The sequence below is a fragment of the Myotis nattereri genome (genome assembly GCF_964212035.1).
Source record: "Myotis nattereri genome assembly, chromosome: 8".
NCBI classification, from domain to species: domain Eukaryota; kingdom Metazoa; phylum Chordata; class Mammalia; order Chiroptera; family Vespertilionidae; genus Myotis; species Myotis nattereri.
Genome location: NC_138083.1, coordinates 89,100,303 through 89,244,481, shown reverse-complemented (window position 1 = coordinate 89,244,481; position 144,179 = coordinate 89,100,303). Strand labels below are relative to the sequence as shown.

The 144,179-nt window shown below is 44.9% G+C and overlaps 1 protein-coding gene across 1 annotated transcript; it reads right to left on the bottom strand.

The window, feature by feature from the left end:
- Nucleotides 1-31,625: 31,625 nt before the first annotated feature.
- On the bottom strand, nucleotides 31,626-126,499 carry KLHL14 (kelch like family member 14; the record flags this gene model as incomplete). The annotated part of the gene is made up of 8 exons (XM_081097939.1): nucleotides 31,626-33,736; nucleotides 35,983-36,140; nucleotides 39,178-39,336; nucleotides 39,417-39,607; nucleotides 47,195-47,273; nucleotides 54,219-54,308; nucleotides 98,787-98,908; nucleotides 125,550-126,499. 8 exons carry the CDS (start codon nucleotides 126,497-126,499, stop codon nucleotides 33,596-33,598), a joined length of 1,890 nt encoding a protein of 629 aa, XP_080954065.1. The 3' UTR covers nucleotides 31,626-33,595.
- Nucleotides 126,500-144,179: the final 17,680 nt, after the last annotated feature.

The window sequence follows — 144,179 nt, the reverse complement described above, 5'->3', positions numbered from 1 at the left end:
CAATCCCATTCTTCACTCTCTCATCCCCTAGGGCAGTGGTCAGAAAACTGCGACTCGAGAGCCACATGCGGCTCTTTGGCCCCTTGAGTGTGGCTCTTCTACAAAATACTCACTTCTGCGCATGGGCCACGAAGTTTCAATTGCACTGTACGTGCGCGCCCGCATGTGGTATTTTGTGGAAGAGCCACACTGAAGGGGCCAAAGAGCCGCATGTGGCTCTCGAGCCGCAGTTTGCTGACCATGGTTCTATGTGAACAATAGGATTTATTGGGCTTTGGGCCACACAGTATCAGCTTGACCTCTGGAGAGGCAGGTCAGCCATGTGAGTGTCCAGCCATGTCTATGCGACCAAATCCCATTGAAACTCCAATGCCAAGGCTCGGGGGCTACTGGCAGCACTGCCTGCGTTTCCCACACACCAAGGGACCCCACTGGTGCACAAATTCGTGCACCGGGCCTCTAGTATCAAATAAAGAAAAGGAGCCAGCAAAGAAGACTGAAAAAGAATAGCAAGAATGAGGAAAACTAGAGAGTCACACCAAGAACACCAGGAAAAAGCATGTTTTAAGAAGGAAGGGCATGGCCAATGATGTCAAAAGTACAAATATGTCACATGAGATAAGAACTAAATAGTGCCCATTGGATTTGGGAACGAAGAGACTTTGGCAAGAGCAGTTTCAGATTAGCCATGGGTACAGAAGCCAGGCTGCAGGGGACGGAGTGGCAAGGGAGCCAGGGGTGTGGCGTAGAGAGGCAGCCAGCTCTTTCTTTGTTACCCGCACTATCATTTGTCTTTCATGTGGTCCTGGGATTGCCATTTTAACTGCCTTGGTATCTACTTTTCATTTCCCATGGGACTGGCTCTGAGCCTGGGTTCTCTCAGAAATGAGTACGCCGCAGGTGGAGGTTTGTATTGAATGAGGTAGGTAAGCTGAGGAAGGGGATTGTGCAAAACGCTGAGGAGGGGTGGGCAGCTGTGCAAAGGGGATCATTCCCGCGGGGTTCAGACAGGGGCTCCCAGGATGCAGTCATGCTTGGGAGTTAAAGGGAGCGCTGCGTCAGATAGACCCCATCTCAAATCCTGTTCTGGCACTTTCTGTGTAACTCAGTAACAATTCTAGGTCTCCATTTCCTTATCTGCAAAACAACAACAATGGGGTCTTAGTTTGCTAAGGCTGCCATCACACAATGCCACAGACTGGGTGGCTAAATAATGGAGATGTCCTTTCTCACCGTTCTGGAGACTAGAGGTCCAAGGTCAGGGCGTTGGCAGGGTTGGTTTCCTCTGAGGCCTCGCTCCTTTGCTTGCAGACCACTTCTCGCTGCGTCCTCACATGCTCGTCCCTCTGTGCGTTCTAGTTACCTCTTCTTATAAACACACCAGAAATATTGAATTAGGGCCCACACTAATGACTCTATTTTAACTTAATTACCTCTTTAAAGGCCCTATCTCTAAAAATAGTCACCATCTGAGGTACTAGGATTGGGGCCTTAACATATGCATTTTGTGGTGACACAATTCAGCTCATAACATAGAGCAGTGATGGCAAACCTTTTGAGCTCGGCATGTCAGCATTTTGAAAAACCCTAACTTTGGTGCCGTGTCACATATAGAAATTTTTTGATATTTGCAACTATAGGAAAACAAAGACTTATATTTTTGATATTTATTTTATATATTTAAATGCCATTTAACAAAGAAAAATCAACCAAAAAAATGAGTTCGTGTGTCACCTCTGACACGTGTGTCATAGGTTCGCCATCACTGACATAGACATAATATTGAAACCTATTGCACATCGGTCTTGGAAGAAGAATTGAGAAAACACGTAGAACATACTTCGTTTAGTATCTGAGACCTAGTCACTACTCAGTAACCCAGAGGAGAAGGAAATCTGCAGACCTATAAAGGAAGTGCTTTCCTGGCTCTAAAAGGAAGTAGAGAGAGAAAAACCCAGGCCTGCTTTCTTTTTTTAGAATATATATATATATATATATATATATATATATATATATATTTATATTTATATTTTAGAGGCCCGGAGCACAAATTCATGCACTGGTGGGGTCCAGTTGTTCCGGTCGTTCTGTCATTCAGTTGCTGGGCTTTTATTATATAGGATAATTGATTTCAGAGAGGAAGGGAGAGGGAAAGAGAGATAGAAACATCAATGATGAGAGAGAATCATTGATCAGTTGCTTCCTGTACACCCCACACTGAGATGGAGCCCACAACCCTGGCATGTGCCCTGACCAGGAACCAAACGGTGACCTCCTGGTTCATAGGTTGATGCTCAACCACTGAGCCACACCAGTCAGGCCCAAGGCCTATGTTCTGAGTGATTTCTTCTGGAACACATCCCCTGATCAACCCTTTCGCCTACACACAGGTCTTCTCTTTGCTCTGGTCCTGTCTAGTAACTTCCATTCTGTCACTCTTCTTGTAGCTCTCTCCCCCGGATGGTGGTCACTGTCAGAGAGCATGTCTACCCTGGCGATATCATCAGCACAGAAGCAGGACAAACAGCACAAACATCCTTATTAAATGACTACATGACTGTCAACGTTTTCCCGAGATAATGCAGTGACTCATTTCTCCCCACATGTTTTCAGCAAAAGAGAACAGAAAATAAATGAAGACTTAAGGAGACTGAAAACATTGCTTTGATTCCTGGGCAATGTGAATCCACTCTTATTCAACGCATTTGCTGTTTAAGTTTCTTCCTTTGAATAAAAGAAAACCTGATAAGTTTGCATAGCACGCAATCCACACAGTTATGCTTTCTCAATATTTAGCTGGCTTTCTCTTCTTTCTCGGCACTGCCCTGGAGCAAATGCTGAATTTTAATTTTGTGGTTTTATATCTAATTTTTAGCAGTAGCCCTTACACAGTTATGAATACATAGAAACTCCCCACCCCCCAAGAAAAGAGAAACATTAAAACTCAAAACAAGCTTTATGCAAATTTGCCTTCTCAACTTTATGCACCTGAGTTAAATGAGGCTCATAAGAACGGTTGCAATTCGGTTAATGTTTTCCTCCTGACGTAGAATTTTAATTTGGGATTGTATTTCTGAAAATACAATTTGGGAGGCTGACAATTCAGGAGGCCATTGAAAGGATGCCTTCTCTATTAAAGGTAGTAGGAGGGCTTCTTCGGGGTATGAACGAGGTCAGGGAGCAACAAATGTCCTTGACACTGAAAGGGTCGGTTTGGAAATCAGAGAAGTAGGTGGAGCCCTGGTTGTTGTTGTTAATGCTGTTAATAGGCGACAGAATGCTAATTAGTCAGATTGACTAAGTGGCTGAGTCATGCAGCAACCCTTCTCACAAGAGCAGGGCCCATTTTGAGATGCTAAATGCGGCCATAAAGGCAGCCAACCATCCGATTCTTGAAAGGTAAGAGAGCCCATGAGGCTGTTAGCATCCCAAGCGAATTAAGTTTTGTGTGTGTTGTGTGTGTATCTATATCTATCTACCTATATATATATTTTAATAGATATATGCGAGTAGAAGGTCCAGTTTTCATATCTCGGGCCTTTTCCAATAAGCACTTAAATCCTGCAATAAACTTAGGTTTTTGAGATATTGAATCAGATATATATATATATATTTTTTAAGGAAAGCCCATTGACAATTTTTATTTGAAATAAAAATTCTAAAACTCAAGAATTGAATAACTTTTTTTTTAAAAAAAACTGTGGTTTGGGGTTATGAGTGGAGGGTCCAGCACGGTGGAGGCAGGTTCTGAGGCAGGACTGGGTCTCAGCGAGGGACCTCTCAGGGGGCTGGAGGAGGCTGTCCTAGCAAGGGCCCCTCAGGTTTTCCCCGGAGACTCCCATGTCCCAGCTGCTTGGTTGCCTCTTACTACAGCCTCCCCCTGCGGCCTGCCCTTGGCGGTGCTTACCCAGAGAAGGTCTGCAGCCGGGACCCCCGGGAGCTGCTGGTGGGCAGCCCTCGAGTGGTCTTTGTTCTTCACAGTTGAGACCGAGTGCCCGTGTCTCCCATCGCCAGGCAGCAGGATGGTTAACGGGATGACCAATGCGGGGCCACTGATGCCTCCTGACCGGGAAAACACAAGAGAACCTGAGCAGTGCGGCTCTGACAGCAACACCAGCCACCTCTGCGTGTGGTTCTCTCCGCACCAGCAACACTGAGAGACACATGGCTTCGCTCCCACTAAGGGCGCGATTAAGGAATGCTTTTCCTTCTCTCTCCCTCCGTGCCTTCCACACTGTTATTAGGAAAGGGAACCCTTTCATCCCGTGAGTGAGATGGTGGTGGGCCGAGGGGAGGGGGACCAGGAGACACCTGGGGTGTGAGTGTCACCCAACTGACCTCCTGCGAAGACGTGGCCTGGGCCTGCGTGCCTTCAGGTTTCCCCACAGGGAGGAAGGGAGCCCTGTGCCTGGTGGCAATGGAGTCCTGCCACGGAGTCGCAAGCAGGGCATCCGGAGACCCACGTGAGGGAGGATGCGGTCTGCGTGGAAGGTTTATTTGGGTGGAAGTGGGAGGCTGTCCCCGGTTCCCAATGCCCCATCTCCTTCCAGCCACTGTGGGAAAAGTTCAGCCTTGTCTTCATCAGACCCAGAAATAGGGCCCGGGTCCAGATGTTTTGCACCATCAGTTCAGTCCATGTCTCTATGCCCATCCGGGGGCTTAGCTTCTGCTCCCGGGTGCACCCGGCTGGCGTGGTGCCCAGGCCAGTGCGGTCTCCTGGGGCCCCCGGTGGCTGCGAAGTCCGCATGGCTCTGAGGGAGAACCACCAAGCAGAGCGAGGGCGCTTCCTTAAGTTTGGGTTATATTATCTCGGGCTGGGGAAGGCCAGGCGCCCTTTCCAACTAACCAATCAACTTCCCAATCTTTCTCAGGCTTCTGATGGGTGCACCTCCTAACCAATCTACTTCCTAGATCTTCTGGGGGTTTGTGTCCCTTATCCAATCCGGTCCTTCCCCAAGGCTAGACACGCCCCCTAATGGTCACCACTTTAACTCCTACTGCACATGCCTCATGGTAGAAGCACTTGCCCCTGTGCCATCTTGGCCTTCACTGGGCATGTGACCAGCGGAGAGTTTCTCCTGCTGGTTTTCATCCTCCCCTGGCAATGACTGGCTAGCAATCCTTCCTGCCCGATCCGGGAAGTAGAGGTCCCCTGGGGAGTGGGAAGTGCTGGCTTCCTAGTGAAGCAGGCCCCATATTGGATTCAGCTTCCCAGTTTATTATAGGCTTTATAACGGGTTCTTCCCTTTGCTCCCAGGCCTTTATTAATCTCTAGCTACCTACACTCACAGGATCGGGGGAGAAGGCGTGTGCTCCCCGCACTGGTGCGACTGGGGGTGAAAACAAAACAAACTGGGCCTACCAGCTCTGCCTTCCTGCGCCATGTGAAGCCATTTGGGTTCTGTTTACAGAGTTAACTGAAGTTCACAGTCAACCTTGTTTTGAGGAAAGGGATGATAGGTCTACTCAGGTTTTAGAAAGCTCACTCTAGCAGCCAGCAGGGCAAAGAGGCTGCAGCGGGGAGCACAGAGGCAGAGAGCCCCACGGGGACGGGGTCTGAAGTCCGGGACTCTGACCAGGGTGCCTGCTGTCACTCGGAGGGTGGTGGCCATGGCCGCCTCCCACAGCCCAGCTGTCACTGGGGAGCCTGTGAGAAGTGCCCTTCCACTGGCCCCACGCTGACCAGGGGATGTAACTCTCTGGAGATGGGTCCAGGAAACTTCTCCCATGCTCTCCAGCAGGTTTGTGGGCTCATTCCAGTCGGGGGACGTGCTGTAATGCAGAAGACGCCGTGGGAGCTGCTGCAGTCTTCTCTGGCCACCTGCGTGCACTCCTGGCTCCATCCCTGTGCTCCTGCTCCAGGGCCATGTCCTCTGAAGGGTTAACTTTCCACCCCATGCAGCCACCAGAGTTCCACTTGGAAAGTCACCACTTCCTGGGAATAAATCAGGCCGCCTGGGAATAGTGCAGTCTCCCGACTGGAGAGGAGTGCTTCATCAGCTTCGATTCATCAGAGGATCTGGTCTGCATTGTAATCGTCATCCTCGTGATGACAACCAGCATTTGTTTAAGGGGGAGTGGGTGATGGCGGGCGAGGAGGCCTTCAGTGCTGAGCAGCAATAAATCCTCTCTCTTTGTCTTTGTGGGCTGGGAGAATACCAATCATTCTCTTCCCTCCTTCCTCTCAGGGCTCTGCCTCGCAGGCGAAAGCAGGAGTGGGGTGCCTCAGGGATGACCACGAAGACCTCCAGGAAGGCCCAACTCCTTCCTGTCTGCCCAAGTTCCCTTGTCCTGGCCACTCTGAAATGTTCTTACTTTCCTCTATTATTTATACTTTAGTTACTTAAAATATTGAGGTCCCTCTGAGTGGGTTGTAATTTAAGAGTGACCTTTAGTGAATGTGAGGACCCCAAATATGTATATATTTATCTTAAAATATATGTGTACTATAGTACCAACGTTGTATACATTGTACCAATGCAAAGCTAACAATGAAAACGTAAATGTATATAAACTATACATTTCCCCCAACCCCCAATGGCTTAGGTGGCAAATCCTGCTTCATAGATTCCTCCTCCAACACAGAACTTCCACAGCCGAGAAAACCCATAGGTGGGCTCCCAATGGCCAGTCAGCTCCCTGAAATGTAGGCGAAATTGAAAAGCACCTTTCTGGAGAAAAATGTGGCTTTCTTAGAGGGGTTTTTAAACTCCCAAGGTATTATGTAATCGCAGGTAAGACTGATCGTGGGGTAGGGGGAAAAAGACAGGAACGAGCGAAATGAAATCATTTAATGAGCAGCTAATATAAATTAGGCACTGTGTCTGACTTACCTCCTCTCACTTGACTTTCACGCATCTTGCTGAAGTAGGCGTTGCTTCCTCTCTCTTGTAAATAGGGAGGTCAGATGACTTCTTCAAGTTTCTCAGCAGGAAGGAGAAGGGTCTGGGATTCAAGGAGGGAGAGCACAGGGCCCTTGACTTTCAAAGACGTCAAACAGGGAGGTGAGGGACGTCAAAGAGAGACTTTCCGTCTTCGGGTCTCTGAGAAAGACGAGCACCCCCTTATCCAAGGGTGACCCCTCCTTCATGCCTTGATGCCTCCTCCTCCTGCCTCTTCTGGGACCATCTCTCTCAAGCAGCCCCTTCTCCTTTACCCCTGGTGCCTCCCGCTGCACCTGTAACCCATAGGAGGGTCCCCAGAGGGGATGTGATGTGGAAGTAAAACCAAGCCACGCCCTCTCGGCCGTTCCACGTCTCTGTTGCCTTCTCCCCTCCCCAGGCGGGAACTGCTCTCTCCCCTGTGTTTCTTCCTGACCCTCCTGCCTGTGGGCATACGTAACGTCCCCATTGCAAGAAAACTGCCTTGAAACTCACATGCTTTTCCTCCTCTCAGGCTCCTTCCCTTGCCCCCCTCCCCTTCCCCTTCCCCCCAATACTTCTCAAGCACAACCCTGTTCCTCTCACTCCAGCGCAGAAACGCCTTTGATTGGAGTACATGTCACTGAGTGTTGTCTATGGTTTCTGTGACTTTAAGCGAAATGCATAGGATACAAACAATTTTACAATCAACTGATTGATCCAAATAAGAGTTCATTTCTTAAGACATCTCAACTACAGCACAACGAAATGATGTTGAATGAAACCGTGTTATTGGAGGACCTGCCGTCATGAGATAATTGATTGTCTCCCTCTCTTTCTCCTTCAGTAGCTCAAGAGGGCCTGGGTGATGGTGCTATTTTGTCTGCCTAGGCCTGGGAATAAGGAATGGGAGCACATGTATGGCGAGGCAACCACTGGTTCTGTGAGCTGAAGCCACAGGTCAAACCCCATGCTTGACAGGGAGGAAAGCTCTCCTGGTCTCCCCAGGCTGACGTGGGTTCTCAGGATGCACAAGTCGAAGCCTTGAAACTGGGTCCAACTGGTAGCCTTCAGCCTTGACCTGCTCTTCCAGACCCAGTCAGATCTGCACCCAACTCAACCGGCTTTTCTTCCTCACAGACACCCTGCGTTTCAAGAAGAAAAGAAGACAAAGCGTACCCTTGAAGTTCCCTGAAGGGGGACGGTGCCACACCTGTAACGAGAACGCAGGGCCTCGAGCTGCGCGTCATGAGAAGATGGGGGCTGCTGTGGGTGCATCCGTTCAGTTTGAAGCTGAGGTCATGTACGTGGAGCTGACCCCGACTGTAAGAAGCCGGTATGTTTGGAAGGTGGCGTGTGGAATGGTCACAAGCAAGAAGGGAATCTAGAGTCGTACAGGAGTTCTCCAAGTGTGGTTCTTGGGCCAGCCACATCAGCCTCACCTGAAATGTGAGTTCTCAGGCCCCGCCCAGACCTTCAGACATTCTCGGGGTGCTCCTAGCATCTGTATTTTAACAAGCCGTCCAGGGGATTGTGATGCACACACACACGTTTGAGGGCCACTGTCTGGTGAAATGAACATGGTAGGAATGAGAAAACCTAGATGGTAGCGCCAACTGTCAGGCTATTAGCGAGCCTGCAAGGCCTCTGATTCTCTGTCAACCAAGGGGATTGGAAGGGATGATCTCTGAACCGTCCTTCTCTCGATGAGAACTCTTTCACCATAAGAGCCAAGGGCCCATTCATGGGACATTCTTAAATGTGGAAGCCAGACTCCCATTCCGCAGTGCGTGCCTGGTCAGGGCCGGCATTCATTCTGACATGGCACCAGGGCCCTTAAGAGAAGCCAGTGGCTGTTCTCTCCAACATTTGGGAGGAGGGAAGTACCTTCCCTCAAATATCTCTCACTTCCTCTTATCAGCCTACTAGTATATGCAACTACATTCCTACTCATCTCAGCCTGTGTCCAAGCCTTAATTTCATTCACGGTTCAGTTGCCTTCCCATTCTGTGCCCACTGCTGTGCAAGGCGCTGTGCTAGAGGAACGATGGGCACTGACCTGTACCAACCCGATAGGTCTCATTCAGCTTTTTGGGGAAAGTATTGGTAACTTCCAACAGCTGGAAGCTGGTAAGGGTGACAGAACTCTTGGACTGGGACATCCATATGCAGATGCCCAGGCCCCGCCTGAGAATGTATGTAGTAAGCCTGGAGACACAAAGGAGTCATATGACCTGTCCTTGGGCTTGATGGCATCCTGGCTCCAGGCCCCTCGAGTGCTCCCACAGCGCCTCACCTGGGCGGTTCACTGGAGGCAAAGAGGCAGGAATTGTGCTGCGGGATCCAGCCAGCATCCAGCCAGATGCTGACGAGGAGAACCTGAGTCAGCAGCCGGGCCCAGGACAATTTCCGCAGGAGCCCTGGGCGCCACTCCTAACCGCACAGCCTGGGGGCCCGCTGGCCTTCACCCGCTCGTGCTGAGTGGGGGGCCTGCACAATGTTCCGGTCGATACCCACATCTCCATCACCACTCATCTCACCAATGAGAAATCATCCCTGACTTCCTTCCTCTAACAAAGAAAGGCTCCGGAGCCGATCGGCCATAAAGACAGCTCAAGTGTTTCAGAGCCTCCTGTGGCGGGAAGTCTCCATTAGAGCCTTTCAATTTTTAACCACCTGGGAGGAGGGGGCTCCGCTAGGGCCCTGACCCCCCCTCCCTCCAGCAGATGAAACTACCTGGCCAACACCGTTGATGGGGGAGTACCTAGTATTTTAAAGGAAATATTGGTAGCACACATGGGAAACACAAAGAAATATAATATTAATTACTCTTGTAACATAGAAAAGTGCAGTTTTTAGGTCAGACATTTCTGGTTGAGGTTATGTCGCATGCTTCAACCTAAAAACGCAGTCCTTGAGTGTCTCTGAGTACGTTGCCTTCTTCGTCCATGTCTGCTGGTCTCCCCAGTGGCTTTCCTGCACCTGCCACACACACTGCCCTTTCTTCTCGGCCTGAGGGGGTTCTGTCCCAGCTTTGCCTGTGACCTGCTCCTCGTCCTGTCGATCCTGTCTTAGATGTCACTGATACAGGGACCTCCTGGGACATCTAACCCACCCTGTGCTGGCTGCCTCTGAGCAGGGGACTGTAAACCCTCTAACCCAGTGGTTCTCAACCTTGGCTGCACACTAGAATCACCTGGGAATCTTTTTAAAATCCTGATTTCTGGGCCTCATCCTCCGGAAATTCTGTTTCTTTGTTACTAATGTTGTGGCCCCACCCCATCACAAAGCAACAGCATTTCCGGAGGGTGAGGCCCAGAAATCAGGATTTCAAAAAGATTCCCAGGTGAGTCTAATGTGCAGCCAAGGTTGAGAACCACTGCTCTAACCCCTTTGCCTGGCCCCTCAGTTGGGGGTGAGCTCCTGGAGAGCTGGGGCTGCGCCTTCCTAATTGCCAGGACACAGCAGCAGCACATGGCTCCTCCCGTACAACGTGTAGCCTTACTTTTCTTAGGAGGGCAAAGGAGAGAACAGTGTCCCCAGCGGAGACTACCAGGCATGTTACAGGAGGTGCTAACCGTTGAGATGGGCCATGTGTGCCATAAGCCTTTCTTGGTAAATGAAGGAAGAGGAGGAGGCTCAGAGAAAGCCAATTAAGGCCCGTTGGGAGATGGGGATGTGCCCTTGTCCTAAGGCTCTGGTCTTAAGAGAACCCAGGCCATTAAGATGCACCCTGATGGTCTGACGGGCCCTTGTCTGCAGGAGGGGACCCCTTAACCTCAGAGAGAGCTCTGGGCATCACCAGATCCCTGCACGGGTGACACATGGGTGACAAACAGAGGGACAGGGAAGGAATAACAATAGCAGTTACACCAATTAAAATAGAAATGATATCATCTGGGATCACTCAAGCAATTAGCACGCAATTTGGTGTAATAAGAAGTCAGAGAGAGGGAGGAAGAGAGAATGAGCACAAGAACACACGAGCCGACCACGAATAGGAGAGGAAGCAAAAGCTGAGGCTGCCGGGCCCCAGCACGGAGCAGAGCCCTGGCCTCCACCTGCAGGAATCGCACCCGCTGCGGGGCTGACCGGGTCCCTGCCGGCTGGGAGGCCAGCCCCTGACCCAGCTTGGACTTTGATGTCTTACTCAGGCCTGGCCCGGCCTGATTTTAGGAAGAGTGTACATTATTTACATGGAAACAAATATGGGCATTAGGAGGCATGTCTCCCCGGCGTGCAATTCCTGCTAAAGAATTTACATTCTTCTAATTTGCTGCTTTACCGCATCGCTTAGTATCCGCCCGAGATGAGCGCCGGGTCCCCAGCTAGGAAGGTGCCGAGGAAATGTACCCTTTTTTGCACTTAATCACTTGCTCTCCTCCTAGAAGCCGCCGAACGAACCCTCACCCAGAGATTCCCCTTCCCCAGCGCCTGCTGGGTCTGCAGGCCGCGGCCGACCCCCCATCACAGCGCAGGCTCGGGAGGCTTGGAGCTCAGCCTCTGATTCCGAGGGCATGGCTCCTCCGGTTCACAACGGCCTTTCCCAGAACCAACGCCGAGGCAGGTGTTTTATTTACGTCGCAATGGAAGCATTCTTCTTAAAAATGGGGATGCTGAGTGTTTTTCAGCAACACGCGAACATGACTGCCATCTGGCCAGCTGCCTCCCGCGGCGCCGGGATGAGCGTCATGAATAGCATTAATGTAAACCACATGTATTAGGGGGGCCCATCCGACCGGCTCCACAGACTCGCAGACGGAAAATGAAGCGGGGAAATGCCTGGCGACACTACACACTGAACTTCGGCGGCGGCGGGAGCCTGGGGTGTGTTTTCCTCTGGGAAAAGGGAGACGAATTTAGAATCTTGGCTTTAAACACCCAGGAATGCGAACCCTGTGCTTTTGCTGGTTGCATTTCGATTTTTAGGACAAAAAACACCCCAAGAGGCCACCCTCGAAGGCAGCTTTGGACGTGACCGTGGGCCTCTGTCACTTGCAGATGCTGTTGCAATGGAGGCCGTGGGCAGCCGTGGAAGGCGTGTGGCTGTGCAGGGCCTGCGTTCGCAGCCGTGGCCTGGCCCGGGCAGAGCAATGGTGCTGATCGAGGACACAGTGCAAAGGTGAGGCTGAAAGGTGCCAGCAGGACAGGCAGCCAAGGGTGATGGGAGCCCGCTGGAATCACATGAACAGACACCGGTCTTCGTAGCTGCGTATTATATTCAAATACCAGCAGGGAGCTAATTTTTCGGCTGTGTTGTTATTGTTTAACGTTTTATGAATGTGATGTTGCTTGGCCAGGTTATTATAATTATAATCTATGGGAGCTGTACCCATTACTGCAACCTAAATATTTTAAAATTTGCAGCCGTTCCCAAAGGGGTTCTTTCAGTGTGTCTGTCTCCTGCTGCTTGAATCCCCTGCAGATGTAGGGACCTGAGGGTAGGGCATGCCTGGCTCTCCCCACTGTCCATGCCTCTCAGACTTCTTATTCATTGAGTCTCTACTACACGCCAGATGCTGTGCGAGCTGCTCTGCATTGTTTGCAGGAACGAACATCGTACTGGTCCTCTTTCGAATCTTACCTCTTCTTCTTAGTTGCCACTGTTGGCCATGAGGAGGAGGGTGTCCCATCTTTTTTCATTTCTTACTACCCGACCTCACTTTCTTTTTTCTACACCAAGACCTTCCAATGTCTTGGTGACATGAAAATCCACATCAGTAAGATTGACCATGAGTAATTAATTGTCAGTGGGTGGTTAAAAGTATGCCAGGGTTCCTTGTACTATTTTTCTACTTTCATATAAGCTTGAAAATATTTATAACAAAAAGTTAGAACAATCCATGTTGAGGGCCCTTACAAAATCCTGGTCCTGTAGTCCCTGAATGTGGTCTTCAGCTCCATTTCAGCTGCCACGGGCAAGGCCACATGCTGGACTTCAACATCACGCAAGATCCCTGACTCAAGATCTGGACTCACTTTCCACCTTACTTACTACTACCCTATTCCCCTACTGTATTCATTGCTGGCCAACATCCAGACCTCAAATCCCTCTACCGCTCCCAGTTCTCAAAATCCATTTGTTCTCATTTTGGCTTCAATGAAGATCTTGCCTGGCCTCGGTCCCTCAGATTGGGCAATGAAATGATTCTTATACCAGCACTCTTAATTTCCTACTCACTTGTCTTTATATGGTACCTGCTCTTCCAATATTTATCCCCATTACACAGTTTTACTCCTGCTTACTTGCATGGCAAATATACCCTAGGCCACAATACTTGTGTATAGTCCATAGAGCAGGAAATAACAAATACTATTCCTTGAGGAAATATCTTATGAGCTTTAATCGTTTCTTAATTTTAACTACATCTTAGCCATCTGTCCATTAGAACGTTCTATGATGATTGACATGTTCTGTGAATCTCTTCTGTTCAAAATGGTAGCCACAAACCACAAGTGCTATTGGGCAATGGAAATATGGAGATTGCTAGGAAGATTGAGAAATTGAATTTTATTAAATTTTTATTGATTTATACTTAAATAGACACACATAGCTAGTGGCTATGATGCTGGATAGCACAGCTCTGGAGCTTTGGGGCATTGCCTTAATTTCAACATCAGGGCTCTACTTGGAGAGTCTTCCCACGAAGGTGGTATGTTTCCTTCTCACCGAAAGGGCAACTCTTCTGCATTGTGGATATTTTCTCTCTTTGTGGGGCCTTTGTTGCTGACTCTGGGATAGACTTGCTTGAAGCTGGGTACAAAGACTGAAAACTTGGGTTGCTTGTTCATGCCTAACCCTCTCCTGCGAGGCCAACTTTCATGCCTTATTTCAGCACCAAATGCCTGGAATTCATCCTCTCTTTCCAGACCCCCTGCATTGACTGCAGGGAGATTCGCCCTCTCCCTGGAATGCAAGACGATGTAGGTGAGAAGCAAAGGGAGCATTGCTCTCCTCCATGTGCTGAACGAAAAAAAGCCCAGTACTCGGACCCGTGCAAGATCCTGGCAGCTCTGTCGGTCAGTGTCAGCAAAGTGCGCAGGACCCTACAACTAAGATCTCAGAATGCTTACTGTGTACCTTATTCCAGGAACTCCCAGCATCCCTGCAAGCAGCACAGGACAGAAAGTTGGCCCTTGGTCACACCCCAGGAAACAGAAGCTTGCAGAGGTGAAGTCATTTGCCCGAGGTCACAGGCTTCATCGCTGTTAAGAGCATGGACCAGGCACTTAACCATTGCTTTCCTCCAAAATTAGAGTTTCATCTAGTGGCTGCTTCTGCCTAAAAGCTGGTGTCGCAGTTCTTTTATGCTAAGCTCCGTTGCAGCCTTTCTTCTGATGTATGGCCCCAATTCTGCTCCAGTGGGTCTTGCTCAAAACTCATTTCTCTGGTGAACCACCCTCTAATCTCATATGACCACAGGCTCTCCTTAGACCGGGGCTCCAGGACATGGTTTTTGAAAAATGACATCATAATCCTCCAAAGAAATGAAGGAAATGGAAAGCGATCTTTGTGACGCACGATTTTTATTTGCTGGCTTGTGCTGTTGAGATGAAGAGGGAACTGGACAGGGACGATATCTTTCCCACGTTTTACAGCATGTGTAATAAGGTCGCAGAATATAATAAATTTTCCACAGGCCAATGAAAAATTCCAAAGCACATCGCCTACCGGGGAGGCAGTAAAATTATTCATGGCCGGCACTGATGAGAAGGTCAGAGTTTTTATCCTACAGGGAGAAGACACCCTGACCCCCAGAGAAGCCAGGAGCAATTCTCGGGGAAACCAGATGTATAAATAAACCTGTTTCTGGAATGAATGTTAATAAGGCATACACAAAGGTACATAACAACAATGGGCGAATTTACGCCACTCTCTGATAAAACTAATAGTTGGCGTTGGTTATTTATCACTATAGGCCTGGTACATGAATTCGTGCATGGGTCGGGTCTGGCTGGCCCACCCCCATAGGGGCTGATGGGGTGGGGCTGGCGGTGGGGAGGGGCCGCAGGCCGTTGGCAGGCCGGCCCCGCCCACTGGTCAAACTCCCAGTTGAATTCCCAATCGAGGGAACAATTTGCATATTAGCCTTTTATTATTATTTATCATATAATGCACTAATTTGAATGTAGCTCTTAAAGGAGGACCTTTAAAATGGTATATTGCTGGCCGAATGAGATAATACATGTATAGAAGTGCATATGCATATTCATATTATATATGTAAATTCTTATTATTTAACAATGGAATAATTTCCGATGTCTGCCAGTGAATCAGTTTTGTGGAATTAGTAGAAAATAAAAGTGCAAAGATGTTGGATGAATGAAAAAATTTTTAAAATATATTTTATTAATTTTTTTTACAGAGAGGAAAGGAGAGGGACAGAAAGCTAGAAACATCAATGAGAGAGAAACGATCAGCTGCTTCCCGCACACCTGCCACTGGGGATGTGCCCGCAACCAAGGTACATGCCCTTGATGGGAACTGAACCTGGGAACTTTTAGTCCACAGGTCAATGCTCTATCCACTGAGCCAAACCGGTTAGGGCAGATGAATAAAATTTGAAACGTAACCATCCACACCGTATGATGGCTACGTGGGGTGTCGGAGAAAAGATGATCTGGAATGGGAGGGAGGAGACGGTACTTTACTAATGAACATGGAAGTGGACGGTGGCCATTTTTGAACATTTGCTTCCTTAAGTTATCTATTGAAATGTCCTAATATCAATTTCATTGCCAACGAAACCACTTACTAATGTGTGTCTGTGTTACTAAAAGGCGTAGTGCTTATGCATACTGTAACAGTCCCAGAACTATGGAAGAAGGTGAACACAAAGAAACATGGGGGCTTAGTGGAAAAGGGGGTACATGGAACCACTGAGAAGCAGAGGGTGTGAGGGGCTCAATTCCAGGTCAGCAGTCAAGGCTGGTACTAGTGTGAGCTGAGTGGGAGCAGAGTGACTTGGTGTAGTTTGTGTCCTCAGATAAGAGACAGGGGTTTAGTCTTGTGAGAGAGGCTGTTAAATTAATAAATACGAAGTGCTAGGTGCTGTGATGATGACAATGATGATGATGATGATGATAATGATGATGATGTCATTTCAGGTGAGAGCATTTTACATGCATCAAAACATTTTACCTTTATGTGTCCACACTGATAGAAAGGAGTGACTACAGGATGGTATGAAGTCACAGTAGAGGGCTCTCTACCCAGTCTAGGAGGATCGATTTTGGTTTCCAGAGCAGGTGAATGTTTTAAATAGGAGTGGAGGTGAAACAGAAGTATGAGAGGGTTCCGGATGGAGAGAGGCGAGCATTCAGGTGGCTCAGCAGAATGGTAAAAAGATGCAGATGATCTCCTTGTCTCCAGACATTAGTCCTGCTCATCAGGTGACGCTTGAAGCAATCTTTGGCTTGAAGTCATCTTAAAAATAGTCAGAAAACTTGAGTTTTCCTCCACAACCTGCTCTTACTCTCTGTAGTAGACATGGTTCTTGTTCGCCAATATATTTGATCCCCTCTCCATTCCCATGAAAGATGCAATGTCCTTATCCCCAAAGACAGAGCCATGGAATTTGCTTTGGCCAATGACTTATGAACGGAAGTGTATTGGGCGGTGGCACGTAGATGTTGGCGTGCTATTCTCCATACTCTTCTTTGTTCTATTGAACCGGGAGATCATGTGCTCCAGATGGCTCAGCTGCAGGAGGGTGGGGCTCCTGTCAGCCTGGATCAGTGGACTGCTTCACAGTGTCCCCATTCAGTGTCCGGGGGAGACTCCTAAGGGTCACCTTGACCTACAGCAGAGTTTGAGTGAGACATAAATTTTTGTTCTGTTAAGTCACTACAATTTGGGGGAGTGGTATTTATAGCTGCAATATAACAGCTATTGTTTGTCTTTATTTCTGTTGAAACCCCCCTTTTTTTTGGTTTTCAGATTTGCATCTTTTAGTTTTGTATCTTTTGAGTTAGTTTTACTATAAAGTATTGTCTATGGGTTCTTAATGGCATCCACATTTCTGCTGGAATCAAATGCCTTTTGAAATAGCATCCTATTATGTACAAATATTGTGCTGAATTTCAGATGAGAGTTTGAGTTAAAAAAATATAAGAAATCCTTCTATTAAAATCCTATGTGGGTAGTATTCTGAAAGACATCCTTAATATTATATTGCCTTCAATGTTTTGATTTTTTCCTTTTTAGTGGCATAATACATTCTATAGTTTTCTCATAGTCACTAATTAAAGTGAATTTAATTTTCAGGTAAAGTGACATTCCTATATTTACTAGGAATAAATTCTTTGAAAATTGTAGGTGTGGGTTAAGTCCCTGTATCCTTCTGCAATTATTTTTCTCTTTAAAGGGAATGTTTCCACTACATTGCTAGACCTCACGGTTTGCATTAATTAAAATGTGCATTAATACACTTCACTGAAGCTGGAATTTCAATATTAGACACTTTTGGATGGTGTGAGAAGGTTGTACCCAAACTTGCAAATTTGGACCAGTTTATTGCTTAGAATCTGCTGCCGGTTTTGTTTCCCAAAGTGATTCCCAGGCAAAGTAGAAACAGGTTTTAATAAAGGTCCAGGTGCAACGACATCATCAGTAGACCGGACGTCTCTGATGAGAGGCTGACCTCAAACATGGGAGAAACTTTCCCATGAGATTCTGTTTATTATGAAATTTACAAATATTAGGGGAGCAGAGTCTTTTTGGGGGTGTTTTTATCTGGAAACCCAGAGGAAGAGCATAGGAGATTATAAGATTTTTTTTCCTATAGAAGAGCCCTCCTCCTACCATACACAGAAAAAATGGATCACCAAGTTTTCTTTCTTTCATCCCCTCCCTCCCTCCCTCTCTCCCTCTCTCTTTCCCTCCATTCTTTCCTCCCTCCCTCCCTCTCACCCTCTCTCTTTCCCTCCATCCCTTCCTCCCTCCTTTCCTCCTTCCCTTCCCCCCTCCCTCCCTCCCTCTTTCCCTCACTCCCTTCTTCCTCCCTTCCTCTCCTTCCTTCCTTTTTGAGCACCTGTCACATGGTGAAACACCGGAAATAAACAGTGGAAATAAATATTGAGATGACCAAACAGAAAAGCAATGGGTTATATCTCATAGTCATGATGACTGAAGAATTGCTGTCCTGATTCTGTCCACATTTGCCTCTTCCAGGTCCTGTCAATTTTCTGCACTTATTACTTCCTGTTTCTGTTCCACCCCTTCCGGTCCCTTTTCCCCTGCTCCTCCCTCCTGGGGCAGCTCTGCCTGACACCCACCATTGTGCTCTTCCTACCTGTTAGCTTTTATGTGGGGAAATAGGATGCGAGTTACACTTCCTTTGGTGGAAAGAAGCGTATGTCCTGATGAATGGTACCTAGCCCTCGGATGCAGCAGCTGCTGGGGGCTTGTTGGGATGTTTGAAACAACCCTGATCATGCAGGCTGCCTCCCCCACTGCCTCGCCAAGTTGGGCTCTGAACAGAGATATGGACAAGTGGGAGTGATCAGACCTACCCCGGCTAAACAGTGTAGCAGCAGACTGTTGATGTAGGGTAGATCTTACTGCTGTATCCGAAGGTCTAAATTACGTAGTAAGAGGATTATAGATACAAAAATCACGGCTTGGAGATGACATGTACAAAATAAAGTGAAGCAGAGAGGGACTCACTTGAGAGCAGAATTGCGCCATTACCGGGAACATTTCCCCGGTGGGGTTCATCCCGAGTGCACTTGTTTCCCTGTCAGCGGTTTCTCCTTCCGTTCAGCGTCCTCTGAGAAATCATTGTCCCCAGGTAGTTTGCTAGCACAGCCACCGGCGCTCCAAGCAGGGAGCCAAAGTCAAGTGCAGAAACTGGATTGTCAGTGATGGAGCCTGTGGGTGGTCTCCCCAGCTCCCCTCCAGTGTCCTTTCCGGTACTCACGTGCTCTGCCCTATCTACTTAATCTCTCCTTGGCTTGGCATACAATCAAAAGCTTAGGCTCTCCACGCGGGTGAGCACGCAAGCATATACATGGAGAGCAGTCTTTTATATACAAACTCGCCATTTTTTTTTTACTTCAGGGTGTACACATTTTTAAATACTTCTGTTTCTTACACACACACACACACACACACACACACACACAATTCTGTTACCAGATCTCTCTACAGCTGTACAGGTGTATGACTGAATTTGGCAGGACAGAAGGTCCAAGGTAATCATAAATACCATTCTCAAAACATGGGCAACCCACTGACCATGAAACAGGACTGACAGCCATTACTCAACCATTGGGCTACCTCCCCAAGCGAGAGTGCCTGGCATGTTTCCACCTGGCAGATTAGTTGCTTCATAAATGAACTGACTCCACCAGCTGAATCTGTACCAGGACAACAGAGCCAAAAATTATCTCAAACCCTCATAGTTGGATTTAGAATGTTCTCCAAAAGTGTACTTACTTTGTAAAACTTATATAGCACATTTCTTAATTCCAGTTATACTTTATCTTCACTGATGGTGAAAATTTGTATTTCCTGAGCTTAAATAGTACCTGAAACTGGAAGAAGTTGGTCCAGGATTGTACTGAGTGCAATGGGAAAATGAGGTGAATAAAAAAATTGCCTTGGTCAAAAATGTCTATTTTTTGTGGTGGTAGAAAGGGGACTAAGAAACACTGAAACATCAATAACTTATTTTTTTAAATCACAAAACATGAACTTATTTACCTGATTTTTGAATTATAGGAAGATTAACAACTTATTTTTCAACAACATATTTTTTTTATTACAAAGTAACACAAACTTTATAGGAAAAATGCAAATAATCTCATCTAAATATTCACCTTCATTTAAAACTCCATTGGAATTAGACCTGCACTAACGGGTCTGCAACACAGTAAGAGAATAGCCCTGGGGAGGGATGGCGGGTGCAGTCATTTTATTTTTATGAATCCTTAGGAGAGAACCAGAGAGCTGCTTTAAAAAATATACTGTTGAATTCGACCTGAGTGGGAGATAACTGTAAAGTATTTGAAAAAAGAAGAAAAAACAAAAACTGAAAATACCTGTAAAATCTTAGACATGGAGTACTCTGGCCATGCCCCAAGTTCTTGAAGCTTTCCCTTTAAAGAACCAAACGGGAAGAGTAGACGGCACAGTCTGGGGGTGCGGCCAGCACAGTTCTAGGTGCACTTGACACTCAAAGAACAGTCCGTGGCTCTGTAGGAGCAGATGAGCAAATGCATGTACCTGGGGATATCTTAAATTACAATAATCTTTAAGGTACTTCTCTCTCTTCTCTCTTCTCTCTTTTCTCTTCTCTCTTCTCTCTTCTCTCTTCTCTCTTCTCTCTTCTCTCTTCTCTCTTCTCTCCTCTCTCCCCTTCTCCCTTCTCCCTTCTCCCTTCTCCCTTCTCCCCTCTTCTCTCTTCTCTCTTCTCTCTTCTCTCCTCTCTCCCCTTCTCCCTTCTCCCTTCTCCCATCTCCCCTCTTCTCTCTTCTCTCTTCTCTCCTCTCTCCCCTTCTCCCTTCTCCCTTCTCCCATCTCCCCTCTTCTCTCTTCTCTCTTCTCTCTTCTCTCCTCTCTCCCCTTCTCCCTTCTCCCTTCTCCCTTCTCCCTTCTCCCCTCTTCTCTCTTCTCTCTTCTCTCCTCTCTCCTCTTCTCCCTTCTCCCTTCTCCCTTCTCCCTTCTCCCTTCTTCTCTCTTCTCTCTTCTCTCTTCTCTCCTCTTCTCCCTTCTCCCTTCTCCCTTCTCCCTTCTCCCCTCTTCTCTCTTCTCTTCTCTTTCTTCTTCTCTTCTCTTCTCTTCTCTTCTCTTCTCTTCTCTTCTCTTCTCTTCTCTTCTCTTCTCTTCTCTTCTCTCTTGTCTCTTCTCTCCTCTCTCCTCTTCTCCCTTCTCCCTTCTCCCTTCTTCTCTCGTCTCTTCTCTTCTCTTCTCTTCTCTTCTCTTCTCTTCTCTTCTCTTCTTCTCTTCTCTTCTCTTCTCTTCTCTTCTCTTCTCTTCTCTCTCTCTCTCTTCTCTCTCTCTCTCTCTCTCTCTCTCTCTCTCTCTCTCTCTCTCTCTCTCTCTCTCTCTCTCTCTCTCTCCCCCTTTAAATGACTGTTCTGTTCAAATCATCCTAATCTTTCCACCTTTCAGTCCATATAATGGTAGAAAACATAATGTAGTCAACTCCAGGCAAACTTCATCACTTCAGGTTTTCTTCAACGTTAAGATTTTTAGATTCAGTGTTTTAGGGGAAGGTGATTGCAGATGTACGTGCGGTTGTCAGAAATAACACAGAGATCCTGTGCACCCTTTACCCAGTTTCCCGCAACCGACTGGGCTGAGGCCGCCACTCCTCGCCACGTAAAGAGCTTTAGGCTGCTGCCCCTCATGGGCCCCCGATGTGGGCTGAGAGGTGGTTCCTGGGTCCAAGGGAAGGTTGGAAGCTTGGGTTCCTCTGCTGACTAATTTTGGAGGTAAAGGGGTGGAGACACCAGCCGAGGGAATGTTGCCCCTGGCTGGTAAGTTCTCAGAACTAGGAAGTGCCATGTCCCGTGGGGAGCAGTTCTCCCTGGAGACAGAGAGAGAATGGAAAGCCCACCTTGGTGTCCGCAGCGGGGCTGAAGTTTGCAGCAGCACTGGCAGGCTTCCTGCTGGGAGAGGCCAGTGGAGAGGAGCTCCTGGCTGGAGGCTTCTCACGGTGCATCTGTTCACCCAACAGCCGTGAACCTGGCCAGCTGGGAGGTGGTCTTCCCCCAGCACCTCCCCTGTGGGTCTCCGGCAGCGGGAGCAGCGTGGGGAGAGCTTCTCGGTGAGGCCTGGAGTCAGGCGCACTGTCCCACGGCCGCCCTGGCCGCCTTCGGCACCAGCCAGGGGTGGGAGTTTCTGAGGCTGAGTGCGATGTCTGACCTGACTGGGCACTGCAGCCGTGACCTCCCCTCCTGGCAGGCAGCGTCTTCACGACTTTTTGGAAACTTGGTAGAACAGCATTGAAACCTCAGGCCCAGCCCCAGGTCACAGGGTCGGCAGCGGCTTGGTCAGGATTCGAACCCAGCTGGTGTGATCTCAGAGCTCCTGCTCCAGACTGTGGTGTTTCCTTAACGAAAGCCATGTTTTAGCTGAAGATTTTCTGTTAGTGACAGCAGCATGGTCCCTTATCGGACAATTTTAGTTTATTTTTCATTGGTTGCTTTACTGAGCCTAATCAAAGGTATTTGCTTTGTGGAGCTGCGGTGGATTAATCCCAAGTAAGTAATTTGGAAAGGTTTTTATTCATTTCTATGGAAACCATCCATTTGGATTTTCATAAATCAAGATCATAGAGATTTGTCCCAGTCCAATTGCAGCCTTAGTCACAGCGGTGTCGGCTTACACATTAAGGGCAGAGCTTTGCTCCATGGCCCTTCAGAAATGTGTAACTGGCGTGGAACGCTGACGCTCACAGAATGTGGCGCTGAGGGCCTGTGACTTCGGCTCCTGCAGATTAGCGGAATCTGTTTTGACGGAACAAGCCCTTGAAAACTGATGAACGCTATCCGCCTCTCCCATTAACTACTTGCTTCTCACAGTCTATCTGGTCTGCCTCGGCTGGCATTCTATAGGGTCAGATCTGAATCTGAGTGTTTAATTGATATCCCAGGTAATATAAGCAATAGATATAAATTCTAGGAGAGTTTATGATAAATATGCAAGATTATTTTTCTATCTATCTATCTATCTATCTATCTATCTAATACTTATCATCTTTCTAACCTATTTATCATTTTTTTCTCTTTCCTTTTTTCTTTCATGTCAAATAAACTTTTCTAAAAAATTATTTCTTAAAACATTGATTACCTACAACTGACGTATAACAATCAAAACAGCATCTAATATGCCAAAATATTACCAGCTCAGAGTTGCTAGGCTTTTAACGTAGAAAGAAATCATGCCCACGTTGGTGAACTTTATTCTGTCTCTATACTATATCAAATGGTATTATAGCACATTAGCTTCTTTATGTCTATTCTTATATTTAAATTTTGTCTCCTTTAAGCATCTACGGGTTTTTTTTTTTTCAAACCAGTCTGACAATCTTATTTTTTGACTCTGAGTATTTAGTCCATTTATCTTTAATAAAATTACGAACATTTTGTTTTATATTTCTCATCTTACTATTTGTTTTTTATTGTGTCTGTTTTGTATCCTTTTCTCTCCTTTCTTGCTTTTTCTTGTATTAAATGTTTTTATTATTCTATTTTCCTCTTATTCATTTGTTAATTTTACATTTTTATTATCCATTTAATGATTAACCTAGAGATCACTATATGCCTCCCTGACTTATTACAAATTATTACTTTTATCTCTTTCCTACTAGTGATAGGAAGTTAGAACACTTGAACTCTACCACGCCCTTCTGTCTTTTGAATTGTTCTTGCTATATAATTGTTATAATTGTACAAGAATCCATAATTACTTTTTGTATGATCAATACTCCTCATTTATCATTACCTAAATATTAATCTTTTCCTGTGTTCTTAATTCCCTCCTGTTTCTTTTTTTTCCATGTTTCCATTTATGTTCATTTTCTTTTTTCTGAAAACCCCTCTTTCAGATTTCAGAGTATTTTTTCACCAGATATAAATTCTGAATTGACTTTTATTTTCTTTCAGCACTTTAAAATGTTATAATAATGTCTTTTGGCTTCCATCATTTCTGTTGAAAACTAAGTTGAAAGTATAATTATTGTTCCTTTAAAAATAATTTGACTTTTTATTCTTTGCCTTTGGTTTTTATGAATTTTACTATGATAGACTGTGATTTTATCTTTATCCAGCTTGGGGTTAAGCTTCTTGAATTTGGGGGTTCATATCCTTTAACAATTTTGGAAAATTCTTGGCCAATATTGGTTAGAATATCGCTTTAGCATCGTCTCTCTTCTTTCGTTCTGGAATGATAATGACACAAATGGTAGACATTTGGAGCATGTCCCAGAAGTCTCTTTTATTTTAATGTATATACTTTTCTACTTTGTTTTCTCTTTGGGCTTCATTTTTAGTTATTTTCTATTAATTTCTCTCCCAGTTTACCAATCCTGTGTTTGGCTGTGTCTAATTTACTATTAATTCATAGAGTTCTTAATTTAACATATTCTTTCTTTTTAAGTTTTAAAATAACCATTTGATCTTTAAGAGGTCTAATTCAGGGGTCCTCAAACTTTTTAAACAGGGGGCCAGTTCACTGTCCCTCAGACCATTGGAGGGCCGGACTATAGTTTTTAAAAAAAACTATGAACAAATTCCTATGCACACTGCACATATCTTATTTTGAAGTAAAAAACCAAAACAGGAACAAATAGAATATTTGTATTTGCATGTGGCCCGTGGGCCATAGTTTGAGGACCCCTGGTCTAATTCATTGGCGCAATTCTCCATCCTTTCATTTATTTGTCTACTTTTTCTTCATTTTAACATGTCAATCATAGTTATTTGTTTGCTAACTCAAAACTCTGGATCAGCAGTGGGCTTATTTCTACTCTGTTTTATTCTGTTATTTTTCTTGTCTAGTAATTTTTGACTGAATATACTGTTTATGTATAAAAGAACTGTAGTGGCTCCATATCAAAGGTTTCTGCCTTTCTCTGTTATGCAGATGGAGCATGAAGGTGATTATCTGGATTCCACCAGGGACTGAGCTCGGCTGGGGCTCATTTCAGTGTTTCTCAGTGGACTGTTGGTCTGTCCTTACTCCTAGGGCAGGCTCTCTTGGGCTTTTGGCTGAGAGTCTGGTCTTTGTCTTCCCAGTCTTGAAGCCTGAAGATTCAGCTCTTCTTCCCTTCTGTGGTTTTCAGCTTAACTCTTTATCCTCCTAACTCCTACAACTTTCCAATCTGCAAATGGGCAGCCATGTATTCGAAGCGGATCTCCCCACCGGGCAAGTCTTCCGTTCCGAAGCACTGTGAAATTGTGGAAACGTTTTCTCGCCTTCTAGAAGTTCTGGGCCTACTTCCTCATCTTTCTGTATAACACCAGAACTCCAGAGATATCCTTCAGGGGAAATCGGCTGCCTGTGTAGGGCTGCCTCAGGTTTTCATTTTGTCACTCCAGTTCTGTGTGACAGCTAAGAGTTGGCCAATTTCCCACAGCGTAGGTCCTCTGAATGGGCCAAGGTTGGACAACTTGTGGCAGGGACATAGAAATGTCCCAGAGAAAAACGTTATTGGCCATCATCAGCTCACCTCCAAACACCGTCTCTCTCTGTGGAACTTTAGTTCATCGAGTCCTAATCACTTTCATAGCTTTGAAATGCCCGTGTCCTACTGCAGATTCACCTTGTTCTATCTAAACATGGAAAGTCCTTGCCCTCACACTTCTTCATTTTCTTGATCAATTGTACCACCATGTAATACACTAAACTGGAGATGATTATAATATCTTACCTAGTAATTTTCCATATGAAACTGGTTTGTTATATGAAACTTTATTTTCAAGGGTCACCTTACAAACATTAATAGAAGAAAATTTTTTTCTACCTATTTTTCAGGACTGACCTTGTATACTCTCTCTGGCCCTGCCTTTCAAGATTCCCTAGTTGGACATAAATTCATCATTGTGGGAACTCCCATGTCACCTTATTGGTATTTCTTTATGCCATGTACCTTGCATTATAGTGACTTATAGAAATTTATATTCTCAGCAGGGCATATCATATAGCTTTGCCCAAGGTGGAAGGAATATGTGAACAAAAGACTGACAGTATAATACTGAAGATATTGTTTGGGGATACCAAGAGATTTATTACATTCTCATCCTCATCATTTGTGTTTCTGAGCTGGAGGCCAGGATTTCACAATTACTAACCCATTTATGTGCTGGGCCAAGATTTTCATAATAGTAGGGCTTTTCTACAACCCAACAAGGGTTTTTGCATTAAAATTCTGGTTTTCATAGTCACTAAATAGGAAAAATATGGTTAATTTAACAAAGGCAACTAACTTGCACACACAGACAGGGTTTGTCATATTGGCAGCAGTCAGATTTGTCTTCGAGAAAATCCATGTACAACTTACATTTTCAAGATTCTGAGCATAAAATTCTGAGTCAGAAATGACTGTGCTATTCTGGGAATTCTGTATGCCTCTAGATAGAACTTAATATCCATTTGTTGAGTACCACAATGGGCAAAGCATTGTGGGAAAAGCACATTTCAGGCATTGTCCATGCTACAGCAAGGAGATTAGTGAAAACAAGGTCTAAAAATACAGTAAAACACCGTCTATAGAATAAAACATGAGAGGTGTCATATGAACAGTATAGACAGGCAACATTCTAAGAACTTAGAGGAGGAGATGACCACCCTAAGGATGGCTACTCAGAGATTTGGATTATATTTTCTCATCAGACATGTAGCCTCCAGGGCTGTATGGCTTTAAAGTTCTTTCTTTCCTGCAAGTTGGATTAACGTCGGCGAGTCATGTTGGGAAGGAAAGGAATACATTTAGTATGGCATTCCACCCCAGCTGGTTTTAATTGTCTGCATTGCTTTTAAGACAAATCTGTAAGACAAGTAAAGAACTTCCTGCCAAAGCCTATGAGCGCCATGTGGCCTGAAGTAGAATCTTGGTGGTCCAAGTCCATTCACAAGGAAAGTACAACTCACCACAACTATTCTGGAAGGGCCTGGAGTTGGAGCATTTCTCGTCAGAAATATTAGATGAGGGAAATGGCCAGAGATGAACTGACTTTGCCATATTACTGGAGAGCCAGGAGTTTTATGTATTTCAACGTGTTTGTTATGGTGAAACAATAGTGGCAGTTGGGTAGAACATGATCTGTGGAGGGAAATTGCTGGGAGGGAGTCAGAAAGGACACAGAAGAATGCTGTCTGAGGACTGTGAGTGACACCAGGACATCAGTCAAAAGTGGCCAATGTTGGAATGTGCATCAGCATCCTGTGAAATTGTTAACAATTCCTGTAAAGACCACCTAGTTCCATGGAAACATGCTTGTGAAATGCTAAAAAGTGAAGATGCCAAGATATAAATTCAGTTGTACACAATACAAAAAGTGCAAATACCCCCACAAAAGTAAAAGTTATTGTGTTGTTGGTGAAGTCAAGGCGATTTTCTTCCTCTTCCCTGTATTTCCCAAAATGTTTATAATTTGATTACATTGCACATTAAATAAAGTATTTTATTCAACAAATATTTCATGGCTTTATGGTTTATTCAAGACATATTGTACATTATTCTTACCCTCAAAAAACCCTGGATCTAGTAAGAGGGTAAGACACAAAATCTGACAAATAGCATTGAATGGATGAGAGAGCCGTAGGGAAGTCAGATGAAAAGAGCCATAGGAAGTCAGATGAAAAATATCACAGAAGACTTGCCATCACGAAGCCTTAATGAAGGCAGTGGAGTCTGAATGGGGACCTTGAAGGACAGGGTTTTAATAGGTAGTGTTGAGCCTGGAATGGCATTCCCGATGGAGAACATGCACCAGCAAAAGTACACAATGGAAAAGCATAGCTGTGCGTGTGGAAAGGCAGGGATGCACGTTGCTCAATGAACAGAGTAGTAAAGAAAAATGTGACTTAAAAGTGAGGCTGAGGCCAGACGTGAAGGTGTCTCGCACGCCAGGCTAACACTTGAACTTGGTCGTCACAACCTAACAGCGGATGTGTAATTTACTTCAGAAGTTTATGAGGTACAGTGTTTTCACACATGATTTTCACAACAGTTATTTGAAGAGGAGATCAGCACTCCAAACAGATACAAAACTCAAGTTGGAGAAACTAGATGGCCTCTCAGGGTCACAGAGCAGGTTCCTGCTGATTCTCCCACGCCTGTGCTTCCCAGCACTCATCCTCACCAGCAACATAGCATTGAGCAGAACACATCAGCATTGCGCGTTCACTTTTCCCTCCAGCACATTCTATTCCTATGTGGGAAAAGCAGCCAATGTACTAGGAGTTCCCACATGACTTCAAGTGGTTGGTTTAAGACATTTCTTTGTGGGCAGGAGAGAGTATGGTGATTGGAGGAGGACCTTAGGTTAACACCTTGGTGTGAATCTGCTACTTCTCAGCTGTTACACTTTACTAAACAGCTCATCTGTTCTGAGCATGTGTCCTTACCTTTAATATGAATAATATTTACCTTGAAGAGCCATTCAGAGTAAACAGAAAACATGAATAAAATGCCCAGCATAGGGCCTGACTCAGTAAGCATTCCGTGAGTAGAAGTGTTATATAAAACTTAGAGGCCCGATGCATGAATTCGTACACCAGGGGGTCCCTTGGCCTGGCCTGCAGGGTGGGCTGAAACCAGCTCTCCAACATCCCCTAAGGGGTCCTGGATTGCAAGAAGGCACAGGCCAGGGCAAGGTACCCCACCAGTGTACGATTGGGGCAGGACGGGGAAGGACGTGGGAGGTTGTCCCACTTGGGAGGGACCACGGGAGGGCTCCAGGGCATGTCCGGCCCATCTTGCTCAGTCCTGATCGGCCAGACCCCAGCAGCAAGCTAACCTACCAGTCAGAGCGTCTGCCCTCTGGTAGTCAGTGCACATCATAGTGACTGGTCAACCAGTCGACTGTTGGCCCCCTGGTGGTCAGTGCATGTTACAGCAAATGGTTGAGTGGCCTTAGCATATCATTAGCATATTACGCTTTGATTAGTTGAATGCACAACCAGACTCTTAGCATATTAGGCTTTTATTATATAGGATTGTTGATATAATAGCTTTGAATTAGTAACTAAATGCTGTTCTTTTTATTCCTTTTGCCTAATTTAGTTCAATTGGTTCCCAAATGTCCCAGATTTGAGCAGTGTAGGATGACCTTGTTCTGCAGCCAAATATTTGCCTGCCACCCTGCTCACCTCAAAATGCCATTTTGTTGTAGAGAGAGGATTTAGAAGGTCACAGAGGAAGGGTTGACTTAAGATATAAACAATGAGAGGGGATTAGAATTAAGGATCACTTTACTGAACTGACCTGATTCTTCAGAGCCCGAGCAGTGCACAGTCCTACAGGTCGACTCACTACCTTAGTGTTTTTAGTTCCTAGTGTTGTTTTTAGCAACATTAGTGAGTTAAAAACACTAAGGTACTACTACTCCTGCTAACATGAAGAATTGAGATTTGCTGAGTTCTTAATATGTGCTAGGCAATAGTCTAGGATAGAATAAAATAGAATAGAATAAGCCACACAAGCTTCAATTTGTAGATTTTTTTCTTATTCCTAAGCCCACGCTGTATTCTTGAAGCACAGTTTTTATATGGGTCTCTAGAACTGAACCTTTTATTACTGCATCAAGCCTGTAGACTTAACAGATGCTAAAGCCCCATCCAGTACTTGGACCATACTTATTGCACCATCCAGAGCACCCCTACCAACCCAAGCTACACAAAGCAAACATCCTATTGGGATATGTTCTTGGGGGGCCTTTTTGTTGCTCACGGCCATTTTATTTTCTATCAGTTCACTGTCCTCTAGGTCAGGTGCTGCTGAGAAGCCAGACTTGATTAGTTGCGCTCTTCCTGCTCCCCTATCTGCAGGAACTCAATCCTATTTTGGTCCATTTTCTCATTTATTTTAAAAATATTTTGACCTAGACAACCTGGTTTAATGGGAAATCTGGCATTTATGGGCTGGCTGCCTTTTGGGATATGTTTAATAAACTAGTGACCCGTCACACAAAATCGCGTGAGACACGGGACCCCACTGGCCCTGCCCCCGCTGCCCCATTCCCGCTGTGCACGCCACCATCTTGTGACTGCATTATGGCATGAGGGTCAATTTGCATATTACCTCTTTATTATATAGGATACTTGATACTTACAATGTTGATAATTATGACAATTTAAGTGATGTGCCAAGCAGCTGGGAAAACGTAAATTTGGCTCTAAGAGGGGAGAACAAATGCAGGTGATAACTTTAAGTCTACAGACACAATCCTATACAATAAAAGCCTAATATGCAAATAGACCGAACAGCGGAACAACCAGAACAACTAAATAACCAAACAACCGGTCACTATGATGTGTGCTGACTACTAAGGGATGTATGCGGAACATGGTGGGCGTTGGCCATGGCAGGATGGTGGAGCAGGCAAGCAAGGGCGTCAGACCAAGGCGGGGCACCAGTTGTTGTCATCAGGGCGAGCCTCTGGTAGTTACTGAAAATTCTTTTTTCCCGCATGCCACGGTCCTGCCCCGCGCTTGCACCTGCTGCCAGTGTTGGCCCCGCTTGCACCTGCAGCCAGCGCCAGAGCCATTGCTTGCACCCACTGCCGGTGCCTGGCACCAGTCCCAATCACTTGGTGCCATCAGCAGGTGTGAGCAGCGGCTGCCGGCCCTGATCGCCCCTGAGGGCTTCTCCACCTCCCCCTGCTCCTGAGGGGTGATCGGGGCAGCAGCTACCACTTGCACCAACTGATGGTGCCAGCCACACTCGCACATGCTGATGGCGCTTGCCCCAATCGCTCTGCGTTCTCAGCAGGTGTGACTGTGGCTGGCACCATTAGTGCGTGGGAGTGGCGGTGGCCGGAGTGGGGCTGCTGGCAGACAGGAGACTGGGGGCCACAGCAGGAGGGACTGGGTGGGGAATGGAGGATGGGCAGAGACCTGCCCCTGTGCCGACTGCAGCCTCACGGCCCACGGTTCCTTTCAAGGTGCATGAATTCATGCACTGGGCCCCTAGTCTATAATAATAAAAGCATAATATGCTAATTAGACCAGACAGCCAAATGACCTTCTGGATGATCTTCCGGACGAAGCTGGGGCTGCGAGGGCCAAGCCCCTTTCACAAATTTCATGCATCGGGCCTCTAGTTAATTAATAAAAAACCCGGGTCCCTGTGCTCAGGAACTGCCTAAACCCTCTCTCAGGTTTAGGGTGTCTAGTTATGGACTCAAGGTAGGTGTTTGCTTGGGATTAGGACAAAGACAATTATGACAATTATATTTACTTCATTGCTCCTGATATCTGGCCAGCACTAGAGCTTTGGGGAATTCAGGGCATTTGGAAGAAGCCCTGCCGAAAGGAGCCATTGGGTTTAAGGCAGATGGTAACGGAGGCCACCGTAGAGAGAGGCGTCTTTCGGGAATGGTACGCCAGTGTGCAGAGGGGCAGGGCCAGGGCAAGAACACAGAACGCACCAGGCTTGCTTTCATGGCATACCAGGAGGATCAAATACCCTTTAAATGTGAGTTTGAGCCCAAGAATGGTAGACTTGGCTGGGAAGCATGGCAGTAAGTCCTTTGTAGCTTGCAAGCTTCAGGAAGTAGCTTCAGACCCTTCATAACTCTTTACTTGGAAGGTTGCCCACCTGCAACCTCAGCTACATGCCTCAGTTTCCCCTATGGTCTGCCACAGCCTCTTTCCTTGCTCTGTACAACTTATTTTTCAGATTTAAAAAAAGATGAAATACTATATATTTAGAGAATGTATCTAATTGAATATGTGGTCCACTTGTTTTTTTTAGAAAGTGTACAAGTACTGTTTAATACATATGGTGCTTCTACTACTTTCTATAAATGTTTAGTTATTAGATCTTGGATAAGTTATGCCTCCTTATAACACTCTAACAGTGGAAAAATCTGGTCCAACTCATTATTTTTAACTCAACATTTTCCTGACACATTCCATATTTTTTAGCATTGTCCATACTGTATACATTTATATACTGCCAGGAGGCTAAATCAACTTGTAAAGTATACTGCAGAATAAAAACACTTATGCATTTATATGTTACAAACACTTAAACAATTCAATGTAGAGATTTATACACAGGCTTTATAAGTAGGAAGATAGAGACAATTGAATTAGTACATAAAGTTTTTATTTCAAGTTTCCCCCTTCCAAGCAAGCTTCATTTACACATTCTAATACTGTACAAAATTTACATCCTCTGTGACTTATTTATTCATTTCCCACTAATAGTTTGTGTCCTTCTGAAGTACAGAAAGCTTTATTTATTGTCCTCATAAATGCTTTTATTTATTTTCGTTAGAAATAAAAAATAAATGAAGAACAAGCGTAAGGAAAGCAAATATCCGCGTATAAACGGCGACATTCAGACGGGGTGGTGACAGGTGACGGTAAAAGGTTCGGAGCAGACCTTGTTCTCTTCATGACGTCAGCTGGGATTTCCCCAAAAAGTACTGTACTTTTTCTTGCTTTCTATATATTCATATGCTTTCAAGGAAAAGGAAATGAAGGCTAATTGCACTGGGTATATATTTATATATATTTTACAACGGATCCTTTGGATCTGAACATACAAATAAATACAAAAACAACAAAGATTGCACTTGACTGTAGAGACGCAGTGGATTCCGGACACCTGTCTCTCTTGGCGTGTCCGTAGTGAGAACATAGCGCCCGGCGGTTCCCATCCGTGGCTTCTCAGGCTGCTGTTCTGAAGGCCACGTTTGCCAAGGGACTCACAGACATCTCTGGGTGATTAAAAAAATATTTTAGGCTTTTATTGACTCCTACCAGATGTTTTCCAGATCCAAGGAGCGTGAACATCAAATTCATGTTGCTGCCAGTTTTGTTGGTTTGATTGGCCCCACTGAGACCATCTCCTGCCCTCCTGCCCTCCTGCCCTCCTGGGCCTGAGCTCCCCAGGCTCCGGCAAACACCGAGCTATGGCCCACTACGCTGAGCTCAGGCGTCTCTGCTGATAACGAACGCGTTGGATGAGTTGGGGGAATGACCAGGGTAAGTCATGTGCTTTCCTAGAGCCCAATCTAGAGCCATTTCTAGAGCCAAGGGGAGGAAGAGGGTTTTGTTAGGAGCGATGGCTTGCTCCTGTGTCTCGTAGGTCATGTGTTTTAGGGACAGAGAGATAACTGGGACTGTCATAGAAATTACTGACAAAAATTATGCTTTCTTTTGCTCCTGAATTCCTGAAAGCTATCTCCCAGTTTTCCTTGTGGGTGAAGTTTGGGTCAGATACGTTACCCAACAGAAAACACAATCTTGTCTGACCGCCTGCCAATTCTACCTTTGGGAGCAAATACGGAGTGTTCACTACCTGCTTATATTCTGCAAAAAAAGAGCAAGACTCCATGGACCGAACAGTGACATAGTGTATTTTCTTTTAATCTTTGAGACAAAATTGAGGACACAGAAATGGTGACTTTGGCTAGCCTGGAGCCTCCGGGGCGGAAAGCAATCACTACAAGAGCCAGCCTCGTTCTCCTCTCTCATCCCCCGAGGCTGGAGGGGGCAGAAGGTATATGAAATCAAGATATATAGAAACAAGTGCTTCTCTTTAACCCTTCCGTGATTCTCTACAACCGTGTTGCCTATGGAGTCTGTGATGGAGCCACAGGTTAGGAATATAGAATCAAGTGGCGCTTCCTGTAATGCAGGGAACATATTTTAGTGGGTCCAATTTTGAGTCATTCATGAACACGATATCCCCAAAACTTCAACAAAGACCACATGCAGGTAGACTACAACGCACAATACTGATTGTAGGTCTCTCTGGGGGGCTCGTCGGTGTGTTTCCTGTCTCCTTCTGAAAGTTCAGATCCTCGGGAGGCGTTTTTGTCAAGCTGGGACAAGTTCCAACCAGTCTGAAATGGAAGCGTCTGTCACCACCGGGAGTTGGTTGTGATCCGAGTCACAGACACAGTGTCTGCTCAAGGGCAGGTCTTCTTCTTTTGCGGTCGCTCGTACAGCATCAGCAGCCGTTCGAATGCACTGTCCCTAGTGTAACAGTGATGTCACCTGTCGCTGTCTCCTAGAGCGGACACTGTCGCGCCAGGGCTTCCTGGCATCATTTGTTGTAAGGGACGCAGGCGGGCAGGATGACCGGGGCGCAGGCGGGCCCCGCCAGCGGCTCCGCCACGTCCCCCTCCAGCTCTGTCCAGCTGCCTTTCTCCGGACAGTAGCATATGGTGGACGACTTGTAGGCCCCCTGCAACGGCAGAACAGAGCACTTAGGGAGCGGGCTCAGAACCGCAAGGGCAGCTGACTGATCCCTTCACCCCGCAAAGAAAAGATCAGTTCTCTGCTCTTGTTTAAAAACTCCGGCATGAAAGCAGGGGGTTTGGACCTGATTTAATCCAATGGGAAATTTGAGATGGACAAAATTTTAAAATCGGTTTTTCTGCGTGTGTCACTAATAAGAAAAGTTAAGTACCTAGAACATCCTGGATAATCAACAAATCCCTTAAAATAATTGACCAAAAAAAAAAAAATAGGAATTATCCTGATGGTTTAAGTTTTAAAAATTTCACCTTAAATAGTCAAATGATTAAAGTAAATTGGATTTTAGATCGCTGCCTCACATTTCCATTTTTATGTCACTCCTGTAGAAGGGATTAGCGCTGGGACTCAAAACAGGGTTAAAATGAACTGGGGACGAAAGCTTGCTGAGCTCTTCGCACACTGATTGATTTATTTTCAAGAGGCCACGTGAAAAACAAACAAAATGCTTGTTCCCTTTGTCAACGTCTGGGGTTGGTACTTGTATAACATTTCCCTTCCCAGACCCAAGCAGCTTTCTTTTTATCACAGGGAACAAACAAATTTCCCCACCAACTGAACCATCACTTTCTGAAAGTGACTCCTGGTACCTGGTTCCAAACACAGGTACTCTGGCAGCTAGCAATGTGCACCAGCAAACAGGCACATGTACTGATATCTAGTTACATATGTCAATACAGATGTGCCTCCATATAACTAATATCTTTTTAAAGCTCCCCCCAACACTTTACATAACTTTCTTGTTAGAAGCGAACAAAAATAACTAAACTCACATGATTAAAACCCTGAATTAGTCTTACAAAACCAACACACATAAATAGAAAAAGAGAAAAAGTCATCTTTTAAAAAGTGATGGTAGACACTAGACCTTAGGTGTCGCCTGATGTGACGTTAGTTGAATTATAGAGCCTCAAGTGTTTCTGCCAAAAATAAATAAAAAAAATTTTTTTTAAAAGAAGAGCTGAATTTAATTAAGCCTTTATCTCTAACTTCCAGTCTATGGGAAATATGGACACAGATGACTTTTAATTGACGCCACCATTGACGTCACTAGCTAACTGTAGAGTGCGGGATGTCCTATGGAACTTACCCTGCTTTTCATCTGGTCAGAGGCATGGAACAAGAGTGGGAGAGAGGCAACGCTGCATTGTGTAGGAGACGTGTAAGAGCTAACAACTCCTACAAGTGAGACGCGTGTTAACACATCAACGTGAAAAATACATTTTTTAAATGAACAGGAGAATATTCAGGAGAATATTATTTTGGATATAAAGCAATTATTTGTTGGGTGTGATAGGGACTGTGTTTACATAAATGAATAATTTTAAAAAGATAAATACTGACACATTTAGAATAAAATAATATGATATCTAGAATTTGCTTCAAATTACTCCAGTAAAACAATTTCGAAGGATAAATGGGGTAAGTGTGGCGAAATGTTGATGGATATTGAAGTTGGATGGTGTGTTAATGAGGGTCCACTGTGCTCTGAATGTAGGGGTGTGCTTGGAAATTTAATGATAAAGGGGGCAAAGTGAAGCACAATGGCAAATTACATATACTAAACAGAATTTGTGGATATTAAACAACTGGTTTCCATTTTCACGCCTTACTGGGCAGAAACTTCTCAGACTCTCCTATTCAAACAATTTCGACAGAACATTTATAAAGCCACTTTAGTCTGACTTTTCCTTGGAAAGCCAGAATTGCAACAGCATGGGGAAGGAGAGAACCCGAGACCTAACCCACTTACGACACAGCCGATCAGAGAGCAAGTCAGCTCTACCGCAACCACACTGATTCCATTACTAACGTAACTTACTGTTTGCATATAAGCACCATTATTATTATTTATTATTATTATTATTATTTCTTTTCTTTTTTTGAGCACAATACTCTTAAAAGGGACATGCATGAGTGGTAACACATTTTGAGGGAAACAACCAAAGAACTTGTATGCATAGATGCATAACTATGGACACAGACAACAGGGTGGTGAAGGCCTGGGGAGGGCGGGGCAGGGGTGGGCTAAAAGAGGTCAGTGGGGGCAAAGGGGGACATATGTAATACTTTCAAGAATAAAGGTTTAAAAAAAAGCTGAAATGAATGCAAAAACAAAACAAAACAAAGTAAGCACCAACCGGGAGGAGGAGCAGCAGCTCAATGCGCACGTACCATGCTCCAGCTGTAGCCTCCCACGAGGTAAATGCTGTCGTCAAGCACGGCACAGCCAGGGCCACTTCGACCCTCCAGGATGGGAGTTTGCAGGATGTTCCACTGGTCACCTTTCGGGTCATAGCATTCCACCAGCATGACATCAAGGTGGGAGAAGCCTAAGGGACAGAGCAGAACGGAATTACAAACAACCAACTCTCAGGGTCCCCCCTGCAGGGAGGGCTTCTTTTTAAAAAGGGTCTAGAGCCGGAAGCAGGTCATGTGTCTTGAAGGCATGCATGCATGTACTGGTGGAATCAGATGTGTCAGAAAGACCTAAAACAAACAAACAGCGAACAAACAACCCGACTCTGGGTGTTCCAGACTAGCTGAAAGCGGGAATGCCTGACTAGCTGAAAGCGGGAATGCCTGACTAGATATCCTTGGTTGATTATATGGGGGGTAGATTTTATTCGAAATGGTTTATTGAGACTTTTTAAAAGGCTTAAAATAGCAATGGTTAAAGTAAGCATTTTATAGGGTGCTTTTATAAGCTAAACAACTAGCTAATTAAAGCGCTTTCTATAAATGAACCCATTTAATCCCATCAGTCATCCTATGAGATAGTTATACCAGTCTATTCATTTTGTAGATGAGGAAACTGAGGGACAGAGATAATGACTTGAGTAAGTCACATGACCAGTAAGTAGGTAGACTGAGATATGAACCTAAGTGAACAGTCTTTAAAGTTTTATAGACTTACTTTTATAGACTAAACTATATTGCTTTTTAAAAATATGTATTTTTATTGATTTGAGAGAGAGAAAGAGAGAAACATCAATGATGAGAGAGAACCATTTATCAGCCACCTCCTGCATGCCCACTTTTGGGAATCCAGCCCGCAACCCAGGAATATGCCCTGACCAGGAATTGAACCATGACCTCCTGGTTCATAGGTCGATGCTCAACTACTGAGTCACTGGGCTATATTTCTTTTCATCAATGAATCTTTAAATATCTCAAAATGTTTAATTAATTAAAATTTGTTGTTCAGCATGTTTTACCTTTTTGGCAACCTGACTAAGTTTAACATGAACCGGTTCCAGTATCTACTTAGGACCAAGGTTTTGAGTGGGGGGTCTAACTTCCACTGCAGGGCTTCTCCCCACCCTTCTGATAAAGCTTCTCAGTGGCTGGGGCACCACCAGGTCACAGAGAACAACTCCCTGCCTCTAATTTAGGGAGTCAAAAACCCTAGCGGGAGTTCCATGGCCATTGAGCAAACTGAGTCTTTCATGATTTTTTTTCCTTAGTTAAATGTATGGTACGGATATTTGCTAGCGGACCATTATAATGCACATAATATAAATAAATTGGCATACTGGACTCTTCAAGTTAATTGGCAAGGTAGGCCAGAAAGTAGAATAATTTTCATTCTTGAAGAGGCAGACACAGTATTTCAAGCCAGTAACTTTTTACGTAAAAGAAATCACATAGATTTGGGAAGAACAGAGTAATGTGCTTCCTGCAACTCTGTGGTATATTTTCTTTCCTTTACCATTAAGATCATTGGCGATGGTTTTTGAAGCATATAGACTGGGAATGAAGATTTGGGCAAATTCTTGGTTCTAAGGTCCTGGTGGCATTATATGAGAATATGTGTGCCTTCTCTGTACCAAGTAAATTCGTTGGCTGTAATTCTCACAACTACCAAGGAAGGGATCACTATCCCTCATTTCCAGATGTGAGGTTAAGTGCCTTGAGTAAGACCACACAACTGTAAGTGCACAACTGGGATTCAAATCTGAGCTTAGATGCAACGTCCACACCCTTTCCTCTAAGCCACAAGGCCGCCCTGAGCCAGCCTAATTTGATGTGTGTGTGCTATTTTTCATGTAGGTTGTCATTACTCAAATCTTTCCTGTCCAAGTATAACCATAAATATGAAACGTTCCTAAAGTAGGCATTCTTGTGCAAAGAAATTAGTAGAAGTCATGTTTTAATGCAGACAACTACAAAGTTAATATAAAACATGTGGATGTAAAGGCCATGGAGTATGTGCTGACATGAAGGAGCACCAGCGAAGGAGAAAAACAAAGGGGGAGAGCAGCAGCAGTAATTACAATCCGCCTCCACTGGGAGAGCTCGAAGACGAGCCGCAGAGACCAGGAAATGGCACTTCTGATTCAATGTGAACTTGGATATATTTACATTAAAGTTATACTTGTCTGGTCTTTATTACCTTTAGGGGTAAACATGTATTAAGAAAAATAGAGAAAGTCTATGTGTAAGCTATTTTTAAAAAGTTGTTTATCTAATTGAAACATAAATGCTCAGATGGGCCTGATCTACCATACCAGATGGGCTCGTTCTCATTTAGTTCAATTTCAAGGATCCTGGAAGGTCAGAGCTTCAGGAGTTTTTAGAGACCAACTAGACCAGTTTCTTCATTTTCAGATGGGGAAACTGAGGCCCAAAGCAGCTGATAACAATCTCAATAGCATTATCTCTCTGCTTTCCTATCAAGTTCAACTGCACATAAAGTTACATTTACACGCATACACTACAAAAATATGTAGTCACGCACACGTGCGAAGGAGAGGAACCAAGACATGGCTCTAAAAATGCTGTGCTTTAAGCAGGGATTTTTATTTTAAAAAAAGCAAATAGAAAAACTTTGAGAATCATAGATGGGCAGTAATTACAATCCGCCTTCACTGGGAGAGCTCTAAGATGAGCAGCAGAGACCAGGAAATGACACTTCTGATTCAATATGAACTTGGATATATTAAAAGAGATAATTCTAAATTTAGACATGAAATTCTAAGTGTTTTCCTTAAGAAAAATCACATATTAGCTTCTTTGCACAGCTATGACTACAGTTTTTAGGATTACTAGAGAAAACAATTTTGTGGACAAAATCCATTACTATAACTTTGTTGATAAGGAATAATTTATTTTTACTGAATCCATTGTTACAACAAATTGTTTGTGCTTTTTCAGTTATTAGTGCTTTCATTTTTTAATTTTCTGTAGACATTATTATTCATTTCCTTAATATGTGTGGTAACTTAAAAAAATAATCCTATCTTGTAGAGGAGCCAAAATAGATGCTTGCCCAATGGTACTGGTAAATTAACTATGATTATCTAAGGAGACACCCCTTTAGCGAGAAACATGAAATGCAAATGTTATTGTGATTTTCTTAAAAAAGACCTTTCAAATGATTTCCTCCAATTGCATATAAGCGATCATTCATTACAGCCAAAGTGTGGATGGCGCGTTTTGTGTTCATATCTTGTTTGCGAGCCCAGACATCCATCACGGGGTCGTAGCAATAGAGCCATGGGACATACTCTCCATTGTGCACACCCCCTGTGGATGAAACACACACATACAAGTCAAGAAAGCGCCTTGCAACGGAACTTTGTAGCAGAAAGCGGGGGGTGACTTGCCTGAAATGTATATTTTCCCGTTGTGCACGGCTCCTGCGTGAGCTGCCAGGGGCTGTGGCAAAGAAGACACATAACGCCATTCGTTCGTCTCTAGGTTATAGCACTCCACGCTGGACAAATAGCCGGTTTCATTCCTTCCACCAATAACGTATAAATGTTTGTCCAACCGACACGCGTAGAAACTGGCTCTTCTACAATGAAAACAACAATCCACCGTAAATCACAGAAGGAGCCCAGTGGGTCGGGAAAAGGAGGTATATTCAGCTTCAGAAAGGGTGCAAGCCGTTGGAAATCACACAGATAGCTACCTTCTAGATCTGAGACCTTATACAGTGGTCGCGTGCATGGCCCATTCTGGTTCACATTTCTGATATTAAAGTGACAGCAGAGGGGCAGTTCACTAACTCTTTGTTTGAGCTCTTTTTTATCTTTCTTGGATACACTGGTAAAGCGTTCACTAATGTTTGGGATATTTGGTATACTCTGGAAGGATATCACAGCTCAGTAAGACAAAGTGAAAAATGAGGTAGATAATGTAACAATAATAAATTATCTTGACATTCACTTTCTTTACGGTCCTTCAAGGGTCATTGTTCCCAATTTATAAGAGAACTACATCATCAAAATTTTTCTTCAATTATCATTTTTTCTCCCCCCCACTCCGTCCCCAGTACTACGGCAAATAGAGAAACTTTTGTGAACTGAATATAGTGTTGAAGAGTTGCTGTTATATAAGCCATTGCAGGAATTTCACCTATGTAATATTTGGTATTGATTCTTACAAAGCTATGGGATATTTTTTAGTCTCTTTTCAAGAGAGGCTCTTTATTAGATTATCTCACTACGTCACCAAAAGCATAAGATGCAAGCTGTGTCAAAAGGATTGGAGACAAGAAGACCAATCTGAGATAGACCATAATCCAGGAGTGAAGTGTTAAAGACGCAAATTGGAGTTTTAGTAGAAGACATGGAGAGGGGTGACAAAAAAGGTATTTTAAAGGAAGATGCAAGACTTGGTAACTAACAAGATATGGCATTGACTCAAGAAGAATCGCCGCAGTATTGAAGGCAAAAAAGTGGCCCAACGAAGTACTGATGGGGTGGTCATAATAATCTGGCCACTCAGTGTATATGGTTTGGAGATTTTCCGAGTTGTGTTTACACAACCTCAGGGAAGCAGTATATACCAGTAGCATCTTGATGGACTGTTTGGTGTCTGGAATACGATGGCCTGGCTCTACGATTTACTGGGTGTGTGGCCTTTGACTCATCACTTAACCCTCTCAGACTCAGAATGCTCATCTGTCACATGGGGTTGATGATGGTGCCTTCCTTACAGGGTTATTTGCAAATACACGTGAAGTGCTTGTTACAGTGCCCAGTGTTTGGTTCATGCATAGGACCCATCCGTCAATAATACCTGAATATGTCTTTAAAAATCAGCCATCAAGATGTGTTGAGGTTCCTCAAAAAATTAAACATGGAACTGCCTTATGACCCAGCAATTCTACTTCTGAAGAAACCCCAAACACTAATTTAAAAGAATGTATGCACTCCTATGTTGATGGCAGCATTATTTACAATAGCCAAGATTTGGGAGCAACCCAAGTGCCCATCAATAGATGAGTGGATAAAAAAGCTGTGGTACATATACCATGGAATATTATTTGGCTATCAGAATAATGAAATCTTACCATTTGCAACAGCATGGATGGACCTAAAAGGTATTATGCTAAGTGAAATAAGTCAGACAGAGGAAGACAAATACCAAGTGAATTCAGTTATATGTGGGATCGAAAGAACAAAATAATCAAACAAACAAAACAGAAACACACCCATAGATTCAGAGAACAGACTGACAGCTGTAAGAGGTGAGGGGGGTTGAGGGACTCAGTGAAAAAGGTGAAGGGATTAAGAAGTATTAATTGGTAGTTATAAAACAGTCACTGAGATATAAAGTGTAAGGAATATGGTCAACAATATTGTAATAACTATGTTTGTGGCAGGTGGTTACTTGAAATATTGGGGGTGACACTTTGTAATGTACATGATTGCCCAACTGCTACTCTGCACACCTAAAACCAATACAAAATAATTTTAAATGTAATTGAAAAATAAAATTAAAAATATTTGCATATACATTTTTTTCTCAATTACACAGGGGTGGGGCAAAAGTAAGTTTACAGTATTAAATATCCACTTTTGTTGCTCATTGGTCAAATTACCAGCCATCATTACCTAAAAGATAAATCATAAGTGAGGATATGAAATAATAACAATAAAACAAATCATAAAAGCAAACAATACAATAATAAATAAATAATATAATAAATCCTATTTTGCTTTCTCACAACTGTAAACCTTCTTTTGCCCACTCCTACCTACATTTTAAGTGACAACTAAATTCTTTATTTGTGTAGATGACTTATTACCATATAAGTATGATAAATGCTATATGTGGTGATGTATTCAGTTTTATTTTATTTCCAGCTTTATTGAACTATAATTGACAAATAAAATTATAATATATGTAAAGTGTAAAATGTGATGATTTAATACATGCATACATTGTAAAAGGATTTCCACCAGGAAGTTAATTAACACATCCATCACCTGACATAGTTACCCCCCATATTTTTATGAGAACCCTTAAGACCTATTCTCTTATCTTAGCAAATTTCAAGCGTATAATCCACTATTAACTATAGTCACCGGACATCAGATCCTCAGAACTTATTCATCTCCACTCAAATTGTGTACCTTTTGACCGACCACTCCCCCTCACCCCTGCCCTTAGCCCCAGGCAATCACCATCCTAGTCTGTTTCCTTAAGTTCAACATTTTTTAGATTCCACATATAAATGACATCATACAGTGTTTGTCTTTCTCCATCTGGCTTGTTTCACTCAGCATAATGACTTTCCGTTTCAAATGGCAGGATTTCCTTCAATTCTATGGCTGAGTAATATTCTATTTTATGCATACACCATGTTTTCTTTACCTGCTTATCTCTGGACAGACAAGGCTGTTCTCACATCTTGGCTATAGTGACTGATGCTACAATGAACATGGGAGCACAGAAATCTCTTCAAGATACTGACTTTGGTTCCTTCGGACATATATGCAGAAGTGGGATTGTGGGATCATATGGTTCAGTTATTTTTCACAGTCCTGAAATTGTTAGAGTCGTATTTTGGCTATGTCTGTTTTTTTTTTTCTATATTTTTCTTGATGCTTTTGAAAAACATATGTGCTGCGGAAAATTCAGGAGGAAGATGAACAAGAATGATGGAAAAAGGAGGAAGGAATCCGTAGGAAGGAGAATGAAGAGCAGGAGGGACAGATTTCACAAAGTAAGGGTGGTTCACCTGGGCCGTGTCTTCTGAGGAGTCCACGCAGCTCTTTTGAAATTGTACTAAAAGGTGTTTTGCAGATGTGCATTTTTGAGGAAGAATATGGAGAAAGGTTTTGGAGGAAGATTTAATCATATTTTCAAAGAAACGCAAACCTAAAATAAATTGGGGTTTCCTGGGATAGAGGAGTAAAAACTCATTGAGATATAAAATTAGGTTTAAACAATTACGAAATTAAGTGCACATAGATGGGGAAGTGGTTGGTCAAAGGGTACACAGTTTTAGTTGTAAGATGAATCTTTTCATTTCTTTAGCCAGATTTCTACTGCTCTCTTATGAAATATGATAAGTCAAGATGATTTTACTGGTGATTTTCCCTCCTCAGTTAAAACGATTCATTGAGAAGACTGACACAGGTCTATAAAAATCTGGACATTGATATTTAATTGCACCATTGAAACAGGATCCCTTTCCCATATGAGCCTGTGACAGGTCTTGGAGCCCCTGGAAGAATTAGTTTACTAAGTTCACTGCTGTGCCATTTATAAGTAACTTGGACTATGTGGGCTGTAAGGTGGGGAGTTCTATGCACTATACTAGTATACTGGCCTAAGAAAAAACGCCCATCAATCATGACAAGGATGCAAACCCTCTATTCAAGCTTTGGTAGTGGAGCATACGAGGAAGAGCCCCCTTTGGAGGCGTGAACTCCTTTTAGCGTCTACATTTCACTGTTCTCCCTTCTCCTTCCTTCCCCACTGTTAGCCGAGGTTTCCTGATTTGATGCTCCATGTGTACTCCTGGCTTCATCCACACAGTGTCACTGTTAGGATCTAAATGGGAAAAAGCAGCCCAGTGGGTTTCCCTTCCTGACAAAAGTGCATATTCCTGTAGCAATCCCGGCAGTGAAGATGCCGGGTCTCTGACTCTATCCCTTGCGTGACACACTGGGTCATGGCCTGTCAGCCACTGTGAGCGTTTGCTCTGGGTGCAAATCTGCCCAGGCCAGGTCTCCTGGGCAAGATCCCTGCCCTGCCTCTGCACCTGAGGGCACACCTGGTGTAGGTTATTTAGGCTCTTTTTGGAAGAGTTAGGTAAGATGATTAAAGATTCCTTAATGGGATTACAGTGTATTTAAATTGTTCATCTCTTCCCCCCTACAACATCCCCCTTACTCCACCGCCACAGCTAATGCTCAATGGGTTGAGATAAGTTACAAAGGACGACGGTAATGTCTACAAACATGCATCAAACCCTGCATATTGTACCGGTTTTTCCCCGTCCTCTGACCCTCGGGCGGTCAGTTTACATGTACAGCCTGAGACTGAATAATCACAACCTCATCTCAGCTTGCATTTTGAATTTCATCATCAGCTTAAAGCAGATTTTCAAACAGAATATTGTCTCTTGTAAGGCTTTCAGAAACAAATAGTTAACTTTGGAAAATTTCTGATGTATTTGCTTCCAGATTTCACTTACTCTGTGAAACATATGCTTTGTTTCTGTTCTCCAAACTGCTTTTTCTTTTTCTCTCCCTCTCTCCCTCCCTTCTTCCCTCCCCCCCCCCTGCCCCCCGCCCCCCCCCCCCCCCCGCCAGGCTAGCTAGGGAATAAAATCTCCATAAGAATACCTAAAATGTCTATTTTTATAAAAAAATTCAAAGTCATCAAAGCGTTTCTATTGAGCCAAGTTTTCATTTTCACCCTCATCTTCTTTCTGAAGAATCAAATCTTAAACCTGAGACCAAAACAACCCCTCTGCATGACATTTAAATTTATATTTTTGTTTATTTCCGTCGGTAAATTCATAGGCAGCAGGCATGCAATTCAGGAGCAGGCCTGTGGTCGAGGAAGCCTGGCGGCCGTGGGCCCATTGCCCGGTGACCGGGAATGGTAGTCTGCACCGGATCATACTCTTCTGGGTGCGCTAATGAGGGAAGCTGGCCTAGCCATCTGTCCAGCCAGCTCTGTAATGCAGAGACTGGGTTACCCCCGAGTGTGTTCCAACTTGACTCTATTCTTCTCAACCAGTTTGGTAACGTAATTAGCAGTTTGGTAGCAGCTAAGAGAATGGGGTGGCATGGGAAACTTCTGGTGAGTTTGATTCATGATCTACACAACGCGAATGAACTCAAACATTTAAGGAAATTCTTCTCTGACCTATAGCCCGTGTCTCATATGCTCTGGTTTTCCCCTTCTTTGTTTAATCACCAGCTAGACCACGCTAGTAACTGACCACTGTTGCTAGTCTGAGCGGCAGCGAAGACAGAAACATTTCACTTTCAGCTACGGATTGCCGCCTGGGTCCGCCAACCCAGAGGAGACGGACGCGGAGCTGGAAGATGGACGGGGCATCCGCAAGCTCTGCCTCTGCCCCTCCGCGCGGCCAGGAGCTCTCTATTTGCTCTATCGAGTTGATTGCTCTCAATGTAAAAAAACCCCCCTCTTACCAGGGACCTGACATGATGTACCATAATGACTCGGGAAGAAACGTTCGACAGTCCATCCTGTCAACGGTGGCTGCCGGGCGCCGACGGACCATGGCAGGCCTTTTTATCAGGTCAATGAGCTGCTCAAAATCGTCTACGTAGGACCCTGCCAGGAGAGGCCAGAGTGCCTCCGAGGAAGTCATTATCGAGTATCAAGTAAACAATGCACATTTGAAAAAATTACTAATTAGGTTTTTGCAGCAACGCTTCTCATCCCGAGGGGCTCTACAGTGAGATAATTGACCGCGACGTGAGCGATGCCTCCAAAGCCACGGCGTGAAGGTTAACGATCTGGTGCGCAGCCCCCAGCGAAGGGGGCCTGGGCGAGGAGATGCTGACACGTCAAATATGTTATTGATGTTCACTTTTAAAATATGGTTGAAGTGGAACTTTCTTGAACGGTTTGGATGAAAGGGTGAAGTGATGTGGCCTCAACAACGGCAGCCAGGAGAGAAGCCCCACACGTGAGAGGCCAGAAGAAAGACCCCCAGAGGCTTGTACGCGCCCAGGCACAGGAGCAGGAAGGCTGAGCGGAAGTCAGGGCATTAACTGGCTTAGAGTCCTTTGTTGAGGCACGTTTCCACCAGACATTCCTAAACGCGTCTGTGATCCTTTTAATATAATGTGCCTGTTATTTTCAGTGTGTGGCCCCTAGTGTCCTATTAGAAAGTCTTAATATATGTACATGGAATAGAAAGTAAGTTTCTTTATAGCATAGATTCATCATCTTCCTGTTGTAATGTCCATTTTTGAATGGATGGTATGATCTGAAAATTTCTTTTTAAAAAAAATCCTCACCCAAGGATATTTTCCCAATGATTTTTAGAGAGAGTAGAAGAGAGAGGGAAAGACAGAGAGAAATACTGCTGATGAGAGAAACACATCAATTGGTTGCCTCTTGCACGAGCCCTGACCAGGTCCTGGGCTGGGGAGGAGCCTGCAACCGGGGTTCACGCCCTTGACCGGAATTGAACCCGGGAACCGTTGGTCCGCAGGCCGATGCTCTGTCCACTGAGGCAAACCGGCTAGCGCTGAAAATTTCTTTTTAACTTGGAATATATGATTAAGGATCTAATTTGATCTCAGTGCAATCTGTTTGAATGCTTTTAAAAAAAGGAAATGTTAAGGTGAAGGGTCATGAGAGAAATAAGAAATCATGTCTTAAATAATTCCATCGAGCAAATAGGTTGTCGATTATTGTTACAATTAGACTGAAGAATTTGCTCAAGAGGATATGAAGATATTATTTGAAAAGAAGCAAGTGTGGAAAATTTAGCATGAGAACTTGCATAGGCACATTAAGACATGGCCTCATGCCTATGAAACAGCCAGGAGAGCCCAAGAGGTGTAAGTGTAGTTGTCATCATGTCCTTTGGCACTAGGAGCATTGGGTGAGATAAACACTGTATATTAAAAATGAGAGCACACCTTACAAAACCGTTTATTCTAAAGCTAACAAGTGACCTGTTCTTGAATGTATGATGGAAAGATAGTGGAGGAGGCAAATGGGAAGGATTTGAATCAGTGAGACTTGAAAACTTCAATTTTGAAATCTGAGCATCAAAATGCACAGATTTCACTGTGAAAACTATATTTTATATTTCAATTAGGATTTAAATATATCCTAGCCAAGGAGAGTGGGCTAGCCGGTGAGAGTGCAGCTCTGCTTGCCCCAAAGCCAATGCAATGTAGAGAAGGAAGAACAGTCATGCAATTGTCTTCTTCCTACGTGAGGATAAATCATTGACTCACTTGATTGTTTTTCTCCATTGAGTTACCAAGGCAGCTCATCCACACCCGCCAGCCCAAGGTGTGTATGTTGCTTCATCTACCTTTCATTGGTCCCACTGAGCATGCCTCATCAGGGCAGACCTCCCAGCCCCCAGGCTTCCTGTCAGCCGCCACCAGTGTTTCCAACACGAGAAATAAACACTTACCTTTCCTGCATGGGTGGAAGCTGTATCCAGCTGTTAAATCGGGGATCATATCGACTGACAAAATTCGTACTGTGTTTTCCTGTAAAAGATATAAAACTTAGATTCGTTCTGTTGTTGTTTTCCACATTTAATAGTATTTTATAAGATACCTCCGTTCTCAGGCTATACAAATAGACGCCTGAAGTAGAGGGACTCTCTAACAGGGGTTGAGAAGTGAAGTCAGTAGAACAATAAACGAGCCACCGCCAATGTTTTTCTCTTTTCCTCCCTTCTCTGCCCCCTTTTAATGAGTTCCGATACAAATAAATCAACCATAATAATAAGAGCAAATATGTCTGTCAAGCCAGTGTTATCCCAAAGTTAGGGCAAAACACTCTGGCTTTGGCATTTTTATGCTTTAAAAACATGAAGTCATTGCCTATAAAGCATCAGTTCCAAGACTACCCTGTGTGATATCTCTGGTTAGAGCTTTTATTTTTATTTTTTAAAAGATCCCAGAATTCCAGGAGTGGGAGAGCCCACTCTCTCTCTGCGGAAATAGTGGCAATCGCCACAATCTGAGGTTTAAGGAAGTCAGTTTTAATCTATGTGTGTCGTGTACGTTGTGTGCGTGTATTTGAGGGAAGCGCAGTTGCTGTGACCTAGCGCAGGTACAAGTGCTGAATGGGGGGGGAACATGAGCCCGTGGAGCCGGGTAGCCAGCTTATCCCCTCCGCTGAACCCAAGCACAGCAATGCCTCTGAGGCATAAAAACTATTCTTATTTACACACAGATTGTCACCAAGAAATGGAAGCCAAAGAGTGTATTCCATTTTCTGTGTAGCACCTGAAATGACAATCATCTGAGATGTGTGTGCGTGTGTGCGTGCGCATGTATGTACATGCGTGGTTTTACAAAACCCAATTATTTATTTATTTATTTTTAATATATTTTATTGATTTTTTACAGAGAGGAAGGGAGAGGGATAGAGAGTTAGAAACATCGATGAGAGAGAAACATCGATCAGCTGCCTCCTGCACATCTCCCACTGGGGATGTGCCCGCAACCCAGGTACATGCCCTTGACCGGAATCGAACCTAGGACCTTTCAGTCCACAGGCCGACGCTCTACCCACTGAGCCAAACCGGTTTCGGCAAAAACCCAATTATTAATTGCACAATTATCTATTGAGTACTTATTATGTGTCTATGTGTTCTAGATTCTGATGATATATTGGGGGAGAAAAGAAAGGCTAAGTTCCTGCTTTGGTCAATGAATAAACAAGTATAGACTACATTGTCAAGTAGATGAAGGCCAGGGATTGGTAGAGGGGAGGCCAGCTTAGGTAGAATGCCACAGATGCCTTTTGCAAGCCATGCATAATACCTGCAGAACGAGCCTCTCAGGCCATGGGGTATGGAGCAGAAACTCCTGGGCTGCTCATGAATTCAAACCTAGCAGGAACGCTGGAGTGGCTGGCACAGAAGCCGGAGACGTGTCAAGGTCCAGAGCAGTGTGCGTTATAGACGAGGGTAGGATTGCACCCTTTGTTATAAGAACGAAGGCAGGCATGTAGGGGGTGTTGAGCAAGCAAGGAATATGGCCTAATTTGTCTCTTACAAAGATTACTCTGGCTGCTGCGTGAAGAACAGACTATAGAGGCACCACTCTCGAAGCAGAGGAGCTATCAGGAGGTCATTGAAGGAAGGTTCTGGCAGTGAGATGTGGTCAGGTTTGGGATCTACTGCATGGAAACAGCCAATAAAAATTTCTGATTATTAGTTTGAGATAAAGAGAAGATGATGAAGGAAGGTTGCCAGGTTTTTAGCCTGAGTAACTGGACAGAAGGCCATGCGATTTGCTGAGGTGAGGAAAACCAGCAGGAGTAGTTTGGGGGTTGAGGAGAGAAGTCACCTAGCTTTGGACTTGACCTTGAGAGGCCTATGGGATCTCAAAGTGGAAGTACCCGCTAGACCACTGGCCAAATGAGGCTGTAGGTGCAAGTTTTGGGATTATTATTCCAGAAATATTATTTAAAGTCATTGAACAGAAGGAAACCCCGTTAGGCAGAGGGTATGACGATGGAAGGTAATACAAATCCTGGGAATTAGCCCTGGGATAGAAGGAGGAAAACTAGCAAAGGAAAGGCATTGTCAGAGATAGGAGGAAAAGTGTGGCATTTTGGAAGCTGTGTCAAATAGTGTTTCAAAAAGAGGAGTTAGCATCTGAGAATTAAACATTCGATTTGACAACAGCGAGGTTGGTGGTGGCCTGGACAGGTGGCTGCTTCCATGCACGGGTGGGAATGAAAGCCCGAGTGGGGACTCCTCTAGGAGACTAAAATATGAGAAAGCATGGAAAAGAGAGTAGGGAGTACTTTCTAGAACTTCTGCCATGAAAAGAAGAAGATTATTGATGGAGGATATACCGCCTAAAGAAGCTTCTATTGGTTGTGCTTTTAAGTTTGGAAGTATTGCAAAAGTGCTTGAGCAAGCAAGAGGGAATGAAGAACAGGCCTTAGACAGGGGCAGAAACAACCACAGGAGAAAAGATAGACTATATGGGTAGCCTCAGATACATGTGCATAGACTTGGTAGGAGCAGATACAGATGTTTATCCTCCATTGCTTCTATTGTAATTGAACTAAGAAGAGAGGCTATGTTGAGTGAGGAGGGAGGCTTTGGAGAAAGGCATTTGAGAGAGAAGGTGTGGAATAGTTAAGCAGGAGGGTGGGAGAGTGTACTGATCAGGACAATTTGAAGTGCAGCTGGCTAGTAGTCAGCATGGCGCATAGGAGCCAGAGTGGCTGTGGTTGTCTATATCCACATGGAGTTGCTCAGGGGAAGGGAAGAGGTGGGACAGAATGGATGTAACCAGGACCCAGGCTTTACTAGGTAAGTATAATGCAAGGAGGCAGACATGAGGGTTGCAGGTGTGTGTACCAGTGTGACTGATTATAGGTATAGACAATGGAATACAAACTCAGTACGGAGGGAAACAAAGACACAAGGGGCTGATGGACAGTGAAAAAGTGGTGGGGTCGAGTGAAGGAGGTGGCATTATGCAGAAAACAGTGGAGAGCTGCCACAGAGAGGGGCAGCAGGTGGTATAATCTGAAGACATCCTTTGAAGGGATGAGTCTTCGGGGCGGGGGGCTGGCAATGAAGAGGAAGTAAGAATTGCTACCTGCCTCCAATCCTATGAAGAGTGAGAAGGTCGAGAAACCCAGTCCCCATTAGAGAGGGTGGCTGGGAGAACAGTCAGGTGTTGACTAGAAAAGAAGTGGTTTAAAGACTGAGGCCCTAGAGCAGTGATGGCGAACCTATGACACACGTGTCAGAGGTGACACGCGAACTCATTTTTTGGTTGATTTTTCTTTGTTAAATGGCATTTAAATATACAAAATAAATATCAAAAATATAAGTCTTTGTTTTACTATGGTTGCAAATATCAAAAAATTTCTATATGTGACACGGCACCAGAGTTAAGTTAGGGTTTTTCAAAATGCTGACACGCCGAGCTCAAAAGGTTCGCCATCACTGCCCTGGAGTCAGACAGACCTACACTGAAGCAGCTCAGCCTCTTGCAAGCGGTGTGTCTGTGCATGTTATCCCGCCTCTCCAGGCTTGGTCTCCTCACAGGAGAACCACAATCATGGCTGGGAGCATTACTTGAAATGATGACGTGGGTGCTTGGCCAAGCTCCTGGCAAAAAATGAGTCCCCAATAAATACGACTCTTACTGCCAACAAGGTCAGCTGTGGTTTACCAGATGGACGGTACGTGGAGCCCCATGGAAAACACTGAAGGGGTTGTGGTGAGTGTGTGCTTCGGTTCCTAGCCCAGACCCCTGTACCAGGCTGGTGCACCCATTTCCCACCTGCTGTGAGTGTTGGGTGCTCACGGCCACAGCTGCTCCCACTCTGTAGAACTGACCTCAGCTGAACAGTCCCCTCCCTGCTCGTCCTGAGCCCTCACCTAGAAGAAGGCCTCAGCCAATGATTCAGGTTGACCTAAGGGCACAGGAGGCGGGGCTGTTTGCTTCATAGAGTAACAGTTCTCCTCTACTTGGGAGAGCCAATCGGTGGTTCCTCTGCATTTCCCCAGACCTACACTAGATGACGTCACATGCCACACAGGTCAGGGACAGGATGCCCCAGCACTGCAGGTGGGACCCCCAAGGTTTAAAAAGGGTCTTAGGGAAAGAGAGAGTGAGCTGCCATAGCGAGACTAAAAAGTAAAATTACAATACCGTACTTAAGGTTTCACTAAAATTCAATTCTGAGTAGCTACAGCGAGAGAGAAGATGCACATTAAATCCCATGAATAGCATTAGCTATAATTTTCAAAAGTGACTCAAGACTTTGGTCTGACAAGAACGTGTCACGTGGGGCTCACACGGAGCTGGCTGGGTGGTGACAGGCGTCCCCACAGGAAAGCAATGCTATGCGTTCTGGAGTCTTTGCTCACAGCATCTTCAATGAGGGCTTTCAAGCAAATTTCTGTTCTTCTCAGGATGGGGGGAGGCACACCAGGGAGGTTCACTGGCCAGTCTCCTGGGAGTCTGCAATAGTTGAAGGTAAAATCTTGCTTCTCTGAAGTAGAGGAAGGAGTATGTCCATCCTCATCCCCCACCGGGCCCTCTGAGCTGTGCGTTTGACAGAAGCGGAGCAGAAAGCTGCTGCGGGTCATCAGGGGGAGGTAACCCGGGGCAGGTTTTCCGGTGGTTGATGAGGGCGGGTCTCAGGGGAATGGCCGGTCACAGGGTTCTGTGAACACAGGTGTGGCAGAGGCTGGTACTGTGACGGCGGCCATTCACCTGGGAAGAGGTGGGCGGAGAGGGCTGCCATCGGAAGCAGGGCCCTGCGGTGGGGCCTTTGGTCAGGGGCTAGCTTTCGCCTGGCCTTTAAAGAGAAGGTTCTGCAGATCCTTTGCTCAGATAAACTTGATGACAGGACTGCACATTCCCTTACAGGTGCTCCGGTCAGCGGAAATCACCGCCGAGGAAGGATGGCTTAAGCAGTCATTGGGGTGTTTGTTGGGGGGGGGGGAGGAGGGTTTGCGGGTATGCCGGGGCCTTTGGTAGCATCAAAGTCGTCATTTCAAAGAAAAGCTGGAGGAGAGTGATGACATCATTTTCGCTCCTATTCTCTCAAGGCCAGGAGCTGTCCCTTTCCAGCAAGGAAAGCCCTGCACCAACAGGGCTGCAGGTCTCGCCGAAGAATGCGCCCTCGCTTCAGAGAAACGGTCCCGGAGGGTGGCCGGGTGGTGTTCCTTTAAGATCTTCTAGAATGAACAGATGTGCCGATTCTCTATGACTTGCCTGTGCAGATGCCGAAGGAGAGCATTCGCGCTAAAATACATGCGGCCTACGTAATCTCATCGGGATGTTCGGGCTTTAACGTGAAAGCGTGCACCTGCAGCTGTTCGATGGCTTCTCAGCCATGAGCACCCGTTACAAGAAGGTGCAGCCGCAGCTCCTCCACGTGCGAGCTTCCCCCAGACCGCGGTAAGGCTGCGTGTCCTGCCAGGCCCCGTGCTCCCCTCGGGACATGTCCCAGGGCTTCCTTTCTCTGCGGTGAATGCCCGAGGCACCCACACCAGCGGCCGGGGTGGCGGTGAACAGCGGAAGAAGCCGGGAAGGGTGGGACACCTGCCACGGGTCTCCGGGAATAGAAGCCGCGCTTCGTTACTGAAGCTGCATCATGACGCTGTGAGACGGAGCCCCGCGGTGGAGAAGGTGGGGAATCCTCGCAGCTGCAGCTGGCCACCTGCCTCTGGGAGGCCGTGCATGGCTGTGGCATCCATCCCTGGAGGGCCGGTGAGGAGAGGGCCGGCCACCAGCTCAGAGCTGAGCCCCCAGGCAGCCGGCGAGTGAGTGAGTGCGCTGCAGGCATCCTCTGCCAGCTCAGGACTGACCTTCTCTCCCCTCACAGCCCCCTCCCTGACCCCTCTGGTCCCGCGGCACTGACACACATCGCCCGCAGTCACAGACACACATCAGACACCCATCGCCCGCAGTCACACACACACATCAGACACCCATCGCCCGCAGTCACAGACACCCATCAGACACACACCGCCCGCAGTCACACACACACATCAGACACCCATCGCCCACAGTCACACACACCCATCAGACACCCATCTCCCGCAGGCACACACACACATCAGACACACATCGCCCGCAGTCACAGACACACATCAGACACCCATCGCCCGCAGTCACACACACACATCAGACACCCATCGCCCGCAGTCACACACACACATCAGACACACACCGCCCGCAGTCACACACACACATCAGACACACACCGCCCGCAGTCACAGACACACATCAGACACCCATTGCCCGCAGTCACACACACACATCAGACACACACCGCCCGCAGGCACAGACACACATCAGACACCCATTGCCCGCAGTCACACACACACATCAGACACACACCGCCCGCAGTCACACACACACATCAGACACCCATCGCCCGCAGTCACAGACACACATCAGACACCCATTGCCCGCAGTCACACACACACATCAGACACACACCGCCCGCAGGCACACACACACATCAGACACCCATCGCCCGCAGTCACAGACACACATCAGACACCCATTGCCCGCAGTCACACACACACATCAGACACACACCGCCCGCAGGCACACACACACATCAGACACCCATCGCCCGCAGTCACAGACACACATCAGACACACACCGCCCGCAGCCATGATGCTGGACAGTTACCAGGGCCTTTCCTGGCACACGTCCTCGTGGGCCAGCCGCTATTGCCTTGTTCAACAGTTACCATCAGGCCCCGCCGGTGCGGCTCAGTGGCTGAGTGTCCACTTAGGAACCAGGAGGTCATGGTTCGATTCCCGGTCAGGGCACATGCCGGGGTTGCAGGCTCCATCCCCAGTGGGGGGCGTGCAGGAGGCAGCCGATCCATGATTCTCTCTCATCATTGGTGTTTCTCTCTCCCCCTCGCCCTTCTTCTCTGAGATCAATAGAAAATATATTAAAAACTATATAGTTACCGTTCGGGTTCCACTGGTCCTCTCCGCCCAGCACGAACAGGAAGTTCTCCACCTCCACGACGCAGTGGTGGGCGCTGTTGTAGGGCATGACTGGAATGAAGAACAGACAGATGTGTGACCGTTTCCGCCTGAGCCCCTGCCTGTGGCTCACTAGGTATTTGCTTTCACCAAATGTACAGAACGGGAGATGAAGTCCGTCGGAAGGAGAGAGCCAACAGCAGAGCAGGGCGCCGCTCCCCTCCCCGCCCCCCCAACAGTGGCTCAGGGGCTGTGCCCAGCGACGGCAAGCCCGGCCCCTTCGGATGAGTTTTACGTCACGTTATTCCACAAATTAGCCAAGAACCACCTCTCACGCTGCTCTCAGTTCTCCAGCCCTTCCTGCCTGCTGGTGGGGCTCTTGCTCTGAAGCAGTGACTGGGACTCCCAATGGTCAGGGCGGGCGCCTCCTGGAGGACCTAACCCTGCACACCTGTGGGGCCATTCAGAGGCCCTGCCCCCCCCTTGGTTTGCTGAGATGCCCCCGTAAACACACTCGGGGTGCTGGGCGGCTGTCTATCCCCCAGCCCCGAGCAGGCCGGCTTTCCATACAGTGTTCAGTTTTTAAATTAAGGTCCTGCTGATTTAATGCCTCCTCCAAATGCATACGCTCAATTTCCTGTACAATGTCATTAGCAGCACAATCACACATCGCCTATCTCTCTGCTTAGGAGCTCTTCTGGAACGAAGATAAAAACCGTCAGGAACATCACGAATATTCATCCCGCTCACCTCGCCCGTCTCCCTGCCCCAGGCTGCGGGCTGCGAGGAGGGGGTGGCAGTCAGAAGCCCGTGAAAGCCAGGTTTCTCGGGGCTGGTTCTCATTTACATTTTCATTTGGGAGACACACACAACCAGAACAGGACACCCCTGTCCTCCTCCCGTCCTCCCCCACCCCCCCAATCACAGCAGCGCGGTGTTGACCTCTGCCGTGTCATCTCCTTTGTAAATGTGATCGTCCGCGGCATCAGTTATAACACATGCGGTGGCGGGGCCCGGCGACACCCGGAGTAAATGATGTCCTTGTTCGGCTCATCACATGGGCACCTTAAATCTAGGTGAGGAGAGATGGAGGTGATGTGCACGCTCAGGCAGGGAACGTATTGCCTGACACGGATCAGCAGAGCACTTAAGGAACCAGTGCGCTGGGAAATCAATATGACTCAAGGCCAGGTCTGCCTCCGGCTCTCCCTCCAATGGGGAGAGAGAGGGAAAGAGAGAGAGCGCGCCCGTCCTACACCCGACGTGTTTTGGAGGACACACCTCTCTCATCTTATTTTGTTGTTGTTATTATTATTATTATTATTATATATTTTTTCAGAATGTGCTTAGGCAGGCTAAGGTAGGCAAGTAAAAAGAATAGGAAACAGGCAAAGCTTTGAAACCCATAATGCAGCTTCTGAAAGAGCCAACTAGATCCTTGAAGCATTTTATTCAAGGATTGTAGGAGTTTTGATTGTTTTATCATGTTTTTATTTTTACTGTGACTATTCATTGTTCTTTGAACTGACAGCCACAAGGGAGAAGGCATTGCTATGTAAAGCCCTGATTTCGGGGATAATGTAGGAGAAATTGGGTGTGCCATTGGTTTGTGAGGTCCATTAATTAGGTGGATGGACACAGGGCGTCATCTTGGGAACGTCCTCCCCCCCCCCCCCTCAACCCTCAGTTATCTCTTTGGGAAATGCTTTCAGCCAGACAGATTCTGCAGCGTCGCCTCTTAGAATCCATTTGGAGCAGAGTGTGTGTTGGGTTCATTGAACAACTAAGATTGGATAGGTTTTGAACATCCTTGCTTTTTTCTTTTTCAAATGAACTCATCATTGTTTGGATTATGAGGATGGTTCCAAAACACCAACAACAGACTATGCTACCCATACGTTACATGTCTCATGAACAGCCTGATGCTACTCCGTTCATCATCGTGTCAGCTGGTCAGCGCAGACGCCTAGCCTTGATGGCCATCTGCTCCCGTGAGAAATGAGCGGAAAAGCAGAGGCCACCGGCTACAACCAACATGTGATGGCAGCCACTCTTCCAATATCTACTTAAAATGTTTGGCCCGTTCAATGTCCGCATCTTACAAGTAATACAAATGGTATTCTCTTCTTTGTAACTGGAAGTCCAGCTTTATAATACGGCACTGTCTCTGAAAATACAACTGTACTTGTATTTTGTTCTTGCCACTCACTTGTTCCCATTCAGGCAGGCAGACATTAAGTGAAGGAAATAATAGATGGTTTATCCTTAAGCCTGCTTTTCATGTGATTACCCCTACGGTTATGCAAACAAATGAAACGATTGCACTAGGGCCAGTGGTTGGCCAACTGCGGCTCGCGAGCCACATGCGGCTCTTTGGCCCCTTGAGTGTGGCTCTTCCTAAGCCTTAGAAGTACCCTAATTAAGTTAATAACAATGTACCTACCTATATAGTTTAAGTTTAAAAAATTCGGCTCTCAAAAGAAATTTCAATCATCGTACTGTTGATATTTGGCTCTGTTGACTCATGAGTTTGCCGACCACTGCACTAGGCTAACCACTGAAACCTTCCAAATAAGAGGGGGTCTTCGCAGTTCTAATGGAAAGGCTACTTGAAGGCATTCCTCTTTTTTTAAAAAAAAATATTTTATTGATTTTTTACAGAGAGGAAGGGAGAGAGATAGAGAGTTAGAAACATTGATGAGAGAGAGAAGCATCGATCAGCTGCCTCCTGCACATCTCCTACTGGGGATGTGCCCGCAACCAAGGTACATGCCCTTGACCGGAATTGAACCTGGGACCTTTCAGTCTGCAGGCTGACGCTCTATCCACTGAGCCAAACCGGCTTCGGCGAAGGCATTCCTCTTTATCGACACTTAGAGTATTTACTCTTGTTTTAAACCTCGTATGCTGTCTTTCTTGGCAGGATATGTCAGTATCCTCATTCCTGTATTATTGTCTCTTTTGAATTATTACCATGAATTGCGAGGCTGTAAATACGCACAAAAGCTCTTTGAAATTCTTCTGAATGTAAAAGGCTCCGAATTTATTAGAAGAAAATCTATATGAAATCAATGTTGGAGTTTTGCAAAAGACCTACTTTCTTTGACTTCTGATGGACCCTGAAGGAAAGTAAAATAAACAGGGCAGCGAGCAAGGGCAGACATCTGTTCAAGGCGGCAGGAGGTCCTGCACTTACCGATCACCTTTTGAAGAACGAAGGCCCGCCTGCCCCTCTCCCGCTTTCTCTAGAGGCGGACACTCGCCGCGCCCTCCCGAGCAGGTGCTGGAGGAGAAGTTTGTGCTCCGTGCTCACAGGCAGCCCCGTGTGCGTTTTTAGCGTGTCAGTCAGTGAGTCAGAGGGAAAGGGTAAAGAGAAGCTAATCAGGATGAAATGAGATTAAAGGCTGTCTAATTTTACAGCAACTGTGATCCATCAGCCACTGTGAAAGTGACAGTGGAAATGAATGATGGAGACAGACAGGTGGGGCTGTACATTCCACTGATTTATCCTCAAATGCACTGGGCCTTATTTTATTGAGTGAACATGACCGCATTTATCATGACTGTCATCTAAACCCACTTCCCTCCATTTAAAAAGGTCACTTTACTCAGAGGGAGCAGGGGAGAGGCACTTTCAATCAGACTTAGCATCTCCTCACATGTGTCTAGGAGGCCCTTTGTGAGAATGCTCAACTTTTATTAAACAAACTACAAGTGCGGGAAGGAAAGGGGCAGGGGGAGGGAGGCCAGAAAATAGAAAAAGAAGAAACCTTTGGACATCTGTGGGAATACACTCACTTAGTCCCTAAATTTGAAGCAATCTGTATCATGTTTGCCTTTATCACTCCGAGGGAAATTCTATTCTAGCCTGGGAAGTGAAATCAAACGTTTGCATGGAATATTTTTAATGAAGGAAGTAAGAACAGGTGATACTATACAGTAAACGTGGGAAGGCTATTGAGTCCCAGTATTTACTCTGCCGAGTGGCCAGTCATCACACACTCAGTAGATGTCAGCAACTGCTACAAGTTGAATCTCGGCCACGATTCACGCATATGCCGGTTAATTGTTTCCCCTTCACTTTAAGGCCATAAAAATCTCAGTTACACAGGCTTTTTACTCTTCTTCTACCAGTTCAATAAAATAGCCTGGAATGTTATGCATCAAGTTAGTCTTTGAAGAGCATTTTGTGCTACTTTTCACAATAGTAACCATCATGTACCAAATATTTACTATGTGCCAGGCACTATGCTGGTGCTATATCTACATGTACATATATACACACACACTTGTATTTATATATAGGTACCTAGATTATATTGCTGAAAATATAATACCATCTTTTGTTCTTGCCACTCATTTGCTCCCATTCAGGCCAGCAGAAATTAAATGGAGGAAATAATATATGATATTATAATGTATGATAAAATATAGTACAGGATAAAATATACCTCTATTTGATTTATCTACATCTTTCATTTAATACAGCTAACTACAAGGGAGGCATCACTCACTCATTTTATTTCTCTAAGAAATACTGAAGTTTTAAGAGGTTACGTCACTTGTTGAAGGTCATACTCAGCTAATGAATGGCAGAGAGGACCCAGACACAGGGCTACTGGATCCCAACCCGCGCTATCCATTTCACTCCACTGACTCTCAATAGGTGTGTGCGCCCAACCAGCAAGTCATTACTAGTACCTGTGTCTTCAGTGATGTTCCTGAAATCCCTGTATAATTTTTTGTGTGCTAAATCATATGTTAAATGTCTATTATTTTCATATTTAAAGGAATCCTAATTAAGGCAAGTGGGCACTCCTTTAAAGTTTTTGTTTGTTTGTTTTGTTCTAGAAATCCAATATTCAAATGGTGGGTTTTCTTCAAGTAGGATACCTTTGCTTGAGGGAGCAAGGAAAACAGGGAGCAAACAAGCCAGGTAAGGGCGGGTAGAGTCTACTGGCAGATTTTTAAGCAACGAGCACCTATTTCAACCTTGTGAGCAGATTCACCGTGTCTTGGGCATAGAGGCGCTTTGCTTGGCACATGCAATGTGCAGGAGCTTGTGTGTTTGAAGGCCTTATTCTGCTGGAGAGCGACACTTCCATTCCCTCCCCTATGTCACATCTGAGGAAGGTGTTCCTCTCCCTAAGGAAGTTACGGGAATCCTCCACAACCACAGAATGTCCACAAACATCCAAACCGCGGGTCATCGTGCCTATGCCAACTTCATAAAATCGCTAAATAAATGATGATTGGATATTTATCACTTCGATGTCACATTTATGAGGGCCTTGATTTCCTCTTGGCCTTAAATACATAAACTTGCAAAACTGTCGAATGTGACATACTTCTACCTTGTTTTGAAAAAATAATTAATGTTCATGGTAAACATACAATCTTATAAAAAATAAGGGTATGGAGGACCCATAAGTCTTCACCCCATCCCTGAGCTGCAGCCCTTTGGCTTCCTGCCCCAGAGGCCATCACTGGCACTGTGTTCTTGGTTTTCCTTCCAGAAAGATTATACACAGGAGTCATTTCCTTTCATACAAATGGCAGCAGTGTTCAATGGGCACAATGTTTACTACTTTGCTTTTTTGCACTCAAGAATCCATTCATTTATTTACTCCCCACAATCAACTATTGTTTTCAGCGGCTACTCTATGCCAGGCCATGTTGTACCTGCTGGGGAGGTCATGAGGAACAGCAATAAGGAATGTTCTGGTCAGGGGAAGCACATAGGCAATATCTATACAATTAGATAGGCAATTTTGTTTCCAAGGACAAGTACCATGAAGAAAAATAAAGCAGGGTCAGAGGAGGGGGAAGGACAGGGTGAGGGGTTTTGAGAGCAGTGAGGGAAGGCCTTTCTGAGTGGGTGGCTTTTGAGTAGAAGATTGAGGGAACCGAGACATGAAGGATGGAGAAGCAGGAACAGTAAGTGCAAAGGCCCTGAGGCACCAGTGCAGGGAGTGTCAAGAACAGCAGGAAGACCAGGAGCAGCGGGGGTCTGAGATGAGGTTGAGGTGCTGGAGGCAAGGACCAAAAAGTGGTTGGCATGTAGATGCGAGAAGTCCGTCAGAAGGCTGATGGACTTTGATATTCAGCAGAGCTGAAAAATCTGCATATTATTACCTGCTGCTGGCTGAATAGCTGAAGGTGTTCCCCTAACCTGATAATCCTTTTATTGTTTGCTAAACTTTACCTTTGATATGTCTGTTTGCTTTGCTAAAGGGCATATCTATATTCCAGTAAATAAAAAGCTGATGGGTCCGGAGATTCAGTGAGCTTCGCCACTAGAGTGAAGTCTCTGCCTGGCTTTCCCCCATGCCTTCTAAATTTATATATTCGTTTATGTCACAGCCCCTTCTCCAGATTCCTGAACCCTTGCTGCAAAGGGTTGCAACATCAAGGGGAAACCCAGGGCAGATCAGGTGCAATGGTGCAGTCCTGGCCACAGCACAACGTTGGATTACTCACCACCACACTCTTGTAACAGCCCCACAGTGTTCCATGTGATGGGTATCCTACAGTGTGTTCCATGCCTTCTGATGGCCATGTATGAACTCATTCAACAAACTTTACAAACATTCATTATGTGTCAACAGTTTCCTGGTCGCTGAAAACATACAGGAACTACGCTGATGGTGTTCCTATTCTGGTAGTGCTTACATTACAGGGGACAGAACACAAACAAATAGATATGGGGCACATAGGAACACAGCCAGGTGGTGACGTGATCTACAAAGAAATAAAACAGGACACTGCGTTAGAGAGGGAGTGCCTGGATGTTACTCTGGCTGGGGTGGTCAGGGAAGGCCTCACTGAGGAATGGTCCTTAAGGTGGAATTTGAGGGGAGAGAAGGAGCCAGCGTTAGAAAATAAGGGGAAGGAATCCATGCAGACACCCGGAAGCGGGAATGAGCTGGGTGTGCCTAAGAAGCCTGGAGAAGCCTCCATGCCTGGGGCAGAAGAGAGGGCCAAAGACGCGGGAGGGGAAGTCGGGAGGAGGGCGGAGGCTGGCGAGGTGGGTGTTTATAAACCAGGGGAGGCGTGTGGATTTTATTCTTAGCTTGATGGAGACACTGGAGGGGTTTGAAGCAGTAGAATGACATCATCTGGTTTATGTTTAAAAAGATTACTCTGGCTGATGTAGATGTTGTGGGTAGAAGAGGGAAAAGAGGGGGACCAGAGGGGGGTGTCTGGGTGAGAGACGATGGATGCTGGATCAGGAAGGGGCCCAGGGAAGGAGAGAAGGGACACATGCTGACAGCTGTTCTGGTTACACAACACACACACCCAGGAGTTGATCTGAAGGATTAATCCCCCCCCATGTGAAGCTTCTGGGCTAAAGGATGGGTACATTTTACATTTTCATGGATACCATCACATTGGACCCCTTTTCACCCTTATCCCTTTGCCCATATGGTAGATGAACAATTGGGATAACAATTGGGATAACAATTGGGATAACAATAGTTATCATTCAAATCTGCCTTTATTTAATCGTGATACAGGTTTAGCATCCTTTCATATGTTTAAAACCCACCTGTGTTTTATAGATTTTTTCCTGCTGGATTTTGACTTCTTGATATCATAATTCATGCTACCTGTACTTATATTATTTCTGTCTTTAAAATGCTTTTCTATGGCGTTATCTTAACTGGCAAAATACCAGTAAATGATCTTTTGAAAGCATGGCATTGCTAGAATACCTATTTGTGAAAATATTTACTCATTGAAGCAAATTTAAAGAGCAATTACATGCTGTTGAAAAAAAATATATACACCTGAAAGAAAGATGCCTCACTTTAATAATATTCAGTGAGCATTCCTTGCCATGGGGTTGTAGAGGTTTTGTTTGTTTGCTTTACTATTTTTTTTTCCATTTTTACAGTAAGTGTAATTGAGAAACAAAACTGTTTAAAATTCCCTCCTTAGTTTAATCCCGCCACCCAGCCTCCTGCAAAGGTCTAGCGATGGGGCCAATGCCTCTCAGATAGAAACAGACAAACGATCAAACATCTGGCAGCAGGCAGTGCCCAATGGAGATTATTGATCAGCTACAGAAAAGGCTCCGTTCCTTTTTTCCTGCTGTATTTGGATCGTACTATCTCTGCAAACTACTAATAAATGGAAATGTGTTGTGCATTGGGGATGACTTGATCAGCATGGACAGTTCATCTGGAAAATTAAATCCCGTAGGAAATTCACATGGTCTGATTCCAGTGCTGAGCTGGTGGAGGCTCTGAATTAACCCAAAGGTTGTCAACACTTCCTCCCTCGTCCCCAACTGGCTCTGCACACAACAAGCCGGGTTCGACATAGTCCCACTGGAGACAAAGTCTTTGAAGTGAGTTCAAGATGCATAAATCTGAGAAAAACGTGCACACATGCTATGTTTTGGAGGCTGTGCAAAAGCCAAGAGAGCGTGTTCCTCTGTCCTAGTTCAACACTGTATCTTCGGCAGTGTCTCCCGACACGGAGTGCTGCTTTGTCAGCCCCTCTCTGTCCAGCATTGCACGAAGGCAGGCCATTACAGTTCACTTGCCAAGTCATGACACAACTAACAAACAACCAGTGTCTTTGGGCGTCATCCCTACAGGATCTGTGAGCTCCTTGAGGCCAGACTGTGTCATCTCTACAGCTTTCTGCCCAGCATTGTGCCCAGGACCTAAGGCTGGGTCAGACCCATGTACTGCTATAGCTTTTATACCCAACACAATAATTAGAAATATTAGGGAAACAATAAATGTTAGGAGCACACATGAGTGAATGCCAGCCAGCTAAGGGAGACTGTGGCATTCCTTTCTCTGGAATTTGCAGAACTTGTGATGGGTATCAGAAATATGCAGGAGGGAGGAATTGAAGGAAGAAAAGGGAGAGAGGGAGGAAGGTGTGCCTTAGATCAGGATTCTTTGGCTTCTAGGATAGATGTCGCCCTATATGCAGTGCATATGTTAGCTTTAAACAAAGGAGGGTTTGTAAGTTCTTCAAAGACTGTGACATATTTCATTAGAAACTATCGGAGGTCTGATGTGCCAGGCTTTATAATAGGTCCTTGTTGATTTACAGTTAGAGTCTGAGCTCTTTACATGGGGTGGGGAGCTAACAACCAGCGAGGCTAAGGAGACTTAAGATAGCCCTTCTATTCGCCATGAAAGCAAAACTGACTTATTTTTATTTTAATTAGGATATTTTCACTGATCTATCCCTAAATTGTGATTGGCACTATAATGTCAACTATTTTATTTGGATACTTCCTGGAATGTTAGTTTAGACATTAAGAACAGTTTTATTTTCACTTTTGGAAAGTAAAACCATCTTTGGGAATGAAAGCTACAATCTATTCCAAAAAATTTCCCCGTTTTATAAAGTGCTGTGTTTGCAGACACACGGATGAAACATGCTAATGAACACTCCCATGCTCCCTTTCCTAAGGGCCAACACAGCGTCTTCCTGGCCGCATCTTTGAGGGGCGTGAGAGATTGTACTAGTCATTGTTCTGCACCTAAAAAGGCTCATCGGAAAAACAGTCAACTCTGTAAATGGATTAAACGAGTAAAGCAACACATATTATTTAAACCCGTGACTAGAAAATCCTTGACCAAGGTCAGGGGAGCCAGTGCTACCGAAACTGTGGATGAACTAGCAAAAGGACAGCACAAACCATTGTGAAATTGCTTCCGCTCCCGTAGAGGCCGGCCCCACAGTTGCTCCAACTTATTGAGGGAAGGAGGAAGGAAATGGGTGAGGTCTGTATGATGAGAATCTATTAGGAAGTGGATTCTGATAGAGATCACACACTCGATGTGGGAATGTAAACTCTAGTTATTCACTTTCTGACCCATGAGATAGCACAAGGTACACTGAAGAATCATCTCTCTGCCAACTCATTCATTCTTCATTCATTCATTCCATTACGAAATATGCATTTGAGGAACTATTAGTTATTGTGCTAAGCTCTGAGCATAGAAAGATTACTTGTCCAAAGCTCACAGCCCAGAAAGAAAGGGAACACGTGAACAGGGAGGTAGGACAGGCAATGCTATAGAAGACAAGCACCAGAAGCACCAGACAGGGAGTCACTGAAACTTCAGAGAGAAAGCGAGGCTTATGCTAAATCATAAGATTAAAAAAATGCTTTCAAGGTCATCCCAGCAGCAAAAGTCACGGTCAGTAAAAGAAACATGGATTTAACAAATACTGAGTTCCTACTATGGCTATGTGCCAGAGCTTGGGCTAGGCTTTAGTGATACTGTTTATTCTAATTAGGTTATTTTATAAACATTGATTATTAAAATTAGAGTCCTTTCCAAAATGTTCTCCACCTTATCATCAGATTATTGCTATAGTAGCTATTTTGTGGAAGCCAGAGAAAATGTGTCTGGGGAACGTGGGAGCAGGTAAAAGGGAGGGGCTGTTTTCTACGGGTCCTTTCCGGCCGCTGGCCCACTCCTCAACTCAGATTCCCTTTGGCGCTCGCTCCCCTCCGATAATCCAGAAGCCACGGCCTCCACGTAAATTCAATCTCTCCGAGCATCTGCACCTACCTCCTGGTTCTAGAAGCAGTTGCTTTGCTGCTGTCTTGCTACTGCCCTTACTTAACTGGAAAGGATATTTCACGGCAAAGATTTAAAAAGATTGGTCACATGTTCCTCCCACAGCCATGTCATGGCGTGTGCATGTGTATGTCCACATGTACCTATGGTGTGCTTCATCCAGGAAGCACTAGTCGGGCTGGGCAATCAAGAGTATCCGAGTCAATAGCTTCAACAGACCTGGGAAATGAAAGTACAGCCCATGATCTCAGGAGAGGAGCCCAGGGCCTACGTGGGAAGGGGCGCCTAGAACCGCCTCTTGAGGAAGTTCTGAGAGCTGTGTTGCTGGGAAAACGTGGAGAATGGGGATGTGCAGATTGGAAGAGAGAAACATGGAGAGCAATGTGATGAATACGGACGTCCCTTTTCTCCTTTCTTGGCACCATCATTTACTGGCAAAACCAGACAGTCGTTGAATGTTAAGTGATATTTACTTATGAATATGTTTATGACCGCACAGGAGCATTGGGCACGTCTCCTGTCTTAGACTTTAGGCTGAGACCCTAAGACTGAAGATACCTGCCAGGCCATGTAGGCAGGACTTGCTGAAAGCGGCTCTTAGACTGCTTCTGATTGGTTGGATATTTGGATGTGTGCACGTGCGCACACACACACACACATACACACACATACGTGTGCACATCTGGCCTATATAAACAATGATATGGAACACTATTAGTGAGTAGGGTCGTTTTAAAAGAGAATGTTTGTGGGAGACTGGGGGAACCCTGGGTACTTTTCTTATCTAAGAAGGAGAAGGAAACCCTCCTTCCACCCTGCGCCCCAGAGACAAAGCAGAGGCGGGTGGACATCCCTCACCTCCTGGGCTTGGCAGCACCGTGAGGTCTGAGCAAGAGGCTGCAGGCGCTGTCTGAGGTGGGAGTGTGGGGGGCTGGGGCAGACACGCCGGTGTGGGGGCGCTTAGGGGGGCACCCAGGACCTTCCTGGGGGCTGAGCCGGTGCTCGGGAAGCTTGCTTGACTAGAATGTCATGAAAGGTCCTCCACCAAGAAGACTAAGCACCTGGTCAAGCTGAGCCTGACAGGAGCTGCGTGGCGGGCACCCCCTTTGCGCAGAGAGGCTTCCCGCCATGGAGCCATAAAGACAGCCATTGGAACCCCCAGTCGGCTTTAGGGCACTTGCCTCCTGAAAGGCAACGCCAAGCCAACCAGAGCTCGTCTCCCTTTGCCTCCCTCCTCCAGCTCTTGGCTGGTGTGGCCAGACTGCTCATGTTGGCTGGTTTCCTCCAGGGCGGCCAGCCCCGCTCCCGCTCAGGTCCACGTGGGTGTGCAGGGAAGGGTTAACACAGCAGGCCCGGGAGTGCGTCCTTAGAGAGGCCTGCTGCAGGCTGGCCCCCAGCTGGAGGCTGGGAACTTAGGTTTCAGGAGTGTGCCCACTGCCTTATCCAAGAGTGGCCATCTGTGCCAGAGGAGACAGACAATGTGCTTTATGCTACCGCCCTGCTTCCTTATGGGAGTGTGGGGTTTGGGCATGTGTTGGGCAGAGGATGTCTATCTGGACCAGCCTCGGTAGAGACCTTAGGCACTGAGTCTCTGATGAGCCACCCTGGTGACAATATTCACAGGTGCTGCCACAAGTCCTGCTGGAGGGAACTGGTGCGTCCATGGGGCTCCACTGGGAGAAGACACCTGGCCTGCACCTGCTTTCCTGTGGGCTTTGCCCCCGACACCCGTTTCCTTTGCCGATTTAGCACTTGGCGCTATGGCCCTTCTTATGTTCTTAGAAAATGCGCCAAGTGAAACTAATACAGACACTTGTGAGACCACTTGGAAGGCGGAACACAGTGGTATAGGAACTTTGTGTCAAAGATCCAGGGAAGGAGGAAGTCACTGGGGCTTGGCTCGTACAGGTAGTGAGGCGCCCTCTTCAGCCCTCTTCAATCTCCCCCCAGCCATCGCAGCCTTCCCCTGCCTTCCAGGGGGCGTTGCCTGCTTAAAACAACAACACACAGAAGGTGCAGACTTTCCTTCTGCTGTCATTAGAGCACCCCATTCCTGGGCCACAAAGCTGGGCCCATCCTCCAGTGCTGGATGCGATAGTGACTGGCCTACAGATGGTGCCATGACCCAGCCAGGCCCTTCACAGGGATTTTCTGCTGCAGCTGAGAAGGGACCTTCCCTTCTGAGGCCAGGCCCGGAGCCGCTGGGGGCCACCAGAGGCAGGTCTGGGCACAGATGGAGCTCACAGCGAGGAGCAATGAGACCTACAGAGAATGAATCTTGACGGGATTTTGACATTTTGTTTCTGAGCCATGTCCTGCCCTCCTGGTTATGTGGCCCCATAAATCCCATTTCTGTCCCAGACTTTTACAAGAGCCTTTGAACAGTCAGCTTCTTTGCTTTCACTTGTGTCCCCCTTGGCTTAATCTTCACAGAGCACTCAGAATGATCCTTCTAAAACCCAAGTCAGATGACGACATCCACTTCTCTGTCCTTTCCTTCTCGTCACCCTCCGGATAAACTCTGACGTTTGCAGAATGGCCTACCAGGACCATGTGGCCTGGCTGCTGGCCACCTTTTCCACCCCCTTTGTCACCACTGTCCCTTCACCAATGGTGCTCCAGCCATACTGGCTTCCTGGCCATCTCCCCAACTCCACAGACACATTCCCATCTGCATTTGTCCTTCCTTGGTGCATTCTCATGACTTGTTCCATCACTTTATTCAGACGTCTGCTAGAGATACTTTGTCTGACAATCCCGCTTAAAAAGGCCTCCCCTGTCATTCATCACTCCTGTACCCCACTTTGGTGTTCTTAGTAGCACTTAATGATGCCTATCATTATACAGGTTATTGTTTATAAACTATTTCTCTATTAATATATTAGCTACATACGTAGGCAATGTACTAATATACATCAGCTGTGTAGATGTATGATTGATTGTCTTGCTCACCAATGAACACCCAGTGCCCAGAAAAATGTCTTGCACACAGTAGGCACCTGATAAATATTTGTTAAATTAATGGCAAAATAGTTTGTAATATTGAGTTAGATTTTTGTAACTTGTAACCAATACTTTGAAATTTCAAATGGAGAAAATAAAGTAATTTGGTTAAAATGAAACAGTAATATAAAAAGCATGTGGTTTTAGCTCCTTGGTTCAATATTGGAGACTTACATGCAATTTGCCATTTGAAATGGAAGATAGCATAGTGTCATACAGGTCTACGTTTTTATATCAGTTAACTGTGTGAGTTTAGAAGTCTCAATTTCCTTCAACAGTAAGATGTGGATTGTAATATCCACCTCACAGCGTTATTGTGAGAATTTAATTAAATTGGATAACTTACATAAAACACCAGGCTTATTACAGACAAACTATAAAAGTTAATTCTTTTACTGTCCCCTTTAGTTCCTCCACTAAATATTCTTACATTGATTAATTTTACAAAGGACAAAACATCTCCAAACAAGTCAATTTCCTGCACTTGAACTACCAAGTAATTAATAAAAGCATGACATTGTTAAGGCATGGATTTGATATAGAACTAACTGAAAACACAGTTTTTGCTTACTGGGGTAGGAATTTATGGTTCTCAAAAAATGATCACAACTGGATATGTGGATAGAATGAAGTGACACAGGCCCCAAATTTTTTAAGAGTTATATTGGTGAAGCTTAAGTGGTATACACTCACATTCTAACAATGCACATTGCATGAGAAGGATGTTATTTCATTTCATTTTTACTTCATATATATTAGACATCTACTACGAGCTGTGTATGAAACAGAGGTGACTACAAGCATAGTGCCTAACTATGTGCCTCACATCCAATAGAGGAAACTAAAAATATATTTTTATTGATTTTTTAGAGAGAGAGGAAAGGAGAGGGAGAGAGAGAGAAACATTGGTATGTGAGAGAAACATTGATCCACTGCCTCCTGCATGCCCCCTTCCAGGGATCCAGCCACAATCCAGGTATGTGCCCTCACCTGGAACCAAACTGGCAACCTTTCGGTGCATGGGGCAATGCTCGACCAACTGAGCCACACCAGCCAGAGCAAGAGGTAAAATTTACATGCACACAAAAATAAAATGCAAAGCAGATGGAAGGTTATGATGTGACAGAAGTTCAAAGGGCAGAGAAAGATGAGGCAAATGAAGAGTAATTTTTTTTAGTTGTCTCAGAAAACAATAGCTCCAGGTAGATTTGTGTTGGTCCTTGAAGGAAGGGTGGGAAATGGAGCGCTGGAGAGGGGCTGGGGGAGCTCTCGTCAGTGCATCTGTGTGCACAAAGCCTCGGTGGTGGGGAACTGCTGGCAGCTTTGTGGGGCTGGAAGTAAAGAAAGGCTTAAGGAGCAATGGGATGTAAAGTTGGACAAACAGCAAGAGACGAGGTCATGGAGGCCCCTGGATACGAAAGAGTCTATCGCTCTCAGTAGAGAGACCCTGAAGATTTAGGGAGCGGAGTCGAGCATGAATGGTCTGCACAGGGCATAGATCCTGTCCTTTGATCTTGCTAACATTCTTTCATCATATGGGCATGTTTAGGCTAAAATTAAAAGCCATCATCTTAAAGCTCAATAATCCAACAAAAGAGGAAAGATCCATATGGGGAAAATCTGAAAAGTATAAACACCATCAAGTGTCAACCCCAGAAGAGTAAAGCATAGTCAAATATAAAGCCTCAGAGGCAAAAAAAAAATGGGGGAGGGGGAGGGGGAGAGGGAGACATCAAAAGGAAAACAGAAAGACCATTAACTAAAAATGACAATGTGTATATGTATTATTTGTGGAGAGGGAGTAGGCAAGAAAAAATTTTAAAATATAATAGAGGGGAAGAAGGGAAGGAGTAAGTTTCATCCTCCTAAGTCAGAAACTAGATATTGTAAATAAGACTATCATTCAAACACCATTTCCACTTGAATTTGGAGTCTCCTTCCCTCCATGTTGACAAAACGGGGAGTCACATTACATCTAGCCCACACAAGGATGGCTGCTCTATTCATTGTCACTCAACAAAGTGACATCATTGCAATCACGACTTGGCTCTTACTCTTCAATAATTTAGCTAATGAATTGTCCTCTCTCCTCCAAAAAAGTATCTGAGCATCAAAGGATAGTAACAAGGTCTGAATCCATTAATACTTCCTTTCACTCTCCCTTACACCCGTACCCCTCATGTTCTTGTTCCCCTCGTGACTCAGCTTAGATTTTAATGCCCATCTATGCAACAGTTTCCTGGCATACACCTTCATCTTTCTTGCTCTTTTCTCTATTCCTCCTACTTGCACAACAAAACCAAATCTTGGTTGTATCCAGCCCCATTGTTAACACCAATGCAACTGACTGTGGCTATATCGTGTGAATAAAATTCATGTTATTGTTGCCTGAAGTTTCCACTGTGTTTCCCCACACCACTCATTATCCTATTTTTCTAGATCAAGGGTTAACAAACTATGGCCCATGGACTAGATCTGGCCCACCATCTGTTTTCGTAAATAAAGTTCCATTGAAACATAGTCACATACACACAGTCGCATCCATCAGCTTATGCATCAGCTACGTGGCTGCTTTCTTTTCTTAAAAATATATTTTTATGGATTTCATAGAGGAAGGGAGAGGGAGAGGGGGAGAGAGATAGAAACATCAATGATGAGAGAGAATCATAGATTGGCTGCCTCCTGCAAACCCCACACTGGGGATCGAGCCCACAACCTGGGCATGTGCCCTGACTGGGAATCGAATCGTGTGACTTCCTGGTTCATTAGTCGATGCTCAACCACTGAGTCACGCTGGCTGGGCTATGTGACTGCTTTCTTGTTACAAGGGCAGCGTTGAATAGCTGTGACAGAGACGCAATGGCCTGCAAAGGAGAGAATATGTGCTATCTTGACCTTAACAGAAAGCTTCCTGACCTGTCCTAAATGACCATTTTACATCTTCTCAACTCTCTAACATCTGCTTTTCTGATGTACTTTTAGCTTATAACCTTCTTTTCTATTTCACGAAGAAAATAGAAACACTTAGAAAAGAACTCCTACAGGCTCCCCGAATGTACGTACCAAATGAGCTTCATGGGCATACCTAGCCGTACTCGGCTTTTGTTTTTGGTTCCTTTTGTTATCAAGGACGGATGACTGTCCATGCTTATTTCTAAAGTCAAGACCTCCATTTGTGTACTGGGTCCCCTTTCCTCTCAACTACTCAAGGATATTTTTTCCAGCAATGTCATCACATCTTGCATCATTAATTTCCCCCTCCCTATCAGATGTCTCCCATCAGCAGAGAAACAAGCTGTTACATTGCCACCTTAAACAAAAAAAATCTCGGATCAATATTCTCTTCTGCCTACCTCTCCCATTTCTTTGTTTCTTTTCACATAAATAATCCTTGAAAAAGTTGTCTCTACTCAAAATTTCCAAGTTTTCCCTTCCGTTTTCACTATAACCCTTTCTAAGTGTATTTTCGCTTCATCCTTCCACTGACCCAGCTGTTGTTGACGTCCACGCAGCTAAACAGGATGTCCCTTCTCATCATGTGTGCACTCGCAGGGTCTGTCACTCACATAGTCCATGGCTCTCTCCTTCACCCGTGTCCTTCCAGGGACTATGCTCTCTGGGTCCTCCTCCGACCTGCTGGCTGTTCCCTGGTCTGCAAACGTGCTGGTTGCTTGCCATCTCCTCCGTCTGCAAACCCAGCATGCCCCAAGTGCTTGCGCCTTTTCTCCTCTATCCACACTCACCCCTTGGTGATCCTCCAGCCACAGGACTTGTGAGGTCCACGTGGGTATCAGGTGGGGTCTCCAGCTCCATGCGCCCCCGGACAAGGCCCTGGCTTTCCCCTCCAAATGCCTTTCCACCTAAGTCAGTGCCAACTCTACCTGTCCTTGGCTTGCTCGGGACAAAACACCTTTCTCTTACAGCATGCTTGATAAAACACATTATTTATTCCTCTCAGGATAAAAGATATGCTTTTAGACTTCTTCTGTGTCTCCACACACATCCATAAAAACGGATTATAATCTATCTGCTTTTCTAACCTGCTCATTTTACCTGGAAATATGTGATAACCTACTTTTATTTCAATAAATATAGATCTTCATTAAGTTTTTAAATAGTGGTATGCTATTTTTTTTTTTTTTACTATGGATCAACTAAAACTTGTCCAACAATCCCTAACTGTCAAACACAAGTTTGGTTCCAATTAATTGCTGTGGTAAACAATACCAAGATAAATATCTTTAAACATATGAAAGATTACCATCTTACAGCACATTTCTAGAAGAGAGAGGATTGCTGAAATCAGGACCCTTCCATTTCTTAAAAATCTATCCTTTATGTAATTTACATATAAATCTATAATATAAATACATTTTTCCAGATTCCAAGATGACAGTGAAATACTACTATTTATTAGTTGAACATTATACAACAAATAAACTACCGATAATTTAGTAATTTTCTTTCACTGATGACATCTGAATTGTGGTTATGAATCCGATGTATACAGAAGACATCCTATATTCAGTTTATAGAGGATGTGCCTGGCGACAGGGGATTCAGGGACCCTCAGCGACAGCCCCCTGGCTCTCCTAGAGTTCTTAGCCTGGCAGCCACAGCTGTGGTCCATGACGATGTAGAGAAGTGATGCACTACGATATGATCACAAGTGGAACCTCCTTCCCCTTCCATCAGAATTGCTCGCTTCATGATATAACCAAGTGTTCAGTAGTCATATTACTTAGGCAAGTACCCCGTTCTCATTAAAGCTGAGTAATTATAGACGTGTAGTCAGGATACAGTGGGGTTCTAACTGGGGGCTATTTAAATTAACTTCCTAGATGGCATCTTCGTATGTGCTGTGAGGGCTTCCCTCTGGAATTCCTGGCAACCGCTTCAGCGCTGCTCAGGCGCGAGAAGTGCTGAAGGGAGAACTGAGTCTGTTAATTGCTGGGGCTGCAGAGGCCCAGGCTGCATCCTGCTCCCAGGCGCCTTGCGGGGGCAGCTGCAGTTCTGAGCTGAGCCACTAGATGGTGTACACTGTCCTTTGCTGGCCCCCCGGAAGAAAGCATCAAGAACTAGGCTTAGAGATGGGGCTCCCGCCTAAGGAAGGCCAACCAAAGCAAAGAGGAAAACTGCAACAGTAAGACACGCACTGGGGCTGGGGTCTCTTTAAAACTCTGATGTTCATTTTTTTTTTTTTAAATGCAGATAATGCTGAGTTGGAGAATAATATCAATATTATTTTCTTTACCCCATTCCTAAGTAATTCCAATTATTTGAGCTGGACCAAAATCTACCTCTGATTCTTAGTGATTCATGGTAACCTCTTTTGAATTTCATACTTCAGTGCTGAAGGCAACATAAATAGTTTATTTCCTCTTTTAGAAACTCAGATGGACAAATACTGATCAGCGATACCATATGCTCATATTGTTCAAGACAGAGTGTTACAATAGGCCTGATTTTCCAAAAACTTGAAGATCCACAGATAAGTCCTGTGGCAGAGATGTCATGAACTAGAATCTACTGCTTCTTTTTGTCTATATGCAACTTTGACCCATGCATCAGTGTGAACTAGATTTCCATATATCATGTATGCCTGGTTGAGAAAATGATTTGGTTTTCTTTGCTTTTTAGGGAATAATTCCACACAACAATTATTCCAAACGTTTTTAAATTGAAAAATTGCATTAAGAAGCAAACATTTTAGAAAAGTCGAAAAAATAAAGTTCTCTTCCTTTCCTTAAAGTTCTCTCTTAGGTTTTTACAAATGCAAAGGCACTTAACTCTGGGCGCTACTTGATTTAGAAGCTTCAACACATCTTTTACTCTTTATTGAATTCACTTTTAAAACAGTAAACTACTTTCATTGAAGAAGCTAACGTTTTACTGAAGAAGTTGAGAGAATAAAGAGTCCTCTTCCTTACCTCCCAGATTTTTACAAATAACAAATGCATTTAAACTATGCATGATCCTTTCTTTATTAAGTCATTTCAACAAATTTTTTTCTTTTTTTAGAATTTTGTCTTATTGCTTAAAGTATTACAAAGAGTATTACATATGTCTCCTTTTTTCTCCTCCCTTGACATTCCTCCGGCCTCTCCTACCCCCGCCCCCCAGTGTCTTATGTCTATTGGTTATGCTTATATGCATGTCTTTTACTTTTTCTTGTCATATTAACCTAGATCCTATATGAATTATAATTCTTCATTTGAAGTAGCAGTTTAACTTTCTGAATTCTTACTGGTCAAAGATGACGGTAGCAAATCAGTATGATTATCCTGTGGGGGGGAGGTAGTATTGAAACCAGTCAGGGCCTTTGAGTTGACAAGAGCTGCCCAAAGTTCATGTCCTCGATGCAAGATGAGATGAAAAAAGGTCTATAGGTGGATCTTAAGTTAGAAAATCTAAAGTCAGTGAAATTACTAAAAAACCTTAATAGTACTTCTGAAAACAAGACACTGATTTTATGTTCTCAATTTTTGAATTATATTCAACTGACATTTAGAAGAAATTTTAATGAAAAATTTTTATTAACTCAGAAACAAGATTTATTGGACTATAGTGATAAATGGTGATTATATTTTAAAAGTATAGTCAACCTATGATTATGCAATGACCAGTGGTCTGGTTTGCAGATATTCTGGGATTTTTATTTCTTTTGTTACCTTACTTCAGCCTGTCCTTCGGTTATTTAATTCTTCAGAGAGTGGGAATAGTCAAAGGGTGAGTGGAAATAAATTGATCAAGTATCAGCTATGAAAAAAATTCTTTGTGTGTATGTGTGTGGCGAGAGAATGGAGTGATGAGGTTAAAATTTTATGAATTGTGAAGTTTTTAGTATCCTTGGATTTTAACAATCAATCTCACCCCTTTACTTTGCATAATTAATATTTAAAAATTGGCTATTTTTATCACATTTTGTTTTATACCTAGGTTATATTTTAAATTTGTTTTCAAATATTACCTTTGTAAGATATAAACCTTTTACATTAGGTTTCCTGAAAGCTTTAGATGTAATTTCATAATACTTACATTTTTCTTATTTTTCCTGATGTCCTCATCTGCCCATCTAGGGTGGGCCTGTAAGAGCAAAGCCAATCAGATTGGGATTGAAATATCCTCTCTCCAAATTGACCTGCTTAGTGGTCCTACCTCTCATGCAACATGTATGTGGGGTCACAGTAAGTGAAGTGAACGGACTGAGTATTTTTATTCTATTTGGCCCACTTTGAGTACATGAGAGTGTGATCAGCTCCAGTCCTTATAGTATAGGCCAGTGATGGCGAACCTTTTGAGCTCGGCGTGTCAGCATTTTGAAAAACCCTAACTTAACTCTGGTGCCGTGTCACATATAGAAATTTTTTGATATTTGCAACCATAGTAAAACAAAGACATATTTTTGATATTTATCTTCTATATTTAAATGCCATTTGACAAAGAAAAATCAACCAAAAAAATGAGTTTGCGTGTCACCTCTGACACGTGTCAAAGGTTCGCCATCACTGGTATAGGCAGTCTTTTAAAAAATATACATATTTATTGATTTCAGAGAGGAAGGGAGAGGGAGAGATAGATGGAAACATTAATGATGAGAGAGAATCATTGATCGGCTGCCTCCTGCACGCCCTCTACTGGGGATCAAGCCTGCAACCTGGGCTTGTGTCCCGATCAGGAAGCAAACTGTGACCTCCTACTTCATGGGTCAATGCTGAAGCACTGAGCAATGCCGTCCAGGCATGGTACATGCAGTCTTAAAGAAAGAATAATTTGTTATAACTGCAATTTTATGATAGTTTTAAGTAACTAAATTGAACTGGACAAAGAAACACATGGAAGTGAAAGTGACAAGGGGAAGAAATCCTCGTGGTCGCCTTACACTTAGGCCACATAACTCACTTTTCTCCTGGGAGCCAGATGATGAATTGCAGACTTAGTCTGTGATTCAGATAAAACACTTCAGACAAAACAAAGGGCTATTACAAGATGCCCAGCTGTTCTTTGTCTACTCCTGAAAATGGTATTCCTTCATTCCTGTATTCAACAAATATTTATTTATGGAGCCCTACTCTGTGCCATATACATAATCTTATTCTCTTAGAGTTGAGTTAGTTCTCTTTCATTTATTCTTTTTACAGATCTCAAAGACACTGTTTGCTTACTTGCTGATTTCAGAATTTCTATTTCTAGCCTCTTCTCCTGTATCATATAGACCAATATTTTTCCAATCCTTTCTGAATAATTCCCCTTAAATATCCCCCAGTCTTTAATTCTTCATTCCTCGCTGATGCATTCACCAAATGTTTATTGAACACCTACAATGAATGGGCCAGGCACAAGGCAGGACATGACGCATAGAGACACCACAACTTGGCATCTTTAAGACTAAATGTATTTCATCCTTTTCTACATTTGCATCTTCTTTTGTTTTCCTCTTTTGAGCAAAGATATCAGCTCAAGTTGGCCAACAGGCCAGACTGTTCCTTACCTCCTACTGCGCAGATGTTTAATTCCATTTATCAAATGAGTTTTCGTTTTGTCATTCTTTCCTGTTTTCATAGCCATGGCTGTAAATCAGGTCCCATATCCCCTGCCTAGATTATGTAATACATGGTTACCCTGTCGCCAATCCTTCCTTTACCAATTCACCCTAAATTAGCTTTTCAACCCCTAACTTAATTATGTTGTTTCCCTGTTCAAAGATTTTTGCTGATTCTCCACTGACTATGGAATAAAACCTAAATGGTTTTCACCTGACCCGTTACACCCGATCTCAACCCCCCTTTCGCAGTTCCCAACTCGTGGGAATTTCCTAAATTTAAGATGCCATGGCACACTCTACTTCTGTTCACGTTGTTCTCTCTCTGCCTGAAATAATAAGAACGCATCACGTTTGTATGTTATTTACCAGGTGACCAGGGACTTTCCCATGCACCTTCTGCGAGGTAGGCAGGGATTATTCCCCAGAATAAAAATAAAAAGAACCAAGGCTCTGAACATGTAAATGATTTACAGAGGGTCTTACGATGGATGAGAGAGCCTAGGTGCTAAACCTCAATGGACACTAGCATCAAAAACCCCCCACAAACAAACGAAAAAACAAGTTAGATTGAGGGGTAGCATTTTTAGAGAATAAAATGAATTTGGAAGACAGCTTTCTATCAGTATTCACAATTTATCAGTATTCAGAAAGGCAAATCTTAAATTCCATATGTCTTTGAATTTATAACACTAATTATAGTTTGAAAATAATTTCAATATTTTATAGTCACTATGATAAGCTCCACCCCGTTTTTAATCTTTGTGTATCTTTAGTAATAAAGATATACTCACAATATTGGTAGTCGAGATTTCATGAACATTTTGTAAAAATAAAACCTGCTAGTATCATCAAAATTTATAATATGCTGTGCTACAAATTGATGGAAGGACACTATTTCAACAGACATTTAGCTAGGACCTGTTTTGTGCAACTATATTAGGTACTTTATAAAAATCCAGGGGAGAGAATACATTTTCAAAGCTTGCCTGCAATTTTTAACTTGGACTCTAAATAAGGTATGTCCGTATCCCATAAATCCATGATTCAAAGATCAAGAGGATTTGGACATTTTTCTCATCATTAACAACTTTGGGACCTCAGTACATAACCTTTTATATGCAAACTAGAGGCCCGGTGCACGAAATTCATGCAAGAGTAGGCCTTCCTTCCCCCGGCTGCCGGCACCCGGGACCCAGGCTTCCCTTGCAGCCCTGGCTTCGTCTGGAAGGACGTCCGGTCTAATTAGCATGTTATGCTTTTATTATTATAGATATCAAACAATTTGATGTAACGCTCATCCACACTGATCACTGTATAAATAAAATGTGAAGGTAAACTGGCTTTGATGTGTTAATTTATTGATTGCCAAGGTTCCCAAAGCTGCTATTGTTGTTCAGGTACTACTCATTTAGTTCTTCAATAATTATTACGTGTGCTTGACACAGTGGCTATAAAGATAACTAAGGCACATTATTCTTGCTTCCAGTATAGGAAGGCAGACTTTTACACAACGACAGCACAAAATGATAGACTTTCCAAGGTAAGTGTGGGAAAGGGCACCCTGACAACAGAGGAGGCAGCCAGCCTTTGTTAGAGCTGGGTCAGGAGGAGGATCATGGCCAGGTGGGTGTAACACCATGTGCTCCCTTAGCAGCCTGCACCTACTTTTATCTTGGCCTGTCACTTCATACAGAACTGATTCATTTCTGTTTTCTGTGAAAATTGTGTAGGCCTTAATAATATGGGCCGTGTCTTACTTCTATCTCAATTTCCTAGCACAAAGCTGGAAATCCAGCAAGTGTTACACAATGGAGTGTGGAATTAGACAGAACTGGAGAGCGTTCCATGCAGAAGGAAGTACATGAGCAATGGCCTAGGTGTCAGGACCATATTTCAGAGATCTGCATGTATGCAGTTTGGAAAAGATGGGGGAAAGGAGTGGAATGAAGGAAACGGCAAAAAGCGAACCTGGGGAGGCAACTTTAGAAGCGTGTGGAGGAGCTGGGTTTCATCTTGTGTGGTTTGGGGACTCACTGGAGATTTTATGCTAGGGATTGGCAGTGTGAGTGGAGATGAAGACATGATTGACGTGGATACAGAAGGTAATCATGACCGCCTTGTTGACAGGATGAAGGAGGGCCTAGAGGACAGGAGCAAGTCTGGGATGACACTTAGGTTTTCAGGCTGGGCGGATAAAGATGCTATTTGCTAGAATAAAGAGCAAAGGCAATGGGTTTGAAGGCAAGGTAAGAAATTTAAGGCCAAATGGAGATGATCAGGAGATAATTAGAAATATAGAGTAGTAGGTTTCAAGAGAGAGAGGTCAGGGAGGGAAGCACAGATCAGCGGCCCATCATCAATGCATGGATGCTACAGGGTGTTCAGGACGAGGAAAGGGCCATGGATCACCTTCTGCCAGATGCTGGTACTCAATGAGGTGTCCGGGAGGGTACCTAAGAAAGCATGTTTCTACATAGCTACACTTTCGTAGTAAGAAGATGACTTAGTCAGATAAATACAACTGTTACTGAGATGAAGGATATATAAGAAATACTAGATATACAGAATGGATTCTCTCTGGATCAGAAACCACTGCCAAATGAAACTCTGGGTTCCTCATGATTTCACGACCAGACCCACCAAGCTCCCTCACAGAGGGTAAGCATCATCATCCCTCTCCTCTTCCTCAAGTTTTCCTGCCTTGAAAGCACAAGTATTTGAAGATCATCCTCTTCCCATTGCTCTTCTCAAAAAAAAAAAAAAATCAGAGGAAAAAAAAGATGAGATGGCACAGCGGCCAGATAAAAAGTGCAGTTGAGCTAGCCTCTTCTGAAGAGAGGCTCTTGACTCGCACGTGGTCCAGGAGTGTGCTGGTGCTCCGAGGCTGGCCATTTTTAAGCCACTCTAACAAGGATACCCTCAATTCCATGCCTCTGGGCCTTTGGATAACATTCGTAGGCATGGGACCACAGAAGTGGCAGAGTGCACATTTCAAATCCTGCTGAGAGGAGACCTGGGCACTTCTTCGTAGTTGACAGTGACACACCTTGGGCAGCTGAGAGAGGCAGAGGGGTGGGGCAGGTGCCTGCCAGCCTGCTGCCCTGGCGCCACACGTCACAAGAACTCGTGGAGATAGATGTAAGTTTCTCCTAATGGGAATTATTTTTTTAATGAGTAAAAGAAAGGAAAAGAATCACTTTTAAACTAGATTCTATTGACATTAATAATACTCATTAAAAAAGATTCGCTATGGACATCTACATTCATGGAGCATTTGTTCAGGCTTGATTCCCATGAAATTTACATGTTTACCTGCATTCTGTTCCCTCAAGGGAAGGGTCCCTCTACCCCAGGGGTGGGGAATGAACCTGTGGGCCATATAAGGCCCAAGAAATCATTCGGTCTGGCCCTGCCAAGGCATTAGGGTTGAGTTAATTAAAGGTTTGGCCAAATAGAGCAGGCTAATTTTTAAGGTAATCATTCTGTGTGGCCCGTGAATGATGTTATAAATATCCACATGGCCCTTGGCAGGAAAAAGGTTCCCCACCCCTGCTTTACCCCAACATTGACACATTCCTTTTAAAAGGCTAATTAATCAAACTTCTTTTGCACATGACTGGCCTTCCTCAGTTACCAATCTGAAAACCTTCATGTGGTAAAAAATGTTAGAAAAATGAATTCTCACACATACACAACCTTAGGAAGCCTTCTCCAATAGTCTCAAGCACAGTGAACCACTTGCCCAACTCACCCATTTAAATCCACAGAATCCTGTCTGACCTTGAAGAAAAGACAAATACTCATCTGACCTTGAAGAAAAGATAGGGTGGCTCTCCCATAGGACCCTCACAGCAAGGGCTTGTCCTTCAGCATTTACTGGAGACCCCCAGCCCAACTACACTGCCTCTCAGATATCGGTGCCTTTTCTTGACCAGAAATAGAGCCTCAAGTCTAATGTGATCTGAACAACAACGATGAGAGAGAGAGAGAGAGAGAGAGAGAGAGAGAGAGAGAGAGAGAGAGTCAAAAGGAACCTGGGAAAATGGAGAAGGAACTTCCAGAGACCAACATGGACCTAAACTATGGCAGACAGTGGTCTCACTTCTCACCACACACCCCGTGCTTTCTGATGGAGGGAAGTCAGACCACGAGTTTTCACTTTGTAACATGAACGTGTGCAAAGCACATGCTGCGCCATGGAGACGGCCTTCAGTTGGCAAAGGGAATCACGGGGAGGAAGAAAAGTAATTCATTTTTACAAGTCAAACCAACATGCGCTCAGGATCATTCTTACTGAGAGGGATGGGTCCAGGGTAAGACTGAACACAGGCTTGACTTGTAACTGGTGGACAGGCTTGATGGTATCGTGCCACTGTCCCCTTCCTACCTGCCTCCCCTCCAATTTGTTTCCTTGGTAGTGGGCCAGTTGGGCCCAATCGAAAATATAAAAAAATATAAAATAGGTTAGGTATCAAGGAGCTCGGGTAAGCCAAACTGGATTCTACACTCCCAAAGGACTGAAAAGGTACCTGTATTTTGACGTTTAGTCATAGATTTTAGGTCTCTAATGAAAGGCAGCTGCATGAATGGTGAATGCTGGGCATCTGCTGATGGCCCCCAGATCCACTCTCTACCCCCAGTGACCCTGCTCGTTTCTCTGGGCACCAGTGTCACTAATCACAACATCTAGGGGCTCCCTTTCTTTTGGCTTCTGGCTGAGTTTGGTTTCAGAAGGACAGGAAGGTCAAGGTATTTCCTGCCCTGGCTTCCTTCTCCTGGGTCGGTGTGGGCTGCCTTTCTTGTTTGAATGAAAGTCCTATGAAATGGTTCTCCCAATAACAGCCTTCTCTGTCTTGGGTTCTGGTATCTTCTCCCTCCCCTTTCAGGCCTACGGGTGGTAACAGTGCCACTGTGATTGGCCCTGGGGAACTGGGAAGGGTGGTGCACTGTTCCGGGGGTGTCCTCAGCCCTTGCCCGAATCTCTGTACATCGCTTTCTTATTAAAGAGGGTCATCCGTTTCCTGTTGCAATCTTGTGCTGCTCACTGAATATGTTTCAGCCTCCATGTGGCACCTGTGAGTTCTCCCCTCTGTATTCTATGAAAACAAGGAGCTAATTATTTCCCCCTCCAAAAGGCTCAGGTGAATTGGAAGCTTCTAATGCATGCTTTTCTAAATAATCCAGTTGGGAAAAAAATACCATATTAGAAAGAGATCAAATAATGTCAGTTACAGGTCAAAGAATTCCTAATAAGGTTCCATAGAACACGGCTTAATAGAAAGAACACAGAGCGAAATTAGGTCAGAAGGCACCGGCGTGAGTCTCAGATTCATCAATTACTGCATGACCTTGACAAGTCACTTAACCGCTCTGAACTTTAGTGTCCTCATATGTCAAAGAGATCATAATAGCTGACCTATGGATCGCACGGGGCTATTCGGGGGGACCCAGTGAATGATGGGCTTGAAAGTTGCAAGGAGTAGATAAGGATGTTCTCCAGTGTGGTCAGGAGGCTAAAATTTACGCAATAAATAAACATGTAAGGTTCCGTTATCCTAGAGAGCCCTCAAGGCACATCCACTCTTGTCCTGAAAATCGCAGTGACAAATACAAGCAGTGCAGTGTCAAGTTTGAGAGGTAGGCGCTGAAGCCAACTGCTTGGGTTTGCCATCTGGCTCCACCACAAACTAGTTTGGAGACACATCCTGACCTTGGTTAACAACAGGATGGGGATAATGACTGATCTTAGCCTCACACTGTGACTCTGAGTCCTAATGAGATAAGCTGCGTCAGGTTCGCAGACAGTGTCTCTACATAGAAGTTCTCCATCTGTGTTAGCCTCAAGCCCTGGAGGTGGAGAGAGCACCTCATAAACACACTGGCGTGCAGTGGCTCAGCATTTAGCTTTTGGAGTCAAAGACTCACGCCTTGGAATATTTACTCACATATTTACTAACTGTAAGTTTTCCTAAGTCTTCGTTTTTGGTTTTAAAAATATACATTTTTTTATTGATTTCAGAGAGGAAGGGAGAGGGAGAGAGAGATAGAAATATTAATGATGAGAGAGAATCATTGATCAGCTGCCTCCTGCATGCCCCACACTGGGGATCGAGCCCACAACTCGGGCATGTGCCTTGACTGGGAATCGAACCATGACCTCCTAGTTCATAGGTCAATGCTCAACCACTGAGCGACACTGGCTGGGCCCTAAGCCTTAGTTATTAAAATCAGTGTAGTTACATGTGCGTTACAATACAATACAGGATATTGTAAGCCCTAAGTAAGACGCATGTGACATGTCAACACCATGCTGGTCACAGAATAACCACTCGCTTAAGATGTCATTACCATTTGGTGTTGCTAAACTGACAAATCCCCTTCTTGGTCTTTTTACCCTTCACTTCTTTTGCAATGTGAAGTCTGCAAAGAGGCTGGTTTATGTTAAAGATATTTGCAAGTTCAAAGACAGGAAATTAGGAGAAGCAGAAAAATGGGACCACATCCATTTAAGGGCTGGGCCTGTCTTTGCAAGGATGACACTACCTCAGCACGAGCAGCAGTTCGCCTCCTGCAGGACCCGGGGCGAAGTGCAGCTCCTCTGGGTGCTTGCCTGTGGCCCTGGCGGGCGTGTCAGCAAAGCCCTGCGCTGACACGTGTACAGTGTGTGTGGGGTGTGTCCTGCGGGTCAGGCAGGCGGCTGCAGTTAGTCAGCAAGGGAGATACGCTGCCGCCCCTCGCTGCTGGCAGGGAAGGCGTGTGTTTATGTGAGAACAGGGCCTTCTCATGTTAAAGAGGACGGGTCACAAAGCACCCCGAGATCACCTAACTCGCAACTTAAGATTGTGCCTCTGGAGCGAGACTACCTGAGTTGGAATCTTGGCTTTGCTTCTGCCTCCGGGCCTCGGGCGCGTTGTTTTAGCTCTTGATATCTCTGTCCCTCTCCAATAAAATGGGGGTGCCCGTAGAACTGGCATCGGATGCTTGTGAGGATTAAAGGAGCTAATGCCCGCACAGGGCTTAGCCAGTGCCGTAAGTGTTCATTATGATGACCAAGATAAGTCGTGTTTTACTACCAGAGGGTGCGACTTGTGGAGAAAACGGATATGCCCTTAGATTAGAGCACAAGGCTTGGCAAGCCACAGCCTAAAACCACAGGTCAATCCAGCCCTCACCTCCTTCCAGAAACAAAGCCTTAAAAAGTTTTTAAATAAATAAAGCCATCCTTGTTCACGCTACAGTGCTAGAGTTGATAGTTGCGAGGGGGACCGCACGGACGCAAAGCCCTAAGTGCTTACTACCTGGCCCTTAACAAAACACACACACACATTTGCGGACTCCTGGAAAGACAACTACTACTAACACATTTTTCTCAAGAGAGAAGGTCCTTTCCGTGCCGTCTGTTTATCTGTGCTGGAAAATATGTTGATTCTCCTGTGCTTGCACTGTGTCAAGTGACAGAGCGCGCTCTGCCAACCCAACGCGGGAGATCTCGGAGGGCTGCTCGGAGCACGCCCCGCCCAGCGGTTCTGCTTACGGAAGCAACGTGCGTGAGGACGGTGATGCTAACCTACTTCTAGGAAAAATAAATGTCCTATGATTTTCCAGCAGCGCTCATGGGTTTGCACTGTTCCATCCTCCTTTCCAGTGGGCTTCCACGGTCAACAGTCACATATGCTTGAACGGTACCGGCTGGGGTGCACCTGTGAGGGGCCTGGGAAAGGGACTCTGTGAAGCCAGCTGAGCTGTGACAGGGTCTGAACTCCACCCTCACCTCCCTCACACTGGGACAGAATCAGGCCTTGGCTGTCATATTTGTAAACAACCAAACTCTGTTTGGTTAAAGAAACAAGAGCTGCTTCTTAGAGAGATATGTACCTTATGTTTCTGTTTTGTTCCTTTTTAAAATAGAGAATGGAGGACTTAAACAGTTTCCAAAGGTCAAGAAAGGTTGTTGCATCTTATGAAAGTGCTTGGCAGCACCCCCTCTGGTTTCTTCTTGCACCTGCGTCTCCTCAGCTTTGAATCTAATGTGGACACTAAGGTCAGACATGAAAGCAGAAACCCCAACATTAGCCATACATATAAATTCTGAGAACCATCCTGGATTGTTTCCTGAATTACATGTAGAAGCCTATTTATGTGTATCTGTGGAAAACACCATATAGGATATCAAACCTGGCAAATTTAGTAATAAGATTGAAAGTAGATACCACTGACTGCTCCTTAATTCACCTGCACATACGTTTTTCGATTATCACTCAGGTGGGAAAATGATGGGTGTTGGACAAGAAGAAAGACAAAAAGAATGCTTTATCACTTTAGAAATGAAAGCCGTAAAGTGGAAGAAATAATCGAATCCCAGGAAAGTTTACGCACACACAAGAGCAGCCAGTGATGTTTGGTAAAGTCAATGATTATGGTAATGAAAAGCTTCAGGTGAATTTATGAATGAACAGGAAACAGGGGTGTGAGGTTCGCCCAGATACCACAGACAGAGGAGTACCCTGGCGGCATTAGTACAAGATAAAACAGGCGACCAGGAGAACATAAATACACAGCTTTTCCCTCTTTAAAACATCATGTCTTGGCCCACAGATTTTACAATTATGATTTTTGCAAGCGAGGAGGCACACACAGAAAGCAGTGGCCGGATTTGTAAGAACCCTCATTCTAAAATAATTTTCACCTACATATAACCCAATACAGTCCTCTTCCTCTCATCTTCAATTAATAATGAAGGGGCTAGCTGAAGGTTCAACAAAGAACCATGCACAGTAAGATATAATACATTCCGTCTGTGTAGAGGATATTCCATTTGTTCTGCATAAAAAGCTGAAGGAGGCTGCCTGGTCCTACTTTTCACTCCGCTTACAATATGCGCGCTGTTAATGCGGTCGTGAGACACAGAAAGGGTGGCAGGCTCCGGCGCTTCATTTGGGTACACATTTTGGCTCAGTCATTTACCATCTGTGTGACCTTGAGCAAATTACTTAATGTCTCTGTGTCTCCATTTCTTCATCTGGAGCAGAAATAACCATAGCCCCTAATACCACAGAGTGTTGTTATAATAATTAGATGAATAAATGCAAGTGAAGTGCCTCAAATGTGTGCCTCACGCACAGTATCTCATAGCTGTTGGTTTTATTATGTTTCTTCCCTTTGTGAGTTCCATGTGCTAGGTGTAGTGAGCTGAATTGTGTCCCTCAAAAACATATGTTTAAATCCTCACCCCCAGGACCCGTGAACGGGAATTTATTGGGAAATAGGATCTTTGCAGATGTACTCAAGTTAAGACGACATCCTATTGGGTTAGGGTAGGCTCTAACGCCAAAGGCAGATGTCTTTATAACGGAACTGAGAGGAAGATTTTGAAACAGACACAGCGAAGACAAGTCAGAGATTAGAGTGATGAAGATCCGAGCCAAGGAACCCCCAGGATGGCCAGGAGTCCACAGAAGCGAGGGGGATGAAGGAGGCATTCTCCCTCGGGGTCTTGGGAGGGCTCGTGGCCCTGCTGACGCATTGCTTTTGAACGTCCAGCCTCCAGAACTGTGAGAGAATAAATGTTTGTTGTTTTAAGCCACCAAGCATTTGCTACTCTGTTATGGCAGCCACAGAAAATGAACACATCGGGTAAACTATGGGCATTTGTGGAAGGAGAGAATGAGGAAGCAAAAGGAGAATCCCTCGTAGGTGGGAGAGGACTTCCGAGTGGCTCATTGGGTGTTCTTGGAGTTTAGTTATTTCGCAGGGTCACCTATTTTCATGTGGGACCAGGTCTGGGCAGCAGGGTGGGGTTGGCAGACAGTTCTCCTAAGTGAATGTGAACACCTCACACAGCTTTGTGCTCTGTAGAGCTGTGCTGTTAAATCAGAAGCCACTTGTCATAGGGGGTTATTGACATGTAAATTTATTGAAATGAAATAAAATTAGGAATTCAGCTTCTCTCCTACCAGCCACAGTTGGCCCACTGCGCTGTGCAGATACAGAACATCCCATCATTGCATGCTGTTGGGTGGAGCCAGGTGATCTTCTAATTGTAATAGGGTTTATTTAGGAGGCAAGTGAAACAGACAGACAGGTTGTATAGACAAAGGAAGTTCTCCTACTCTTGTGATATGGGCAGGCAACTCCATCATTTATTGAAAGAAAAAGAAAGAGTGAATGTGGGACAACTGACCCCCGGACAGTTGTTCCCAAGGCAGGTCTCACTTGTTGAGTGGTCATTATTTTCTTCTTCAAGCCACCTCCATCACTGCTTTTCTGTCCGTTGAACAAAGGATACTGCATCCAATTATTGTAGACTGAAAATTAGAACAGCTGAAAACTAACCTATATCCAATGCCAGGCAGCACCACGGAATGGTGTGGCTGGCTTTACCTTGATCTGGTCGAGATACAGCCCGAATTGAACTGGTTAATACTTTGGTCCCTTAATACAGAGAAGGAGGGAAACGCTACAAAGCGACAAATGAGATCAAGAAATCCGTGAGCTACAGTCTCTCCTCCTCTTCAGATCTAATCATACAGATGAATAAATTGCTATAAAAAATACCAAAAATAAAACTAAAAACAATGACTGAATCATTTTTTCTTAATCTCATGTACTCTGTGTTCAGGTAGCAAGAAATTTAATTCCAGTCGGACCAGTCTCCTGTGATTTTTTTCCCTTTTCATCTGAGATATTTTTAATGCTCAGAGGCATTATAATAGAAAAGCATGTATTTTTGCCTGGTTTATACCCATCATCCTTACCATTACAACAAGACAAAAGCATTAAAGTAAAATTAATCATGTCAAAGGATTTTAGCAAAAACAAGGGAGACCATGCATAAAGCATCGCTTTGTCTAGTGTGAAGTCACGCTCTGATTAAAAACATATAATGAAAGTGAAAGGGATACATCATTGCCTTAGCAGTGGGGTTTTCGGAAAGCGCTTTGCCTTCTCAACATAAAAATGTGGGGAAGATTTCAGTCTTGGAAGCTCACAATGGTTATTGTTCTAGCTAAATAACTGGAATTCAATGTTATATTTTAAAAAAGAAATGAAGACTTAATGACCAAAGGAAGCATGCCAGGAGGATTAATAATTAGCACTCACTGTAAGAAGTGGTAGTTTGCCTTGACATCCGGACAGAGAGGAAGAAAGTGTCTGCTCAGCACTGCCCTTTCCCAAAGCCTCCTTAAGGCCAGCTAACGTGGCCAGGCTCTTAAGGCATCTTCTATGAAGCACAGCTGTTTGGTCCATCAAGAGCAATATAATTAACACATATTAAGGAATGTACTCATTTGGTGTATGATGAACAAAGCCAACATTTCTAACTGGCCGGAGTGTCCTGAGAAGCAGAGTTGGGTCCTAACTCCACCACAGTCATCCCACGGGCCTGGAGACACCACCAGCGTGCCTTTTGCACTTGGCCTTCATTACTCCTTCATTTTGATAAAGGTGTTTGCATATGACAGTCACTCACCCCAATTATATTTTCACTTTTTGACTGTAATCTTAAAAGTCATTTCGATTCTTTTTAATGAAGTGACTCTAAATGTTAAAATTTATTCTGTTCTATGGGAGTTATATGTATTATATAATTTACATCTATATATATTTGCACAACCATATTATAGCTAGATAATAGTTCATGCATAATAAATAGTAAAACTAGTGAAATTATATAAACTCAAACATATTTAAACTATTTGAGGAGAGACAAAACTTGGAAAATTCCACCCCAAATGCATTATAATAATACTAGAGGCCTGGTGCATGAAAATTCATGCACTGGAGGGGGGTGTCCCTCAGCCCGGCCTGCCCCCTCTCACAGTCCAGGAGCCCTCAGGAGCGGGAGGTAACCCAGCAATCAGGGGGAGTCAATGCCCCATCACACCTCTGCTGCTGCCACTGCCGGCAGCGCAAGCCTCAGGCGGCCCTGGGTGGCTGGGCAGCCACCATCTGAGGCTTGCCTGCACCTCAGGCTGGCCCTGGGTGGCTGGGGGGCTGAGGGGACTGGGAGACTCTGGAGGCAGGCATGCGGCAAGGCCACCATCTTATGGCTGTGGGCGCCACCATCTTTGAGGGCCTGGCAGTCAATTAGCATATTCCCTCCTTATTGGCTGTGGGTGCCACTATCTTTGAGGGTGGGGCAGTCAATTAGCATATTCCCTCTTTATTGGCTATGGGCATCACCATCTTTGCAATGGTGTGAGGGCCAATTAGCATATTCCCTCTTTATTAGGTACTATTTGAAATGCATTTTTAAACTTTTCCTTTGATGTAGAGGCACCTCACCTTCTCTTCTCCACGAATAAGGACCAGTCCTGACAACAGAGTCACACTGAAGAGACAGAAAGATACACAGAGAAGCCCTCTCCTCTGCTAGTAAATGCTCTTTGGAAGAGTGAGAATATTTTACATGTGACAAGAAAAGTGAACCAAATATTTGTTGTAACAGAAGGGTGCAATGCAATGATTAGGGCTATTAAACAAATATTCTGATTGCCCTACCTTCTGAGAGTTTGGGCAGATTACATTTCTCTACACACTCTGAGGTGAGGTGTGGCCAAGGGATTTGTTTTTGACAATGAAGCATGTTAGTTCAGGGGAGGAGCTTAACAAGTGAGTGTGAAATTGTCCTTTCCCGTGCCAAGGCAACAGTGACAGGCCAAATCGTGGAGTTTCCATGAACCTGAATACTGGAAGGAGAAGATGTGCAACAGAGACCCCAGCTAACCTACCATGGCCATGTGACGTTAAAAGAAATAAATCTTTACTTAGAGAAGCCACTAAGATTTGGTGATTGTTTTATGCCAACTTAACCTAGCTTAGCCTAATCTGACTCATTCAGGCACTGGTACCAAGAGTGCCCAGTGGCTGATGACAAGGACATTGATTTCGCAGGGTGGAGGATGGAAATGCACATCATGGCACGGAGAACCACTTGGTGGTCTGTGATTTGCTCTTACTTGGATGGCTAATCAGTTATTTAGTGAACTTCCACCTCCAAGAGGAGAGGTTGCAAAACAGAATATCAGTGGTGTGCATTGCTTGCTGTTGGCTGCACTTGGCAAGATCTGCAAAAAAAAAGATGACCACACACACACACACACACACACACACACACACACACACACACACAACTGGCTCATTTATAAGCTGGATTGCAAGGAAACAGAGTCCGAAAACCTAGCAGTGTGCAGCACTGGAAGAAGCAATGCTTTTCAACTTCATCGGGTAAAGGATTTTGGTTTTATGTATCATATACAAAATGAGAAGAAATTTGAGAAAAACAGGTTAATTAAAACTCGGCTTACTGACAATAACAAAATTGAAGATATGGCTTTCAGAGTAATTTCACTGTGTTAGAGTATTTTAGAAGAAAGTTTCAATGAAGGGTGGATACCCAGTAAACTCTTGTAACTCAGGGAAAAAGAGTACAAAGGGACCTGTTTCATTAAAGCCTGGTAGATATGTGAATATATAGCTAGAATGTCAGGGGGTGGGGGGAGAAAAATGGGGACAAGAAAGCAAAGGAAAAGGCAGTCTAAGAGAGGTTTAACTGCCCAAAGACCTCCCAGCCAGGACTAACAGACTTCACCATTGTCCCCTAAATGTCTACAGACACGACATGTTCTTAGAAAACCCTTCTACTCCCAGGAAGAACATATTCTCAGGTTCACTCCAGATACAGCCAAGGAGGATAAGGGAAGAAGAATCTCCTGCAAGGTGTAATCAGGGACCATGGCGAACCAAGGACATGGAACAGAATTAAGGATGGCCCCAACCAACCTTGCACAGGCACTCTTCAAAATGTCAATTTGCTGGGATTGCTAAATTGCTCTGTTCTTTCCAAATTAAAGTGTTTACTGTGCAGATCCTGCCCTCCACCCATCACTGTGCATCACGTGTGAGGGGATGAGATAATATGTGTTTTAGTTTGTTTCCAGATCAAATGAACCTGATACTGGGATAATGGTCCCTCACCCAGAGATGGACACTGAGCTTAATGATTAGGGATGAGCTCCCCCTTGGAGGAGGAGTGAGTATCCTTTGAGCATGGCATGGAGAGGACAGGGAACATCTGATGTCCAGTGGGACAGATTACGGTGGGCGCATTGTGTTGTCCATCAAGTGCTCCCATTCTCTTCCTCCTGAACCTGGTAAGTTTATAGTTCCCAGCCCCCTTGAAATGGGGTGTGGTCCTATAATTGAGCAGAACTGATGAATGTCATATTTAATTGCCAGTCCAAGATGCTGCTGCATAGTCTGGTCCCAGCTACATTACGGGTTAAATGCAGGTAAAGATGGAACCCCATAGGCCTGGATCCTTGAATGACTCTGACAAACAGATGCCTTCTTACAACCTGCCATGGACATGTAGCATGAAGGGGAAATACATATTTTGTTGGTTTAAGCCCCTGAGATTTTGGAGTTGTTACCATAGCATAACCTAGCCCATCCTAATACACATAAACTCCATGCCAGAAATAGAAATTTCATTCTGAATCAAAAGTATGTCTTCTTTCTCAAACTATTGATGATAAGAACAGAAGATAAGATTCAATCTTCTGCCCAGCTGGTGTGACTCAGTGGTTGAGTATCGACCCATGAACCAAGAGGTCCACAGTTCAATTCCTAGGCAGGACACATGCCCTGGTTAACTCCTTCTCAACCTTAAGTTCTCAGCTTAAATGCCACGTCATTGGTGAAATTCTCCATGACTTCTAAACTAGGGCAGGTTCCTCCATTTCAGAATCTTGTATATTCTATATCCTTTCTTCAGAGTACTATTGCATTTTGTTATTATATACTAGAGCAGCCGTGGGCAAACTACGGCCCATGGGCCGGATCCGGCCCGTTTGAAATGAATAAAACTAAAAAAAAAAAAAAGACCGTACCCTTTTATGTAATGATGTTTACTTTGAATTTATATTAGTTCACACAAAGACTCCATCCATGCTTTTGTTCCGGCCCTCCAGTCCAGTTTAAGAACCCATTGTGGCCCTCGAGTCAAAAAGTTTGCCCACCCCTGTACTAGAGGCCCGGTGCATGAAATTTGTGCACTCAGCGGGGAGTGGGGGTGTCCCCACAGCCCAGCCTGCACCCTCTCACAGTCCAGGAGCCCTCAGGGGATGTCCAACTGACGGCTTAGGCCTGCAGTGGGCCTAAGCCGGCAGTCAGACATCCTTAGAGCTGCCGTGGAGGCAGGAGAGGCTCCCACTACTGTCACTGCACTCACCAGTCATGAGCCCGGCTTCTGGGTGAATGGCACTCTCCCTGTGGGAGCGCACTGACCACCCAGGGGCCAGCACTTGCATTGAGCATCTGCCTGCTGGTGGTCAGTGCGCGTCATAGCAACTGGTCATTCTGCCGTTTGGTCAATTTGCATATTAGCCTTTTATTATATAGGGTTGCTATCTGGGATTGTTTATTAATGCTGGCTCCCTCCTAAACTTTGAGCTTAATAGAGGTATGATAATATTTGCTTTGACTTAGCACTAAATTATCTATAATTAGAACAATGCCTGCTACCTAGAATATATCAATTATATTTGTTGAATGAATGAAATATGTAAAGTAAGAGGGTTGGCAAAGAGATCTTTTAATTTTTCAGTACTTACAGTCAATGATTTGCCAAACTTAGTCTGCAATTTGCCGAGGAATGACATGGAGCAAATTTAAGCAGCCCATGTAACTCATACCTCCTTCACATCAGACTCAGCAGCAAATACCACAGCTTGTGTGTAAAGGAGGCATCACAATTATTTGTACACATGCTATTCTTTGGAGAAAAGGAAATTGCTATATTCAAGGGAGATGAAAATCAGAAATAAAGTCAACTGGTTTTTCTAGGTACCAACTTCTTTAAAATACAGTATTTGGAATGACCAGCACACATATTTAAAAAATCTATGAAGAATCCACTAATGCACTGGTGCATGAATACATAGCAGCAAATAATTCAAGAAATATAGCAATGTGTAGCCATGTATCTCAAATTAGAATTGAGCTCATTGAAGGTAAAATTAGATGCTAACATACTTAAAAAGTCCAAACACAATTCTCTCTCCTTTTTCTTTGTCCAAAGTCATGGAAATAATTACTCCAGGAACTAAAATAAAAAATTCCAAGCTAAGAGAGAACAACACCCATGCTACTGTGAACAGTTCTTTAGATCGCTGTGATTTCACTAGCACAGGGGTGATCTGTACTCTCAAGTCTTAAGCCTTGAACCTATCCTAACAATTCCTCTAAAAAGTCCCATAATGTATGGCTCTTGGTGAACTCTCCAGCCCCACCACATACTTCCCCAACCTCTGACTATCAATGTGCAATTTCACTTCAGTTTCTAGAAGGCACCAATTCTCTCTTGCCTTTTGGCGTTCCTAGTACCAGTCTCTGTTACTAAAGTACTTTCTCATTCACCTCTTCGTCTCGACAATTCCTAGCCATTTTCTTTAGCTTTACAGAAGGCCACTGCTAGGAAAGGTCCTGCCCTCCCAGATAAGGGGCCCCTTTCTGTATTCCTATAGTATGAACGCCCCCTATCTATCCCTTAGTACATGTATTGCAATCGATTCCTTAGGCTCCTAAGAAGAGAGATGATCATATGCACGTTCTACCATCCAGCACAGTGGGGTATTCAATAACTGTGTGCCACGTGAAGGAATGAGGTCTGTAAATAAGTTGAAATCCTGCCCAGGCATTTTCAGAGTCATTCTGGAAGCACCTCACTGTTTTCTGCGGTTCTCCTGCAACGAGTAATAGACTATTTATGGACTCTACCTACCTGCCTAGAAATTAAATGAAATAAAATAATTTGTGGCTTTCGGTTCTTATTAATTAAGATAATATGAGCAAAGGAAACCCACAGGTATAAAAACCTCTACTGAACTTACTTTTTATTTCCTTCTAAACAAATAATCGTAAGAAATGATTATTAATTTTTGATGAACTTCACTTGTCCCCTAATATATCCTCAAAGAACAGCAAATGAACTGAAATCAAGGAAGAGAAGGGACAAGAAAAGAAGTCCAATTGAATGTATCGGTGTGCAGGTTTATTATTCCCTGAGTAAGCAGCAATTAAAACATTCTTCATTGCTCAGATGTTGGATATGATCAAACCTATAGTTAGCTTTTGGAACTGAAGCTCAATTTCGTATGGAAGATTTGTTTTTTCTGTATTTTTCCTTTAAAACTTATGGAAAGTATATTTTTTAAAAAGTGTGAAGTGTGCACCAGCCTCTGATATGTATATATACTGATTTCAGAGAGGAAGGGAGAGATAAAAACATCAATGATGACAGAGAATCATTGATCAGCTGCCTCCTGCACACCCCCTACTGGATATCGAGCCCAGAACCCAGGCATGTGCCCTTGGAAAGAATAGAACCTGGGACCCTTCTGTCTGCAGGCTGATGCACTGAGCCAAACCAGCTGGGGCCAGCCTCTGATCTTTGTGACTCTCCTACAACCAATTAATGACCCCCCCAGCTCCAGGACCCTTCCTGGAGGTGATCAAGTTAACGGTCCTCCATGGGCTAGAGGAGACAACCCAGAGAACTTCTAAACAATGGTTTCCTTTATTTTCTTTTTAAAAATGTTTTTATTGACTTCTTTTAGAGACAGGAAGGGAGAGAGATAGAGGGATAGAAACCGCAATGTGAGGGAAACATCATTGATTGGCTGCCTCCTGCACGCCTCCTACTGGGGATGGAGCTCTCAGCCCGGGCATGTGCCCTGACCAGGAATTGAACCCATGACCTCTTAATTCATAAGTTGATGTTCAACCGCTGAGTCACACGGGCTGGACTCCTTTATTTTCTATGACTTAAAAATACTAGTTCCCAAATCCTTGCACATCAATAAGAAGACAGAGTTACAAAGCAAAGGAAAGGGAGAGGGAAAAAGGCATTTCCCCTGCCTCTAGCAGAGGGAACTAACAGTCTTTCTAACAGCTCTCTCAATGTTCATTGTGATGTTATTAGCGGGAAGTCATTGTTGGCACATGGAAGGATAAACCTATATTTTGAAATCCCCTTTCCTGTCATTGCTCAGAGAAAGCAAGAAGCAAGTAAGATCTCTGATCTGAAATGTAGGACAAAGGAAGTCAGGTCCTGGGAAACACTTAAAAGCAAGAAGAAATGACAGCCCCGCAGCGCTCTCCTGGGGAGGAAGGGAAGCTGCCCCCACACTTGGGCTTCCTAGAAACTTTGAGACGTAAGAAACACAGGACAGAAAGTACGTAGGAGCCGGGGAGGTTTTGCCTGATATTTGCACCAAGAATTTAGGGCCTGCAACGTGCAGGAGGCACGCTTTTTGCATTGGCCATTTTAGTATTCATGTCTCCTGCACTGCTTTCTAATAAGTTAAGAATGAAACGGGAGACTGCGTGCAGGAGTGAGAAATGCAGGAAAAGCAGTCCCGTAAAATAGAAATGAATGAAAGTGCATCTGCACTTCCCGTCTATTCTCAACCGTCAGGAGAACAACAATGCCGATTTCATTGTTACTACTGAACACTTCACTTACAAAAGGACTTTCTACTCACTTGTACATGTTATTTTTCTTTTTAAAAAAATATTTTTATTGATTTTTTACAGAGAGGAAGGGAGAGGGATAGAGAGTTAGAAACACCGATGAGATAGAAACATTGATCAACTGCCTCCTGCACGCCCCCCACCGGGGATGTGCCCACAACCACGGTACATGCCTTTGACCGGAATCGAACCAGGGACCCTTCAGTCCGCAGGCTGATGCTCTATCCACTGAGCCAAACCGGTTAGGGCTACATGTTATTTTTCAATGTGTTTTTTTTTTTTTTCTGACAGAGACTGGGGAGCTTTGTCACTATTCTTGAGATTAATTTTATAATGTTTTATTAAATGATTTTTCCAAAGAGGAGGACAAAAATGCAGTCTGTGCCAGCATGTTACCAAACAGTCTTTACCATGACAGTAGTTGTTCTTGCTGTTCGGGTGGGTTACACCACTGGTTAGCTGATTGCTGAATTTTGTTTTCTTTATATTATAGAGTCCTATTTTTTTTTCATTTCTATTCACCTCCACTCGATTCGATTATCTAACTGTTTATTATTACCATAGTGTTTCTAAAATATAAGTAACATAATGGGATCGGACTTAAGGGAAATGATGGCTGGCCTTCCTTTTAACTCTATTCTGTCTGTGGACAGCACAGCTCCCGCAGTGGGGTTGGGCTCGCCTCTTTCTAAGGGAGCGTGTCTGTGCGACAGGCTGTGAAACACTTGCTCAGGCCAAGTGGCAGGGGACCCTAAGATTCCGAGGCCCTCGCTAACCTTGGGGTTTGGGGTTTTGCTTGTTAGTGTATTTGTTAGTTTATATGGAGCCGGTCATTCAATCACTCAGCCGACCCCAAACCCGGAACTGGGCCCCTCGCCTCCCTGCCAACTAGCGGAGCAGTTGTTCCGGGTCAAAGGTGAGGCCGCGGGAAGCCCTGCTATCCTAGTGCGCCTCTGGATTTGGGGAGAATTGGGCTATTTTCTTATTCCAATGAGAAACATTTCTTCATTTATCACTAGATGGTCCAAATAGTGTGGAAATCTTTCACTCTTTAGTCAACGTAGCCAAATCCAATGCCTTAATTAAAAAACAACAACACTCAAACCCACAGCAGAAATCACCCAGATAAACTGTCTATATTTCTCCAACAAACCTGAAAAATATGCCTTCGCGTGGGGCCCCGCAGTCACAGCCCAGCAGGTAATAAACTCTATTTTTTTCAAGTAGAAGTCACTGGGCAATAAAGAGTCTGACTAGAGCAGACATTTATTTCAAAGCTATGGTTGTGCCTGAGTCTAGGAAAAAGGTCAAGATCTTTGAATCTGTTCACATGTAAGAACTTCCCTGTACATGAATGTCTATGTCCTTCCATGTCCGATGTGGTCCGTGGAGCCACAGATGCTCAGTCACCTTTACGCCTGAGTAGGTTATTACACGCAACACAGGAAAGCGATAGAAAACAGGCTCCCTGCCCCGGCGCAGCGAGGCCCGTGTGTGTCTGTGGTCTTCTCCTCTCCCTGTGGGGAGCTCGAGTGGACTGTGCCTCTAAGGCAGAAGGGTCTGTGGGTCCTCGTGCTAATATTGCTGGTGCTGTTACAATAATAGCAACATACCTGCAGTGCACTAAGTTCATGCTGTGAGCTAGGTCAGTGGTCGGCAAACTGCGGCTCGCGAGCCACATGCGGCTCTTTGGCCCCTTGAGTGTGGCCACGAAGTTTCAATCTCACTGTATGTGCGCGCCCGCACGTGGTATTTTGTGGAAGAGCCACACTCAAAGGGCCGCAGTTTGCCGACCACTGAGCTAGGTGATTTACAAAATCACGTTTTATTGAAAAAACACTCAACTTGTGATGACCTAATGAAGCACCCATGACTCAAGATGTGGGTATGACTGGCTGAAAGCTCATAGGCATGAGTTTGAACCCAGGCGTGACTGCATCAAGTTCATACTTACGGAGTGCATCCCTCTAGTTGAGAGTTATGTCAGGCAGTGTAAAACATTTGAGTAGGGTGACTACATGTTCCAGTCCATACCTGCTCTCCCAGTGTAATGAATAGATCCCCATTTCATGCTCCAAGCTGGGGTGGGGAACGGCTGGCCTGCAGGCTATATTTGGTCAGGCCCTACCAAGGCAGGAGGGGTGAGCCAATTAAATGTTTGACCAAATCCAGCAGGCTAATGTGTAAGGTGATAGTTCTGTATGGCCCTCGAATGCTGTTATAAATATCCAGAAGGCCCCTGGCAGGAAAGGGCTCCCCACCCTGCTCTATAGTGTCCCAGTTTGGACAATAAGCTGGGTGATCACCCATCTCAGAACATGGTTCAAAATGGACACAGACTTTTCTGAGGTGCCGTTCATACCAGGCTAATGAATCTTTTTGCCTTTAATGAAGGCCTTCAAACAAATAGCACCTTGGACCTGGCCTGGCACGTCATTCACTGCAGGGTCTAATCTCCCCCATCCCTCAGTCTGCTTCTCTAGCAGCTCTCTTTCAGACCCTTTGTCCTTCCTCGCTCCTCCTCCTAGTAGTCCTGCCTCCTGGGGTGTAGGCTTTCTCTATTGGTCAAGAGTTACAAGATGAATTTAGTTTTACTTTAGCTTGATTTTGGCCATGCATTTACATATATTTAAGTCACCGTTTTTGTCAAGAAGAGATTAAACACCATTTTAAGGCATCTCTTAGCTTTCTTTCTTTCTTCCCCTTAATCTCGCTGCTGCTATTCCGCCACTTCTTGACTGCAACCGTGTGCCTGGGTGGCTGGGTGGCTGGGTGGCTGGGTGTCAGGGAGCTTCCTGTCGCAGACCCTGAAAAGGCTACTGCAGGCTTGGGGCTGGGGGGGGGGGGGGGGAGGCGGCGGCTCCGAAATGCATTATTCAAGCCCCGCCTCACATGTCTTTGATCCTCATCTGCTATTGTGGGCAAACTGCTGTCCTGTTTCCACTATTTTAAAGAACTTGCAGTAAAAGGAAATGATTTTTTAAAAAACTGATAGACTATATAGCTGCTTAAAAGATACATGCAGCAAGAAAGCCTACCTCTCACTTTTGTTGGTTTTAAATGTACGGCTTTGATTTATGGATCAAAACTGCCCCTTCGTTATTTTATCTCCCGGCTCTGGGCAGTGCTGACAGCTAGAATGTGGTTTTATTGACCAGTGCAGCCGCTGTGCCCGCGAGGGGCCTGTGCCCACAGCCTGCTGCACGCGGAAGCAATGAGCTTGATTCCATGACTGAGTCAGCTGGGGAATCGTAGCCGATATAACAGTAAGTTCCAGATCCCAGTGCCCAAGGCAAGAGGTTTGCTGTAAAACACAGTCGCCCTTAAGGAGGGAGGGCTAGGACCTTGGGTGGAAGTTTGAAGGCGCAACTTCATGGGCTTTGGGCTGCGACCATATCTGTCCATCGAAACTGGGGAGCGACAGAGGGGGTGTTTCTCTAAAGACCAAGTGCCCCAAACTAAAGATTAATGAGCAAAATGCCCAAAAAGCCAAAGGAATGAGACAGTGACTGAGGCAATGAACCGGACGACCAATTTGATGTGAGAAAATCTCCTTAGCGCTATTCGCCAACCTTTCACTTCCCGATGAACGAAACGTCACTGCAGAGTTTCTTTTGGAAGATCGGGGTCACCTCCCCCTCCACCTCAGCGCAGACAGAGACACAAATGCTCGCGGTGATGTTAGGCCAGTTTTAACTTAGGCCGCCTCGACTCCACTACCTCCGGGGCCACCTGAGCAGCGTTCATTTAGTCTTTGACTCCAAACCCCCCCAGTGCAATATACACAGACGTCCGAAGGGTAACAAATCAATAACATGTCTACTTTGATGAGCCAGGGTTTCCAATTCTCCAGACAGCTCTCACATGAAATCAACAGGCGGGAAGTAAACAAGGAAGGGCACTCACTTGTGAGAATTTTCCACGTTTTCTTTTCGTCGTCGTAGTACTGAACCAGGTTGCTGGGCAGGCGGTCCGGCCCGGGAGGCAGGCCTCCGACCAATAGCAGCATTTTCTTGTTCGAGCGGATTCTTCACCCAAAACAAAAGAGGAGATGAAGAGGCACATTATTGCAGAGCCTTCTGAGTGACAACGAAATCATAACCATCAGAAGAATGTTCCTGGCTTGCAGATTTCTATTTCATTTTTTCCTGTTTCTTCTCCCATTCGTGTCTCCACGATTTTTTTTTTTTTTTTTGAACCAAGCAGAAAAATGATCAGGAGAGAGGCATATCCCCATACTCGCAGAATAATAAGCTCCCTTTATGCAATTTGTTAGAAGTTCATTCTAGAACGACCTTTTTCTTATATTATCCCTTTAAATCATCCCTCTTTACAGCTGAGTACACATGAAATGCTCTGGAGTTGTACTAAGGTTAAGCATTAAAGTTGCATGTCAAAAATCGTATTAGTCAAAATCATTATTATAAGCCATTCTCCACTCAAAGAACCTTGAAAAAATTAAGGTTATGCAGGGAGTTTGTGAGCCAACTCTTTAATCACCCGGGGAACTTAAAATACAAGTTTGGTACAATTAGTAGCTCAGGGCTCACTGGGGTGGGTGAGCCAGTCGGATGGGGACTTTTTATTTGTGTAACTTAGCTGAGCCTTTACCCCTTCCCAGCGCCCCCTCCCCTCTCTGCCCCGCCTGCCACCCCATCCTGGGGCGCTGCTGGCGACACAGCAGCACCAATCGGTGGAAATGAGACTGGGAGGTTGTTTGGAGCCTCCCCAGAGTGGAGCCCTGCCAGTGCTTGCCACTGCTCCAGCGGCAGCAACCTGCTCAGCTGTGCAAAGTCACTCTAATTCCCTCCCTCTGTTTTCCTACCTTCTCCCCCAGGGGGCAACCACCGAAAGAAGTGACTACCCACCCATCAAGAGCTGGCAATTCGCTGCTATTCACCGTGACTGCGATTCCCAGTCTGCCCGGCAGTTCCTGAGAGCAGGCCTGCCAGTCTCAGATGCAGTAAAAGCTGTAAGAGGCACCCTGGCCAGCAGACACGGCCTGATGGATGGATGCACTTCCTGGGGAGCAGGAATGGGCTGAGCACACTTGCCAGTGGAGCAGGGAGGGGAGGCCCAGACCTCTACGAGGGACCTGCTGGTTTAAGGGGCGCTTTACATATAATTGACCTTTTCATCCACCTGAAAGGCTGAAGGTGGTGGTGAGAGAAATGGAAACCAGGATGGAAGGAAAAAGTCAATAAATACAAAAGGGTTCCTCTTAAATAGGATCCCAACCCGCAGGGCGGCTCTGATTCTATTGTTACGTATTCTGCAGGTCGCTCAGATTCAAGGACGCTTGGAGAAGCATGCCCTTGTGGAGAAGCAGTTTGTTGGTTAAGAACCTAACATTCGGAGAGTTAACTTAAAACAGTTAATGGTGTTTCCGTGGGAAGGAAGGGAACAAGAGAATTCCTTTAATGAAACTCCGGTGCCATTGAATGCATTGTGTATGCCTCAGTAGGAAAAATACGTCTGAAGAAACTTCTATTAGGAACTCATGGGTAGGAGGGGCCACGCTTATAGAAGAATGCCTAACATAGGACCAGCTTGCAATATTAATTTTGCCACAAACAAAAAATACCTCAACTTCTTTGAATTTAAAGTACTTTGGATTAGTGCCCTTACAGACCAGTAGTTGGGAGATGAAAACAGGATTCAATAGCAAAGAGCTCCATAAATTGAGAGCTTCAATGATTGGGGTGGTTTGTCAAGAGGGGTTAAGGGAACTCAGTGTAGTAAGTATCTCATTTACTTTGAAGTGATACACACATAATTGATGTATCATATAATCTCCTAAACGCTTGGTTACAGAACTAATATAAGACTTTTTTTTTTTTTAACTATAGTTTTAGCCCAAATAAGCAGTGACTCTGTGAGAGAAGTCAAGATGATAAGAAATATTTTTTTAGGTTGCTGTCAGTTACCATGTGTAGACGACAGACCTGTTCGACTGCAAGTCACGATTCTGTGGCCATCGTGACATCACACATGTATGTGCTGCCAGACACAGGTGAGGGCAGATGGACCAATATCTGCCAGTGAGACACAGAGGAAAGAACTCAGTGAAGTGGTGGTGCCCCCAGAGCAATATAATTTAATCCTTATCTTAATATTTAGATTAATATGCTGCTTTTAAAATGTGGTTCATGAGTGACAAAGGGAGATAACTACATGGCTTAAGTATGTGTGTAAGGCCGTTTTATTCATTGATCAGGCCAACTTCCCTGGACCAATCCCACTGCTGATTTCCAACACCGACTTAAATGGACCATCTCTGCAGATGAAGACAGAATCTAGAGTCTTTGTCTTCTCTGCCCGAGTCATTACCATCTGTCCTCTAAGAACTGGACTGAGCCTACCAATATGAAAGCCACCAAACAGCTGGCAAATGTAACCCCTACCCCACCAATCATGACATGATTCAAAGGGTTAGCTAGCAGAGCAGCAAGGAAAGCTCTACACAAACCAGGATAAATCTCTAAACCACCCAGACCTCCCCCAGGAGCGTGAGGGGAATTCCATGAAGTAAGTAAGGAAGTCCCACCTGCCCCCCGCTGTGCTGTGTGTGAGGGACCAGGACTGTGAGAGCGTTATGTGTGGACTTCTTCGTGAGGGAAGACACCCCGCGTCTTTCGCATTATTTTTATATCAGCATTCATTCACTTTCTTATGGCATTTTCCTGGGAGGACTTTGTTTCTAAAACTTGTCACACAATTTTCCAATCCCCTCTTGATGCTATTTAACTCTAAAGTTTAAAACTCTACCTTGTGAAGATGATCACATAAAAACCAAAACTAGGATCACATGTGAGAAGTAGCATAGCACAGAAGAAGGAAGACATAAAATAACAAACCACACTGGAGTGTTTTTCTCACTATTTGCTCCGTAGACTCTCAAAACGGCCCTATGTGGTAGGTATAATAACTCCATTTTGCAGAGAGGCGAGTAAGTTCCCATAGTCAAACCGAGAGGCAGAAACAAAGCCCAGACACTGTACTGGGCCAATAGCTTTTTAAAATTCAAATTTATGCCCGGCCAGTGTGATTCAGTGGTTGAGCGTTGACCCATGAACTAAGAGGTCACCAGTTCGATTCCCAGTTAGGGCACATGCACCCCTTGCAGGCTTGATCCCCAGTGGGGGGCGTGCAGGAGGCAGCCAATCAATGTTTCTCTCTCATCAATGTTTCTATCTCCCTATCCCTCTCCCTTCCTCTCTAAAAATCAATAAAAACATTTTTTAAAAATTCAAATTCATTCTTTAAAATTTATTTTACTATAGCTTCTAATTTAGACCCAGATGACCCAGCTTCCAGTGCTAATTTTGCTATTCATCAGAGTGACTCTGTATAAATTACTTGGCTTCTTGGAAACTATGTTTTCTTAGCTTTAAGTAGATGAATAAACTCTAGCCTTCCTGCTCAAAGGATTGTCATGAGGACTGTATAAAACAATGAACTGAAAAGTTCTGTGTAAACTCTAAAGTAAATTATTATTAACCAGTCTTTAGATATTGACAATATAATGTGGGCTTTCTTTCAACATGCCAAATCTTATTAAGTAGTTAAAAAAGAAAAGTAATATTTTTCACTGAGATTCTTATTGAGTTTATGTGTACAAATACAAGCTAATTAAGAGGACTTCATTACCCAGTTGTTATCTTATAATTACGTTCTTAGAAAATTATTACTTTAATTATATTGGCTATCTTTTGAGCCTTGTTATAAGAAAGTATGCATTTGGACATTACATAAAACTAAGAACCTTCCTGGATCCAAATAAAGGAACCTAATAAGAACATTTCCTAAGAACAAAACAAATGAGAAAAACCATCACATATTTTACATTGATGTAAGTGCAATGTCAACTATTCAATTACTCCTAGAAAGTAATACATGTGAATAATTCCCGTAGAAAAGCTTCCATTCTTTTTACAATTGCAATTATAATAGTGACAATGACAATAATGACAGATAATAATGATGTGTATTGGATATTGAAAACTCTAATTATCATGCTATTCGTTTGATGTATGCGAAATTCAAGTTGAAAACACCATGAGAAAAAGGTACCTTGTGAACTAGAAAAGTAAAATTAAGGAGAGTCTAAATTAACTTGCTAAAGTGGGTTTCAATTATTCTTTCCTAAATAATTCCAGCAGAGCCGTGCAGGTTTATTTTTAGATTCGGCAAAATCTACGAACATAGCGCTACTGCCATAGGGTTCCTTCATATGGCAACACGGCATGCTTTTTAGAAGATCTTTACATAGGGGAGAAAGTTAGCCAAAATTACTACGTTCTCTTCAAATGTACTAATATTCTTAAAATAATTCTTTTTGCTCATCATCTTAGCACCACTTTGACTAAAGTAATGTATTTAAAAGGTAAGGAATTAGGTAAAATTAAATAGCTGAGTGTGTCATGATGAATAATAATATTTGGATGCCTTTGATTTGAGTTCCTAGATTCTTGCATAGACAAATATCAGGTTAAAAAGGAGATGGAACCTGAGGCTCCCTTTGTTCCAGCTCAGTAATTGCCCAACATTTACCATGTGTCACATCTGCGCGTGTGTGCGTGCATATGTATGTGTGTGTACCCGTGCGCACACGCACTTTGGTTCCCTGGATGAGTGATTGAAGGATGACCTAAAACCTCCTGGTGTAAACAAATTTTTCATCATACTGGTTTTCTAAATGCAGCAAAGTCTCATTTATTTTTATTTCAGTGATTTGGAACCTTAATAATTGGGAAACAGGCCAGACGAAGTTTTTCCTTCCGTGATACATAAGTTTTCACTGACTACCAGTGGTTCTCAACCTTCCTAATGCCACGACCCTTTAATACAGTTCCTCATGTTGTGGTGACCCCCAACCATAAAATTATTTTCGTTGCTACTTCATCACTGTAATGTTGCTACTGTTATGAATCGTCATGTAAATATCTGATATGCAGGATGTATTTAGGCGACCCCTGTGAAAGGGTCGTTCGACTCCCAAAGGGGTCGCGACCCACAGGTTGAGAACCCCTGGACTAGACTGAAAGGAAAGTGTTAAGCTATTTAAGAAACCAGGTGGTCTGCTGGCACTTTAGAGCTACTAATATACATTTGGGCTAAATTCATTGTCCAAATTATACACAGTTCTCACTTATTTATTAAAGAACATATCCAGCCATGTTCTAAGCATCGTGGAATCAGGACTTAGAAGAGGACATAGACGTACCTACTTCAGTGACCCCCAAGTCTGGTCACCAGGGCCCCTGAGGGAATGACAACATTTAGATTCTTAGTGTAAATTCTCAGGGCCCCATTCCCAGAGATTATGCTCCAAGGGGATGGGGCCTTAAAAATCAACAGTTGCACAGCCTCCCAGCTGATTCTAACACACAGCCAGACTCGGTCTGGTTTTCTATTTAATGCAGAAATCCTTTCAAAGATTTTTTTTCTCTCATAAGTAACTATTCTTATTTGTTAAAGATTTATAATGAGATACACCTTCATTTTTTAAATCCCCTCCACTGAAGAAAGCTGTAGGACGGTTGTGTTAGATATTTTTTTTCTCCTTATGCTGAGCTGAAAATGTACCTAAGACTTCTAGAGAAAATGAGCCGGTTCCCACCTCTGTGTCACGGGAGCTCTTCAAACACTGGCAGAAGCTACCATATGTCTTCTCTTTCCCACGTTGCAAATCCCCACTTTTTTTTTTCCTGAAAACTTTCCACTTTCCTTACCATAGCGTTCACCTCCTCTGAGTTTCTCTACACTATCATTGTCCCTCTAAAAATGCGAAGGTCAGAATTGCACACAATATAACAAATGTGACATGCGATATGATGTATCTGATTTTTAAAGGCTTTTTTAAAATCACAATCGTCATTTATCAGTCACAGCGCAGAGCTGGGTTCTGTTAGCTTCCAGCTCACTATAAATACTGATTTTTTTTTAAACCAAATGTTTCAAGCCAGGTTTTCCTATCCTAGCTTTCTTCTAAAAATTTTAGATGTCAAATGCATACCTATTTTTAATGTTTTATGTTCTCTACTGATTTAGACGCTTTATTTTCATTCATTTTTCTTTAGCAATTATTCATTAAGTTCCTACTATATTCCAGGTACTGTTCTAAGCACACCAGAGGAATTGGTGGGAACAAGAGAAATAAATGCCTTGTTCCTGGTGGCACTTCCATCCTGGTGGGGAAATCTATTGAGAACATCACGATTCCTGAAGCAGGACAAACTGGTCATCCTCACACCTAACAGAGACGCCTGGCTTCAGCTTTTCTGAACAGAGTGACCTTGACATAGCCTCTTTGACCTCATTTGTAAAATAGGAATAACAACGGACCTAAGGCATAGGTTTTATTAACTTTCAGGATTAAAGGAAATGTCTATGTAAAGCATTTATAACAGTGCTAACTAAAGCTATCCTCCTCCTTATCCTTATCACCATCATCAACATTATTCATTTGAGTAATTGCAGGTTTGACAATCAAGTGGCCTATGTCCCCACCCAAGTTTTATGACTTAAAAATAACAGAACTGCATTCCTATTGTTCAGATAGTTTAATTATCCTAACCCTTTATCTCTGAAATGATCTTCAATCGCCAAGATTTTTACTCTCTAATTCCCCATACCTGCTCTTCAGGAGCCTATGGCCTTTTTTGGAAACATAAATATTTGATGAAAACACTAAGCAGTTTTCAAGGGGCAAAGAACACTGGGGTGGATAATCGTCATCCCCTCCTTCCAAGGCCAAGCTCATGGCAAGAGTCAGCCAGACCTGGCTCTAAATTCTCTTTCTACCACTTCAGACTTTTATATCTTTGGGCTGGCATTCAACCTCATTAAGCCTCGGTTGCCTCATCCGTAAAGTGGGAATGTTTTGACGGTTAAATGAAGTCATCTAAGTGTAATTGAAAAATAAATGGGCTACTTGTAAACGAAACCACCTTCTTCAACAAATAAAAGCTGCATCGTGCTGCTGGTTCCTCTCTGCATAATGAAGGGAGATAAAAAGCAACACGTCCAAGGTAGCCCAGCAGGGAGAAGACGTGAAGAAGTGATGATTCTTTCCCATGCCTTTCCAATTCCAGGGGCCTTGACTCAACCTGGGAAGGCTCAGTGTTTCATACAAGCAGTGAGCAGATGGGCAATTTCACATCGGGTGGGACAGCAGTGAGGCACAGAAGTGATGTGGGAGGCAGGAACCGCCAGGAAGATGCAGACCCAGGGGCGCCCAGAAACAGGAATGGGTTTGGGATTCCCACAGGCCATGCGGTTGTAGAGTTTTGTTACAAATTTATCAGAGCTTTACCAGATCTGGGAAACCACCAGCTGACATCTAGGTTGCGCATGAAAAACACTTATGTAGTTAACCATAGTAATCGATTGTCACATGATAACTATAAACCTTACAAATCACTCATTTGAAGACCAATCTTTGCCATTTTGGCATTTTTCCTTTTGCTTGGCAGCCTTGCAGGCCCCATAGGTTATACTGTTTATGAAGGGCCAGAACTCAGGGTGAGACCAAAGGAGGTTTACTCAAAACACAGAGTTTAGTCTTGTATTATTATTTATTAACTATTGTAGTATTTTTCATAGGAACAACTGTAAACCTATTTTTGCCCCACCCTGTATTCACTGCATAAACACGCTTCACAAAAATATAAAACTACTAGACTTCCTACAGTGGTACTGACCCAGATCTCATTCACAAATTTGACTGATGAACTCTCTTGACTGCCATCTCTCTCTGTTACGGAAGTCATCGGACCTTATGATATCCAAGCCACCGAGTGTTACGGTGGTAATCTTGACCCTCCTCCCATTTTCTTGCTATATTCCATGTTTTGTCCAGTCCTGTGAATTCTAGCGCTGTGATGTGTCTTTGAGCCATTGATCTATCTCTTCATCCCAACCAAACTTCCATTAGCTCCATTCGGGGGGTGGCTCTCCCGGAGCTGTCCTAGTGGGCTGTCCTGGCCATCGGGGCTCCTGCTCCCTCTAACCTACCTACCTACCTTGTCTAATGAATTTCAGCAAAACATTAGTGATCAATGACTTTAATCCCCTTTTTCAAAAACGATTAAAGAATTCCCTATTTCCTACCATTTATAAAATGTACATTTATAATCTTCCTTCTCTCTCTGCCTCTGTCTCTCTCTTTTGCTCTCATAGGTAGATGCCTTACTTGAGATTCTTTTCAGGTTTAAGAGCTTCTGAGTTAAGGTCTGAAAAAATGTGAGAGAGGAACTTCCTATGGAAATGATCTTGACCAGGGGGAAGTAAGCAGAGAAGATCCTGAGTGATGAGCCAGGAGGAGACTATGAAGAGCAGGCAACCGTCCCTGAACGCCCAGTCAGAATGGTACCCAAAGGCTCCAGAGGAGAGCTGCTCCCCTTTTCTTAAAATTTTCCAGAGAAGCAAACTCCCTTGAGAATCCGTGGCAGCTGACTTGCTGCTGTGTTTGGGTTTCTTTATCATAGCTGTTCTTGGTAATTACACAGCGGCTTTCCTGGGAAGAGCTTTTAAACAGCCCTGAAATGCCTCTCTGAGGTAGGCAAGCACAGGGCATCATTATCCCCATTTAACAGGGGAGAGAAGAGAGGGAAGGGGCTCGGGCACCCGTTCCAGTGTCTCAGAATGGGGTTTGTTTCCTCCGTGTCACAGAGGAACTACCTCTGGGGCCTTTCCATGCAACCTTCTGTGATTCCCAGGTGTGACGGAGCGCTCTGCTGCTTGTCATCTGACATCCGAGTCATCCCTTCCCCCGCATTGAGTCTGGCTGTGCTGTGACTGGAGAATGGTCAGTCACGTACACTAGTTTTTCTAAAACAGAAGTAACTTTACAATTGGTTTGGTCACATCATAAAGACAATGCATGCTCACTGAGGAATACTCTGACTATACTTAAACGCAGCATGGTAGGTGCCCAGTAAATGCTTTCTGTATGAATGGAGAAACGATAAATTAAAAAAAAATGAATGGGTGAAAGGAGTCAAAGCCACTGGTAATCCCAGGAACTATTCAGGAATATGTCCTTGGAGATTCTTACCATCCTTCTCCCCCCTGCCCTGCCCTGCCCCCCATCTGTTTTAAGGTCCAACCAGTGAGTGTGGTGGGGTCAGAAGGCAAAAGGGAACAAGGAAAAGGCACATTTCTGAACTAGAGGGTGGAAGAGTCAGAGGGCAATATGTTGGGAATGGACAGTCCTATTGACTAACCCCCAAATCTAACCTGCTCCCTCTCCTCTGCCCTGCCCCAAGCCCCCTGTCCTCCACCCCTACATGACAGCCTGCTGTTGCCAGGCTCCACATCCCTTGTTCTTATTGGATAGCTCTGTTTTTCTCTTTGTTCTTCAGGATCAGAGTTGTTTCCTAGGATGAATGGGAGCTACTCCTGATAGAAGAAAGTTTACCAAATCTCCGTTATTAGCACGCTATAGGACCTTTGTGATATTAGCCATATCCACGTATTATGATATTACTTAATATCTTATTTAAAATTGCTCACTTTAGAAAAGATTAATCCCAGTCCATCCGTGTGGTTCCCACCACTGGCTGCTCTTTAGAGTCACCTGGGAGAACCCTTATGAAATGTATCCAGGATAAGGACAGCTGTCAGAAGTCCTGATTTAATGATGGCGGGTGAGCCCGGTCATTGGTGGGTTTTGCAAAAAGCTTTCTGTGTGATTCTCATGGGCAACTGCACTGAGAATCACTGTTCTGAGCAATTTTATTTATGAATCATGGGCCTCCTGGGTTACTTGTGTTTTATTTCTAGTGCATGTGAAAGCCTAGTAATACAGGAAAATATAGTAATACCTAACTATTAAAATAAATTTAAAAAATGGCTTCTCGTGTACCATGTGAAATTGTCTCACAACCTACCAGTGGGAGGTAAACCGTAGTGCAGGGCTCACTGCAATAAACCAGGATTTTAAAATCTGAACCTCTGAAACCCTCGTTAATTCCAACTCTGCCACTTACATGTTTGACTACGAGATCCACATCTTTACTGACTGCAGCTTTGCATATTGTAATAATTAACCATCTTCTGCCCCAGCGCTCTTCACCCCAACCCCCGTAGCACACCGGGGTCTTCCCTGACATATACTAATTCCAGGATATTACTGTGTCCTCCAGCATACGTATGCAGTTCACCTACGTTTTTGCTACGTTCCTCTGGACGCCATATCTGTAGACTGGCTAATGATGGCAGAGACAGAAATGACAAAATAGCCTTCATCTATGACATGTAAGTTTTCCCAAGACTTAGACCATAAGTCTCAAGGGCCAGAGCAGGACTATCTTGATGTTGGACAAAGCCCTTCACACTTCATTTCTGGTCCTACGCTTCATGAGGGACAATGGCACCCAGCCAACGTCATACTCCCTGCATTGCCCTCCTGCCCCTCCTCCCAGGTGAAAACTTCCTTTAGTAGCTACAAAGCAGTTGAATATCCTCTTTGCTTGATTGCCTATATAATCCCTAATTCTAATACCTAGTACTTAGCGCCTTTCTTCTGACGAGCATAAATTGCCGTGGAAATAGCATCTCTCTAATCCTCCCCCAACCCCGGGAGGAAGCTGTGTGGTGAGTATTACCTCTTGGACTAATCCTCCTGCAAGTGGGACGCAGGGTCTCACTGCTCGGGAGCACGTAAGCCTGCTGCCCACCCCGCTGGCGGGGACCAGTCATGTCTGTGTGACGGGAGCAAGCCCTTCTCCTGTTCAAGAGGGTCAAGAGGTTCCGTGCAGCCTGTCGGAAGGAGCCATCCCAGCCCTGTCACCTAGCGACCAGAGGAGACACGGCATCCCTCCCAAGTTAGGGATGAACTCCTAAGTGATGTCGGCAGTCACCTCCCAGTAAAGCCCAGTGATTAGACTCTGCTGCCTCCTGAGAACCAACCTCATTACCGAGGCTCCTCTCTCTGCCTCCCATCTGGCTGCTTTTGGAAGAGACGAGTGACTTCCTGACCTAAGGAAACCTCGGTCCCTGCTGCACAAGAAAAGACGCAGAAAGACAGGAAGACAGAATGATGTCGAAAGGTCAAGTCTAGGCTATCACATCCCTCAAAAGGACTTGCCTCGTGTGTAGGACATAACAGTAAAAATGAGTGTTTACAAAGCCACGGTCCAAAGAAAGCAGTTCAGCCATTCAGGATGCCGATGCTGACGGGAAGCCAGGCCAGATCCCATCCCCATGATCTGGAGACGGGTTCTATCCACTCCTCTGACTCCGGGGAGAGATTTCTGGTGGGGAAACCAGGAGGCAGGTTCTGAGGAACTCAGCCGGCCCCTGCACGCAGGCTGTTTCCGGTTGGGGAGTCACTGCAGGAGGGGCCCTGCAGGGACACAGCGAGGAAAGTTAGTCAGTAACCGGATCTATGACTCCAGGCTGCTCTGGGAATATTCGTGGCAACAAATAGGTGCCTGTCTTCAAGAAAAGGGAGTTTCAGCCCACAGCTTCTAAATGGGCCAGGGTTTGTTTTTAGGGGAAGAAGTCGTCTCTGGAATCATCCTGGGGTTAGGATCAACGAGGAAGGCTACTTATTTTGGGTAGATAAGCAACGAGGGACTGAGGCAGGGCTGGGGTGTGTGTGCGGTGGAGACAATGAGGTGTGGCTTGTGGGATCCTGCTCAGGGACACCCTGCTGCTGGGGGAGGGATAAGAAGCTCTCCTCCTCCCCTTTGCCTCTCCCTCCGGGGGGGGGGGGTGGGGGGGTGGGGGGGGGGCTAGTTCTCTCTGTTCCCTGTTCCTTGCTGCTTCACCACCCCGAGGGGCTCAGTGCCGATGGAAACCTGGGCTCCAGGGCTCTGCAGGCTCTAGGATAACCTCCAATACCCATCACCCCAAGGGACGTGTGTGGGGGCCTCCAAGCCCCACACCCCCAGCCAATCCGTGACAGCATCCGTCCCATGATCAGCTCGTGGACAGGCGGAAACCAATTACTCTGGGGAAATTCACTGCATTCTCTGAAGCTGAATTGTGACCCCAATATTGTGCGGCTTGAATCGTCCTGAAAATTCTCTAGGTACCCAAATTCCATCATCGGGAAGTAAATCCCTAGAGTCTGGAAATTCCCATCACTTTCCCAATGTCTCATTTCTCTTTTTTTCTTCATGTCAGTTAATCATATTTCTTTTAATTTTATAACCAATTTTCTTCAAACTTATCTTTCAGAAGTCAGTGTTTTCCCTCCTCTTCTATTGATATGTAGCAAATTGGAAAACAAGCCATCGTTTGTTTAGTCCCAGGATTTTCAAAGTGTGGTTTAAAAACCACCGGCAGCAAAACCTGCTAGGATGTAGCTAAATACGCAGGTTTCTGGGCACACATTACAGGTCCATTTATTTAGAATCTCTAGGGTAGGGCCGGGGAAGATCTGTTTTATTGGAAAAAAAAAAAAGCTCTATGGCTGATCCTTAAGAGAATGACTGAGTTAGGCACGATTCTCCGGGGCCCAGGGAACAGGCCTGTGTTTTCTTTCTCTTCCCAGTTTGTGTTACCTGAGGAGCTATTGATATGTTGCTGACTTGGATAATTGCTCAACTGCCTGTATAAGTCCAGTTGAAAAGTAACATCTTAGTTAATTTCCCTAACTTATTTTCTAATTCCTTGTGTCCTATTCTTGACCCTTGTTATGAATTGAATTGTGTCTCCTCCCAATTTACATGTTGAAGCCTTAAACCCCTGAAATGACTATGTTCTCATAGTCATAGAGACAGGGCCACTAGGAGGCTATTAAGGTTAAATGAGGTTATAGGATGGGCTCTTATAAGGACTAGAGTCCTTATAAGAAGAGTAAGAGACACTGGATCTCTCTCTCTCTCTCTCTCTCTCTCTCTCTCTCTCTCTCTCTCTCTCTCCCTCTCTCCCTTCCTTCTTCCCTCCCTGAGCACACAGAGATGAGGCCATGGGAGGACAGAGGGGGAATGAGGCTGTCTGCAAGCCAGGAAGAGAGGCATCACCAGAAACCAACTCTGGTGGCACTGTGACTCCAAGCCTCCAGAGCTATGACAAAACCAGCTTCTGCTGTTCAGGCCCCCCAGTCTGTGTTATTCCACTATGGCAGCTCAGGCTGACGACTGCAGCCCTGCTTACCAAAGCTATCCAGCCGACAAGAAACGTAGGGCAGAAGCGACAAGAACGTAGGGCGGAAAAAGGCCAGCGAGTCTCACAGCCACTTTGGGGAATTGCCACTGGAGAAGGAGCCCTCTATGGTGGAACCTGCAGGGCGCCTTGAGAGAGGGGCCTCCTAGTTTCCACTACACAGCATTACACGGGAAAGCAGCCTACCACTGCCTCTGTCATGAGAACTGGGAATATGGGAGCAGGCTCCTGACCCGCTTGCTGTGTGGTGCCCAGCCACTGTCCACCTGCGGGAAACGCTAACGAGAGCAATGGTCCGATGGAGGAAGGGCAGCGCGGAGGAGTCAGCACAGACACGGCTAAATGGAGAGAAGCGTTTTGCATAAGCTTGTGTGGCAGACTTTAATTAGTGTCTCCAAAGCTACAGCCATAAATCTCTTCCTGCTTCCAGGAATTTTCAGTGTTTCTTATGCTCCGAGACTCTAAAGTTTCCTTGTCATAAAAAGTGCGAGGCAATTCTCCAGAAACATCTTTCTGGGGTGAGGTTCTTCTCTCCAGGTCAATAAGACGATTGCTTCCTGGGACCTGGGCTCTCAGTGGGACAAGGCTGGTGGGGGCTGGGGGGCTCCCTCCCATCCAGGCGCCTCTGTGCATTCCCTGTGGAATGGATTGTACTTGCACTACTTGCTGCTGGGTAGGCCGGCTGCTTCCCACCTGGAGAAAGTGCAAGCCTTGAATTTATTTGAGTGCATTTAAGTGGTGGTTAATAGTTCAGTTTTGCTTTGTCTGCTTTTTCTCTTTCCAAATTTTGAACATAAAAATGAGTGACAGCTGAAGTTTGGTAGGCTTCCAGGAGTTCTGAAGTGACTGCCTAGAATGGGGTACCTTCTCTATGGGATCGAGACTTCCGACAGAAGAGGAAGATGCTTGCCTTCTACACACACACACACACACACACACACACACACACACATGACCAATTTAGAGAGGTTATCTGCTTTCTTGGGCTCTCCTGGTAGTGTATACTAAAAACTACAAAATTATCAGATACCTTATTTATTTATTTTTATTGATTTCAGAGAGGAAGAGAGAGGGAGAGGGAGAGGGAGAGAGAGACAGAAACATCAGCGATGAGAATCATTGATGGGCTGCCTCCTGCACACCTCACACTGGGGATGGAGCCTGCAACCTGATTATGTGCCCTGACCGGGAATCAAACCGTGATCTCCTGGTTCATAGGTCAATGCTCAACCACTGAGCCACACCGCCCGGGCATAAAATTATCAGATACCTTTGATAACATTTTGACCTCTTGAATATCCAGATAAAGAAATCCTTGTTCAAATTCCTACCATTTTTGCACTCAGATCTATGATGGCGGCCCAAAGTCATCTTTGTTATAGAAAAGTAAATCTTTTAAGAGAAATCCAGACTTTGATTGTTCAAAGATGTTCATAATCAATATAGAAATTGTTCCGTCCAGACGCATAAACATTAAGCTTGGAAATAAGTTTGCTAAGTATTCTTCCATATCTATACACTCAAAGGAACAGTTAGTGAAGTAATAGTACCTGCCTACTAAGATTGGTAAAAGAAATTTCTTAGCAAGAGCTGCACATATTTTTTGGTTGCTAAGGAGAATTGCAAGGAGACTGTAACAAAGGAAGATGAAACCGAATGAGTTATTATCATGACTAACTTTTCCATGTCAGGAACACCTGGGCGACATATGAAGTGAAGCCCTCAGTTGAATCTCAACGACCACTGACAATCCCAGGCTGGCTGTTTCCTGCTGATCCCATAAGGAACCGTTATTCTCTTTCAACTGAGAGTGTCTGGTTTGTAAGTTTGCCTTTTTTAAAAAAAAACACACATATTCTTCTTCTGCAGTGGATCTTATGAGTTATCACTGTCTTGGCAGTCAAAGAATTTTAACTCATATTTCTAAAAACATCATTGTATAAATATAGTTTGAATAAAAAATTCCTTATGTGCCTATAAGAAAATGTAAGCAAATAATTTTAGTAATGATGTTTTTTCTTTCAGTAAAATATTTGCTAAACCAAGTCCACGCCATCGCTTAAGAAATATCATGCTTAAGTCAACATAAGGCCCACACAGTCACACGAAGAAAACAAATGACACCAACATCAACCACCAAACACCAAGATTTTAAAATACTAGACACATGTGCCAATTAGAAGTATCCGAGAATTTTCCACTGTCCATCTGAGTGCATTTTCTTTTCACTTTTGTCAAATAGAACCCGTAATTTCTACAGAAGGTGGGCCAGCTGTGATCTAGGAACCACAATAAGCCCTACTAAACTTGCTTGAAGGACTCTCACCACTTCAATAAGAAAAAAAAAACAACAACCAAAAAATGACCAAAGAATTTGACTAGACATTGAAAAAAAGTACAAGTGGCCAATAAGCACATGAAGAGATGCTCTCAACAACATCAGCCACTAGTGACATGCCAACCACAATGAGAGTTAACTTCATACCCACTAGAATGGCTACAGTCAAAAAGACTGATAGCAAGTGTTGGTGAGGATATGGCGAAATGCGAACCATTATATACTGCTGGTGAGAATGCCAAATGGTGGGGCTGCTTTGGAAAATAATCTGACAGTTCCTCAAAGGGTCCAACATGTGTCCAATGTCAACCGAATAATGCATGACCCAGCAATTCCTCTCCTAGGTCTATGCCCAAGAGAAATGAAAGCATATGTCCATGCAGAAACTTGTACACTTATGAATGCTCATGGCAGCATTATTTATAATAGCAAAAAGTGGCAACTTTTTGCCCATCAGGAAAAAATTTTATAACAAATGTGGAAAAAGAGGAAATAATTACATGAAGTCAGGAACACGTCTGTCTTATTCCACTCTGTATCTCACCACCTAGCACAGAGCTTCGTTGTGACCCAACCATTATTTTATACAAATGTCAATTAACCAATGAATGACTAAAATGTGGTCTATCCATACAATGGAATACTGTTTAGCCATAAAAAGGAATGAAGTACTACATGTTACAACATGGATGGACTTGAACAACATTATGCTACATGAAAGAAGCCAGACAGAACACCACATAATGTATGATTCCATTTATATAAAATGTCCAGAATAAGCAAATCCATGGGTCTATGGAGACAGAGAGTAGGCTAGTGGTTGCCTAGGCTGAGGGGGTTGGGGGTGGGAGGAATGGAGGCTGATTGCTAACAGGTATGGGGTCTTTTGGGGGTGGTAAAATGGTCTACAATTAATTGTGGGGATGGCTGCACAACTCTGTGAATATATTAAAACCATCGGATTTTACTCTTTAAATGGGTGAATTGAATGATATGTAAGTTACAGCTCAATGAAATGTTTCATACGAATCCACCACAGTCTTTCCAACCTTTCCAGTTGCTCACATGGACAGATGAAGCAGATGGACCAGGCTGCGGGACTGGTCCCAGCTCCGTAGCTCGGACCAAGGTGGGTAGAAGGGATACTGTCAGCAGAAACACTATCTGTTCAGAGCAGCCCAGGGAACTCAGGCTGTGAGAATTCAGCTCTAGGAGGAACGCGTGCTATGGAATTAGAAGTCTTAACAGGCAAATAGAAAGGCAATTAGATATAAATAGAACTACGCCTATAAAAATAAAAGCTATTAAGTATTCACAGCCAGACACTATGTTCTGTTATACACATATTCTCCCAATAGTCCGAAGTGCCCTAATGAAATGGGTATTGTTATGTACATTTTATAGATAAGCAATCTGAAAATAAGTCATGAGAATTACCAAGCGAAAGCCAGTTCATAAGTGGTCAGGGTGGGGTTTGACCTGCATCTGTCTGACTTTTAGGTCTTAATTACTATGCAATAGACCTATTTAAGATATTTGCATTTTAACATAATCTTTCTATTTGTACCTCCTGTTATGCCATATTTTCTCTCATTCATCTATCTATCTCTATTTCTATCTCTACATCTACATCGGTATCTATCCTCATCCATATCTATATTTCCTAGCTTTTCTTTGCAGTGCCTACCTACAAACGTCATTCTAGAGTGAACACTTGTGAAAACCTTATGACAGGGAGACTACAGGAATTGCCACTGACAGTAGTGGTACAGTTGTCATAGTAACCAATCCACCAAATTGGTCTGTGCTCTGAGGCACACACTTCTGCCTCTGTAATACACCAGTGTTGGCTGGGATCCCTCACAGTGTCACTGAACCCTTGTTAATGCATATGAGATAGAAAGTGCTGAGGGCCTACTGTGCATCTTTAAAGCATTACATTTTCCCTTCAAAGTTTCCCTCTCTGACTCACAGTTATACATCCCCTCTCCTCTCCCTTTTCCTTTGCCCATGAAGTTCTGGTGGGGTCAGCTGAAGGGGTGCTAAAAACCAGGACCAGACCGTGGTCTGCTGCTTTGTTCTGAGCAGGATTTATAAATGTGACTATTTTCTCTTTGGGCAAAAAATTGCTCTTCCAAACCCAACGATTCCTCACTCGGTGCCAGAACATAAAATTGACTGTCCCATCCCCATCTTCACATACAAAATAGACCTTTATCTGATTAAACACACACACACACACACACACACACACACACACACACACACACACCTCAGAGTCACTGGGCAGAAAATTTAAAGCTGGAACCCAATACTATGCATGCTGACTGCGGACACACACACACACACACACACACACACACACACCTATCCACATGTTCCAACAATGCCTCTCCATAAAGGACTCTTCCTTCTTTCATTCTCTAACCCTGGCGCTTTCTCCCTTCCTCCTCTTCTCCATCTCACTGGCCTCGCCTGTCTCAGAGGCACCTGGAGGCACATAAGGCGGGGAAGTGAAACCGCCGGCAATTCTCCAGTTCACTTCCCTGTGGCCTCCAGTGAGCCAGTCTCCATACGGTGGCCCAGCTGAGCTGGAAGTTCCAGTCCCCGCGCAGGTGCAATGGACCAGGCCTCGCAGGCAGGCGGCGCGCTGGGAGCCGAGAGCCGGCCCGGGAGTGTGGGAGGGCGGCTCTGGGAGCAGCAGAAAGGGAGGCCTCTGAGCTCGAGTTCATGGGGTGAAAAGGAGGAGGGAAAGCCAGCACGGGAAGACTTCTGTAGCTAAAAAGGCCACCGTTCCCCCTCTCAGGAATGAACACTGCAGAGGGCAAGCAGAAATGCTGGTTTCCCCACTTCCTCCTGATGCCCTTGCGTTCACCTTCAGGGTCCCTTGACCGCATTCTCCTTGTGTTAAAAGTTCCCGACGAATTAATTCTGTGCCGTCTGTGGGCCACAGACATGTCCGAGGGTTCTCCTGCTGGGCCAGCGTGTATCCAGGTACATTCTGCTTAATGTATCTCCTGGCACCGACAATCACTGAATTTCAAAGAGCATTTCCTGTTTATATAGCTCTTTTCCTCATCTCGGCTGATCGTTCCCAAGACGCCGGTTTGTTATAACTACACTTATCAACCCATTTTGCTGACGTGGGACTCAGCTCCCGCGGAGGCAGAACAGGCCTGTAGGGTTATGGCTGCGAAGGCAGCAGTGTTCCCACCACAGTCCAGGTAGGACACACGCGGGGCTGCACTGCGGAATCACCCCTGGCTTAGCTAATCCTGAGCGGAGCCTACAGCCTCCTCCCTGATCCGGACCACACTGCCTGCACAATCTCTAGCCACCGGCACCTTCTCTTGGTTCCTGGAAGGCACCGAACTCTCTTCTGCTAGATCAGTGGTTCTCAAGCCTCTGGCCCTTTAAATTCAGTTCCTCATGCTGTGACCCAACCATAAAATTATTTTCGTGGCTACTTCATCACTGTAATGTTGCTACTGTGATGAATCGTCATGTAAATATCTGATATGCAGGATGGTCTTAGGCGACCCCTGTGAAGGGTCGTTCGACCGCCAAAGGGGTCGCGACCCACAGGTTGAGAACCGCTGTGCTAGATGCTCAGGCAGGTGCTGGCCCCTCAGCAATGCTTTTGCCCCCCCCCCCCACCCCCCTGCCCCTCCGACCCCGCCTGGCGATGGAATCCTCCAAGGCTCATCTTAGCCTCTTCCGTAGACAACCTTCTTGGCCACTGGGACACGGTTGCAGCCCTGATACCCGGCCTCCCAGCACAGGGCACCTGAGTAATTATTTCCTCTTTTTCCTTATACTATAAACTACATGAAGTCAGGAACGCGTCTGTCTTATTCCACTCTGTATCTCAGCACTTAGCACAGAGCTTGGAGCATGACATCTGCTCAGTACAAAGCTGGGGCTACTCCATAGCAGAACTTGCTGTCAGTGGTAAATGCAGTGCATTGGTGGGCGTGGCAGGGTCATGGGCACGGGGTCCAGGTGGCGGAGGGGCAGCCCCTTGCTTCTCAGTCTGCTGTCAGTTCCAGTTCCGCTGGGAATTCAGATTGTTGCAAAGAACGCAGTAACGTTTCCTCTCCTCCGCTGGCACAACGGGCTGTGCCCTTTGAACCCTGACACTTCCGAAAAGCCTGCATTTAGCACAACAGCAAAGAGCTTTTTATTACACATCTTGATGGACCTAGATTACACACATGTAATTATCGAACTGAATCAGATTAGAGGAGTGAAGTTACCACAATTGACCTTTTTTCTTTTGGAAACACTTATTTTTTTTTTTTTTGAGGACTGAATTTTTCGCTTTTTAATGGAACTCCATGCTTCACTCTGTAAATTATATAAGGTGGGTGTGCAGTGATTTAAATGCTTCTAAATTTGTAATTATTTGTCCAACAAATATTGAACAGCTGCTCTCCACGTTCTAGAATTTCCTTGCCCATCCTTCTCTGCTGCTAGCTTTTTTTCTCTTTCTTTTTCAGACGGCTTATCTCTCTCTCCTTTTTTAATGATGTTAATTTACTTTTTAAAGACTTTATTTTTTTTAGAGCAGTTTTAGATTCACAGCAAAACTGAGAGGATAGCACAGAGACTTCCCATATGCATCCCACCCATGCATCACCTCAACACCCCCCGGAGTGGGGCTTTTGCTACCACTGATGAATCCACATTGACACATCTCTTCATCATTTCTTTGACTTCCCATGTTTTCTTGCATTTTCCTTCCTCCTTGTTTTTCTTCCCTTTCACTTCCCTGTGATTTGTTTTCTTTCTTCGCATCATAAGTAGTTGCTATTTTCATTGTTCTTACTATTGTAGGTTTAGTCTAGTACCTTTCTGCTTTTCATGTTGCAAATGGTTCGAAACCTATGTTCACTAATATTAATTGTGAATATGTAAGCCCTTCTGATGTTTACAGTAAAACGGACATACTCACTGTATCATCCGTTACAACTGAGAGTCCTTTCCCCAGTTAACTCACGCTCCCGCCCATTTCATTACATGTTTGTTGTTTTGTTTGTTTGTCTGCTTAAAGCACTCAGCAGTACTAATTCATGCCTCATGAACCATCTTGGAAGTGAATGGAAAGGACATTGCAATACATATATTTTCTGAAATTCTAAATGAACAACAGAAGGCATAAACATTTATGGCACAACAATTGTTCAAGTGATTTTCTTGAAACAACACATAAACAGAATAAATTTCCAATTAGAAGGGTCTTGCTTTGTGTTATTAAAGTATACAGGTGTTTTGGTCCTTCTGGCTGCCACCTGTTGTATTCATCACCTGTACGGATCACTCACATGCTTAGCTCTCCATGGTCCCCATGGAAACGAGGCTGATGTCACTGGTACTTCAGGGCACAGAAGTCTGGGGGCAGGGGCTTCTGGGTTCAAATCCAAGTATTAAGGCTTTGTTTTAGTTTGTTTTGCTTCCACAGCCATCTTTGCATGGTTAAACAAAAAGTTCTTATTTTCATAGATGTATGAAAAATATGTTGGCCCACCCTGTTTTTCAGTAAGTCCCTATCATAGGGACAAATCTCAGCAACCCCATAATTTAGCCCCTTCACCTCGGAACTGATAGCTAAGCATGGTGGGCCAGTGGGGAAGAAGTCGGGCTCTTCTCTCACACTAAACTGAGCTAGACCCCAAATGCTGACCTCAGTTGTGTGTAAGACAAACGCCGTTTCATCTGGAACTCATATTTTTGGATCAAGGTCAGATGGTGAGTTAAGTGCTTTGATTACAAATATTCAGAGCAGCGGGACATACGGGTTGGTATTTAGAAAAATAATTGTTCACGTGCTCACTTATATGCCTAGATGAGTTGGCTGAATATATATATGCATGTCCATCTCAGGAAGCAGTGGGTTAAATGTCCCTGAATTTCCAACTAGAAGTTATTAAAATACCATAGGAATACGATGTAACCCTCTTCTGAATACTGACCAATCTATGGTAGTTGGTTCAATATCTAAGCATCTATGTTTGAAAAAAATGAGCACCTCAGTCACTGTTTTAATTAATTACTATTTACCTCCCTGGAATCACTATTGAAATTCTTAAGCCTTACTATGGGAAGTTGAAATTTTAACTTAGCATGGTAGATTTATGTAGACTGACATTATCTCCGAGCGGAAGGAGAAAGACCAATGGGACCCTTCCCACTAGAATGAGGACAAAATTTTGGGTCCATTTTGTTTAGTGATGGCTCCCTAGTGCCCAGAACGGGGGTTGGCCAACTGTGACTCACAGAAAAACTCCAGCCTACCTCCTGTTTCTATGCAGCCCACGCAGACAGCATGGGTTTTACATTCATAAATGGTTGAAAAAATCAAAAGGGGAATAATAATATGTCATGACATGTGAAACATGAAATTTCTTGTCTATAAATGACATGTTACTGTCACCCAGCCATGCTTGTTCATTAATGGGTTGTCCATGGCTCTTTTTGTGCTACAGGGAAAGAGTGGAGAAGTTTCAACTTGCTCCACCTCCCACCCCACAAGCCAAAAATAATTACTATTTGGCCTTTTATGGGGGGGTGGGGGGGGGGAGATGCAGGCCTCAGGCCTAGAACAATTCCTCTCAACTTCTTTTAAAGTCAGATACATTAATATTCAACCCTCACAAGTTTCTTTTTGAAAAGAAAGTCTAGTCTATGTATAACTCTAAGAACAACCACCAGATCATATCCTAGCATAGAGAGGCTCACGGCAGAAGCAGAACACCCTGGATGAGACACAGACACAAAGGCCACACTACCTGGGCTCAGACGGGCTCCGTCACCCACCAGCTGTGCAACCCTCAGCAAAATGCTTACCTTCTCTGTGCATCAGTCTCCCATCTATAAAATGAGGCTAATGATGGTACCCATCACTTACGGCTATTATGAGCATTAGATAAATTAACATGTAACCTGGTATGAAGTAGCTGTTATAAATAAACATTTTTTACTGCATGTTTATGTCAAGAAAATGGAGATACTTAGAAATTAGCTAAGATCATAAGTAAACCTCATCATGTTTCTAAATATGGGAAAAAAGATAAGCAAGAAGTAAAACGTGAACGTGTCCACTTTTGTCAGCACACACTCTAAGCCAATAACATGCATTAATATCTACTCTAATTGCTTTTTGACTGGAAGAAATAACTATTTGTCTCCCAAACCAGTGGTATAATTTTGCAATCAATGGTCCTGTTTCAGATAATAAACAAATTGTATTCTGAATGGTTGAGTTAATTCTGATACAAAAGCTAACTACTTAACAACTGCCAATCTGGGGATATCAAATTGGTATAAAGGGGAGGAACACTTTGGGGAATGCACGGTTACAAGCTTAGTTTGTTGTGTTAAGGTTGTGATCAGTTCTGAGAAAGAGAGCCAATAGAAAACGGTGCCTCGCAGTTAGAGAAACACTTCCTGAACACCAAGCCAGGAATCAACACTGTGGATGAGAAAATCTAACAGCTTTTTAATCATTGCAGGTCATTGTAGCAAATGGGTAATTAGCATGTCTCATGTTTACATTCATCTATGTGAAATCTTTGAACAGACTATGTTTTGTAGAAAGTGGAATCTTTATAGGGTAGTCTTCTACCTGCTATAAAACATAATGTCTTGAAAACTATACACGAATACAGAACTCTACACGGGACTGCAACGCCTGGTGGTCAAATGTTTAAAAAATGTGATCATTCCCATGAATGCATTTCCACTACAGGTGTTTCTGGGGGAGGTTCGATGGCCTTTTGTCATGTACAATAGTAACGTCCATTGAGGAAGATATTGGTGAAGTGCAATGCTGAGGCTTTTTAATTCTATAACCTTATTCCTTCAACTTTTAATTGGCATTTATTTAACTCTCCCATTGTGGGAGGTGCAATGAAAATGCAAAAGAGAAATTAATTAATCCAGTCCAATTTGATTTATTTGGGACAATGACTAAATTCTGCCTTAAAATGTAAGAAATCAAAATAAAAAAGAAATTTTGGGTTGCTTAAGATAAACTTAGATTATAAGTCTCCTATTGTTTACTTTTTAATGTTCTACGCATTGCATGTCATGTCCCTTTACTAAAATAAATTTTTATGCTTTAGAAATCTTTAATAATGACTTTTCCAAAACTTTTCAAGAACTTCTTTCTTAAGTTTTATATTTCTTACAAGAAAACAAAACAAAAATAATGAAGAAAGAGGACTTCAAAATATTTTAATTTTTGTCTACTCACGTCTTGTCTTAAATTAGTTATGTATACATTTGAATATAAGAAAGTAAAGCTCTTCTTTTTAAACTTATTACCCTAAATGCTTAGTTTGCTACAATAAAATATGAATCTGAACATAAATAACACACTCAAAAAACAAAGCAACGAGAGCAAAAATTAAAAGTTAATTTGGTTATTTATAAATTCTTTATGCTTGGGTTGCTTTATTTTTCTAGACTTAATAAAAATGCAGAATTACTTAATATTTACAAACATGTTTAAATTTTGTTATATTAATAGACCTATTTTCTATAGATAACATATTCTTAACAAGTAAATTCTCTTTGAAGTTATTCTATTTTGTTCTTATTTCAACAGACTGGTCAATTTTAATTTTCCACCTCCTCTGAATTTGGGGAACTATTTAGACTTTAAGAACTACAGGTGAACAAAAAAATAAATACAATGGATGCCCTCCCATTCAATTGTCTTCAATAAAAGTGATGCAATTGCAAAAACAATGGTTTAACGCATTTCCCTCCCTGTTAAACCACACATAGGCCAAAAGAACATTTTCATATTATGCTGATACTATAATAAATGGGCTGATGTAATGCTATTGGCTGCAAGTCACAGCATTTTCTACATTAAAGTTAGTAACTTGATGCTTATCCGTACATTCTTTTTGTGAATTAAAATTAGAATAATGCCATTAGTCCCTAAAATTAACATGCTATAGTTAGCAATAATGTAACAGAATCTCAATTATGTTTCTTTGAGATCAACAATAGATTCCCATGAACTATTTTCTGTATCTTTCTCTTTGAAAGGAAAATACAGTTTTTCACTGTGCAGAGGATTAGATTCTTGCAGCATCCATGACACTTGTAAGCATTCGGGGGTCAGACACCACCACAGATCCTTCAAATGACATGGCCCAGTGAAGCTGGGAGGTGTCACCATGGAGCCGGCAGCCTGGTAGTGCAGCCATCCGCCAGGACAGAGCCGGCAGGCCCGGCTGGCGTGCTGCAGCCAGACGAAGGTGGCAAATGTGACTTTGCATTTTGAAAGTCCGCCCTTGTAACACTGACTCCTGGGACATACTTATTCCATACAAGTGCATGGAGGGCCTCAGAAATGATTGATTGGACCAAATGTATAAAGCTCATTTCCAAAAATTACTCTTAGAACAAGTTAACTCTTAATTTTATTATCCTTCTGGCTTTCTGAATTCATACTAGATAGTACATATTTTTAAAAATATGGGTACATGTACATTCAGGACTACAACTGTGTTGTGTGAGTCTTGAATCTATATGTGTATGCTAAATTAAGTATGCTGGCAGGATAAAGGTTAAATAATAGAATATTAATCACCAGTGCCCATTGTGCGATGCCATTTGCCCATCACGCTAAAGCTCACCATTTTGATCTTTAAACACATGAAAAACTCCTACAAAATAAATGTACATTTCATCGTTGTCTTCTCACTTGGATGCTGTGTTCGCTGCTTAAGCACATAGGGGTTTGCATTCCTGCTTGTGTTATTGTCTTACTGTCATCTTTTGCCACCCCAGATTATTAACTCATCTCACAAATATGAGTTAATAATATGAGAAAAATCAACTGACAAGGTTCCTAACTCCAAGGTTTTCCGTGCCTCCCGTGGGCCTCACCCGAGCACCAGGGCTGCCTGAGCAACTGCAGAGAATACCTTCCATGTCTTAAAACTTTAGCCACTGGGGTCTGGCAGAAACACCATGACGGGAAAAATAAACAGCGAGTTCCACAAGGCTGCACAGAGTGGGCCCAGCCCCTCGGACATCCTCCGGAAAGGGAAAGTGCCAGGATGGGCACCTGAACCCCGCCTTTCCTGATGTAACACCTCCGTGGGTTAGGCTGGGGTAGCCTGGCGTCTGGGATCGTGAGGTTCCATCATGGGAAACTGAACAGATACTGCTGCTTCTTTTTGAAAAAAAAGGAAGCATCCTTAGTCTTGGGCTCATTAAAAAGGGTTTTAAAAAAGGAGCCAGTAAAACACGATTGTCAGATCCTACAGTATTTTCTTTTTGGTTTGTTTTCATCTCAGCAGCACTGTAAAAAGGCATCCTTTCTCTCTGCCCTTGGACATGAAATCTGATTTGCAATACACACCAGGGACAGATTGCAAGGAGCAGGAACAGCCACAACAACCAATCCCCAGCTCCCTGTGGCTCCTGGGCAGGCACACAGCCCTGCCTGGGGCCAGATTACTCCCTTCCTCCCCATTTTCAAGGACCTCCCCTTTGAGATGGGGGCCACTGGGTGTGATCCACCCACACACACCCTGACACCTCTGGCTCTGCTCTCCTTTGAAAGTGACAAGGAAAGGCTTCCCAGGAGACAGAAAAGTTTGCTGGGCATGTGATGCCTGCCTTTCCAGTAGCCACCCTCACAGGCAAAGCATTCGGGGGCTCTCACCTCCTAAGGGAGCAGACCCCACGGCGCCCCAAACCAGGAAACCACTTGAGCACCTGATGGAAGGATGGGAGCCTGCCTCTCCCAGCTGCCAGGTGTTTCGGATGGCTCAGGGCAGGGGGAGAGATGAAGCTGGAGGGAACTCCTCGAGGCAGCATCCACTCACTTTGATTTGAGTTCAAGTGCAGCTGGATGGAGAGGGCTCCAGGGCTGCACTTTAACTGCCCTGGCCTTTGGCCCCACCTGCATGCCAATTTCGCTCCATGAGTCCCACCTTTCCCGCTCAGGGGGCGCTGGGAACCTGGCTACCCAGAGCCTGGGGACCTTTCAGGGACCCTGCCATCAACTTTCCCCACAGTCTGGATTGTTTGTTTACATGAGTTTGGAGCCTGCCAGAGCCCCCGGCCCAGCTCCCCCGCCCCTCCTCCACCCTATCCCATATCCCATCGCCCTCCCCTCCCCTCCCCTCCCTGCGGCCTCTCACCCCCCCCCCCCCCCAGCTCTCCCCTTCGTCGTCGCCTACCTGCTGGCCAGGCTCTGCCGGCAGTGCTGCCGGAAGGGCATCAGGTGGTAGTTCATGGCGTCCAGCAGCAGCTTCTGGCAGACGGGGTCGCTGCGCATGAAGTCCACCGACTGCACGCGCTCCACCAGCTCCGGGGCCGGGATGAGCGCGAAGCGGAGGCGCTTCATGAGGTCGGGCGCGTGCGGCATGCGGGCCTCGCGGTCGTGCTCCAGCCACAGCACGGACATCTGGAAGAGCGCCAGCTCCGACTCCACGGGCGGCGGCAGCGCGTCCAGCAGGGCGCGCAGCTCCTCGAAGTTGAGCAGCAGCACATCCTCCACCAGGTACTTGTTGGCCAGCTTCTTGGTCTCCTCCAGGCCGTGCAGCGCCGCGATCCGGCACACCTGCTTGTAGTTCTGCACCGAGATCTGGTCGTTGAGGAACTGCACGCAGAGCTTGGTGACCTGCGGGATGTGCAGGATCTTGCTGACGGACAGCACCTCCTCCGCCGTGTCCAGGGACAGGGTCACGTTGGCCGTGTAGAGGTACTCGAGCACCAGGCGCAGGCCGACGGACGAGCAGCCCTGCAGCACCAGGTTGTTGATGGCCCGCGGGCTGGTCAGCAGCTTGTCGTCGGGGGAGGAGGCGGGCGTCCCGGGCTCCTCCTGCGGCGGCGGCGGCGGCGGCTGCTGCGGCGGGTGCGGCTGCGGCGGCTGCGGCGGGTCCTTGGGGGCCCCCAGGCCGTCCTGGCCGACGCCCCCTCCCCCGAGCGGCGGGGGGCTGGAGAAGAGCGAGCGGAAGTACTGCGAGCAGGAGGCCAGCACGGCCTTGTGGCAGTGGAACTGCTGGCCCTGGGCCGTCAGGGTCACGTCGCAAAACAGCTGCTTGCGCCACAGCAGGTTGAGGCCGTGCAGCAGGTTGTCGCTGTGGCTGGGGTCGAAGGTGGAGGTCCTGTCCCCGGATCTGGACATGGCGAGCGGGCTGGGCGCACCTGGCTTTAAACCCTCCTCCAGCCTGGCGGACGGGGGTGGGGGCGGGAGGCGAGGCGCGGGGAGCGGCGGGGTGGGGGCGGCGGGGTGGGGAAGGGTGCGGAGGGGAGGGGAGGGGAGGGGAGGGGAGGGCGGAAAACAGCGATCAGTGCTCGGCCCGGCTGCTGCCCCGCGCGCGCCTCGGACCCCGACCCCGACCCCGACCCCGGGGATCCGCGAGCGCCACCCCCAGGGCCCCGTCCGGGTCTGGGCGCCCGTCCGCTCTCCGCCGCCCACACCCTTCGCCCCCCACTTTCCTACAGGCACCCCGGCCGGGCTCCGGGCAGCGGCCCCGGCGGCGGCGGCGGCAGCGACGGCAAAGTGGCGGCGGAGGCCGAGGCGCCTCGTGGGCCGGCGCCCATGCCGGGCCGGGCGCGGGGGGAGGCCGGGGTGGGGACACCGACGGAGGCTCCGGGTCCGCGTGTGGCCGACGCTCTGCGTTTCGCAGCGGGTCCCCCCTTTTCTTTTAGGGGGGGCGGAGGGGGAGGAGGAAAGGGGCTCCGACCAGCGCGCGGGTGGGCGCGTCTTCGCCTCCCGAAAGCGGGGCGCCCTGTCGGTGATCCGTGGCGCCCCGATAAACTCCGGGGCGCAGGTCCAGCCCTGTCTCCGCCCGGGAAAGTGCCGCGGGGGGCGGGGGGGCGGCCGATCCCTCCCGTCCCCCCCCCCCCGGCCCGGCCCCGCCGCGCCCCCCCCCGCCCCCCCCGCCCCGCACTGGGCTTCCCCGGCGCCGCTCGCTGCACTCATTTTCCAGAGGGGCCTCCAAACCCCCGGGAGGCTCCCGCCAGCCCCCCACCCGGCCCCTCCTCCGCCCCCCGCATTTTGGGGCTCGGAAGTTCCGACGGGTGTCCCCCTTCCCCGCGGGGCAGCATGGAGGAGGAGGAGGAGGAGGAGGAGGAGGAGGAGGAGGAGGAGGAGGAGGAGGAGGAAAGAGGGGCTCCTGGGGTGGGTGCCGAAGGCCCCCCTCCAGCACCCCGGGCGCGAGGGCTTTAACTCCAGCAACTGCGCGAAGTTGGAGTGAGCAGGCAGGTGCGGGGAGGGGCGGGGGCCGCGCGGAGGGGGCGGCGGGGGCGCAGCGCCTCCCGGGGTCTCTGCCTCGCACCCCCTCGGCGCCTCCGCCGCGGCTCCCCTTCGAGCCCCTCCCCCCGGTGCAGCCCCCAGCGCGCCCCCCCCACCCCCCGCCACTCGCACACACTCGGGGACCCCCACTTCCCCGCCCCGGGACGACTTCTGCAAAAAGTCTGAGCCTCCCACCTCCGGGCGGAGGCGGGCAGGTGGGGGAGGCCGGGCGGCTGATACGCCGGGTCCTTAACCTGTAATTGCACCTTCCAGGGCTGAGCAGCAAGGGGCCCTCTCTGCCCCCCGCCCCCCGCGCCGCCCGTGGGGGGCACCGGCCGCCGCCTCCGCCGCCCCGGCTCCGAGGGACCCGCCGGATCAGCCCCTTCACTGCGGCTCACGGCGCCCGCCCGCCAGCCCGGCGCGGTCCCGGATCGCCGGCTTCCCGTTCAAACCGGACTGGGCTCCTCGGCACTCACTTTACCATCCCGTTCCAGGTGGACCCCAGCCCCCCTGGAGCTCGCCCCCCACCCTCACCCCCGCGGCACCCCCTCACACTCGCCCCCAGAGCGCTGGCTGGCTTCCCTGAACCGTCCCCCAGAACCTCCGTGTCTAAGTGGACCTGGTCAGACCTCTCTCCTCTCTCCGCTTCGTCGTCTCCCCCCCCCCCATCTTTTCCTGTTCCCCTTCCTTCTGCTTCTCCCTCGCCTTCCCCCTGTCTGCTGATTTCTTGCAATAGTTTTCATCTTTATGAGCGCTGGCCACACGACTACCCACCCCCCTCCCCAAAACTCCCTCCCCACCCCTCCCCCGCCAACAGCCCCAGAGACAACCACATACACACAAGGCAGACAGCCACAAGGCCAGAACTTACCTGCTTTCAACCAGCTGCAAAGTCAAGGCTCACTTAAGCTTCCCCCCAAAAAATCAATTGTCCTTCCTTTTTGAAGGGTTGTTCTCTCCTCGGGAGGGAAAAAACCCTTCTGCTTCCCAACTCCAGGCAGTCACTCTCTACAATTTATTTTGTCGTACATCATTTGATCACCATGAATTAGCAACAGCAAGAAAATGTAGGAGAGGGAGAAAAGAGAGAAAGAGAGAGGGAGAGAGAGAGAGAGAGAGGGAGAGAGAGGGGGAGAGAGAGAGAGGGTGCAGAGCTTTCTGCAAGAGAAGAAGAAGAAAAAATGTACGTGTGACAAATTATGCTACCAAGAAACAACACATCATTATCCTTGGGCCTGGGGCTCAGTGAGTCGTAACGAGAGTAATAGGAAATCCACGGTTGGGGAGAGAAACGGTCGTGCTTGGCCGGTGGAGAGCGACCATACAGGGGGATGGATGCTGGAGAGACTCGCAAAATTATGGCTCAAGGCTATTGTAAAAATTGTCGAGCGTAAATGACTGCGATTTCAAACATCTTTGGAAGAAAGAAGGGGAAAAAGCGAGCCCCCCCTCCCTCCCTCTCCCTCTCTCTCCCTCTCTCTTCTCTCTCTCTCTCTATAAAGAACCGTCAAGTTTTAGTGCGCATTGCTAATTAGTCAATTTCTCTCTGCCTTCACAGGCTGGCGACTTCGCTGCTGAGCTGAAACTGCTAATTTCTGTGACCAGCTTTTTTCTTAGCTGTGATCTGGATGAATGAGTAGCTGTCTCACAGAGATGACAAAAATAAACTCTAATCCCCCCCAAAATTTCCACCACATCTTTCTCATGCATAGATTTATGATCTTCAAGCGCTCTGTGCAATATGCAAACTTTTTTTTGTGTATCTGTATATAAGCTGTTGTTTCCAGATTTCACTATAGTGGTATGCAGCTCGCCGTCCCGTCCCCCCCCCCCCCCACACACACCGTGAAATGCAGAAACTGCCTGACTCAAAGTATGCCAAGGTGCCTGCCACTTTGCCATGTCTCCATATTTGGGGTGTGAGTCTGAAGACACTAGCCCTTGCCTAAGGGGGGTGGGGGATGGGGAAGCAGAACTGGTAGAACAGAGGACAGCCCTTTGCTTTATGTTTGCTTCCCTGCACGATTCAAGCTCTGTGAGCTTGTTGGGAAACATATTTTCTCTATCGTTTTGTGTGATTAAACAACCATCTCTAAACTTCACTGTCAGTTCCACAGATAAGGGTTCAGAAGTCACATTTTCTTTTTATTGGAAGATTATCTTAGTGTCAGATTTGTCTTCCCATTAGGAGTCTTTGATTTACAGGGGCTAGCCGCTAGAATCAAGCGCTAGGAAACTCAGCTGCAATTTCACAAAGGTAACCTTTCAACTTTGGAGTTCATCTGATAAATCAGGTCAACCACAGAGAGCTCACATTTCTGACCCTGCTTAGCATGCAAAACGGACCCCAGCGGGAGTCCAGGATCTCAGCTGGGCCAGAGATTCATGTGCATTTTGGTAGAGGACATGTTCCCCAGACTTAGCTCATGATGTATGGCGCCCTTACATTTATGGCCCTGCATTTTGGCTGTCAGTGGGGGTTGGAGGTGTCCAAGAAAGAAAGAAAGAAAGAAAGAAAGAAAGAAAGAAAGAAAGAAAAAAAAAAAGCAGAAACAGGAAGGTATGCCCTTGAACAAAATGAACATGGAAGAAAGCTAGACACGAGTTAAATGGAGTTCTGTTTGCTAGTAAATATACGAACGTAACTCGTTCTAATCCATATGTGCTCCGATTACTAAACTCATTGAAATACTCGTCAGGGCACCCCCGGAAGGCTGGCTTTTCACCTTCCCCTTTGGTTTGTGAGAGATGGAAAGTCACCTGCTTAAGGGTGGGGAAAACTGAAATGCTTTGGTTCAGAAATAGGGAATTCCCCATTTAGAATGGTAGACATTTCCTCTTACATAAAGGGTCCGTCTGAAGTATTTACCCCTCACCGAGGCCTTTTTCTATGAAATCCTAGATGATCTGAGAGTCAGCCTTCTTTACTCAGACCTTGCTACATTCTCTTATTCGTATTTACAGTCGAAAGGCCCCAATATATGGTAAAATGAGAAAAAAGATTTTTTTTTTTTGTTTGTTTAGACCAAGTCCATGGGCCCTACTTTGTTTTGATTTGTCTTTCTTCTTTGAAGTTCCCTTATTTAGGTCTTGAATAGGAAGATCCTGTGACTATAATATAGCACCTTTCGGAGGTTCCGGTTCATCAGCAATGAAAGCTACCAAGTATGTGGAAGGAATGTCACCCAATTCTCACACACGCGAAGCACAATTTGTATAGTATGCTTTGAGCTTGATCTTTGATGAGCTTCCAATGAAGTATTTGGAACTAAATCCAAAGGCGGATGAGAGTATTGAGCTCTTAAATTATCGCCATCTTTCCATTCTATAATAAAGGAATTTAGGTATGTTTTGTAGACTTCAAAATATCTCAGTTTTGAATTTCTTTTTTTTTTCCCTGATAGGATATATTGAACACTAATTATGATTACTAGGATCTTTGTTGCTTCCAAATAACATAAAAACGCTGCATTTCAAAAAATTTGACTACCTATCATTTTAATGCTTATTTAACAACCTCAAGGGACCTTGCAATTCCAAAACAGTTGCTAAAAGGAAGTGTCTAGGCCAGTGGTTCTCAACCTTGGCTGCACATTAGAATCACCTGGGAATCTTTAAAATCCTGATTTCTGGGCCTCATCCTCCGGAAATTCTGTTTCTTTGTTATGGGGTGGGGCCACAACATTAGTAACAAAGAAACAGAATTTCCGGAGGATGAGGCTCAGAAATCAGGATTTTAAAAAGATTCCCAGGTGATTCTCATGTGCAGCCAAGGTTGAGAACCACTGGTCTAGGCCAGTGGTTGGCAAACTCATTAGTCAACAGAGCCAAATATCAACAGTACAACGATTGAAATTTCTTCTGAGAGCCAAATTTTTTAAACTTAAACTATATAGGTAGGTACATTGTTATTAACTTAATTAGGGTACTCCTAAGGCTTAGGAAGAGCCACACTCAAGAGGCCAAAGAGCCGCATGTGGCTCGCGAGCCGCAGTCTGCCGACCACGGGTCTAGGCTGTTTCTTCTGGGCTTTAAAGTTGCACTATTTGAGGATGTTTAAAATTCCAGAGAAAAAAATTACAGCTAGGGCCATGTTGAAAGCAATGAAAAAATAATATTGATAGTAAAAAAAAAAAAAATCCCTTCATAATCGGTGCATAAACTAGCATATATGTCACGTAAATCTCACACCTTCAACATCTTGCACTGGTTTTGACTGAAATTATTGCAGAACTTACAAATGACATGACACTATCGACAATAATAAATCCTGTTAGGAAAGATTCAATTTGCAGGAATTGGATGCTAGCTCCTAAGCGATTGTAAGTGTCTGAATTTTATCCTACTTGGCTGTTTCACGTATACGGAAATTGCATCTGCGCGTTTGATCTGTCCTGCTGAGCACCGCCAGCAGCTCGCCTCTCTGCCACGATTGTTTTTAAAATGGCACGAAGGACGGACGTGACTAGTCCAGAGCACGCAGCAGGACGGCTCTCACGTGGCAGGAGAGAAGCCAGAATTGTCTTACAAAAAATTAAATACATCCGTGTAGTCATCTAATGCTGCAGCCTTCCTCCTTGGGCAGGATGATCAGAATTACTCACTGGTGAATCTGCATCTAAACTGTGGACAGTGGGAAGGTGCTGAAACAGTTGCCACTGAACAGTCCACGTAGGGCTGCAACCGGGTGAGCAGTTTGCTCAGCCAGTGGTAGCCCTATGTAGACTGCTCAGTGGCCACTGTTTGGTTCAGAAATAGGGAATTCCCCATTTAGAATGGAGCTCAGGACCATCCCACAGGTCTGGATGGACTCAAGGTGTTCTTCAGGGCAGCTCTACAGTGTTTTGCTGCCTACCATGACAGGGCAGACACAGTAAAACTTCCTTTCCCCACTCGGGACTGGCCTGCTTAAGACCCAGGAGCACAAACGTCAGGGCCTGGCCTCCTCTGGGTTTCTTTTCTTGAGTAAATCCTACTCTTTGTGGCCTGACCGTTAGGATTGTTAACAGTGTAAAATGGGTGAATACGCCCTAACCGGTTTGGCTCAGTGCATAGAGCATCGGCCTGCGGACTGAAGGGTCCCAGGTTCAATTCCCAGTCAGGGCACATACCTGGGTTGCAGGCTGGATCCCCCGTGTGGGGCGTGGCCAGAGGGAGCACAAAGCCTTCAGCACCAAGGAGCTTACTGGAGAACAAACACATCTGAAATGACACTAACGGAGAAGAAGTGGTGCTACCGCCTAGCACTTTGTCAAAAGCCAGTGACTTACTGTTGCCCAAGGTCCACCCTGATTTCCTGGCAAACATCCGGGATCTGGTTCTGGCTCCTCTGGGGAGTCTGTTGTTGGCTGTTTTCTAACCACACCCCACTTTCACGCCCAAGTGCCTGGGCTTCCGTTGTGTCCTTACGAGAGGCCTCGGTTCCGTACAGATAGAATCGCACCTGTCTCTCAGGATTAAACGCGGGGTTCTTTCCATTTCCATTGAGAAACTTTCCCTGGCGGCCTCGAGCAGAACGATTCTAGTTAATACGTTCCGAGCTCATCACTTGTGTGGTGGACACGGTCTAAAGCCTTTAGAGCAGCGGTTCTCAACCTGTGGGTCGCGACCCCTTTGGTGGTTGAACGACCCTTTCACAGGGTCGCCTAAGACCATCCTGCATATCAGATATTTACATGACGATTCATCACAGTAGCAACATTACAGTTGTGAAGTAGCAACGGAAATAATTTTATGGTTGGGTCACAACATGAGGAACTGTATTTAAAGGGCCAGAAGGTTGAGAACCACTGCTTCAGATGTTTTATTTTCTTAGTCCACTTGCTAATCCTATGTGAGAGCACGGTCAATGGTCCTTCTTGGGATAAACACCCCAGAGTCAGATGGTGTTGCTGCTGTTCCCGATCAGGAGTACAGTCTAGTTCCCCACCCTACCAATGGGAGCTGGTCCGTGACTTGCTTTGACCAATAGGATGTGCCAATAGTGGCTCTGTGTCATCTCCAAGTCTGAGCCTCAAGAGTCCGTGACTACTTCGACTACCCCTCCTTGAGCCCTGCCAGCTGCTGTGTGAGGAAGCCCAGGTTGGCCTGGTGGCAGGTGAGATGCCACACGGACCAGCCCTTCCCCAGCTGACCTCACAGCTGCACTCGGATGTCTGAATGAAACCGGCCCCGACAGGAGAACCAACATAGTTTGAATTACTGACCCACAGACTCTGAGCTAACCTGTAGATGCCTGCTGTTTCAAGCCATTTGTTTTGAGGGTGAGTTGTTCCATAGTAAAATAAGCTGACAAAGAACGGGACTAGTGTAATTTTACCAATGAGCAAGATGAAGTGCAGAGAAGTCTACTAACATGTTCAGAGTCACACAGTTTTTCAAAGGTAGACCTGAGATTTAAACCAGTATAGCCTGACTCCAGAGGTGAACTATTCTGCAACGCTGGTCACAAAGGAAATGCCTGCCGCCGGTGAACTTCATTCATTCATTCAGCATTTCCTATATAACAGACACAATGCTAAACATTGTAGATACAAGTATGAATAGCACTGCATCCTTGCCCTCAAGGACGTTCTCATAGGAGAGACAGGAAGGTAAATTCGACCCAGCGAGTGGATAACTACAATGTGATCATTGTTCTAATAAGGGTATATACAATGAACTACTTGAGTAGGAAGATGTAGGCCACTAACTTCTTTATGGCACTTATTATCTGTAATACTTTTGACACTTATTACTTACTACTTTTTATCATTAGCTGCTTATTTAGGGAGATATATTTTATGATTTCAACTAGATTATAAGGTTCTGGGGAGAAAGAGCCTTGTGTGTGGGAATGCCTCCCATGATACATAGCTCTGTACCTTGCCCACAGTAGATGGATGATTAAAGGTGAATTTTCAAATTTATTAGGATAACAGCAGAAAGAACAAGTGGGTATCCTATATAATAAAAGGCTAATATTCAAATCAACCGAATGGCGGAACAACCGGTTGCTATGGCATGCACTGACCACCAGGGGGTAGATGCTCAATGCAGGAGCTGCCCCCTGGTGGTCAGTGTGCTCCCATAGGGGGGCACCGCTCAGCCAGAAGCCAGGCTTATGACTAGTGAGTGCAGGGCTGTGGCGGGAGCCTCTCCTGCCTCTGCAGCAGCTCTAAGGATGTCTGACTGCCAGCCATCAGTAGGACATCCCCTGAGGGCTCCCGGACTGTAAGAGGGCACAGGCCGGGCTGAGAGACCACCCTGAGTGCATGAATTTCATGCACCAGGCCTCTGGTTTAACAATAAGAGACTGTATTGGGCATTTAACCAAATTGCTGTGACTCAGTCTCTTGATTATACTGATCTACTGTCTAAAACGGAATCAATCTTTATTATATTGTGAAATAAACAACTTATTGTTCACAATACATAGATAAAAACTCGATGGGACCTTAGTGAGTGCTTCCCTCAAACCCTGCACCCATGGCATCCATCACTCAGCAAAGTGCTGTGAACATTGGAAGAGAGCAGTTACTTTTATGGAAATATTAATTAAACGACTAAGCGAGGGTAGCACAGCGTCCTGGTTCTAAGCACGGGTTCTGGGAGCAGAGCCACCTGTGCTTGAATCTTAGCTCTGTGACCCTGGGCAAGTGACTGCTCTCTCCCAGGCTCCTCATCTGAGAATGGAGATAATTATGGTACCACTTCCTAGGGTTTTATGATGATTACATTTTTGTAAATATTTGTAAAAGTGCTTAGAACAATGTCAGGTGCACAGTGAGTGCCATGTAAATATTAGTTAAATAAAAATTAAATAAACATATGTAGCTGGAGAGATCTCAATAAATATTGGAGGAAGGCAGGAATAAAGAAATCGCTTTCACCCTAGCCAGTTTGGCTCAGTGGAAAGAGCATTGGCGTACAGACTGAAGAGTCCCAGGTTCAATTCTGGTCAAGGGCATGTACGACCCTTGCAGGCAAGATCTCCAGCCCTGGTCAGGGACATTGCGAAGGCAACCAATTGATGTGTCTCTCTCACATCGATGTTGCTCTCTCTCTCCCTTTCACTCTCTCTAAAAATCAGTGGAAAAATATCCCCAAGTGAGCACTAACAACAACAAAGAAAAAACAAAGAAAGAAATCACATTTCTTAGAGTTGCAATGATTCAGGATGCTATTCAAGCGGCAACTGGTTACTTTAACAACAATACCACTAATTTTGACTTTCTCTTTTGGTATTTTCTGTTTGTTTGTTTACCTATAGTTTTAAAAATGTAACTATAGTTTTAAAAACCATCATTCTTTTATCTTGGGGTACATTCTTAGGTAATTGATATTATAAGAAAGTAAGGGTCTTTGTTACTAAGGATAGTTTCATGATAAGTTGCAGAATATAGTCTGACTCTGAACACTAGCTTTTAGGCAGTGGGCCTTCATGCCAATGATGGAGATGAGAGAGGGGCTGTGTTTCAGCATCGGCCTTTGACATTATCTGTGACTGTGACTCTGGACAAATCCCTTTTCTTCTTCAGGTCTCAATTTTCCCATCATCTGAGAGAGATGCAATTTCTTTTATTTCACTGCTGTGTAGAGTTGCATTGAGGAGAAGTGACTAGAATGAATATTCCCCAAAGAACAATGGGGAACTTTCCTAGTGACTCGTGGAGTAAGATGAATGTTTAGACAATAACAGAAGAAGAAAAAACATTCTCCTCCTCCTGAAATATGCTCAGGGGCTCGAGGCCAGAAGTAATTACCCAGTCATCTTTGTAAAAGCAGTTAGATACAAACAACAAGTCAAAAATTGAAAGTATTTTGTGTGTATGGCAGAAATTGTATTAGCTACATTAATAAATAAATTATTTTATATGCATCAAAAGTTTTCACAAAGTTGAAGTTTATGGAAAAGTATTTGTTTTACGTTAGAAATGCCATATTCTGAATGTTCATTTAAAAAAGGCATGGGCCCTAACCTGTTTGGCTCAGTGGATAGAGTGTCAGCCTGTGGACTGAAAGGTCCCAGGTTCGATTCCGGTCAAGGGCATGTACCTTGGTTGAGGGCACAGCCCCAGTGCGGGGTGTGCAGGAGGCAGCTGATCGATGTTTCTCTCTCATCAATATTTCTAATTCTCTATCCCTCTCCCTTCCTCTCTGTAAAAAATCAATAAAATATATTTTTAAAAAAATAAAAAATAAAAAAGGCATGGAATTATTCCAGGACAATGCATCTTTATCATAAAGAGTTACCATCCAAATTTGCAAATTATTCTGATCATCTGCACCATCATTTTTTTAAATTTGTGGAAATATTTTTTCTTTCCTCTTACTAATTCTTAAAAATGAAGGTAGGTATTGCTGTGTTGAAATATTCACTAGCTCATTGAATTTTTTAGAGTTAGTAGAGAAAAAGGACCTAAGTTTCTTAGTCAAATATCTATATGCTTAATCATTAAATGTTGTGGCATCATTACAAGGATACCCCATCTTGGCTGAGGTCCGCTTTCCCTTACAGATGGCATTTATACCTCGAAATATCTATTTATTCTTGCTCCCAGCTTTTTTGTACTAGTGCTAATTTTTCAAGCTTCACAATGACCTTTCTTTTCCATATCTTCCTTATTTCTCCATTCCACCCCAGTATACCCAATCTTATTTTTACTTGTATTTGTTTTATAATACTTCATGGTATTTCAGTAAAGTTGTCCAAGTTGTTCAAAGTCTATGAATGAATATGGTGATATTATTGAAGTATTGTCTGACAATTTGGATAAATTTTAGGTGTTGATTGACCGAGGTGAACAATAATTTTAAAATTCTGTTGGTCATTTAAAATTTTTTTTATTGATTTTAGAGAGAAAGGGAGAGGGAAATGGAAACATCCGTGATGAGAGAGAATCATTGATCGGCTGCCTCCTGCATGCCCCCTACTGGGGATTGAGCCCGCAACCCAGGTATGTGCCCTTGACTGGAATCGAACCTGGGACCCTTCAGTCCACAGGCCAACACTCTATCCACTGAGCAAAACCAGCTAGGGCTGTTATTATTTTTTAAGTAAACTGACTAATTAATGGATATATTTTCTCAAAATCCAATAATACCATGCAGCTATTGCTAGCATAATATGATAAATCTGAATTGGAATCTTTGTATTTTGTCTTGACATCTTATTGAACTCAACAAGAGAATAAAAACATGGGTTAAGAGAAGGACTGATTTAAGTTCTCAGTGGAGACTTAAGTCCCATCTGCAAGGATATTTGGCCAGTTTTACCTTATTAATTTTCTCAGCTTAACAGTAGTCAAAGGAAACCAAATCTTTCTAGAGAAAATGCCAAGAACAGTCCTACTATGTAAGAAGGACACCTTCAGCATTCTCACCTTTAAGAAAGGCTTTCCATTGTAACTGCCTGCATAAAACTGAAATGTATATACTATCGACACAAAATTCTACAGCATCTCTAAAGTGGATAAAATTTGTTAGTTGAATCATGTATGTAAATGCCTATTTGCCCATTTTATGAACCTGTGCTATAGATGTTGGAGGTAGGGGAACTCAAGTATAATGATTTTAGGTAATATGTACAGTATTTCATTTTGAAGGTGAAATCTTATGTGTCTCTGTGTGTATTTGTTGTTTTCCAAAGTTAGTATTCCTCAGTATGGGTAACTGTCAGTATTTCCAAGTTTATTTTCTTTGGAAACTATTATTCATATAATATTTTATTGAGTCTTCTTCTAAGACACAGAGGTACTTTTAAAATAAACTGTTTATCTTAGAATGGATTTGGATGTACAGGAAAATTGAGAAGATAGTACAGAGAAATCCCATATACCTCGCACCCAGAGGATGCAAAGAGGTGCTCTTATGGAGGAATAGTACATCCTTTAGTAAAGATTTTCAGATTTACTATTGAATAGGGTTATACTTCAAATGCTTCCCGTGTGACATGTGAAAAACGAATACTGCGTTACTGAAATCCAACATCTCTTCAAATGGACTTTTCAAAGCCCAATGTCTTTTCAATAGGAGAGATGCCAGGAGTCTGTAACCTTAGAGGGAGCTCAGGCCCATGGAGGCAGCTACCAGAAAAAGCATCGCATCCTAGCCTGGCCGTCCTCCTATATAGGTCATGGGTCCTGATGACCCACGGAGGTTCCTACACCACTGATGATTGTAGCTACAGTTCACCTCATGGTTCAATGTCCAGTGAGAATACGAAGAAGGAACATGGGATTTGGAATAGAAAAAAGTGGGTTTGAGGGTCACCTCTATCATTTGTTGGAGAAATAGTAACAAGCGGCCCTGTGTCTCTAAACCTTAGCTTTCCCATCTGCACAATGGGATAATAATAATTCTTAAAAACTTATATTTTCAGGGGCAGTGTAACAGCCAAGAAAGCTCACACATGTGAAAACAATGTATGAACTAATAAAACAACGCAAAAAGTATTGTATGGAGTGGGGGAGGGGGAGGGTGTGCGGTTGCTCGTGTATTTTTTAGCTCAGTACTCTCAAATTCTGAATCTCTATTTCTTTAAAATGCTGACTGAGGCATGGGGTATGGACTCCCGGTTCATAATGCAGAGCTTTAAATTCTCTTGAAGTAAGTAGAGGGATTGGGTCTCCCAATTTAGGAATGAGAAACCAGAGATAAATCACACCCCAGCTCAGTACCCTGGGAAAGCCCGTCACTTGCACGAGTTCTGGGAGGGGAACTAGCAATGCATAAAATTTCCCAAAATACGACATTTTAATTGTCATCAATTAAGATTGCTTTTTGTTTCCACTTATTCCTCATGTAAGATGGTGTTGGAGGGGCCATAAACATTTCTGAGTTATGACAAAAGGGAAGTTGAAACTGAGGATTTAGTGTAAATTGAGTTAGTAGGATGCAGTAGAATGTGTTCATGTGCTCACAATTACTTCCATGTAGAGTGACTACCCAATGAAATAATGACTACCAGGCTATTCTAATCCCCATGCGCCGCCCCCCCCCCCCCAACACCCCTCTCCCACTCATACGGCATCAAGATAAGAAACTGTTGGAGCGAATGTTGTGTTGTGACATGCATGTATACTATTGCAATAGCCCTTGAAGAATATGCAGGAATTTAAGAAGGTTCCTTGAACAAGAAAATTTGAAGTCTTGTAACTTGCATATGAAAGAAACTTAGAGAGTTTCCCCCAAATACATTATATTATGGACACATACAAATTAGGAAGTTGAAAGACATTTTCTAGCCATTAATGATAAAAAAAAACCCCACATTTTGATCAATCATGTTAGAAGAAATATTAGAAAGACTAAGTGATCTATTTTTTCCCCTAGAAAATGATATAACAAAATCTTTGCCACTCTACAATTGAGGACTATGAGGCCAAAATTTCAGGGAAAAGAGAATATACAGGGGTGTCTTAGGCAGTTATTTAGTTAAAATTATGTTATGTTTTTGTGGGTTTTGTAATGGTGTGGTATTGCTAGTTTTTATTTATTTGTTTTTAAAAAATATATTTTATTGATTTTTTACAGAGAGGAAGGGAGAGGGATAGAGAGTTAGAAACATTGATGAGAGAGAAACATCGATCACCTGCCTCCTGCACACCTCCTACTGGGGATATGCCTGCAACCAAGGTACATGCCCTTGACTGGAATCAAACCTGGGACCTTTCAGTCCACAGACCGACGCTCTATCCACTAAGCCAAACCAGTTAGGGCAGGTTTTTAAAAATTTGTAATTTTAGGCACAAGAGAAGAGTATCTGTCCCCTGTACGTACCTCATAGTTGCTTCTTTGAGAGTCCTATCAAGTCTGTAACAAGTAGCCATGAAAGTGGGTGGATTTTTCTGATGCACAAAGATGCAGCACTGCATATAAATTTCCTTTTAGATTTTAGGAATCTTCTCCTTTGAAACAAAGAGGTAAGAGTCTTAGAGCATTTCTTTTTCTGTTTGTACAGCCCCCTAAATACAAATTACATATTTACATACATATACATATATAGATATACACATATCTAATTACTCTACATGCACACTGTAAAACTTAGGAATTACTTTGCCCATCCTTAGAAGGTATACGATCTACTAAAAATCTACTAAAATGTTGCTTTAGGACCTGCGTACTAGCTTTAGTGGAGTAAAAACGATCGCCTCTCTCCTATATAGTAGAACCCACGTGGATTCTACTGTTTAAGAACAGATACACACTTTGGCTGGATGGCTATGTGCATTTCCCACGGCTGGGCACCGGCCGGCAGATGCCAACATTAAGCGACTGAAAAATGTTGCTCTACTTTATAAATACTTCAGAGGGGGCAACATAAGTCCCCAGGATTCAAGTTCTTGCATAGCTCCGCTCTGTGGCTTGGAATGAGTGGAAGGGAAAGGCAAATGGGCGGTCAGAGCCCGTCTCTGGCCTCCTGGCAGCCAGAGCAGGCAAACCAATCTGAGCTGCAGATCACTTCGGTGTGGCTGATCGTTCCACCTCCTAACAACCACGCATGTATGACAGTTAACAGGTGTGTACAGACCCCAGTCTGTCACCCATCACAACAGCCTGGTCAGGAGCTCCCTGGAGGCCGGGCCTGCCTCCAGCACCCCTTCCTGTTGGAGCCTCTCCTGCTTCCTCTCCCACAGGCTCTGCTGAGAAGACGCGCAGTTCCACGCTGAGGGCCCACGGGGAGCTAAGTAATTTCCCAGGTTATAGCGTACTGTCGTCTTTCATGCACTTACTCTGCTGAAGAAAATGAATTTACTACATGGACTCACACTCCTCCTGAAATATCCACAACTTGCAGACACATAACAAGCAAAAGAGAGCTTACAGACGCTGATCTATTAAACCATTTCCCCAAAATACCTACCGTCTTTTCATATGAACAGAAGAAAATCTTCAAAGCTATGGTTTGCCAGACAATTACTCCGTCAAATCTCAAGAAATTGCATAATAAATTGTATACATGCATCAAACATGAACACGAGAGGAGTATAACAAGCTATGTATTTCCAGTCCACTTGCTCTTTCCTCCAAACAGTAGCTGCTGTTTTCAAGAACAATTCTATACCCTTCTCAAAGTCTTTTGTAAAATAGGGCTATACATTTATCTATCAAAACTAAGTAGAAATAATTGAAACACTTAATATACACAGTAAGAAGGAAACGCACGAACAACTTCATTATTAATATCTATTGATTATTTACATTTTCAAATAGGCAAATGTAGCTGCTAGTAATTTTATCAAGCAAATCTATATGCGTATTTGGGTTTTACCTGGTTATTGGCAAATTTACAATCTATATTGTGGACATTTTTATTGTTTTACGCACTTATTTGATGTGTGCATAAACCAAGGTTGGTTTACAAACTAGCGTTGACTCAATTTGATCGCTATGTTACATGTCTGAGTTTATTTTCCCTTCGGAAAATTAACTGTACCAGGAAGCCCAGTAAATCTTTACTTAAAAATTCCAAACTTTTAGATTGATTTCTGCAGTGAGTCTGTATTGATCTCCAAAGCTTTGCGTTCCTAACTAAAAACGAATCTTTATTTCACCCTTTAGTGACTGCAGCCATAAATATGCCCGCTGCTCCCCGTGCAGGGTGGATTGATGGCTCCTGGAAATTGGGGCTTCCCGCGGAGCCGGGGACACCTTCACCTTTGCAGGACGACGTAAAGCCATTTCCCTCGGGCGGCCATAATCCCTGGGCCACTCCTGACATCGACCTGAGTGTTAAAGAGGACGCAGGCCAAGGCCTGGGGAACAAGGCCCCCGGGACTCTGCCTGGCTATTCATCACTCGGTTAGATTGACTGCTGCGCCCCACCCGGCTGCTTCCGGCCATCGGAGCCACCGAAGGGCAGGACACAGCCTGGCGCTCCTCCACTCCGGAGCCCGAGTTAACTCCCCGGGGAGGACCTTCACCCTGTGCCTCAGGGAGGGGCTGTGGCATGGCAGTGACTCACCTGTCACTATCGTCCCAACCTTGCTGGACTGATGGAACAGCTATGTGGGGAGGAGTCCATCCATGTGCCAGATCTCATCAGGGAGAACAGAAGAGCAAGAGAGGACGCAACAGAGTTGGTTATGGAGGGATGAGCAACCGTATTGCAGGCGGCAGCAGACAGAAGGGTGACTAATGGTAATGAACTTGTAAAGCGGTGTTTCTCAAAGTCTGGGGCTGGTACCTCCCGCGTCACAGGAACCACATTGGAGCACCAACGTAGACTCTCTGGGGACCCAACACCTGAACCAGAGCAAGCCCCTGAGGAGCCCTCCTGTCCTCCAACGTGTCAGAGCCGCACGTGTCACGTGGGCGTGTTTCCCCTCCACTGCTTTCTACGGTGGAAAACAGAAATTTCAATTGTCTTGGACCTGATGCCAGTTACCATCAGCTCACTCAATATCCATCTTTCTCTTTCTCTTTCATAATAAAACCTTAATTCTCACCTGAGCCCTTGCTGCCCATTATCATTCCCAGCCCTCTGCCGACTAGACTCAAGAGGGCTTTTGTGTGGGACATGGAAATGCTCCCCTGGAAGGGAGAAGCAGCCCTCTTCTTCCTTCACTCCCGTCTGCTGCCAGGAACGTGTCTACATCCGCTGGACCCTCAGGGGCGCGTGGGGGGCGAGAGCCTGAGGGGCCTGGGGCCCTGATGGTTTCGAGAAACCGGCACACTGGTTCTGGGCTGCCTATGAGCGGATCTCTTATCTGAGACAACAGAGCCCGTGTGTCTAATCCCTTCATGGGGGACAGGAGTCACGGTGGTTCAGAGCTGAGTGAGCACGCTAACTGCTGCAGACCCCAGGTAGGGTTATGAGTTCGCTCCAGGCAAAAGCCTCCCACCGGCGATGACCCAGCTGTCCTCAGCCATTATTGCAGACCGCGAGGGTGTGCCTTGTGTCTGAATATTCACAGCGACGGCGTTGTGTTTCTGTGGGTTTAAGAGTCAGGTCAGGGGGCGACCCTGGTCTTGCTGAGGATTTCAGGAAGGTCGTGTGTGCTTCTAGCTGGTGTCTGTAAAAGGTGGCAGGTGGGCAGTGGCTAAATGGCCACAGGGTCCCAGGGAGAGCAGCCGCCCAAGGACAGGTGTGCGTGCGCGGATCTCGATTGTCCGGTAAAGCAACTGATCGCTTAGTGGTGCCCTCCATGCTCCATGAAGGTAACCGTTCTCCGACGTAAGGCCAGGACTGTTGCATGTGGATGAAACACAGCACCTTAAAGAGACGCGGCGCTTCCTTAAAGTGTGCCTTTTACCTCGAGGAAGAAAAGGTGGCATTTCTTCCCTCCTGTTGATGCTTTTATTTCTCCTGTTCCCAGATCTGATGCTATCAAGTCATGAGCTTTGTAGCATTTCCAACCCTCACGGTCATGACTCGTAAGGTGATGTCCAACTGCAGTCAGCAGAGCCAGGTTCTCTGTTTGCTTCCCTGACGTTGGCTCAGTTACTGACATCATTTAGTAGAGCCTTTCCTCCATTTTCCTCTTCTCCCTCATTCTGCTGTCAACATGGTTATAGCCTTTAACGTGATTGCCTTTATTGATACATTGATTAATGGGATGGCTGCAGATTCCACTTGCAC